At 43.1% G+C, this 144,179-nt stretch overlaps 1 protein-coding gene across 1 annotated transcript; it reads left to right on the forward strand.

Annotated features, from left to right (window-relative positions):
* Positions 1 to 50,659: 50,659 nt before the first annotated feature.
* Positions 50,660 to 52,656, forward strand: LOC131918747 (double homeobox protein 4C-like; the record flags this gene model as incomplete). The annotated part of the gene is made up of 2 exons (XM_059272952.1): positions 50,660 to 51,106; positions 52,633 to 52,656. Coding segments are annotated over 2 exons (471 nt in total), but the record flags the coding sequence as incomplete, so codon positions are not given.
* Between the last annotated feature and the right edge of the window lie 91,523 nt (positions 52,657 to 144,179).

Consider the following 144,179-nt stretch of genomic DNA (forward strand, 5'->3'; position numbering starts at 1 on the left):
CCAATGGCAGGTGAGAAGGCATTTCACGTGATCACCCATTGCCTAGAGGCATGGGCAGCGTGGGGCAAACCACAACAAATAAAAACAGACAACGATCCCGCTTACATGGGCCACAAGTTTGCCTCCTTCTGCCGTCAAATGGATGTTCAACTTGTACATGGCCTGCCCTATAATCCCCAGGGTCAAGGCATTGTGGAGTGCGCACATTGCTCCTTGAAGGAACCGCTTCAAAAACAAAAAGGGGGAATAGGCCATAGCCGTACCCCTAAGGATAGACTCTCTCTTGCATTATTTGCCTTGAATTTTTTAAATTTGGATGGATTAAACTGTTCAGCTGCAGATAGACATCAATGTCAGCACAGTCCCTCTAAAGGGATGGTAAAATGGAAAGATGCCTTGACGGGTATCTGGCATGGACCTGATCCCATGCTTGCATGGGCATGAGTTTCTGTTTGTGTTTTCCCACAGGGCCAACAAGATCCGATCTGGATTCCAGAGCGACTCGTGAGGAAGATACAACCGGACCAGGAAAGGGAAGAAAATGACCATGAAAAGGTTACTGGCAATTATGACTACAGTGATGCTGATGTTCCCAGGAACAATACAGAGGGAAACTAAATTATGGGCTGTCCTAAAAACATGGCCCTATCCTCTTCCTTTGACATCTGATTCGGGGATATTGCCTTTCATATTTACTACTAATGATACCTTAGAATGGCCCTCTTTGCCATTTGATGATGTAAAAGCCATAGATAATTTTACTTGGGTTTCTTTGTATAATACCTTATGTTTTTCTATGTCACAAAAAAATATTAGTGAAAATCCATGCTTGGTGTTGCATCATCATGTTTTAGGTGTTTTTCATCATTTAGTCAATAGGTCCACCACCTCTGTTGGTCAAGGTACTGCAATACTTCTGCAAGGAGTTACACCCAGAGCCATAAGTAAAGGAGGTGCTAGTCCTCCTCGACAACCATCCCTATTACCTAGATGTATGAGCTCTGTCACCTGGCCTCTGGCATAGACAGGATGTCAAAGCACCCTACAACCCAATTTTGTTAATCTTAATAGGACCTTTTCTTTATCATTGAAAGTAAGTCCGTATAATAATTCCTTTAGTGGGTTTAATTTTTCTTATAATAATCCCTTGCAGGCAGCATTTTCTAATCCCTTTGATTCATGGGTATTGTGTAATTCCCGCAGTGCCTGTACCCAGCTTAATGCTTTGGGGTTTGTAAAAGGGGGTGCTTTTAAGAATTGTAGTTATTCAGTACATATGGGGATGACGTTTGAATCAGATGTCACCCTGAATTGTACCCATTCCAAGTCAGTTCATTTTAGTCCTACCCCGGTTTGTGTGTGGCCCCCTTTCTTGACCCTGCTGTTTAATTATTCGGGTGGAATGTTAAATTGTTCATCTCAGAATTGTTTTCTTGCGCAATGCTGGAATGCCTCTGAGCATGATTCCACTATAGTGATGCATGTACGCACCTATATTCCTGTGCCCGTTCGTGTCGATGATGCACAATTACCAGTGGTCTTAAGTAGGCAGAAAAGAGACTTTGGCATTACAGCAGCAATAGTAACAGTCGTTGCATTATCAGCTACTGCTGCAGGGTTGGCTGCTGCATTCATGGCCACATCTGTCCCAACAGCACAAGCACTAAATGACCTGTCGGGTAATACTGCCAAAGCCCTGCAAAGTCAAAATGCTATTAATGTGCATCTACATCGTGGGATCACATTACTTAATCAGAGGGTAGATCTATTACAAGAACAAATTGATATAATGGAGGGAGTACTTACTTCTGCTTGCATAGCACCCATGACCGGGTTGTGCATTACCTCTATTACCTATGAGAATTGGACTCGAGCAGCTAATCTTTCTAAACAATTGAGTGCTATGATTACAGGAGCCTGGACTGCTGAGTTTGATAATTTAACAGCGACCTTGAGGAACAAGATTGTTGCGGTCAACAGCACGCGGGTCCATGTGGCCACAGCGGAGGAACTTCTGACCTGGATTCATCAGTCCTTTAATTTTTTGAAGGAGTGGGCAGGACTAGGTGCCTTGTTGGTTTTTGTGATACTTGCCTTCCTTGTTTGCCTGTGGTGTTTCCATAAGATGAGGTTTGCACAGCGCCGTCAGGCAGCCATGATTGTCCAAGAGTTTACTGCCATCGAGGCTGGTCAGTCCCCTCAGGCTTGGCTAGTAAAGCTGTAGCCTTGAAGCACAGGCTGCGAGGCATGGCACTACCCTTGAGGTCGAAATAACACTGACCTCAAGAAGAGCATGTTTGATTGCATGCGGGTTGGCATCTATTTCACGCCTCTGAAAAAAGGATGCTGAACTGGTCTGGTACTCTCTAGGTGGATAACACCTGGAGAGCATTAGTACAGGTTCTTGTTTTCTCAGAGATCAAACCTCTACTCTTGCCTGTTGTCAAAAACAAAATGGGGAACTGTAGAGAGATGCAGGAAGCTGCACCCTTAAGATGGAGCTGGCTTCCACCCCCGCTCTCCTGGTGGCGAGCGCTCTTTGTGTTAAGCAACACCTTATTTGGCTTGGTTTCAGATTTTGGCTTGCTAAGGCATACATGTACCTATCCAGGAATCCCATGTGGCGCAGTGTGGCTGGTGGACTGAGACCTATATAAGGCTGGGGCGGGCTCTCCCTAGGGTAGAAGAACAAAGAAGAACAAAGAAAAAGGCCTGAATAAAGCAGCTTTGAAGAAGAGCTCGGTGTTGTGTCTTCCTTGCTGGTCGAGGCGGGCGCGACACAGCTGCAAAAAAAAAAAGGCGAAGTAACATATAAAGGCAGACCCATAAGAATAACATCTGACTTCTCAATGGAGACTCTGAAAGCCAAAAAGTACTGGACAGACGTCATGCAGACACTAAGACCATGGATGCCAACCCACACTATTATATTCAGCAAAACTCTGACTTGCCATAGATGGAGTAAACAAAATATTCCATGATAAAACCATATTTAAACAATACCTATCCACAAATCCAGCCCTACAGAAGCACCAAAGGGAGGAAAAATCCAACCAAAGGAAATTAGATACACCCATGAAAATACAGGCAATAGATAATTCCACACCAACAAATACCAAAGAAGAGAAACATACAACACTACCAACAAAAAATAACAGGAATTAACAATCACCAGTCATCAATATCCATTAACATCAATGGTCTCAATTGACACAGGCTGACAGAATAGATATGAAAACAGGATCCATCCTTTTGCTGCATACAAGAAACACACCTCAACTTTAAAGACAGACACTATCTCAGAATAAAAGGCTGGGAAAACATTTCCCAATCAAATGGACTTAAGAAGCAAGCTGGTGTAGCTATCCTAATATCTAATAAAATACTAAAATCAATCAAAAAAGGCCAGGAAGGACATTACATACTTATCACAGGATAAATCCACCAAGATGAAGTCTCAATTCTGAACATTTATGCCCCAAATACAAAGGCACACACATTTGAAAAAGAAACATTCCTAAAGCTTAAATCGCACATCAAACCCCACACACTAGTAGTGGGAGATTTCAACATCCCACTCTTACCACTGGATATATCTGCCAGACTGAAACTTAACAGAGAAATAAGGGACCTAACAGAAGTTATGACTCAAATGGACTTAATAGACATCTACAGAACATTCTACCCTAACACAAAAGAATATACCTTCATCTCAGCACCCCACTGAACCTTCTATGAAATCGACCACATGCTTAGAAACAAAGCAAATCTCAAGAGATACAAAACAAAAAAATTGGAATATCCACCTGTATTTTATTGGACCACCATTGCTTCAAGTTAGATTTCAACAACAACCAAATTTACAGAAAGCCTACAATCTCACAGAAACTGAACAATGCCCAAATGAATCACCAATGGATCAAGGAAGAAATAAAGAATGAAATTAAATATTTCCTAAAATTCAATGAAAATGAAAGTACAACATACCCAAACTTATGAGACACTATGAAAGCAGTGCTAAGAGGAAAATTCATATTACTAAATACCCTCATAAAGAAGATGGAGAAATCTCACACTAGTGACTTAACAGCACATCTGAAAGCTCAAGAACAAAAAGAAGCAAACTCTCCCAAGAGGAATAGATGCCAAGAAATAATCAAATTGAGAGCTGAAATCAATAAAATAGAAACAAAGAGAACAATACAAAGAGTCAATAAAACAAAGAGTTGGTTCTTTGAAAAAATCAACAAGATAGACAAGTCCTTATCCAAATTAACCAAAAGGGAGAGAGAGAGAGAGAGAGAGAGAGAGAGAGAGAGAGAGAGAGAGACAGAGAGACAGAGAGACAGAGAGACAGAGAGACAGAGAGACAGAGGGAGAGAATCAATATCAACAAAATCACAAATGAAAAGGAAGACATAACAACAATGAGGAAATCCAGAGAATCATCAGGTCATACTTCAAAAATCTGTACACCACAAATTGGAAAATCTGAAAGAAATGGACAATTTTCTGGATAGGTACCATACACCAAAGTTAAATCAAAACCAGATAAACTATTTAAATAGGCCAATAACCCCTAAGGAAATAAACAGTCATTCAGTCTCCCAACCAAAAAAAAGCCCAAGACCAGATGGTTTGAGCACAGAATTTTACCAGAATCTGAAAGAATAGCTAATTCCAATATTCTTCAAATAGATCCACACAATAGAAACAGAAGGAACATTTCCAAACTCCTTTTATGAGGCTGCAGTTACCTTGATATCCAAACCACACAAAGATGCAACAAAGAAAGAGAATTACAGACCAATCTCACTCATGAACATTGATGCAAAATAAAATATTGACAAACCAAATCCAAGAACACATCAAAAAAAATATCCACCATGATCAAGTAGGCTTCATTCCAGTAATGCAAGGTTGGCTCAACATATGAAAATCTGTCAAAGTAATACACCATATAAACAAACTGAAAGAAAAAAAGACACATGATTATCTCATTAGATGCTGAAAAAGCCTTTGACAAAATCCAACTCCCCTTTATGGTAAAGGTCCTAGAGAGAGCAGGAATACAAGGAATATAACTAAACATAATAAAGGCAATTTACAGCAAGCCAATAGCCAACATCAAATGAAATGGAGAGAAACTCAAAGGGTTTCCACTAAAATCAGGAACAAGACAAGGCTTTCCACTCTCCCCATATTCATTCAGTGTAGTACTTGTAGTTCTAGCTACAGCAATAAGACAATGAAAGAAGATCAAAGGGATACAAATTAGAAAAGAAGAAGTCAAACTCACTATTTGCAGATGATATAATAGTATACATGAGTGACCCTAAATATTCTACCAGGGAACTCCTACAGCTGATAAACTCTTTCAGTAATGTGGCAGGATACAAGATTAATTAAAAAAATCAGTAGCCCTCCTATATAAAATGATAAAAGGGCTGAGAAAGAAATCAGAGAACCATCACCCTTTACAAAGCCACAAATAATATGAAACACCTTGGGGTAACTCTAACTAAGCAAGTGAAGGATCTGTATAACAAGTACTTTAAGTCTCTGAAGAAAGAAATTGAAAAAGATATCAGAAAATGGAAAGATCTCCCAGCTCATGGATAGGTAGGATTAACATAGTAAAAAATGGCAATCTTACCAAAAGCAATCTACAGATTCAATGCAATGCCCATTAAAATCTCAACACAGTTCTTCACAGACCTAGAAAGAATATTCAACTTCATATGGAAAAACAAAAAACCCAGGATAGCTAAAAGAATCTTGTACAATAAAGCAACCTCTGGAGGCATCATGATTCCTGACTTCAAGCCCTACTATAGAGCTACAGTAATAAAAACAGCTTGGTACTGGCATTAAAAACCAATATGTGGACCAATGGAATAGAATTGAAGACCCTGGCACTAATCCACACACCCATGAACACCTAATTTTTGACAAAGAAGCCAAAACTGTACAATGGAAAAAAGAAAGTATCTTCAACAAACGGTGTTGGCATAACTGGAAGTCAACATGTAGAAGATTAAAATAGATTCATATCTGTCACCATGCACAAAACTTAAGTCCAAGTAGATCAAAGAACTCAACATAAATCAAGTTACTCTGAACCTGATAGAAGAGAAAGTTGGAAGTAGTCTTGAATGCCTTGGCACTGGAGATCACTTCCTAAATACAACACCAGTAGCACAGACACTGAGAGCAACAATTAATAAATGGGACCTCTTGAAACTGAGAAGCTTTTGTAGGTCAAAGGACACATTCAATAAAACAAAATAACAGCCTAGAGAATGGGAAAATACCTTCATCAATCCCACATCTGACAGAGGCCTGATGTCCAGAATATATAAAGAACTCAAGAAACTTGATATCAAAATACCTAACAGTCCAATTAAACAAGTGGACTATAGAGCTAAACAGAGCATTCTCAATAGAAGAATCTCAAATGGCCAAAAGACATTTAAGGAATTGCTCAACATCCTTGGTCATCAGGGAAATTCAAATCAAAACAACTCTGAGATACCATCTTACACCTGTCAGAATGGCTAAGATAAAAATCACTGAAGACACCTTATGTTGGAAAGGATGTGGAACAAGGGGAACACTGCTCCACTGTTGGTGGGAATGCAAACTTGAACAGCCACTTTGCAAATCAGTATGGTGGTTTCTCAGAAAATTGGGAATCAATCTTCCTCAAGACCCAGCTATACCACTCTTGGGCATATACCCAAGGAATGCTCAATCATACCACAAGGACACTGCTCAACTATGTTCATAGCAGCATTATTTGTAATAGCCAGAACCTGAAGACAACCGAAATGCCCCTCAACTGAATGTGAGTATATTTACACAATGGAATACTATTCAGCAGAGAAAAAATGACATCATGAGGTTTGCAGGTAAATATCATCCTGAGTGAGGTAATCCAGACTCAGAAGGACAAATATGGAATGTACTCACTCATAAGTGGATACTATATATAAAGCAAAGGATAACAAGACTGCAACCCACAGGTCCAGGGAGGCTAGCTAATAAGGAGGACCCTAGGAAGGATGCATGGATTGCCCAGTGATGGATAAATGGATGAGATCTACATGAGCAAACTGGGGGTGTGGGGGGGAATAGAGGGCAAGGAATGGGGGATAAGAGCTTAGGGGAGTGGGAAGTTCAACCTGGAATGGGAACAGAGTGTGAGAGCAAGGAAAGAGATACCATGACAAATGAATACACCATGGGAATAGGGAGAAACACAGTTCTAGGGAGGTTCCCAGGAATCCACAAGGATGACTCCACCATAGGCTACTGGCAATAGTTGAGGGCGTCCCTGAGCTGGCATACTCTGGTGATTGGATGGCTGAATACCCTGTCATCATAGAACCCTCATCCAGTGACTGATAAAAGCAGATGCAGAGCTCCAGGAGTCCACTCGATGAGAGAGGAGGGATTCTATGAGCAAGGCATATGGAGATCATGACTTGAAAAAGTACAGAGACAACTAGCCAAACTACTGAAAATGCATGAACTGTGGACCATAGTTCTGAGAACCAATAGGAACTGAGGAGCCCCCATGGTATTGGACTAGGCCCTCTGGATAAGTGAGATAGTTGTTTAGCTTGAACTGTATAGGGAGCCCCCAGGCAATGGGACCAGGACCTGTCCCTAGTGCATGAGCTGGCTTTTTGGAACCTAGTGCCTAGTGCCTTTGCACAGCCTTGGTGCAGGAAGGAGGGGCTTGGACCTGCCTCAACTGAATGTTCCAGGCAGGCTCTGCTGACTCCCCATGGGAGACCTTGCCTTGGAGGCAGTGGGTTGGGGGAAAGGCTGGGGGGTAGGAGTAGGGAGAACAGGGGAATTTGTGGTTGGTACGTAAAATGAATAGAAAAAACTCTTTTTTTTTTGAGACAGGTTTCTCTGTGTAGCTTTGCGCCTTTCCTGGAACTCACTTGGTAGCCCAGGCTGGCCTCGAACTCACAGAGATCCACCTGGCTCTGCCTCCCGAGTGCTGGGATTAAAGGCGTGCGCCACCACCGCCCGGCTAGAAAAAACTCTTAACTCACAGACAGATACCTGTTACTGCTTTTTCTACAATGTGTATTTCACTACTGATTGATAACACTAATATATTTACTAAGGTTGTGGGCCTAAAAAATCCAAATAAGTTCACAAGTTTTAACTTTTGTCTCTAGTCTATATCTGTTTCAGTGGGCTTTGATTTGGCTGGAAGATGCATCCAGTCATTGGCTACTGACTTCAACCTGTGACATATGGACTTGCTGAAAGCTGATATAGATCAATCCAGCCAATATAAATGTTGTTTCTTCAGTTGGTCAATGAACCAGATGCTTCTAAATACCCTCCTTGCTTTTGACTAACATTCTGGTTTTCTAGGGCGCTGAAAACAACATCCCAACATCAGCAGGAAGTAATTACAGAAGCAAAAATATCACCCTTATTTCCCCACCTCCCCAGAATGTTAGATTAAAGAAAATTTCTTGTCATGGGGAACCTGAGATAAAATAATAACTGGTCCCTATTCTCATTTCCAAGTTCCTTCAGAATAAGCAGGTCTGTCAGCCATCACAGGGCTTCTGGCCCTTCTGCTTCTGCTAATTACTGTTGGCTCTCATGTCATCAATACCTTAACTAAATAATAATTCCTGTTTGGATACCACTAAACTGATGATGCTAGAATCCCTCACCTCACTTTCTGAGGTCATGTTACAGAATAGGCTATGGCTAGACCTCCAATTCTTATGACAAGGGGGACTATGAGAGGAATGATGTTTTTATATAGATCACTCTGGGCTGGTTAAGGACTCTATGGCCAAAGTAAGAGAAGGCCTCAACAAGTGGAAAAGGGACAGGGAAGCTGGCCAGGGATGGTTTCAATCTTGGTATAACAGTTCCCCCTGGCTAACAACTCTAATCTCCACTCTTTTGGAGTTAGCCCCCATACTAACCTTTGGACCTTGCCTCTTAAACAAGCTGATGCAATTCATTAGAGAAAGGCTAGGGACCATCCAATTAATGATGCAAAGGACTCAAACTCAGTATGAGATCCTTAACCAAGGTATAAAAATGGGCTGTTTGACTCAGGGTAGACATTTGCAAACTAGGTATTGACAACTCATGATTGGGTTCCTCGAGTTACTGGGAGAGGAGGGAATGAAAGGGGAAATTCAGTAGCCATCTTGAGAGATGCTCTCCCCTCTGCCTCCTCTAAAGGTATTTGCTGACCAGCAGTTTTAGAAGTGACCAGAAGTTGAACTCATGGGAAGATAAGACTGGAACAATAAATCTATATATTCTGGACTTGGCAAAACAGGATATGGGGAGTAATGGACTCAACTGACCAGAAATTGAACTTATGGGAAAATAGGACTGGAACAATAAATCTGAATGCATGTATCCTGAGCTCAGCAAAAACAGGACACAGGGAGTAAAAAAATTATGTCTCTGTAGATACCCTGCATCCTCTTAGCCACTAGTAATTTCACACTTACACTTCAGCCAGTAACTTCAAAGAATTACCTCACACCTAGCCCCCTTGTTTAATCCTGAGACATGTAGCTCTCTGCACATAAACCTTTCCTATACAAACCCCTTAAAGTGAGTGCTTCACCTGGCCTCCTCCACCTGCTGTGTTGAATGTTTGGAGCGGTCAAGCCAATTTTTTATTATGTTAGTCCTACTCATCTATGAGAATGGGAGACCTTTCCATTTTATGATATCTTCTTCAATTTCTTTCAACGAAGACTTAAGTTCTTGTCATACAAGTGTTTCACTTCTTCGTTAGAGTTACCCCAAGGTACTTTACATTATATGTAGCTATTATAAAGGATGATGTTTCTCTGATTTTTTTTGGCCTGTTTTTCATTTGTGTATTGGAGAGCTACTGATTTTTTTGGAGTTAATCTTGTGGCCTGTCACATTACTGAAGGTATTTATCAGTTGTAGGAGTTCTCTGGTAGATTTTTGGGGTCACTTATGTAGATTATCATATTATCTGCGAATAGCAAAAGCTTGATTTCTTTCTTTCCAATTGGTATTTCTTTGATCTCCTTTTGTTGTCTTTACTGCTTTAGCTAGAAATTTGAGTACTATATTGAATAGATATGAGGAGAGTAGACAGCCTCGTCTTCTTCCTGATTTTAGTGGAATCCCTTTGAGTTTCTCTCCATTTAATTTGATGTTGGCTGTCGGCTTGCTGTAAATTACCTTTATTATGTTTAGGTATGTCACCCTTACTATTCACATGATGTATTTCATGAAATTCTGAGGCCCCCATCACATTTCCTATCAATAGTTGATCAGTTTCATCATTACCTTGTGCTATAGGGCCTGGCAGACCCATATGGGATCAGATGTGTGTTATGTATAAGTGATGGTTCCTATTCCTGGTTATTTCTTGTAAGTGAATAAATAATGAAGTTAATTCTGACTCATCAGAGATAAATTCAGCAGTTTCAATGTATAAGACCACTCCTTCTGCATTTTAAGTCAGTAACTATGTTGAGAGTTTCCATAAAACCCATCAATACCATCAGAATGGCATATAATTCTGATTTTTGGACAGAAACATAAGGACTTTGATCTACTTTACTTATTTTTTGATTTGTAACCTGCCTTTCCTTTTTGGTTCGCATCAATATAAAATGTAGGGGTTCCAGATATTGGTGTTCCCCATACAATACAAGGCAGGATCCACTTAGTTCTCTTTATAAATTGAATTCTCTTGCTTTGGGGATATTTGTTGTTAGCATCTCCCAAAAATTGCTGCACGCTCTTTACCAAGGTTCACTTTCTGCCCATAATTTGTCAATTTCATCATTAGCAAAAGGTACTATAATTTCTGCTGGGTCTATTCTGCTAATTGATGAGCTCTCAATTTTCCTTTTAGAATCAACTCAGAGATCTTTTTCACATAAGTTTTTAATTTTTTACTCTCCTCTTGTCATATAGGGCTTTCCCTTGCTTGTAGGAGTTCCCTGGTAGAGTTTTTGGGATCTCTCTCTCTCTCTCTCTCTCTCTCTCTCTCTCTCTCTCTCTCTCCTTCTCTCTCTCTCTCTCTCTCTCTCTCACACACACACACACACACGTGTGTGTGTGTGTGTGTGTGTGTGTGTGTTTCCTCTTGATTCCTTTAGTTGTCTTATTGCTCTATCTAGAACTTCAAGTACTGTATTGAATGGTGTTGAGAGAGTGGCCAACCTTGTCTTGTTCTGATTTTAGTGGAATTGCTTTGAGTTTCTCACCATTTAATTTGACTTTGGCTATCAGTTTGCTATAAATTGCCTTTATTATGTTTAGTTATGTTCCTTCTATCCCTGATCTCTCCAAGACCTTTATCATGAATGGGTGTTGGATTTTGTCACAGGCTTTTTCAGCATCTACTGAAATGATCATGTGTTTCTTTTCTTTCAGTTTGTTTATATGGTGTATTACATTGGCAGATTTTCATATGTTGAACAATCCCTACATCTCTAGGATGAAGCCTACTTGGTCATAGTAGATGATCTTTTTGATGTGTTCTTGGATTTGGTTTGCCAGTATTTTATTGAGTATTTTTACATCAGTATACATGAAGGAGATTGATCTATAATTCTCTTTCTTTGTTGCATCTTTGTGAGGTTTGGGTATCCCTCTATCAAGGTGTTTCTTTCATTGCTCTCCCACTCTATCCCACCTCCAGCTCGACCATCCCACTTCCTTACTTTCTCATTCCCCATCCTGTCCCCTCTATTGCCCCCTGTCTCCAGTTGACTCAGGAGATCTCATCTATTTCCCCTTCCCAGGGCCATCCATGCATCCCTCTTAGGGTCCTCCTTGTTAGCTAGCTCCTTTGGAGCTCTGGGTTGTAGTCTGGTTATACTTTGGTTTCATCTAGTATCAACTTATGAGTGAGTAGATACCATGTTTGTCTGAATCTGGTTTACCTCACTCAGGATGGTATTTTATAGTTCCATCCATTTGCCTACAAATTTAATGATGTCATTTTTTTTACAGATGAGTAATACATCATTGTGCATATGTACCACATTTTCTTTATCCATTCTTCGATTGAGGGGCATCTAGGATGTTTCTAGTTCCTGGCTATTACAAATAATGCTGCTATAAACATTATGGGGTTAGGGAGAAACCTGGTACTAGGGAAATTCCCAGAAAGCCACAAAGATAATCCCAGCTTAGACTCCTAGCAATAGTGGAGAGGGTGCTTGAACTGGCCTACCTCTGTAATCAGATTGGTGAATACCCTAACTATCATACAATGCCTTCATCCATTAACTGAAGGAAGCAGTTGCAGAGATCCACAGGCAAACACTAGGCTGAGCTCTTGGGGTCCAGTTGAAGAGAGAGAAGAGGGATTGTATGAGCAAGAGAGGTCAAGATCATGATGGAGAAATCTATAGAGACAACTGAACCAAACTTGTGGGAACTCATGAACTTTAGACCAACAGTTGTCAAGCTAGGATGGGACTGAACAAGGCTGTCTGCACACAAGAGACAGTTGTGTATCTTGGTTGATTTGAGGGGCCCCTGTCAGTGGGATCAAGATGTATCCCTGGTTCACAAGCTGGCTTTTTTGAGCCTATTACCTATGGTGGGGTCCCTTCCTCAGCCTTGATGCAAAGGGTAGGGGTTTGGTCCTGCATCAACTGAATATACCAAGCTTCCCTGACTCCACTTACTAGGCCTTACCCTTTCAATAGAAGAGATAGGGGATGTACCAGGGGTGGAGAAGACTGGGGAGGGGATGGGAGGAGGGAATAGAGGAGCATCTGTGTTTGGTATGTAAAATGAATGAAAAACATTTACAAAGTATAAAAAACAACAAATAATGTGCCTTCAATTAGCACCTGTCTTAGATAAGGCTTCTAATACTGTGGAAAGACAATTGTTATAAAAGAAAAACATTTAATTGTGGTGGCTTACACTTGCAGAGATTTAGCTCATTTTTATCTTGGTGTGACATGGTGTGGAGCTGAGAGTTCTACATTCTGCAGACAACAGAAATTATTCTGTCTCACTGGTCATGGATTGAGCCTATATGAGACCTCAAAGTCTACCTCCATAGTGACACAGTCCCTCTAACAATGCCACACATCCTAATAGCAACATGTTCTTTTGGGGCCATTTTCTTTCAAATCACCTAGGCAAAATTTAGTTAGCTTATGATTGTACCCAATAGTTCTGGCCTGGGATAGTTGCAACTTATCTCTAATGCTGTCTTCCATATATCTGGACCAGTGTGTGACTTATCTGGAGGCTGACTGGTCTCAGATGGCCTCATTCACATTGTAATGATTGGTTATCTATTGGCTAGAGATGATGATGGTAAACTCCCCACACATCTCTTATCACCCATGGGCAACTCAAGATACTTAACAAGAATTCAAAAGGAAGTCAGGTATGATGGATTATGCCTATAATCTCACTCAGTACTCAGGAACTGAAGTAGGAGTTTTGCTATGAGATTGAGGCCAGATGTTGATATTCATTGTCTTCCTTAATAACTTTCCATCTTAGTTTTGAGACAGTGTCTCTTGCTGTTGCTGAAACTCACTGATTCAACCAGCAAAGCTCAGGGATTTTCCCATCTTTGTCTTCCCAAGAACTTGGACTGGCCCAGCTTTTACATACAAGAACCATTTCTCCAGTCCCAATTTCCTTTTCTTCATGGGATCCATCATCTGATTTCTTGCAGAAAACTCTAAGCTAGTCTTTCTTGAGTCCTTTAACCTTTGAGTTTCTCCCAACTCTGAGCCATCCAGGGAACCTCCTTTTGTAAAACCCAAGTTTGTTCATGTCACTTCCCTGCAAAAAATATAACCAGGTCCCTGTGCTCATTATCTTTCTACCACTATGATCTAATATAATCAGATCTAATATAATCAACTGATGAAGAGAGTTTGTATAGTTTCATAGTTTAGGTTCAGTTGGCCCCACTGCTCTTGGGCCTGTGGTGAAGTAGCCCATCATGGTGATGGTTGATGAAGACCACCCACCTCTTGGTCACAAAGCAAAAGAGAAAGGGAGAAGAAGGTGACAGGGAACATCTTTCTGTACGTTGTGAATATATGTTGCTCTAATTGATTGATAAATAAAGCTGTTTGGCTTATGGCAAGTCAGCTTAGGGGCAGGTAGAAAAATCTAAACAGAGAGACAGGAAGAAAGCTGAGTCAGGAGTCACCAGCCAGACCCAAAGGAAGCAAGATGTGAAGGCAGAACTGAGAAAAGGTACCAAGCCACATGGCTAAATATAGATATGAATTATGGGTTAATTTAAGTGTAAGAGCTATTCAGTAATAAGCCTAAGTTAATGCTTCAGCAGTTATAATTAATAATAAGCTTCTGAGTGATTATTTTATAAGTGGCTCTGAGACCACAGGCCGGGCAGGCCCAGAGAGAAACCTTACAGCTAAAAATCTCTCTGTGTGTTCAAGGCCACACTAGAGAATACAGGCAAGCATGGTGACACACGCCTTTAATCCCAGCACCAACCATAGAGGTCTAGAGGTCTGTACAGACAGACAGAAAGTGACAGAGCTGGGCAGGAAGAGGAAGTGATATAGCTTGGTGGAGAGAGAAAATGAGGTAGCAGAATAAAAAGGGCATATAAGCCTGGGTAGACATGAAGTCACTCTCTTTGGAAGCTGCAGAGTTGATGAGTTTAGGTTGGCTGGTGGCTTTCCCTATTTCCCTAATCTCTCTCAGGCTTTCACCCCTATATTTGGCTCTGTGTTTTTTATTTATTAAGACCATTTAGAATTTTTTCTATAGTATGCTGTCCAAAATGGACAAGCAGGACACAAAACAAAGGACTCCCAATCCTTGCCAAGATGAGGTAGGAAGGCTCTTTAGAAAATCCTGTTTTCAAGATGAGTCTGTCAGACATGCTAAGCCTGTAGGCTGAAGATGATGCCCCAGTGTTGCAGAGAAACTTCCAGTGTCTGTCCAGGCAGCTAGCTGTTGCTGTCTTAACTCAGATTTTTGGAAGTCACTTGTTTGTACTTTCTGTTTAACTAGATAATATTATTTTTTTCTCAGGTCTCTGAGGGAGTTGAAAATTAGATAGCTATAGTTTTCCTTGTTCAGAAATTCAGAAAAGAAACTCACTAAAGAGGTATAAAGTATATAAGTTTGAAAGACATCAAAAGATAGTTTTGGTAATGCAAATTAAAATAGAAGACTAATTAGATACAATCCCTTGGATTCACAAAAATAGGATAGCTAATGGAATATTTTCTCTGAATTTGTCAAATGCAAATGATCTAGACATTGCTGATGTATTTATTGCATGTATATACTGTATATGGTTATTGTACTTATTGTATACAGTTTTTTCTTATATTAGTTATAACTTTTTAATTTTAATTTTAGACAAAAAAGGGAAATGTGGTGATATATTGTGTCCCCCAATATATTGTGCACCTAATAAAGCTTATCTGAGGATCAGAGGAAATAGGCTAGCCATTATTTTAAACATCGAAGCCAGGCAATTGTGGCACATGCCTTTTATCCTAGCCTTTGGGAGGCAGAGATCTATCCAGATCTCTGTGAGTTCAAGGCCACATTGGGAACAGAGAGGGGCATGGTGGCACATGCCTTTAATCCCAGCACTAACCATAGAGGTCTGGAGGTCTGTACAGACAGGCAGGAAGTGATGTAGCTGGGCAGAGAGAGGAAGTGAGGTGGCAGAACAAAAAGGTGTATAGGTGTGGTATACAGGAAGTAGGTCTCTTTGGAAGCTGAGGAGTTGATGAGGTGAGATTGGTTGCGGCTTGTCCTATTCCACTGATCTCTCAGTTTTTTATCCAAATATCTGGCTCTGGGTTTTTTTACTAATAAGACCATTTAGTAATCCATCTTACAGTGAAATATGGATCTATTTGCATTTTTCTACATGCAGACATCCAGTTAAACTAGCACCATTTGCTGAAGATGCTTTTTTTTCCATTGTATATTTCTGGCTTCTTTGTAAAACAAAAGACTCAAGTGCCCATAGGTGTGTGGATTTAATTTTGGGTCTTTGATTAGATTCCATTGATCAAAATGTATGTTTTTATGCCAATATAATGCAGTTTTTACTATTATAGCTCAGTACTACAGCTTGAAAGCCAGGTTGATAATGCCTATGGAAGTTCTTTTATTGTTCAGGATTGTTTTAAGTATCCTGAGTTTTTTCCTATAACATTAAGTATTGTCATTTCAATGTCTGTAAAGAGTTGTGTTGGAATTTTGATGAGAATTGAGTTGATTCTGTAGAATGCTTTTGGTAGGTTGGGAATTTTTGCTGTTAATACTATCAATCCATGAGTATGTGAGAACTTTTCATTTTTAATATCTTCTTCAGTTTCTTATTTTTGAAAACTAGAAGTTTTTAATCATACAAGTATAGAAGCAATCGTTTTATTAAATAAGAAACACGGAGCCAATGTTAAGATAAAACCCCAAGAGGTCAGAGCTAAGAGCCTAACCGTTCCTGCTTCAGAGATCCTCTTCAGCCAAGAGAGAACTACTTCCTGTGTGTTTTTCTTTATATAGACTTTCTGTTCTGCCTTCTCATTGGTTGTCAACCCAACCACATGACTGCCTCGTCACTACCTGTCTGTACAGACCTCCAGGTCTTCTGTGGTTGGTATTGAGATTAAAGGCATGTGTCTCCAATGCTGGCTGTATCCTTGACCACACAGACATCTACCTAGCTCTGCCTACCAGGTGCTGTTTTAAAGTTGTGCACCACAAACCTCCAGCTCTCCTATGGCTTACTATTAGCTCTGACCCCCAGGCAACTTTATTTATTAACATACAAATAAAATCACATTTCAGTACAAATAAAATATCATCATACTTTCCCTTTTCTATTTTAATAAAAAGAAAAAAGGAAAAAGGTTATAACTAACATAAGAAAAACTATATACAAAAGTACAATAACTATATACAATATATACAAGTAATAAATACCTAAACAATGTCTAGTCCATTTGTATTTGACAAATTCAGAGAAAATAATTCCATTATCTATCCTAATTTGGTAAGTCCAAAATGTAACTAATTCACTTTCAATCCTAACTAATCTTCAACGATAACTAACTAATCTTCAAGTATAACTAACTAATCTTCAACTAACTAATCTTCAACTATAACTAACTAATCTTCAACTATAACTAACTAACTAATCTTCAACTCCCTCAGAGACCCAAGAAGGAAATATTATTACCTAACAAAAATAAAAACAGGAAGTGCATGCAAGCAACTTCCAAAAAAATTGTGAGTTGACAGAAACAGCCAGCTGCCTGGACAGTCACCTCAGGTTTCTCCACAGTGAGAATTATTATAAGTAGGCACTGTGAAAGCAAATCTTTCTCTGTCTTTTTCTTGTAAAGGTATTGAAAAGAAACAGTCTTTTAAATCAATAACTATGAGAGGCCATCCTTTTGGTAACAGAGTAGGCGAAGGAATTCCAGATTGTAGAGAGCCCATTGGCTGAATTACCTTGTTAATTGCTCTAAGGTCTGTTACCATTCTCCATTTACCAGATTTTGTTTTAATAACAAATACAGGAAAATTGCAAGGGCTGGTTGATTCTTCAATATGCTGAGCATTTAAGTGTTCTTCTACCATATCTTCTAAAGCTTGGAGTCTCTCTGTTGTTAAAGGCCATTGCTGAACCCATATACAAGTCTTTCACTTGCTTGGTTAGAGATACATAGAGATATTTTATATTATTTGAAGCTATTGTGAGTGATGTTCCTTCCCTGATTTCTAAGTCCTTTTGTCATTTGTCAATAGGAGGGTCACTGATTTATTTGAGATACTCTTGTATCCAGCCACTTCAATGAAGTTGTTAGTCAGCAGTAGGGGTTCCCTGAGAGAATTTTTGGAATTTCTTATGTATACTATAATATAATCTGCAAATAAAGATACTTTGACTTCTTCCTTTCCAATTTGTATCCTCTTGATCTTCTGTGTTTTTTTATTGCTGTAGCTGTAACATCAAATACTATATTTATCAGATATGGACAGAGTGTAAAGCCTTGTCTTGTTCCTGATTTTCATGGAACTGCTTTGAGTTTCCCTCCATTTAATTTGTTGTTGCACATAGGCTCACTGTAATTTGCCTTTATTATGTTTAGATTTGTCCCTTGTATCCATAATATCTTCAAGACTTTTATCATTGAGGGATCATGTGTTTGTCAAAGGCTTTTTTGCAGCTGATGAGATGATCAAGTTTTGTTTATTTATTTATTTATTTATTTATTTATTTATTTATTTATTTATTTATTTATTTATGCTTTCAGTTTGTTTGTCTGGTTGACTACATAGATTGATTTTAGTTTGTCGAACCATCCTAGCTTCTCTGGTATGAAACCTACTAGACCATAATCTTTTTTATATGTTCTTGGATTTGGTTTGTGAGTACTTTATTGAATATTTTTCCATCTGTGTTTATGAGGGAAATTGGTCTGTAATTCTCCTTGCTGATTCTTTGTGCAGTTTTAAAATCAGACTGACTGTGGTTTCATAAAATAAATTTGGCAGTATTCCTTCTCTTTTTACTTTCTGGAATAATTTGAGGAGTATTGGCATTAACTCTTCTTTGAAGGTCTGTTAGAATTCTGAGCTAAAATCATCTGGCCCTGGGATGTTTTTTTTATTTTGGTTGTGAGATTTTAATGACTGCTTCTATTTCTTTGGGGGTTCTAGCTCTATTTAAAATGTTTATCAAATCTTGATTTAAAATTAGCATATGGTATGTATCAAGAAAATGTCCCAATTTTGTGGAATAGAGATTTTAAAGTGTCACCTAATGAGTCATTAGTTTTCCTTGGTGTTTGATTTTATGTCCCCCTTATTGTTTCTGATTTTATTAAGTAGGATACTATCTCTCTATCTTTTTCTTAGGTTGTGTAAGGGTTTATCTATCTTGTTGATCTCAAGAACCAACTCTTTGTTTCATTGATTCTTTGTTTCTGTTATATTGATTTCAGTCCTTAGTTTGATTATTTCTTGGTATCGCCTCCTCCTTGGCATGCTTGCTTGATTTTGTTCTAGAGCTTTCAGGTGTACTGCTAAGTTGCTTTAAAAAGATTTTTCCATTTTCTATATAGACACTTACTGCAATAAGCTTTCCACCTAAAATCACACTCATTATATCCCATAAGTTTTAGTATGTTTGCATTCATTTTCATTGAATTCTAGGATCTTTAATTTTTCCTTTATTTCTGTCTTGACTCATTAGTTATTCAGTAGGTAATTGTTCAGTTTCCATGAGTTTGTAGGCTTTCTGTTGTTTCCATTCTTGTGGATATCAAGCTTTAATCCATGCTGGAGTCATAGGATGAAAAAGATAATATCAATTTTCTTATATTTTTTGAGATTTGCTTTGTAACCATGTATGTGGTCAATTTTGGGAAAAGTTCTGAGAAGAAGATATATTTTAATTTTGGTTTTGGATAAAATATTCTCTAGATACCTCTTATTTCTGTTTGGTTTATAATGTCTGTTAGCTCCAGTATTTGTCCAATGACATATTCATTGGTAAAAGTGGGGTATTGAAATCTGCCCATATTAATGTGTGAGTGTTGATGTGTGATTTAAGCTTTATTAATGTTTCTTTTACAAACAAGGGTACCCTTGCTTTGAGGTCATTTATGTTAAGCATTGAAACATCACCTTGATGGATTTCTCCTTTGATGAATATGAAGTCTCCTTCCCTAATCTTTGATTATTTTCGGTTTGAAGTATATTTTGTTAGATATTAGAAAGGCTGCATCAGCTTGCTTCTTGGGTCTTTTTTCTTAGAATACCTTTTTCAACCCTTTATTCTGAGCTGATGTCTATCTTTGAAGTTGAGGTTTTTCTTGTATGCTACAGAAAGATGGATCCTGTTTTCACATTCATTTTGTTTTCTGTATCTTTTTATTGGGGAATTATATCCATTGAGACTGAGAGATATCAATGATCAATAACTGTTAATTCATGCTGTTTTGTTTTTGATGTTGCTGTTATTATTATTGGTGATGGTGCTCTCCCTCCCCCCGCCTCTCTCTCTGTGTGTGTGTGTGTGTGTGTGTGTGTGTGTGTGTGTGTGTACTTCCTTTCTTTAGGGTTAGTTGGTCTGAGATTATTTATTTCCTGTGTTTTCCTGGGTGTAGCTAAACCTCTTTGGGTCAGAGTTTTCTTTCTAGTATCATCTGGAGGGCTGGAGTTTTAGATAGACATTGTCTAAATTTCACTTTATCATGGAATATCTTGTTTTCTCTACCTATGGCAATTGGAAGTTTTTCTGGGTATAATAGTCTCTGCTCCATCTGTGGTTTCTTAAGAGTCTACAGAACACCTGTCCATGACTTACAGGCTGTGAGAGTCTCCATTGAGAAGTCGGGTGTAATTGTAATAATTCTACCTTTAAATGTTATTTGCATTGTTTCCCTTGCAGTTCTTAATTTTCTTTCTTAGTTCTGTATGTTTAGTTTTTATTATTATGTAGCAATGGACTTTTTTTCTGGTCCAATCTATTTGATGTTTTGTATGTATCTTGTACTTTTGTAGGCATCTCATTCCTTTGGTTAAGTAAATTTCTTGTACGATTTTGTTGAAAATATTTTTCTAGGGTTTGGAGCTGTGATTCTTCTCTTATTTCTATTCCTATTATTCTTAGGTGTTGTCTTTTCATAGAACCCTAGATTTCCTGGATATTTCATGTCTAATTTTTTTTATACTTAACAGTTTTTTTGACCAAAGTATCTATTTCTTCTATTGTATCTTAATGTCTGAGATTCTCTCTTCCACTTCTTATATTCTGTTGGTGAAGTTAGTGTTTAAAGTTCCTGTTCCCCTCTCTAGATTGTTCATTTCCACAACTCCCTCAATTTATGCTTTCTTTATTGCTTCCTTTTCCATGTTCAGGCCTTGAAAATTTATACTCATTTCTTCTGATGTTTTGTTTGTTTTTTCCTCTGTTTCTTATTCATTCACTTTCTCTTTAAGGACCTCTATCATCTTCATAGAGTCGATTTTAAAGTCTTTTTTGTGTTCAGCTGTGTTGGAATATTCAGTGCTTGCTGTAGTAAGATAGTTGGGCTCTTGTGGTGATGTACTGCCCTGACTATTGTTGATTGTTTTTTGTAACTAGCGTCTAGTCCTCCTTGTTTGGTGTGATTATAGTTCTTGGTGTCAGTTTCTGGGTTTGTCTTTGTTTGATGGATGTTTTGTTCCTTGGTTTTTGTTTCCTCTTTGAAGTTCTGGTCTGTGTGGCCTCTGGTTGAGGAGGGGGTCTCTACCCAAGTTTTGGGCTTGACTTCTGGTGGCTGGCATGGTCTCTTGCTGATCAGGAAGTTTCTGCACAAATTGTGGGCTGGGACACATCAATGAGTAGGTGAAGGCATATGGTAGACAGTGCCAGTGGTGATACAGAGAGTGTTGAGGAGGTCCATGGATGGGCATCTTTGACAGTCTTCTGTCCAATGGTTGGGCAGGTGTTATCTGCCTAAGGGAATAGGAAGAGTATGGGAGGTTTGTTAGTAGCTGGTCTATCTGGTCTTCTGGCAGGTGTCACCTATGATTTGGAAGGGGGTGTCTGCCAGAGTTTGGGGCTGGGACACAGCAATGGGGGGAAGAGGGACAACTGAGTATTGGTTCTGCTGGGGGCTAGAGGTGGGGAAGGTCACCAGGTGGGTAGTCTAACTCAACTTCTGGTAGGCTTGATCTGTTGTTGGGTTGGGGAGCTGAGAGCATGGGGAAGGTCTGAGGGCAGTGGCCTACCTAACTCTTCTTTATATAACTTACATATGTTATATCAATCTTTATACATCTTAACTAATTTACTTGGTCTTTTATAACTTATAAAAGTTATCAATTTTGTAAACATATATCCATCTTAATCATTATGTATAACTTTTATTATTAAAATATTTTTATCTAGATAAAATTTATATTTAGTAACTTATCTTTTGTTGTTAGTTTCAGGCAAAGTTTCTCTGTATAGACGTGGCTGTCCTAGAACTTGCTTTGGAGACAGTGCTGGCCTCCCACTCATAAATCCACTTGCTTCTGCCTTCCAAGAATAGAGATTAAAGGTATGTGCTACTGAGCCCAGCTATACTTTTTTAAATATCATATCTCTTTATATTAATACAGTTATATCTTATATTTTTTAAATAAAGTTGGTTGTGTCTGCCTGACAATCTCCTTTTATTGTCAAGAAGTATTAATACTTAAGATGTGTTGTGATAATTATAGGATGGTCTAATTCAAGGTAAGAAGATAGCAGTTGTTAACTTATAAGATAGGGGAAAAGGCCCATATTGGATTTTCAAAAGTCCTTTCGATAATTACTTTGTATTTAATGAGGCCATAGTGTTGGTATTAAAGGTGTGTGACTCCCAAATTTTGGGATTAAAGGTATGTGCCACCACTGCCTGCCTCTGTTTCTCTCCTAGACGGAATCAATCTCATGCAGTCCAGGGTGGTTATAAACTTACAGAGATCCAGATGGATCTCTGCCTCCCAAGTGCTAGGTATAAAGGTGTGTGCCACAACTACCTGGCCTCTATGTTTAATCAAGTAGCTGGCTCTGTCCTCCGATACTCAGGCAAGTTTTATTTGATACACAATATGTCACCACAATCACCAGTAGGAATTCTATGGTGAACATGAAGAGTTGAGACTCTTTACATCTGTGAGGTTTGCTACCAGTATGGAAACTGTGGTGAGCTTGAAGATTTGATTTACAGGTAAAGGATTTGCCACATTCTTGACATCTGTAAGACTTGTAACCAGTATGGATTCTGGTGTGAGCCTGAAGTGTTAATTGATGGGCAAAGGACCTGACACATACTTGACATTTGAAAGATTTCTTTCTAGTATAGATTCTCTGGTGTCTCCAAATGTTTGAGTAGTCTGGAGATAGTTTCCACATTCTTCATATGTGTAGCATTTTCTTCCATTGTGAGATCTTCTAGGAGTAGTGAGATTTGAGGAGCTTCTGAAATATATTCTGCATTCCTTACATTTTTAGGGGTTCATCATATGATGCATTTGAGAGTGTGTTCTATGAACCAAGGACTTTCTGAAGGACTTGCCACATTCCTTATATTTGTATACCTTCTCTTTTGGATGAATTCTCTTTTGCTTAGTGAGGCGTGGACATCTGTTGAAGTACTTTCTACATTCTCTTAAATGTGTGAGATGTATAAATATCCTGAAGTATTTTTAACATTTATTACATTTAAATTGTTTCTTTACAGCATGTAATATTGGATAAAGATTTGAAGGAGAGGAAAAACATTGTCTATAGTTTTTGCATTTATGTTGCCTTTCTTCCCTTGAATGTTTCTTGAATAAATTTGAATATGAATGGAAGGATCCATAACATATTTAACTCTGGCAAGGATTTGCTCCAATATCATTTATATTATCTCTTTCTCTTTTTGATAACTTCATTGATCTTTTCTCATTTTCTATATCTATTGGAATTTATTCCAATAATGGTGCTTCTGCACACATCACAGTTTGAAGTGTTCATTAAATATTCTCTCATTTTGATTGCTTCTATAATGATTCTCTTGGTTTTGGTCATGTTGGTGCATGAAAGGTGCTTGTTTATAATCAAAAGTTTCCTTATAATTGTCATAGTTGTAATGACTCTCAGGAAGAACAGTGTTATTAGGTTTTATATACTAAGTAAAGACATACCCTGTGTCATTGTCTTCAGAAATTGTTCCTTTAAGATGAGGGTTCTGGTAACTATTCTTCACAGAGATCCCTGTAAAGACTTCAATACCATCATTATATGTGTAAGGCTTTTCACAACTAGAAACACTATAACTTTTCAGTCTCCTTTGGTTGAGACAAGCCTTCTCAGGATCTAAATTAAATAACTTGTCACAAAATGGAATTAATTGTTGAGGGAAATCTAAAGAATGTTAGTAGAGATTGTGTCATTCCATCCTGATTACATGCAGAATATTTTCTTTACTTATAAATACCTTTTTCTCAAAAGTTTTAAAAATACATTTTAATCCCATACATAGAAAGTAATTTGAAAAATTAATTGTATTGTAGTGTGTGCCACTTTTCAGGGTTTTCAAATATCTGTGCAGAATAAAAACATATTTTAAAACTTTATGTGAATGTTTCACTGCAGAAAAATCTGCTTCTGGAAATATAAATGACCTAATGTGACTTCTTTTGAGTGAAGGTAGAGGTTCTTGAACTTTTTTGGCTAGACCATTGCAGGTGACTACTAAATACAGATTATTTCTATCATAACATAGTCCATGCTCTTTGCTTTCATCCCAACATTTCTGTAACATCCTTAAATGTAAGATCAAAAGGTCTCCAGCTCACTACTTCCAAATATTCCTGATAATAATTTCTGGATAGAATCTTATGTATTCTCATGTGAAAATAGGTCTTGTGTTTGATGGGAACACAGACCTAGAGTAAAGGAAAATATGTAAGTATCTGAAATAGTACAAGTAGGTAGAAAGTTTTCAAAAATATTAGGCACACGATTTTATAAATATGTAGACCCATGTGCAAGGTGGCATATTAAAATCTTCGGAAATCTTATTCTAAAGAAACAATCTCCATGAGAAAAACAGATAGAAGATATTTTATAACATACATTAAATTAAGGATTTAAAAGCTAAAAGAATTGACATAATTTTGTTAAGACATTTCTAAGAAAATTTCCAGAATAATAAATAACAAATATGCCATTGATTGTCATCCACCAACTTGTCCTCATGGAGACTGCCTGTAAAAGTGGTTTTTATCCCTATGAGTCTTTGTTAGAGAAAACTGATTTTTCATTTGTGAGTAGTTATCAGCTGGAGATAGCTTAGTTGTGGTTAGGGTTAAATGCTGTCAATTTGCTATTATGTATTTCTAGCTTCTTTATCAAAAGTGAGTTGTCATAGGTGAGTGCTCTTATGTCAAAACATATAATTTGATTTTATTCACAAATATGTCTCTTTTTTAATGGTATCATTGTTGTGCAAAACTTGATTATTTCTGTAACCCTGTAGTATAATTTAACATTAGCAGTGGTAATACCTCCAACAGTTCTTATATTCTTGATGATAGTTTAGCTATTGTGAGTTTTTTTTCTGTATTATGCTGAAAACTGTCCTTCCGAGATACTTTTCTAAGTCCTTTTGTCATTTGTATAGAGGAAGGATACTGACATTTTTAGTTAATTTTGTAATCTATTAACTTATTAACTTTGATTAAGATGTTTCTCAACTTTAAGAGTTTCCTCTGGAGTTCTTAGTCTGTAAAAAGACAAAGTTCTTAGTCTGTATAAAATTATAGTTTCTGCAGATAAAGTCACTTTGAATTCATCCTTTCTTATACATCACTACTTGATCTTCTGCACTTGTCTTATTTTTCTAGCTAAGCCTTCAAGTAATATACTGAACATGTATGGAGAGTGAACATCCTTATATTCTTCCCTATTTTAGTGGAAAGGTTTTGAATTTCCAATTAGTTTGATCTGGGCTATGGGATGTCTGTAAATTCCAACTATGTCCCTTGTGTTGCTAGTCCCTCCATGATTTTTATAAGGAAGGGGTGTTAGATTTTGTCAAAGGATATTCTGCAGAAAATGAAATGAACATCTGGAATTTGTTTTTCAGTTTGTTTATGTGGTGGATTGCATTTATTGATTTACATTTGTTGAACCATCCCTCCATCTCTTTGGATGAAGCCTACGGTAGATGATATTTTTTATGTGTTCTTGGATACAGTTTGGAAGTATTTTCTTGAGGCTTTCTGCATATAAGTTCATCAGGAAGTTGGTATAATTCAGTGTCTTTTGGGAGTCTTTATATGTTTTAGGCATCAAGGTAATTGTCTTCATGGAAAAAATGCACAATATTCCTTCTGTTCTTATTTTGTGGAATAATTTGAGGAGTATTCACATTGATTCTAGAAGAATTCTTCTTCTCTTTTTAACTTTAAAGCAACTCACCACATTTATTGGGAGTTGGATACAAATCTGTGGGTTAGATCCCAGGTAGAGCCCAGGCTCATGAGCAAATGAACAATGGCAGAAAACATTAAACTGATACCCTTTAGGCAACGAACTCAAGATTTAAACTTTTGACTTCAGTCTCTCCAGTGCAATGTCTGTGTTGAGCTTTTGTTTGTCTGTGGACTTCACTTTCTCTTTCTTGCGTGGAGAGTCTCTACTGTCATTGCAGAGATGAGGGGAGAATGTTGCAACCTGCCTTAATAAGTTGAAATACTGTAGATGGAACAGTAGAGGCAGGGTAGGAAAATTGATATGATCATTATTTGGCAGCCATGAGAAAATTAAATAACGTAAAATGAATGAATGATGAAAATTACCTTTCTTTAGTATGCAGGAATCACAGCTGATTCAGACTGGAAGTAGGCAGGATGGGTTTGTTGAGAGGGAGGTTTCCATTGGGCAAATTAGAGAATGAGAGAGGGGTTTATTGAGAGAAAGGTTCCTATTGGGGGAGGCACGGTAATGAGGATGGTACTTTTTGAGAAGAAGTTTTTCATTGAGGGGAATTGGGGTTGAAATGACTGACCCTCATTATATAAATGTATGAAATTGTCAAACAATAAAAATTCACAAGTAACAATTTGTTGCTGTAAATAAATAATGATTACTTTTTTGGCTTTTATAAACACTGAGACATTTAGACTAATATTATTGCAGATTCTAAAATGATTTTTTTCCTAAAATTTTCTAATATGAACATTCAGTGCGGTGATATTTTCTTTGTGCTGAAATGTGATATATTATTTGTGCTTTAATAAAGTTTGCCTGGAGATCAAAGGAAATAGCAAGCCATTTTAAGTAAACATAGAAGTCAGACAGTGGTAGCATATGCCCTTAATCTGATCGCTTAGCAGATAGAGTCTCTGTGTGATCAAGGCCATACTAGGGGACAGAGCCAAACATGGTGACACACACCTTTAATCCCAGTACCAACCATAGAGATCTGGAGGTCTATAAGGATAGGCAGTGACAAGGAAGTGAAGTAGTTGGGCTAAGATAGTCAATGAGAGGGCAAAACAGCAAGGCAATAAAGGCACAGGTAAGACAGGAAGTAGCTCACATTTGGAAGCTGCAGAACTGGTGAGGTAAGGTTGGCTGGTGGCTATTCTTATTTCCCTGATCTCTAAGGCTTTCACCCCTATATTTGGCTCCATGTTTTTTATTTAATAAATCCATTTAGAAATTCATCTACATTTGGCATCTAACTGTGGGGCAGGAATTTACAAAAAAGCCACTTGCCTGTGGTGTTGTGGGCCCCAGCTCCACCGGAGCTGAACGTTGTAAGTGGCCAGAGATACACATGTCCAGACTGCTTGTGACTAAGGCCAGAACATGTGGCCAGAATCTCTTTGGCATTCTTTCTCCTGGTGGGTGGTGGCTGCTGTGGAATGGTCTGTATGTCAAGTGTGTTGCTGATTGGTCAGTAAATAAATCACTGATTGGCCATTGGCTAGGCAGGAAGTATAGGCGGGACAAGGAGAAGAATTCTGGGAAGTGGAAGGCTAAGAGAGAGACACTGCCAGCCACCACCATGACAAGCCGCATGTGAAGATCCCGGTAAGCCACAAGCCATGTGGCATGGTATAGATTAATGGAAATGGATTAATTTAAGCTGTAAGAACAGTTAGCAAGAAGCCTGCCACGGCCATACAGTTTGTAACCAATATAAGTCTCTGTGTTTACTTGGTCAGATCTAAGCGGCTGTGGGACTGGCGGGTGAGAGAGATTTGCCCTGACTGTGGGCAAGTCAGGAAAACTCTAGCTACAAATGGCGTCCAATGTGGTGGCAAGAGTTTGCACCTAAAAACTAAAAAAAAAAAAAAAAATTCTAAAACGGAGCTAAAAACAGCTTCCTAATTGTCTCTCTCAAATGAGCGGCAGCTGCTGGTTTGAGCTACTGGGTTCCTGGCATATGCGCTGGACCTGCAGTATGGCAGGAATGAGGCCTCTGCAAGTGGCACATTAAGCTGTGTGGTGGATTTAGCCTTTGCTAGTATAAAACAAACAAACAAAAAAAGAGGTTTCTGGGCTACACGCTGCTTTGATAGAAGCATAGACCCACTATTTCTGAGAGTTGATGGCTCCCAGAACTGGCGGAAAATGTACTACCGCCATGTTGGGAAACTGAAGTGGGCGGAACCAGCAGCCATAGCGCTGGTGCCATTTCAGGCTTAAAAGGCTGCAGTTTAAAGCAATAGGCTCAAGCTAATATAAAAAAAAAAAAAGCCACGTAAAGATGGCTACCACACAGAGAATCTGGATTATGTTCTCTTTGATATTTGTAACTAAAGAAAAACATGTGATTACAAAGGTGTTGAGTTATGCCAAAATGTATAATTTAAAGGTACCTTGACTTCAAAATTTAGATGTAAGGATATGTTGCTTTGGAAAGGAGGCTCTGATTTTGTTTCCACAGAAAGCCAGAGGCTATGGATTTGTTCAAGATTAAGATACATCAGGTTTGACCAGCCAAGACCCCCTGAAAGGTCTCCGATGACACCATGGCCCTGATGATCCAACATCCAGGATGATTTCAAGGCAACTGGCTCAGACGACATACCCTCATGGACTATTCCATAATTCTAAAATTTTCTTTGTATCCCCATAAGATACAGTGCCCCCCTCCAGCAGGAAGTAGTAAGAGAAACTACGCCCAAATTCCCAAATATACCAAGCTGACTTTGGAGATATGTAAAGGTTAAAACCTTCCTTTTTAAGAAAAGAAAAGGGGAAGTGCTGTGGGATGGTCTGTATGTCAAGTGTGTTGCTGATTGGTCAGTAAATAAATCACTGATTGGCCATTGGCTAGGCAGGAAGTATAGGCAGGACAAGGAGAAGAATTCTGGGAAGTGGAAGGCTGAGAGAGAGACACTGCCAGCCACCACCATGACAAGCCGCATGTGAAGATCTCGGTAAGCCACAAGCCATGTGGCAAGGTATAGATTAATGGAAATGGATTAATTTAAGCTGTAAGAACAGTTAGCAAGAAGCCTGCCACGGCCATACAGTTTGTAACCAATATAAGTCTCTGTGTTTACTTGGTCGGGTCTAAGCGGCTGTGGGACTGGCGGGTGAGAGAGATTTGCCCTGACTGTGGGCAAGTCAGGAAAACTCTAGCTACAGGTGGCCTTCCCCCCTTTTCTGAATATCCATCTCAGACTACCACCACACTTGGTAGCTGCTTTGAAATTCCCTTGGACTTCTACTGTTCTACACAGACTTGGTAAGTCAATGAAGATATCTTAAAGGGAAAAAACTAGTGAAAAGAGATTTTTTCCCACATTAAACAATGGGAAATATTTTTACAATGGCCTTCCATTGGTCTTTGTGTGATAACAAATTAGGCAGTCTAAAAATGGAACAATTAAATGAGAGGATAATTAATGTTGATGGGATGTGTGTAACATCAATTATAAATATTATTTGTTTAATCATCCTTACTTTAGTATTATACAGATTGGTCAATTTAAGTGCCAAGATAAGAGCTTTAGAAAAACCTGTTAAAATGACTTATAGAGAAATTTAGACCCAGACAGAAGAATTTAAAGGTGAAATTATTTCAGGATTGAATTATATAGTTACAGAGAGACAGCCTGTTTTCAAACAACCAAACTTAATCTATCTGGTAACCTTACAGGAACTACCTGCTCAAGGGCATGTACAAGCTGATTGGACTCCAGTGGAAATGTTAGAATTAAGGAAGCTATAGCATCATATGACATTCATTCTCCATTCATAAAGGAAATGTTAAACTTGTGGTCAACTTGTAATAGGATTATTCCTCAGGACTAGAAAGAATTGGTAAGAGCTGTCCTGGAGGCTGGGGCACAATTACAGTGGAGAACATGGTTTAAGGAGGAGGCTAAAATAATCGAACAACAGTGTAGAACTAGAGGTGTGGAAATTTCCCAGGATCAGCTGCTTGGAGAAGGCAAATATGCTGATCTACAAAGACAATGTTTATATGATAACAAAACCATAACTCTATGCCACATGGTAGCCATGAATGCATGGGACAGAATTTATGAAGCAGGAAGAAAAATTGAATCACTCACAAAAGTTATACAGGGCCCCAGAGAATCTTTCACAGATTTCTTACAAAGGCTATCTTCAGTAGTAAATAAAATGATACCAATTTCAGAAGCCAGACAGATAATAATTGAATCTTTGGCTTTTGAGAACATGAATGCAGCATGCAAAAGAATAATCAGGCCACTAAAGGCCAGATCAGCACCCTTGGAGGATTGGATCGGGGCACAATTAATATTGAGTCTTTTGACCATGATGAGATGTGGATAGGAGAGGTTATATCAAAAGCTTTGGGGAAAAATAATGTCAGATATTTTGGTTGTGGTAAACAAGGTCATTCGAAAAGGGAGTGTAAAGAGAGAATTCCTAGAAAGAATGTTTATTCAAGGAACAACAGCAACATAATGTTCTTCCCTTCTGGATTATGCAGAAGGTATGATAAGGTAAACATTGGACCAACAAATGTAGACCAACAAGGGACAGACAAGGTAATCCTTTACCTCTGCCCTTAAGAAACTCACAGAAAAACCTCATTCAGGCCCCCACAGCAAATTCAGTTCAGACCTTTCCTGCCATCATAGAAGAAACACCTTCTCAGAGGAATTAAATAAGCAAATGCCTACTGGAATAAACCAGGCTGCTTGGCATGATAGAACAGCTGTAGCAGAGAGAATAAAAAATTCAGGAGACTATAAAGCGATTTTTTGGCAAACTTCTGTAAATGAACAAAGATCAAAATTAAAAATACAAATAAATGACATTCTCTTGTAAGGTTTATTAGACACAGCTGCAGATGTTACAATAATTGCACCAGAATTTTGGCATCCAAATTGGCCAAATTGGCCAATTCAGGAGGTAAATGTTCAGCTGTTAGGGATTGGAACATTATCTCAAGTGAAACAGAGTGTGAGATTGCTCAAATGTATAGGTACAGAAGGCCAGAATAAAGCCATATGTGGCTAAAATAGCTATGACCTTATGGGGGCAGTAACCTGTTACAACAAGGGAATATTTAAATTAACATCCCTCCAACCTCATAAATAAACCATAAACTAACACAAAATTCTGAGAGAAATATTAGGAGGTATTATTCTAAAGAGTGGTCCCCAGCCATCCAGATTGTATAAGAACAGGGCACAACAACTGATGATCTTCCAAAGACACCAACAGCTCTACCTTTAAAATGGTTAACAGACAAGCCTGTATAGGTTCAGCAGTGACCTTTAACAACAGAGAAACTGCAGGCTTTAGAAGACCTGGTACAAGAGCAGTTAAATGCTCAGCATATTGAAGAATCAACTGGCCCTTGGAATTCTCCTGTATTTGTTATTAAAAAGAAATCTGGTAAGTGGAGAATGGTAACACACCTTAGAGCAATTAACAAAGTAATTCAGCCAATGGGCTCTCTACAATCTGGAATTCCTTTGCCTACTCTGTTACCTAAATGATGGCCTCTTATAGCTATTGATTTAAAAAAGACTATTGCTTTTCAATACCCTTACAAGTAAAAGACAGAGAAAGATCTGCTTTCATGGTGCCTACTTCTAATAATTCTCAACAAGTTAAGAAATATCAGCAGAGGGTTCTCTCACAGGGAATGTTAGATAGCCCAACCCTGTGCCAATATTTTGTACAACAGACATTGGAAGTAATACATAAACAATTTCCTAAATCTATAATTTATCATTACATGAGAGATATTTTACTAGCTGATTCAAATGCAGATACTTTAGAAAGACTGTTTGAAGAAGTTAAAAAAAAATTGCCTTGTTGGGGATTACAAATTGTTCCTGAAAAGATACAAAGAGAAGATTCTATTAGTTATTTAGGATATAAAATATGTCTACAAAAAATTAGACCTCAAAAGGTGCAAATTAGGAGAGATCAATTACAAACTCTTAATGACTCTCAAAGATTATTCAGAAATATTTCCCATTTATGAACTGTTGTTGGGGTAAAAAATGATGAACTGAGTAATTTGTTCAAAATCTTAGAAGGTGACGAGGACTTAAATAGTCCAATAGAGTAATCAGCTGAAGGTGAGAGAGAATTTGCCTTGGTGGAATAGAAAGTATAAGAAGGACATGTGGATCATATGGATCCAAAGCTTGATTACATTTTGGTTATTTTAACTTCAAAGCATTCTCCTACAGGAATTTTAATGCAGAGGGAAGATATTACATTGGAATGGGTATTTCTGCCAAATAAACAGAGGAAAAAATCAAAAACTTATGTGGAAAAAAATCTCTGACTTTATTTTAAAAGGAAAATTGAGACTTCATCAATTAGCAGGAATAGACCTGGCAGAAATTGTCATACCTTTAATTAAGGAGGTCATTGACAAATTATGGGCAGAAAGTGAACCTTGGCAAAGAGCTTGCAGTAATTTTTTGGGTGAAATTAACAGTAAATATCCTCAAATTGATAGAATTGGATAATAAAGAGAGCTGATTGGATTTTGCCTCATATTGTATGGAAAACACCCATATCTGGAGCCTGTACATTTTATACAGATGCAAACAAACAAGGAAAGACAGATTACAAGTCAGAAAATTTAAGTAAAGTGGTTCAAAGTCCTCATAATTTGGTTCAAAAATCAGAATTGTATGCTATTCTATTGGTATTAATGGACTTTTCTGAACCTCTCAACATAGTTACTGACTCTCAGTATGCTGAAAGGGTGGTCTTACATATTGAGACTGCAGAATTTATTCCTGATGAGTCAGAATTAACTTTGTTATTTATTCAGTTACAAGATATAATCAGGAATAGGAAACATCCTTTATATATATATATAACTCACATCAGATCCCATATGGGTCTGCTAGGCCCTCTAGCATAGGGTAATAATGAATAATGATGAAATTGATCAACTATTGATAGAAATGTGCTGGAGGCCTTAGAATTTCATAAAAAACATCATGTCAATAGTAAAGATTTACAAAAGGATCTTTCCATAACCTAGCAACAAGCCAAGAAAATTATAAGGAAATGTCCTACTTGTTCTTTTTACAGTCAGACTCCATTACCAGCAGGATGTAACCCAAAGGGTACTCAGAGGAATAAAATCTGGCAGATGGATGTGTTTCACTTTGCAGAATTTGGAAAACTGAAATATGTACACCACACTATGGACACTTAATCAGGATTTTAATGAGCAACTCCTTTAGGTTCTGAAAAAGCTGATTCTGTAATCACGCATTTGCTGGAAGTAATGGCCATTGTGGGTATACCTGCACAAATTAAAACTGACAATGCTCCAGTATGTGTCTCTGGTAAAATTAAACAATTTTTTGCTTATTACAATATAGAGCATATTACATGTATGCCACATAATCCTACAGGCCAAGAAGTGGTAGAAAAATCAAATCCATTTATCATTTTATATAGGAGGGTTACTGACTTTTATGAGTTAATCTTGTATCCTGCCACATTACTGAAGGAGTTTATCAGCTGTAGAAGTTCTTTGGTGGAATTTTTGGGGTCACTCATGTACACTATCATATTGTCTGTAAATAGTGAAAGTTTGACTTCTTCCTTTCCAATTTGTATCCCTTTGATTTCCTTTTGTTTTCTTATTCCTCTAGCTAGAACTTCAAGTACTCTATTGAATAAATATGGGGAGAGTGGACAGCCTTGTCTTGTTCCTGATTTTAGTGGAATCACTTTGAGTTTCTCTTCATTTAATTTGATGTTTGCTGTCAGCTTGCTGTAAATTGCCTTTATTATGTTTAGGTATATTCCTTGTATTCCTGATCTCTCTAGGACCTTTATCGTGAAGGGAAGTTGGATTTTGTCAAAGGCTTTTTCAGCATCTAATGAGATGGTCTTGTGGTTTTTTTCTTTCAGTTTGTTTATATGGTGTATTACATTGACAGATTTTCATATGTTGAACCAACCTTGCATCTCTGGGATGAAGCCTACTTGGTCATGGTGGATAAGTTTTTTGATGTGTTCTTGGATTTGGTTTGCCAGTATTTTATTGAATATTTTTGATCATGAGGGAGATTGGTCTGTAAATTTTTCTTTGTTGCATCTTTGTGTGGTTTGGGTATCAGTGTAACTGCAGCCTCATAAAAAGAGTTTGACAATGTTCCTTTTGTTTCTATTATGTAGAACTATTTGAAGAGTATTGAAATTAGCTCTTCTTTGAAATTCCTGAAACCATCGGGCCCTGGACTTTTTTTAGTTGGGAGCCTTTTAATGACTGTTTCTATTTCCTTAGGGGTTATTAGCCTATTTAAATAGTTTATCTGGTCTTGATTTAACTCTGGTATGTGGTACATAAGCAGAAAACTGTCCATTTCTTTTAGGTTTTTTAATTTTGTGGAGAATAGGTTTTTGAAGTATGACCTGATGATTCTCTGGATTTCCTCATTGTCTGCTGTTATGTTTCCCTTTTCATTTCTGATTTTGTTGATTTGTATGCTCTCTCTCTCTCTCTCTCTCTCTCTCTCTCTCTCTCTCTCTCTCTCTCTCTCTCTGCATTTTCGTTAATTTGGATAATGGCTAGTCTATCTTGTTGATTTTTTCAAAGAACCAGTTCTTTGTTTTCTTAATTCTTTGTATTGTTCTCTTTGTTTCTAATTCATTGATTTCAGCCCTCAACTGATTATTTCCTGGCATCAGTTCCTCCTGAATGAGTTTGATCCTTTTTTTTCTAGAGCTTTCAGGTGCTGGTAAGTCACAAGTGTGAGATTTCTCCATCTTCTTTATGTGGGCATTTAATGCTATGAATTTTCCTCTTAGTACTGCTTTCATGGTGTCCTAGAAGTTTGGGTATGTTGTACTTTCATTTTCATTGAATTCTAGGAAATCTTTAATGTCTTTATTTCTTCCTTGACCCATTGGTGACTCAGTTGAGCATTGTTCAGTTTCCATGAGATTTTAGGCTTTCTGTAAATTTGGATGTTGTTGAAATCTAACTTGAAGCAATGGTGGTCCAATAAAATACAGGATGTTATTCCATTTTATTGGTATCTATTGAGATTTGCTTTGTGATCAAGCATGTGGTCAGTTTTAGAGAAGGTTCCATGGGGTGCTGAGAAGAAGGTATATTATTTTGTGTTAGGGTGGAAGGTTCTGTAGATGTCTATTAAGTCCATTTGAGTCATAACTTCTGTTAGGTCCCTTATTTCTCTGTTAAGTTTCAGTCTGGCAGATATATCCAGCGGTGAGAGTGGGATGTTGAAATCTCCTACTACTAGTGTGTGGGATTTGATGTGTGATTTAAGCTTTAGGAATGTTTCTTTTACAAATTTGGGTGCCCTTGTATTTGGACATAAATGTTCAGAATTGAGACTTCATCTTGTTGGATTTTCCCTGTGATAAGTATGTAATGTCCTTCCTGACCTCTTTTGATGGATTTTAGTTTGAAGTCTATTTTATTAGATATTAGGATAGCTACACCAGCTTGCTTCTTAAGTCAATTTGATTGGAAAGTCTTTTCCCAGCCTTTTATTCTGAGATAGTGTCTGTCTTTAAAGTTGAGATGTGTTTCTTGTATGCAGCAGGGTGGATCCTGTTTTCATATCCATTCTGTCAGCCTGTGTCAGTTGAGACCATTGATATTAATGGATATTAATGACCAGTGATTGTTAATTCCTGTTATTTTTTGTTGGTAGTGTTGTGTGTTTCTCCTTTGGTATCTGTTGGTGTGGAATTATCTATTGCCTGTATTTTCATGGGTGTATTTTACTTCCTTAAGTTGGGTTTTTCCTTCTAGTGCTTTCTGTAGGGTGGGTTTATGGATAGGTATTGTTTAAATATGGTTTTATCATGGAATATTTTGTTTACTCTGTCTATGGTGATTGAGAGTTTTGCTGGATATAGTAGTCTGGGTTGGCATCCATGGTCTCTTAGTGTCTGCATAACGTCTGTCCAGTACTTTCTGGCTTTCAGAGAAGTCAGGTGTTATTCTGATGGGTCTTCCTTTATATGTTACTTGGCCTTTTTCTTTTGCAGCTCTTAATATTTTTTTTATTCTGTATGTTTAGTGGTTTGATTATTATGTGGTGACGGGTATTTTTTTTTGATCCAGTGTATTTGGTGTTCTGTAAGCTTCTTGTACTTTCAAAGCCATTTCATTCTTTATGTTGGGAAAGTTTTCTTCTATAATTTTTTTGAATATATTTTCTGTGCTTTGAGTTGGTATTCTTCTTCTTCTATCCCTATTATTCTTAGGTTTGGTCTTTTCATGGTGTCCCAAATCCTAGATGATTTGTGTTATTACTTTTTTGGCTTTATTGTTTTCTTTGACTGATGAATCTATTTCCTCTATTGTATCTTCAACTCCAGAGACTCTCTCTTCCATCTCTTCCATCTGTTGGTTATGCTTGTATCTGTAGATCCTGCACGTTTACTCGATTTTCCATTTCCAGCCTTCCTTCAGTTTGTGTCTTCTTTATTGCCTCTGTTTCAGTTTTCAAATCTTGGACTTTCTGTTCATCTGTTTAATTGCTTTTTATGGACTTTCTTTAAGGGATTTATCGATTTCTTCCAATTTTTTTGTCTTTTCCTCTAATTCTTTTTTTTAATTGCTAATTATATGGACTAAGATCAGGCTTCTTTTTTAATTTAATTTAATTTTATTTTACAATACAATTCAGTTCTACATATCAGCCACGGATTCCTTTGTTCTCCCCCCTCCCTCCACACTCCCCTTCCCCCCAGCCTACCCCCTATTCCCACCTCCTTAAGTGTAGTTTTTTATTTCCTCTTTAAATGCTTCTATCATCTTCTTAAAGTCATTTTTAAGGTCTATTTCTTCTGCTTCTTCTGCTTTGGGATGTTCAGGTCTTCCTGGTGTGGTACCATTAAGATCTCATGGTGCCATATTGGTCTTTATGCTTTTGACTGTATTTTTGCACTGGCATCTACTCATCTCTTCCTCCACTCCATGCAAGTGCTGTTTGTGTTTGAGGGAGCCTCTTTTGGTCTGACTGATACTCTTGGTCTAATGGGAGCTCTTGGTCTAACCCAGGCTCTTGGTCCAATCTGTGCTGATGGATTCTGTGTCTCAGGGAGCAGCTCTTAGTCCAATGGGCACCAGTGGGCTCTGTCTCAGGGAGCAGCTATTTCCAATTGGTGTGTGGTAGGACCTTTTTTCTGTTCCCAATTGGTGCAGGGTGGGCTTATGTCTCTGGTTTTCACTGGTGTCACAGGGGGCTGTTTTCTTGGTGAGGAGGCCTGGGAAGGGGCAGCTGCCTGGTCCCTGGGGCTCCAATGGCTTGGGGTATGGGGAAGGCTATTTCATATTGGACTATAACATAGTGAAAGTCTTCATATTGTAATCATTCTTTTTCAGCATCTCAGCATTTCTGAATCATCCTAAGAAAGAATAAAGTGTGACAAGATACACCCTAAGCTAAACTGAGTAGATTGTGAAAGAATTATAAAGATTATATAAAAGGCAGGACATCATTGAGAAGCTGACAGAACAGGGAAAAGAATTGATTTTCACAGTATCTCATTCTTTACATTTGTGTTTTAGAAGAATGGAGATCTCAAAGAACCAGGTCTTTATTTTATTCATTCTTTGTAGTTTTTTTTCTGTTCTCATGATTTGTTTGTATTTTTTTGATTTCTGAACTGTGTTTATTTTTTGCCATTTAATATCTTTGGGTGTTAAAACTTATTTGTTTTTAGAGATTTTCATTCTTTTAAAATGTAGGTACTTAGTGCTGTGAATTTGAAAAAGTTGATAATTTCCTTCTTGATTTCTGTCTTGACTCATTTATTATTGTCATGAGTCTTTCAGTTTCCATGAGGTTTATCCTTTCTATTGTTGTTCATGTTCAGCTTTTATATATGGTGGTGAAATAGGATGGAACATAGTGTTATTTTTAATTTTCTTGTATCTCTTAAGACTTGCTTCATCCCAAGTGTGTTGGCAATTGTGGAGTAAGTTTCATGAGCTGCAGGGAAGAAATTGAATTCTTCTGTGTTTGGATTAAATGTTCTGTAAATATATGTTAGGTCCATTTGACGTAAGATGATATTTAATGAAAGCATTTCTTGGTTTTATTTTTGTCTGGATGACCTGCCTATAGGCAAGAATGGAGTATTGAAACCACACACCATCACTGAGTAGGGCCAATATGTGATTTTCCTGTAGTGATTTTGCTTTTACAAACTTGGGTGTCCTTGTTTTCGGAGCATAAATGTTTAGAATTACATTGTCCTCTTGGTGGATTTTTCCTTTAATGGGTATGTAATGTTGTTTTCTATTCCTTGTGATTAATTTTCTTTCGAAGACTGTTATATTAGATATGAAAATAGCTATACATGCTTGTTTCAATAGTCTATTTACTTGGATTGTCTTTTTCCATTTTATATCTCTATTTATTGTCTATCTTTGATGGTAACATATGTTTTATGGATGTAGCAGAAGAATGGGTTCTGTTTTTTAATCCATTCTGTAAGTCTCTGTCTTCTTATTAGAGAACTGAGACCATTAATAAGGAGAGTTATCAATTAATAGTGTTTCCTGATTCCTGTAATTTTGTTTTTTGTTATGGGATTTTCTACTATTTTGATTTGATGTTCCAGGATTATTTATTCCTTGAGTTTTCTTAGATGTGGGTGATCTCTAGAGATTGATGTTTTCTTTCTAGTGCCTTATGTAGAACTGAATGGTACATTGATACTGCAGAATTTGGTTCTAACATGGAAAGTGTTTCTTTTTTCCATATATTGTGATTGATAGTTTTGCTTGGAATAGTAGCCTGAGCTGTCTTCTGTGGTCCCTTAAAGTTTGTAGAACATCTGTGTAAGCCATTCTGCTTTTCAGAGACCCCACTGAGTCAACTTTTATTCTCTTGGGTCTGGCTTTATATGTTATTCAGTTTTTATCACTTGCAACTTCTGTTTTGTTCTTATTCTGTGTGTTTTGTGCTTTTATTTTTGTATGTAGTAGAAGATTTTTCTTTGTTTTTTCTGTTGATATTCTATATTATTCCTGTACCTTGATAAGCACCTCCTTTGGATCAGGGAACCATTTCTGTATAATTGATGAGAATATTTTCTGTGACTTTGACTTGCATTTCTTCTTCCTATATTGCTGTTATTGGTAGGTACATTCTTTTTTTTAAAATCATGTCTTGGATTTCCTCTATATTTTGTGTCTGGATTTTTTAGATTTAATATTTTTTGTTGACTAAGATATTAGTTTTTTTAAATGTGTATTTTGATCCTGAGATCCTCTCTTCCACATGTTGGCAAGACTTACTTCTGAGGTTTTTCTTTGACTTTCTAAAATTTTCACTTTCAGAATTATTTCATTTTGGATTTTCTTTAGAGATCCTGTTATTGGAGGAAATATTAAGGCAACTCCACATAGTTAAAAGGGAGGTTTATTTTGGGGGTTAACTTACAAGTGAAGGAATAAGTTACAGGGCCCAGGAGAGGTGAAGTGCAGTCCAGTGCCATTCTCTGGAGAACTCTGCTCAGTCTACCTCCAGCGTCCAGGATCCAGGAACCAAGAGAGCCAGCACATCTGGATCTCAGGTCTTAAGGGCTCCCATCTTGGCCCTGCTTCATAAGTGTGACAGTTACTGGAAGCCTCAATGGAGGTAGTACTTCCAGGTCAAAGCTGGAACAGCTACCCATTGCATACTGTTGATACTTTTATATTTTGAAGTATCTTTGTTATTTAACTCCACTCATTGTGTTTTCACAGACTTAATTGATTTATTCATATTCTAATTAATGGCCTTGGACATACTTGCTATTTCTAAATCATTGTCTTGTGCATCAGTTATGTTGCATTTCTCATGACCTACCTTAGTAGATATACTTGTTGATAAACCCTCAGACAAATCAATTTAACAATCTGATATAAGATCCAAATTAATAAAATTACACATGAAAAAGGGAGGACCAAAGTATACAATATGGTAAATTACATAAAATGGACACAATAGCAAATCTGGAGTATCAAAAGGAAATACTGTGTTGCCCAGGCAATGTGCAGGGCCCACTCTCCTGAATGCTGCAGCCTGTGAGGGGTGGGGCCCAACGCTTCAACCCTATCCTCAGTGTTGTTGGTAGTAACAAGAGCCACAGACATCAACACAGAGCAAGGTAGCAGCAAGGCTATAGACCCAGACATGGTACTTGGCAGCCCCCCAGGCCCAGTTGACACTATGGCCCTGGGTGGCAGTGCAAGCTGCTCAGATCTGTGTGGCCCTGGTAGTAGTATGGTCCTCAAACACTAACTTATTTCTAGGTGGAGGCCAGACTCTGAGCATCTGTGTGGACCTTAATTGCAATATGGGTCAAGTATCTCAACACTGACACAGGCTGAAATAGGACCATGGACCCATACATGGTCTCTTGCAGCAGTTTGGGCCCAGATGTCGTCATGGCCCTAGCAGGCATCACAGGTCACACAGATCAGCATGGCCCCAGTGGCAGCATGGCACTCAAGTGTCAACATGTCCCCATGTGGCAGCCCAGACACTGGGCATCTGCTTGGTCTGCAAATGTAACAGGAACCATGGACATCAATGCAGACTCTGGCTGTGGTCAGGCCACAGATATGGCCCTTGGCCACAGTTCAGGTCCCGACATCACCATAAGTCCAGGTGGCAGCACAGGACACCTAGATCTATATGACCCCATGGTCACCTTATCCTCAAACACCAACACGGCTTAAAGTGTCAGGCAAGACTATGAGCCTCTGTGTGGCCCTCAGTGGCAACAGGAGCCAATGATACCAATGTAGAGCCTGGCTGCAGCAGAGCCATGGATGCAGACGTGACCCTCAGCAGCAGTCCAGGTTCAGACATCACCATGGACCCAGATGGCAGCATAGGCCTCTTAGATAGGCATGGTCCCTCAGACACTGACATGATCATAGGTGGTGACCCAGTCTCTGGGCATCTACAGGGCTCTTGATGGTAACAGAAGCCACAATATCAACACAGACCACCACAGCTTCGTCAGGGCCATAGATACAGACATGGCCCTTCACATCATCCCAGGCCTAGACATCACTGTGATTCCAAGTAGCAGGCAAGCCACTCACACCAGCCAGTTACTCACTACAATCAACTTCAGATACTCCTCTATCTCCAGCACATGAATATTTTTGCATCTTCTCTCACTCTCATTTTTTTTCCAGCATAATGGTGCTCATCATTATTTCTGCTTGCCCAGGGCAAGTGTCTTGTGGTGGAGCTGTAGCTGTCCTCCTGGTGCTCAGGGCATATGACACTGGAGAACTAGTGGTTTATCCATGCCTGCCCAAGGCAAGCGTCCTGAGGCAGAGCTGTAACTATCTTCCTAATGCCTGGTACCTCATGGTGCTGGGTGGCTCTTGGTTTATCACTGCCAACAGAGCATCATATAAGCAACTTAAAGACGTGTAACACCTGAAATGGGCCACCACAGTAGAGAGGAGTCTGTTACAGAGTCACCACCATGTCACAGCTTCCAAAACAACACACTCTGCCACAAGCTCTGCTCCACAGCACACTGGAACCTCCCAAAATCTCTTGACTCTTCTTGAAAGACTCAGCTCTGAAGACCTGATAGCACAGACCATCCCCTCACACAGTCCACCCTATGTGCACAGAAAACGAACAACCCATATTTGTGTTTCATGTTCCTTCCTCTTACCCGTGCCCCTCCACCACTTTTTTTATTTTTATTTATTTGTTTATTTTTATTTATTTATGTGTTACTTTTTGTGAGGCAATGTCCTGGATATCCTTAGGTACACCCATCCCGCCCCCAAACCACAGGGATGCACCTGTTTCTGCCTCCCTAGGTCTGCCATGAAATGCAAGTGCACCTAAGGCAAGCATTCCACTCATGTTCTCCACACAGGGACCCTGTAGCTCCTCTGCTCTTCACAGTCTCTAGAACCCTGAGAGCTGCCATCTGGTGGCCAGTCTTGTAGCTTTTGGAAAACAACTGCTTTGCCTGAAACCAGTGCCTGGCAAAGAGTTCCCGTTTTCTTCCTAGAGTACTGGGGTGGAATGTGTGTGTGTGTGTGTGTGTGTGTGTGTGTGTGTGTGTGTTTGTGTGTGTGTTTGTGTGTGTGTGTGTGTGTGTGTGTGTTTGTGTGTCCCTGCCAGTCTCTCTGAAGCCTTGGTCTGGCTCCCTCCTCCTCCTCGTCCTCCTCCTCCTCGTCCTCCTCCTCTTCCTCCTACTCCTCCTTGTCCTCCCCAATCCCCATCGATGTCAATTTCCACACAGGCAGACTCTGCATGGTTTGTTTCTCATGGCACAGTGGGTCAACTTGGGCAGAGAAAGGCCACCCACTGGTTTCAGGCAAAGCAGCCTTAGGGTGGGGCTAATCTGCTTTAGGGTGGGGCTAACCTGCTTTAGGATGGGTTTTAGCAAAATCCATAGTCAGAGTCCTCAGGCAAGAAGTGGAGGGGTCCTGCCTGTGTCTTCCACGGAGAGGTTCTCCAAGGTCCCTTTGGCGAAGGTGGCGTGCTCTGGACCTGTGGAGATCCGGGCTGACCTTCCAGGAAGCAAGCGGGCTGAGGCCCCAGTCCCCAACCCCAACTCCTCCCCCTCCTCCACCCGGTGGGCCTTCAATCCCAGGCTGCTGAGCCAGGCGCCAGAGATCGGGTTAGTGGGCGGGGCCGCCCGCAAGTAGGCAAGCATAAAAGTCCCAGGGACCACGCCTGGAGGCACTCACTCCATGCTGGAGCTCTCCTCCTGAGCGGTCCTGCTTAGACTCGCCAGAGGCAGGAGTCCTGGCAAGGCTACCTTGGCCAGATGGAAGATCGCAGCACCAGCAGCAGCAGCAGCAGCAGCAGCAGCAGCAATCTGGGGGACAGCACTGGGGCCCTGGCCTCCAGGCGCCAAAGGACTGTTTGGAAAGCCGGGCAGCAGGACGCCCTGCTGGCAGCTTTCGCGGAGAACCCTTACCCAAGTTTCACGGCCAGGCAGGACCTGGCCAGGGAACTGGGGCTGCCTGAGTCCCGCATCCGCGTGTGGTTCCAGAACCGCCGAAATCGCACCAGGGAGGTGCGCGGCCTCCAAGGCCCCGAGGGGTCGGCGGGACCAAGCGGGCTAGCGTCCCCTCAGCAACGACCCAAAGGGCCTGGTGCCAGGGCACGAGGTGGAAGAAGCAGACTCGCGGAGCGACGCACCAGGCGTCGCACTCGACTCAGCCCGGCACAGTTGAGGATCCTGCTCCAGGCATATGAGGACAAAGCAAGCCCGAAATATGGTGCCAGGGTGAAGCTCGCCCAAGAGACCGGTTTGCCTGAGGACACCATCTCCATCTGGTTCCAAAACCGGAGAGCGCGCCACCCTGGCGGTGGCAGGGGCAGAGTTCGAGGTCAAGACTCCCTGGCTTCGCCGCCACCGCCACAGACGCCGCAGCCGCAGCCGCCGCCGCAGCCATCGCCTTCTCCTGCGCCCAATGCCGAGCCTGAAGGACCACCTTGCAGCCCCAGGGAGACGGAGCAGCGTGCCCAAGACGGCCTGTTGCCAGCGGCTTCTGCACTAGGCGTGGGCGTCCAGACTTGGAGTCTGCCCTCCCCACCGGCCTCCTTCCCAGTGTCCTCGCCTGCAGCTGCACAGCCCTCGGGACCATGCCACCACGACGACCGGGAACCCCACCCGGTGGCAATGGACACCTTCCCTGTGGACGATGTCGAGCTCATGCTTGACCAACTGCTGCCGCAACTCCAGGCTGACCAGCAGGCCCAGGACACTCTGGATCCCCAGTCCCGTGGGAGGACATTAACCCAACCCTTGAGCTACCTCTGGACCAAGAAGAATACCGGACCCTCCTGCTGGATCTGTTCGCAAACACAGCAAGGCTTCCTTGAACCTCGTGCCCCATTCCTATCATCACTGGACCTGCGTTCAAGTTGACTTCACCAAGCACCTACTACCTGTGTTCCCCAGTGGCGGGCCACGGCCGAGAGCCTGGCAGGAGGAGCGGACAGCACTCAAGCCCAAAAAAGGCCTTCTAAGGCCTCCATGGAACTCAGTACAGAGGAGTCTGTTACACAGTCACCACCATGTCACAGCTTCCAAAACAACACACTCTGCCACAAGCTCTGCTCCACAGCACACTGGAACCTCCCAAAATCTCTTGACTCTTCTTGAAAGACTCAGCTCTGAAGACCTGATAGCACAGACCATCCCCTCACACAGTCCACCCTATGTGCACAGAAAACGAACAACCCATATTTGTGTTTCATGTTCCTTCCTCTTACCCGTGCCCCTCCACCACTTTTTTGTTTTTATTGATTTATTGATTGATTTACTGATTTTTATTTATGTATTACTTTTTGTGAGGCAATGTCCTGGAAATCCTTAGGTACACCCATCCCGCCCCCAAACCACAGGGATGCACCTGCTTCTGCCTCCCTAGGTCTGTCATGAAATGCAAGTGCACCTAAGGCAAGCATTCCACTCATGTTCTCCACACACGGACTCCATAGCTCCTCTGCTCTTCACAGTCTCTAGAACCCTGAGAGCTGCCATCTGGTGGCCAGTCTTGTAGCTTTTGGAAAACAACTGCTTTGCCTGAAACCAGTGCCTGGCAAAGAGTTCCCGTTTTCTTCCTAGAGTACTGGGGTGGAATGTGTGTGTGTGTGTGTGTGTGTGTGTGTGTTTGTGTGTGTGTGTTTGTGTGTGTGTGTGTGTGTGTGTTTGTGTGTCCCTGCCAGTCTCTCTGAAGCCTTGGTCTGGCTCCCTCCTCCTCCTCGTCCTCCTCCTCCTCGTCCTCCTCCTCTTCCTCCTACTCCTCCTTGTCCTCCTCAATCCCCATCGATGTCAATTTCCACACAGGCAGACTCTGCATGGTTTGTTTCTCATGGCACAGTGGGTCAACTTGGGCAGAGAAAGGCCACCCACTGGTTTCAGGCAAAGCAGCCTTAGGGTGGGGCTAATCTGCTTTAGGGTGGGGCTAACCTGCTTTAGGATGGGTTTTAGCAAAATCCATAGTCAGAGTCCTCAGGCAAGAAGTGGAGGGGTCCTGCCTGTGTCTTCCACGGAGAGGTTCTCCAAGGTCCCTTTGGCGAAGGTGGCGTGCTCTGGACCTGTGGAGATCCGGGCTGACCTTCCAGGGAGCAAGCGGGCTGAGGCCCCAGTCCCCAACCCCAACTCCTCCCCCTCCTCCACCCGGTGGGCCTTCAATCCCAGGCTGCTGAGCCAGGCGCCAGAGATCGGGTTAGTGGGCGGGGCCGCCCGCAAGTAGGCAAGCATAAAAGTCCCAGGGACCACGCCTGGAGGCACTCACTCCATGCTGGAGCTCTCCTCCTGAGCGGTCCTGCTTAGACTCGCCAGAGGCAGGAGTCCTGGCAAGGCTACCTTGGCCAGATGGAAGATCGCAGCACCACCAGCAGCAGCAGCAGCAGCAGCAGCAGCAATCTGGGGGACAGCACTGGGGCCCTGGCCTCCAGGCGCCAAAGGACTGTTTGGAAAGCCGGGCAGCAGGACGCCCTGCTGGCAGCTTTCGCGGAGAACCCTTACCCAAGTTTCATGGCCAGGCAGGACCTGGCCAGGGAACTGGGGCTGCCTGAGTCCCGCATCCGCGTGTGGTTCCAGAACCGCCGAAATCGCACCAGGGAGGTGCGCGGCCTCCAAGGCCCCGAGGGGTCGGCGGGACCAAGCGGGCTAGCGTCCCCTCAGCAACGACCCAAAGGGCCTGGTGCCAGGGCACGAGGTGGAAGAAGCAGACTCGCGGAGCGACGCACCAGGCGTCGCACTCGACTCAGCCCGGCACAGTTGAGGATCCTGCTCCAGGCATATGAGGACAAAGCAAGCCCGAAATATGGTGCCAGGGTGAAGCTCGCCCAAGAGACCGGTTTGCCTGAGGACACCATCTCCATCTGGTTCCAAAACCGGAGAGCGCGCCACCCTGGCGGTGGCAGGGGCAGAGTTCGAGGTCAAGACTCCCTGGCTTCGCCGCCACCGCCACAGACGCCGCAGCCGCAGCCGCCGCCGCAGCCATCGCCTTCTCCTGCGCCCAATGCCGAGCCTGAAGGACCACCTTGCAGCCCCAGGGAGACGGAGCAGCATGCCCAAGACGGCCTGTTGCCAGCGGCTTCTGCACTAGGCGTGGGCGTCCAGACTTGGAGTCTGCCCTCCCCACCGGCCTCCTTCCCAGTGTCCTCGCCTGCAGCTGCACAGCCCTCGGGACCATGCCACCACGACGACCGGGAACCCCACCCGGTGGCAATGGACACCTTCCCTGTGGACGATGTCGAGCTCATGCTTGACCAACTGCTGCCGCAACTCCAGGCTGACCAGCAGGCCCAGGACACTCTGGATCCCCAGTCCCGTGGGAGGACATTAACCCAACCCTTGAGCTACCTCTGGACCAAGAAGAATACCGGACCCTCCTGCTGGATCTGTTCGCAAACACAGCAAGGCTTCCTTGAACCTCGTGCCCCATTCCTATCATCACTGGACCTGCGTTCAAGTTGACTTCACCAAGCACCTACTACCTGTGTTCCCCAGTGGCGGGCCACGGCCGAGAGCCTGGCAGGAGGAGCGGACAGCACTCAAGCCCAAAAAAGGCCTTCTAAGGCCTCCATGGAACTCAGTACAGAGGAGTCTGTTACACAGTCACCACCATGTCACAGCTTCCAAAACAACACACTCTGCCACAAGCTCTGCTCCACAGCACACTGGAACCTCCCAAAATCTCTTGACTCTTCTTGAAAGACTCAGCTCTGAAGACCTGATAGCACAGACCATCCCCTCACACAGTCCACCCTATGTGCACAGAAAACGAACAACCCATATTTGTGTTTCATGTTCCTTCCTCTTACCCGTGCCCCTCCACCACTTTTTTGTTTTTATTGATTTATTGATTGATTTACTGATTTTTATTTATGTATTACTTTTTGTGAGGCAATGTCCTGGAAATCCTTAGGTACACCCATCCCGCCCCCAAACCACAGGGATGCACCTGCTTCTGCCTCCCTAGGTCTGTCATGAAATGCAAGTGCACCTAAGGCAAGCATTCCACTCATGTTCTCCACACACGGACTCCATAGCTCCTCTGCTCTTCACAGTCTCTAGAACCCTGAGAGCTGCCATCTGGTGGCCAGTCTTGTAGCTTTTGGAAAACAACTGCTTTGCCTGAAACCAGTGCCTGGCAAAGAGTTCCCGTTTTCTTCCTAGAGTACTGGGGTGGAATGTGTGTGTGTGTGTGTGTGTGTGTGTGTGTGTGTGTGTGTGTGTGTGTGTGTGTTTGTGTGTGTGTGTGTGTGTGTGTGTGTGTGTTTGTGTGTCCCTGCCAGTCTCTCTGAAGCCTTGGTCTGGCTCCCTCCTCCTCCTCGTCCTCCTCCTCCTCGTCCTCCTCCTCTTCCTCCTACTCCTCCTTGTCCTCCTCAATCCCCATCGATGTCAATTTCCACACAGGCAGACTCTGCATGGTTTGTTTCTCATGGCACAGTGGGTCAACTTGGGCAGAGAAAGGCCACCCACTGGTTTCAGGCAAAGCAGCCTTAGGGTGGGGCTAATCTGCTTTAGGGTGGGGCTAACCTGCTTTAGGATGGGTTTTAGCAAAATCCATAGTCAGAGTCCTCAGGCAAGAAGTGGAGGGGTCCTGCCTGTGTCTTCCACGGAGAGGTTCTCCAAGGTCCCTTTGGCGAAGGTGGCGTGCTCTGGACCTGTGGAGATCCGGGCTGACCTTCCAGGGAGCAAGCGGGCTGAGGCCCCGGTCCCCAACCCCAACTCCTCCCCCTCCTCCACCTGGTGGGCCTTCAATCCCAGGCTGCTGAGCCAGGCGCCAGAGATCGGGTTAGTGGGCGGGGCCGCCCGCAAGTAGGCAAGCATAAAAGTCCCAGGGACCACGCCTGGAGGCACTCACTCCATGCTGGAGCTCTCCTCCTGAGCGGTCCTGCTTAGACTCGCCAGAGGCAGGAGTCCTGGCAAGGCTACCTTGGCCAGATGGAAGATCGCAGCACCAGCAGCAGCAGCAGCAGCAGCAGCAGCAGCAGCAATCTGGGGGACAGCACTGGGGCCCTGGCATCCAGGCGCCAAAGGACTGTTTGGAAAGCCGGGCAGCAGGACGCCCTGCTGGCAGCTTTCGCGGAGAACCCTTACCCAAGTTTCACGGCCAGGCAGGACCTGGCCAGGGAACTGGGGCTGCCTGAGTCCCGCATCCGCGTGTGGTTCCAGAACCGCCGAAATCGCACCAGGGAGGTGCGCAGCCTCCAAGGCCCCGAGGGGTCGGCGGGACCAAGCGGGCTAGCGTCCCCTCAGCAACGACCCAAAGGGCCTGGTGCCAGGGCACGAGGTGGAAGAAGCAGACTCGCGGAGCGACGCACCAGGCGTCGCACTCGACTCAGCCCGGCACAGTTGAGGATCCTGCTCCAGGCATATGAGGACAAAGCAAGCCCGAAATATGGTGCCAGGGTGAAGCTCGCCCAAGAGACCGGTTTGCCTGAGGACACCATCTCCATCTGGTTCCAAAACCGGAGAGCGCGCCACCCTGGCGGTGGCAGGGGCAGAGTTCGAGGTCAAGACTCCCTGGCTTCGCCGCCACCGCCACAGACGCCGCAGCTGCAGCCGCCGCCGCAGCCATCGCCTTCTCCTGCGCCCAATGCCGAGCCTGAAGGACCACCTTGCAGCCCCAGGGAGACGGAGCAGCGTGCCCAAGATGGCCTGTTGCCAGCGGCTTCTGCACTAGGCGTGGGCGTCCAGACTTGGAGTCTGCCCTCCCCACCGGCCTCCTTCCCAGTGTCCTCGCCTGCAGCTGCACAGCCCTCGGGACCATGCCACCACGACGACCGGGAACCCCACCCGGTGGCAATGGACACCTTCCCTGTGGACGATGTCGAGCTCATGCTTGACCAACTGCTGCCGCAACTCCAGGCTGACCAGCAGGCCCAGGACACTCTGGATCCCCAGTCCCGTGGGAGGACATTAACCCAACCCTTGAGCTACCTCTGGACCAAGAAGAATACCGGACCCTCCTGCTGGATCTGTTCGCAAACACAGCAAGGCTTCCTTGAACCTCGTGCCCCATTCCTATCATCACTGGACCTGCGTTCAAGTTGACTTCACCAAGCACCTACTACCTGTGTTCCCCAGTGGCGGGCCACGGCTGAGAGCCTGGCAGGAGGAGCGGATAGCACTCAAGCCCAAAAAAGGCCTTCTAAGGCCTCCATGGAACTCAGTACAGAGGAGTCTGTTACACAGTCACCACCATGTCACAGCTTCCAAAACAACACACTCTGCCACAAGCTCTGCTCCACAGCACACTGGAACCTCCCAAAATCTCTTGACTCTTCTTGAAAGACTCAGCTCTGAAGACCTGATAGCACAGACCATCCCCTCACACAGTCCACCCTATGTGCACAGAAAACGAACAACCCATATTTGTGTTTCATGTTCCTTCCTCTTACCCGTGCCCCTCCACCACTTTTTTGTTTTTATTGATTTATTGATTGATTTACTGATTTTTATTTATGTATTACTTTTTGTGAGGCAATGTCCTGGAAATCCTTAGGTACACCCATCCCGCCCCCAAACCACAGGGATGCACCTGCTTCTGCCTCCCTAGGTCTGTCATGAAATGCAAGTGCACCTAAGGCAAGCATTCCACTCATGTTCTCCACACATGGACTCCATAGCTCCTCTGCTCTTCACAGTCTCTAGAACCCTGAGAGCTGCCATCTGGTGGCCAGTCTTGTAGCTTTTGGAAAACAACTGCTTTGCCTGAAACCAGTGCCTGGCAAAGAGTTCCCGTTTTCTTCCTAGAGTACTGGGGTGGAATGTGTGTGTGTGTGTGTGTGTGTGTGTGTGTGTGTGTGTGTGTGTGTGTGTGTGTGTTTGTGTGTGTGTGTTTGTGTGTGTGTGTGTGTGTGTGTGTGTTTGTGTGTCCCTGCCAGCCTCTCTGAAGCCTTGGTCTGGCTCCCTCCTCCTCTTCGTCCTCCTCCTCCTCGTCCTCCTCCTCTTCCTCCTACTCCTCCTTGTCCTCCCCAATCCCCATCGATGTCAATTTCCACACAGGCAGACTCTGCATGGTTTGTTTCTCATGGCACAGTGGGTCAACTTGGGCAGAGAAAGGCCACCCACTGGTTTCAGGCAAAGCAGCCTTAGGGTGGGGCTAATCTGCTTTAGGGTGGGGCTAACCTGCTTTAGGATGGGTTTTAGCAAAATCCATAGTCAGAGTCCTCAGGCAAGAAGTGGAGGGGTCCTGCCTGTGTCTTCCACGGAGAGGTTCTCCAAGGTCCCTTTGGCGAAGGTGGCGTGCTCTGGACCTGTGGAGATCTGGGCTGACCTTCCAGGGAGCAAGCGGGCTGAGGCCCCGGTCCCCAACCCCAACTCCTCCCCCTCCTCCACCTGGTGGGCCTTCAATCCCAGGCTGCTGAGCCAGGCGCCAGAGATCGGGTTAGTGGGCGGGGCCGCCCGCAAGTAGGCAAGCAGAAAAGTCCCAGGGACCACGCCTGGAGGCACTCACTCCATGCTGGAGCTCTCCTCCTGAGCGGTCCTGCTTAGACTCGCCAGAGGCAGGAGTCCTGGCAAGGCTACCTTGGCCAGATGGAAGATCGCAGCACCACCACCAGCAGCAGCAGCAGCAGCAGCAGCAGCAGCAGCAATCTGGGGGACAGCACTGGGGCCCTGGCATCCAGGCGCCAAAGGACTGTTTGGAAAGCCGGGCAGCAGGACGCCCTGCTGGCAGCTTTCGCGGAGAACCCTTACCCAAGTTTCAGGGCCAGGCAGGACCTGGCCAGGGAACTGGGGCTGCCTGAGTCCCGCATCCGCGTGTGGTTCCAGAACCGCCGAAATCGCACCAGGGAGGGGCTGGGCCTCCAAGGCCCCGAGGGGTCGGCGGGACCAAGCGGGCTAGCGTCCCCTCAGCAACGACCCAAAGGGCCTGGTGCCAGGGCACGAGGTGGAAGAAGCAGACCCGCAGAGCGACGCACCAGGCGTCGCACTCGACTCAGCCCGGCACAGTTGAGGATCCTGCTCCAGGCATATGAGGACGAAGCAAGCCCGAAATATGGTGCCATGGTGAAGCTCGCCCAAGAGACCGGTTTGCCTGAGGACACCATCTCCATCTGGTTCCAAAACCGGAGAGCACGCCACCCTGGCGGTGGCAGGGGCAGAGTTCGAGGTCAAGACTCCCTGGCTTCGCCGCCACCGCCACAGATGCCGCAGCCGCAGCAGCCGCCACAGCCATCGCCTTCTCCTGCGCCCAATGCCGAGCCTGAAGGACCACCTTGCAGCCCCAGGGAGACGGAGCAGCGTGCCCAAGACGGCCTGTTGCCACCGGCTTCTGCACTAGGCGTGGGCGTCCAGACTTGGAGTCTGCCCTCCCCACCGGCCTCCTTCCCAGTGTCCTCGCCTGCAGCTGCACAGCCCTCGGGACCATGCCACGACGACGACCGGGAACCCCACCCGGTGGCAATGGACACCTTCACTGTGGACGATGTCGAGCTCATGCTTGACCAACTGCTGCCGCAACTCCAGGCTGACCAGCAGGCCCAGGACACTCTGGATCCCCACGTCCCGTGGGAGGACATTAACCCAACCCTTGAGCTCCCTCTGGACTAAGAAGAATACCGGACCCTCCTGCTGGATCTGTTCGCAAACACAGCAAGGCTTCCTTGAACCTCGTGCCCCATTCCTATCATCACTGGACCTGCGTTCAAGTTGACTTCACCAAGCACCTACTACCTGTGTTCCCCAGTGGCGGGCCACGGCCGAGAGCCTGGCAGGAGGAGCGGACAGCACCCAAGCCCAAAAAAGGCCTTCTAAGGCCTCCATGGAACTCAGTACAGAGGAGTCTGTTACACAGTCACCACCATGTCACAGCTTCCAAAACAACACACTCTGCCACAAGCTCTGCTCCACAGCACACTGGAACCTCCCAAAATCTCTTGAATCTTCTTGAAAGACTCAGCTCTGAAGACCTGATAGCACAGACCATCCCCTCACACAGTCCACCCTATGTGCACAGAAAACGCACAACCGATATTTGTGTTTCATGTTCCTTCCTCTTACCTGTGCCCCTCCACCACTTTTTTGTTTTTATTTACTATTTATTTTTATTTATTTATATATTACTTTTTGTGAGGCAATGTCCTGGATATCCTTAGGTACACCCATCCTGCCCCCAAACCACAGGGATGCACCTGCTTCTGCCTCCCTAGGTCTGCCATGAAATGCAAGTGCACCTAAGGCAAGCATTCCACTCATGTTATCCACACACGGACCCGGAAGCTCCTGTGATATTCTAGCTCTGCTAAAAATCCTTCTTCAGAGGGGACTGAGCAAAACTCAGCTGTAGTGGTTTTCCAGAATTGGAGCTAAAATTGTATATTCTGCGGGAGACCATCCCCCACCATAACAGGAATATCTTGACTTTCCCAAAGAATCAGGATAACCTTCCCTCCTGAAGCAGTTCCAGGCCTGACTCTCCTGGGAAGTCAGATAATTTTCTCTTTCAGCGTTGGGCTTCTTCTTTGGAGTTGTAGCCATCAGAACTCTGCCTAACAGCTCCAGGTGTCTGGGACACCTTCAGTGCAGAGGTTTTATTTTGATTACCTCAAGGCGTTTGGGATACCTTGCCCTCCAGGGCTGAACTGTCTGTCTCCTTGCAGTTGCAGACATCAGAGATGAGCTAAGCAGCCCAAGATGTTGCCTGACTACTCAGGTATTCAGGACAACAAACCCACAGAGTTGCAAAACTCACTTTTTGCAATCTATTTACCTATAGAAGGTAGGCATTTTATTCTGCGATGTTGTATATTGTCAAGCTGTGCTCTTGTCCCCAGTGAAAGAAAGAATTCTACTTTACAAATAACCTTTCAAAATTAATTATCATTAGGGTTTTCTGCTAAGGCTTAGGCAGTGTTCAAAACAATCATTGATAGATCAATACAGTGTCCATTTATAGCAGTGTATTCAGAAACAGAAAAATACTACAACATATTTATATCTTGTTGTTTATGATTTTGAAGCAGAAACATTGAAGAGAAGCACATTGTTTCTCCTCAAAACAATTAATGAAGGGGCCATTTTCCTCTGAAATCATCCTGTTTTGAATGGGTAGAGACATTTTCTGATAGAAGTGGCAGGTTCATTCAAGTTCCATGATAAGAATAATCCATTGAAAATGTATACAGACTCTATTCCTCTTTATAAAACTATATGAGATGTGGTTTAAAGAGCTACTTAGAGCATTCATAAAATGCAGTTATAAAGCATGTGGGCCAATGAAGATGCTTTTGTAAGATCCATCTTTCATCCATCATCAATATTCTGTTTAATAACTATATATTTACTTAGTGTTCAAGGAAGGCTTATATGACCATGACAATAGCTGTGAACCTTAATTTGAACACCAAGCTATAATCTTAAAACTGGATCTTAACCCTAACACTTGACACATTGAGGAAAACATAGAGATTATGAGTAAATTTTCTCCTTATGAATGAAATTTTTTGCTATAAACTCATTGTATAGTCTCATATTTAAAACACCTTGCTTTTACTTTTCCAAAGAATTTATTCTCATCTTCTATTATACACCCTGCTTCATTTCTCTCCACATAATTCCTGTAAATAAAATTCTTCTTAATGGTTATCACCATTTTATTCTTATTTCCTAATATTTCTGAGCTGCTTAAATGTAACTCATAAGGTTTATAAGGTTTATGATATGCATATCTATATCTGTCTGTCTATCTGTCTATCTATCTATCTATCTATCTATCTATCTATCTATCTATCTATCCACCTATCCATGCATCTTCCTCTCTATCTATCATCTATCCATTTATCTATCTATCCTATTATCTTTCATCTCCCTATCGCCATATACAGTACTTTGATGTAGTCATTTAATGAAAATAAATATCCTTTTAATAGTTAATATTTTTCCTAATGGAGTATTTAAATACTAATATTGCTGATTTAAAAGAATATCTGTTACATAATTTAGATAAGAATTCTTTCTAATAAATTTATATGGAAATGTAACACCTACCTTTCATTCTCTATGTTTTTCTCTTTTATTATTTATGGCTAAGAGAAGACCTACGTTTTTGGTGTGACATATACAGAAATATTCCCTTATAGAATTTATCTGAAAGATATTGTATGAAGTCAGGATTTATAAAATTAATATTCAAATAATAATATGAAGTTTTGGATCATTCATCAAGTAAAAAGCACAACTCTGAACTATTGGATATTTTATGTAAATCCACAAATTTAAAATAACTTACAACATTACCAAAAGCAAGTGTATATGGAACTGAGAATCCATCCCACTCGGACACCTTCATCAGGTGAGGGGCCTTGGCTTCCACCCTGTTCCAGAACCTCTAGAATCAGGTATAAGACCCTGCTGTCCCTTGCTTAGAGTCAATTAAGTTACTAATGAATTCATCCTGGTCCATGGACTTCTTCACCAACACATTGCCCCAGAAGTTGACACTACAACCCCTGCCAGCACAGTTTTCTCTACCAAATGAGGAATCCCAGCTGCACAGGTTTCAGCTGCCAAGGCTGTCTAAAAACCTCCTCATTTGGCCTACATACTTGACCCAGAAATCTCTCTCAGCGTGCAGTCATCTGTGCTTCATGTAGGAATCCCTAGAGTACTGGCAATACTAGCAGGAGCCAGGCAGCATGAACTCCTACACCAAGTGTAGGACCCTGTCGTCTCCAGGTTAGGCCCACCTATGACACTTTGGAGGCTCTAAGACCAGGTGACAGACTCTGTCCCCTGATTAGTCCTCTTCATTTTGCCTGGGACCATTGCTCCAGGTGACCAACTGGCACCCACTAGGCTTATCTACATTGGCACCAAAGAAAACTTAATTGGAGTCATGCTAAAAGTGAAAGACACAATAAGATAAATATAAATCTAGGGATGGTGAGGGCATACCACACAACATTACAAAAGTCACCAACATGTTAGTAAATGGAATCAAAAATCAAATTATTCCAGTTGTGATGAGAAAAAGAAAGGGGTATTTACTTCATGTCAGTTTTCAATAATGAGCTGAAGCCCTGGCTAGTGCAATAAGACAAGAAGGAAATTGAAGGATAAAATTGCAAAGGATAGCATAATGTCTTTATTTACAGATGATATGATTTTATCACCAGAAAAATGGTAATTACTCTACCAAAAATATTAGTGATGATAAACACTTCATCAGATTAGCAGATGGCATACTAAACACACAAGACAATAGCTACCTAATATACTAATGGCAAACACACTGGAAAAGAAACCAAGAAAAAATCCATTCATAAACACCAGATAATAGATTCAACCTAAATATCCATCAGCTAATGAACAGATGAGGTGAATATGTTGTGCATATACATTGGAATATTACTCAGCACTAATGAAAATGGAATAATGGCAATAGCAAGTAAATAGATAGCACTTGTTAAAAAATAGTACTTACTGATGCCAACTAGGCTCAGAAAAACAATTACCATATAGTCTCCTCATCAGTGGATTCTAACTTGGAGTTTTTTGTAGATTTAAGCTGGATTACATGTAGAAGACACAGATAGAAATGAAACATTGTGGACAGAACCATTAGGGAAGGAGACAGTAAAATAAAAACAAAATAGGGGAAGACTCTGGGATGAAGGGTCCTAACAAGGAGCACTGAGGAGATGAGGGCAGGATGCTTAAGAAACCTAAACGGCTATGAAACGCTACACAGAAATCAATGACCTTACAATCTGAGTATATATAATTGGAGGGGCAGTTGGACACAGAAATTAAAGTAACCCTGCAAGAATACTCTTGGGTGAAGGTATAAGTGTTGATGAGGGTAAGAGGACAAGTGAGAGTGGGAGAGGGTAAGACAGGGGTTAGCCCCAACTAGGACATATGAGAATGCCTTGTGGAACCCACAGTTTGTAACTTAGTCTGAAATATGTCTTGAAATGGGCTTGCCCAAAGGTCCCTGGAAAGTGTTGATAAAATTTCTTCCACAAGATGAAGACTTTTGGTAAAACTCTAAGAAATAAGGACAGGATAACTCCCTATAAGTTATGTGTCAATGAGGCCCCAGAGGCAACCAAAAACAACAAAGACATCCAAAACAGCTATTGCTTCTGATTGCTCCCCTCCCCCACATAGTTAAATGGTGAGAACTTACTGCTGTTTTTACAACAGACTTTGGGATTGACTGCCCAATTCTCTGAAAACAGGCAACCGTCTCCTTACCAGCCTGCTTTCACAGTGATAGAGGCTGCCATGCAGACTGCTGGAGATCACAAACTACAACACTAACCTGCCAGGAAAATTATCTCCACTAGTGCTGTAGTAGCATGATGGTTATGTGAGTTTGAGTTTGAGACCTGGCCTAGCACAGTGAAGGACTTAATGTCTCATAATGCAAACGGTGTAAAAAGCTTATTTAGCTTATTTGCCTAAAGCAGAATGCTAGTTGCTATCCAGATTCTTAGAACCCATACTTTCATGAATCTGCACCTTTCTGGGAAGAATATTTAAAGACAAGAGAGATTCATTGAAGAAAACAAAAGAGGGAACCTGGAGTGGTATCCTCTAGAATAAAGACTATGGGAGCCCATTCTCGGGTTCCTTGTGGCTTTACCCAGCAGGTCCACATAGAGGATGATTAGGACCAGGGCCTGAATGCAGGTGTCTGAGATGGTCTGCACTTGGCTGTGCTGGGGGAGGAGATCTTTTGCTCCACCCCTTGGTGTATCTATAAAAACCATGGGGCAGAGACAGTCAGGGCCCGTTGGAAAAGGTTCCAGGCCCTCTCGAGGCTATCCTTTATTTTCTATCTGTTTATCTCCTCAATATTCTCTGCAATAAATCTTTCTATCTAATATTTCCTGCTGCTCACACTCAAGAAAACTCTGGGGAACTGTGGGGGTGGTGGGTAAATGCCTCACAGAATGGCGCCATGAACAGGGACTAAAGAAAAAAGAAAAAGGACTAAAGAACAAAAAAGGGGACAAAAAAGGGGGGACTAAAGACAAATGAACAGGGACTAAAGAAAAAGAAAAAAGGGACTAAAGAAAAAAAGGGGGGACTAAAAGGACTAAAAAAAGGAGGGGACTAAAGACAAATGAACGAGGACTAAGACAAGGTAATAGGGACTAAAGATAAAGGAAAATAATAGTTTTATTACAGAGTTTCTGGCGAAAGTGCTGAGTCAGCCCTGCCAGTGGAAAGGCATGCCAGTGCTATGGAAAATATATATTTTATATACATTATTGAGAGGCAGGGGTTTTATCCTCGAGAGAAAAGGAAAGCGGACTGGAAGGATGTCCGATGCTGCCGCAAAACTCTCTTCTGTCAAAGTTTTCTATCTTCTATCCCTTTCTCAATTTCTATCTGTGAAAAATAAGTACAAGGTATAGAGTAGTAATATAGTGTAGGAAAAACTTAGAAGTATAAGATTGTGTAGAAAAAAAAGAAGTAACGCAACTAGGCAGAAACTCAGTTTTCTAACTTTGGGGGCTATGAATGCAAACTGGGGGAAAAATCTTTCTTTGGGCTTTACGGGTAGTAAAAAAGCTCTTCTCTGAGCTTATGGTGAAGAAAAAGTTTCCTATGGAAGCTTTTGACCTGGGGACAGCTGAAATGCTAAGTCCAAGTGGCAAGAGAAAGTGTTTTCTCCCTGAGGCAAAAAATGGGGGTGTAAAAAGCCAACAAGTTTAAAGTTGGGAAGTTTGGGGAAAAGCTGGTCTTTCTCTCTTGGGGAAAAAAATCTTTCTCTTAAACTAAAAGCTTTTCTTAGAAAATTTGTGGGGGGAAAGAACTCTCTAAAGCTTTAATCTTTATCAAAAGCTCTCAGACTTAAAAACTAAAGCCTTTCAGAACTCACTCTCTCAGAAGGACAAAAATTAGAATCACCTGAAGATATTAGTATGGGGGCCACCTGTGACTAGCTCTAAGGGAAAACAACAAACCTCTTAAGATAGCAAAACCTCTAAATTCTCTTTCAAGCTTTAAAAATCCTCCCTGCAATGCAGGAGGCAGGGACAAGTTCCTAAAAACCTCTACTAAGCTGTCTCTTCCAGCTAATAAAAGACAGTGGGTCAAAGTCCCCTGAGAGAAACACTTGGGAGAGTGTGGGTAAAGAGCTACAGAGAGCCCAAAGGGCGAGAAACTTTACCTGAGAAAAGCAAAAAAGCCAAGCTTTTCAGTTACAGCCAAGCTGAGGCATCAAGGGTTTTGTTTCTGAGTGAGTGTTTCAGAATGAAAAGGTGCTTCTAATCGTCCTAATGGAAAGATCCCCTGAAGCAATGCAAACTGTTAGCATTGTATCCTCACTTCTGACCAACAACCCAGAGGCGACTGGCCAGCGTCTCTGAGTTGGGGTGCATTTTGGGGATACTAGGGTTTCTGCAGTTTTAAACTTCCTGGAGCACAGAGCTGAGGCAGGAAGGTGCAGGACCCAGGGGAAGATTGCTAATGAACAAACAAAGCTAAAGCCGGTGGGAACAGCACAGTTGTCCACTTTCCTATGAGCCCCGGGTTTATGGATCCACAGCTGCAAAAAGAAATCTGAGAAAAAGCTTCCTATCAGAGTAAGGACCTTTCTGGGAAAACAGTAAAGCTGAACTGTGTCTGAAGCAGTTGTGCTGCTGAGTCAGAACGCTGTCTGGGGAAAGAGCCCAGCCAGGGCAGAACAGAACTATCCAGGAGTAAAGCTTTTCTTTCTGTCAGAGAAAGCATCTCTTTGAGAAAAGCTTTGTTTCAACTGACTCCCTGAGATGAGGGAGTGTAGCACTGAGGGGTGATTGCCTCTGGTATAAGCTCTGTCCTTGAGCACCCAGACAAACAAATGCAACCCACTGGGGGACTGTGTCAGGTGAAAGGCCTGAGGAAAAAACAACTGTCCTAATGCGAGCTTAGATATGGCAAAAAACCTCCCTTGCTAAACTTGATTCATGAACACAAACCTCAGACCCTGAAAACAGAAATGGACTAAAGCCCCTATCTTCAGAAGCAAAAAAGCTGTCACTGTGACATTGGGAAATGTTTCTGGGGTAGAAGGGATAAATTGAGACCAAACGGGGAACTGTCTGGGAGAAAGACTCTGAAGAAACAGAGAAGGGACATAATCCTCCCCAGAAAATACATGACCTGAAAAAGCTGCTAGAATTTGAGGCTGATTCAGGAGGAGAAAAAAAGTCCCTACCTCCAAAAGCAGCTAGCAGATGTACAGACATGCAGACAGATACTCGAAGCTCTGCATCTGGGGTGGGGGCCGGGAGGGGGGAAGGAACAAGCAAAATGAGAATAAAATCAGTGGGAGAAAATCTCTCTGAAGGAGCTATGGAAAAGCTGTTGTACATGATCTTGTTTTTCACTGACTGGCTAAAACAGAAGCCCTGAGTAAAGTTGCTGTCAGAAATGCCAGCCTCAATGCTGGCTAACGAGGCAGGTGCGGTTTTGATCTGGGGCCAGTGTCAAATGAAGAAGAGACACCTGTTAAAGCCAGTTGAGGAGAGACCAGAAACCTCCCAATGCTGAAAATGTAAAATGCTTGTTCAAATCTCCCACTGGAAAAGCAAAAAACTTTGTTCAAACCTCCCGGGCAAGAATTTGTAAGCTAGTCTGGTAAAAAAGAACTTAGAAGTTGACTCTCAAACCCAAAAAGAACTATGAGAAATGAAATCCAAAAGCTAGCTTGCAATAAGGGACTGATATAAGGGAAATGCATTCTGGGAAAGGTAAATTTTCCGCTAAAGATGGAGACATTGCCCTGAAACACTTTTGTCAGATCGAAAATACGTTCATGGTAAACTTAAAATACAACTTTTAAAAGAATAAGGAGGAAAATCGTCTAAGAGTTCAAGTGTCACTTCCAGTGAAAAATGGAAAGGATATGGAACTAGGTGCTTCGCGGTTTTGGGCTTCCATGGTAAAATGCCTTATTTACCCTAATAGCTGTGCAAAGTTTTTAAGGTAGCTAGATGACAAAAAGCTACCTATAAAGTGGCAAACAAGCCACTTCAAAATCCTTAAAACAAGGGAAAGCAGTTTATACACTGAACGTTGTCTTAGATATGAAGAAACTCATGTTGAAATTGAAAAAGTTCTTTGCCTTTTGAACAAACTGCCTGCAATGAGTAATTCCTTTGCAAATCTAATAAGGATACAAGGAAACAGGCATTCAAAAAAGAAATGACTGCCTTATAGATGGGGAACAAACTTCAGAAAAATCTGTCTTAAAAAATAGTTGCTTCACCTGAAAGTTCCTTCTAAGAAATCAATGCTAAATATCACAGCTGCTAATATCAGGAGTTAAAGCTAATGAAGTGAAAATCCTAAATCTCAGTGTTGATAGCAAAGCTGATTATCAACTTCTAATGATAATTAAATGGAAAGATCCCTGCTCGGGATTATGGAAGGGTCCCGATCCTGTTTTAATATGGGTTTGAGGACATGTTTGTGTTTTTTTCACAAGAGGAGAATGAAGCTCGGTGGTTACCGAAGCGTCTGGTAAGGAGCGTGGAAGTAAGGAAGGGTCAGCTCCAATGACGTTCCTATAAAGAAACCAGAATGAAAGTGGCTTGATTAGTATTTCTGAGGTTTTGTCACTGGTTAATGCAAACATTGAGGAAATAGAGTACGGAGCTGTGCCGCTTTTGGCTTTACTAGCTCCTTTAGAAAAATACTTTATATCACCTAATAGCTGTGTGGTATTTAGCAAAGAGCTTTACAGCAGCTAAATATCGTAATTTCACCCTCAGTGTGAAGTAAAGTTTTTCCGTAGAACAAACAAAAAGTACTGCTGTAATAGAAATATTTGTCTGAATTGAAGCACTTAGGGGAACTATTATGAATTTGGGTGAAGGGACAGCCTCTAGATAAAAATCGTTTACCACTGACAGTGCATCTCTGCCAGTTCGGAAAGGCTGAGAGAACTGGGCAACTTTGGGGTGTGGCTTCGTCCTGGGAATGTTACAGTCCCCTAGCAACAAATATCACAACTCTATAACGACAACACTCACTAAATCCCAGTGTTGTATAGCAAAGCTGAGTATAAACTCTAAACTTTAGAAATGATGTATATGTACTTCTTGACTAGTTGAGAGAATCTTTCTAATAGAGATAGTGATATTTAAGAGTAAGAAATAGAAAAAGATGAAAAGATATGCGAGTTTGTAGAAATTCTCTTGTTAGATCTGTTAAGAAATCTTTGGGTGTTTGCTAAATTAAATATATGCTAATGGTAGCCCTATATAGGTTTGTAAATTAGATCTATAGAGTTTCTTTAAGAATATAAGCTTGTAAGAAGTATCTAAAGTAGTCTTAAGACTTGTAGTAATAAGCTTGTAAGAAAGATACTAGTTGTAAATGTAAGTTTAAATAAGAAATAAGATAAGCAGTATATAAATAAGTAGATGTTAATGTTATATGTGAGTTGGTAAAAATGTGTAAATGTTGAATGTGAGTTTATGCCTAAGCACATGTTATATGTAAGTGTGTGAACGTGTAAATATTGTGAATCTGTTTAATGTATATGGTAAAAGAATCTGAGACACAGAAGTTAGTGTCCTAGGAGACTGCAAAGCAGGCAGTCTGAGCGGTTTTCAAAAGTTCCAGAAGCCACTAAGAAGCTAAGAATGGCGGATGCCAGAACCAGCACAAGGCATCCGCAGCTGAGATCCGTGGAAAATCGATGCAACACAGAAAAACCTGAGCTAACATAAAAAATGGTGCAATTTAGAATACTACTGTACCTAAAAAGGTCTCTGGCTTGAGGAAAAACGTTGCAGAGACGCTTGTTTGAACTAAAATTGTTAACTGCAAAAAGTTTTGGTTGAAAAACGTCTCTTCGTATTTGAAAGTGAAAGCCTGATACCAGAAATTATTTCTTGTTTGAACTTTTAGAACTTAAAATGAGATAAAACTACAGAAAGATTTTGGTTATGGATTTCTTCATAATTGGAAGGCTAGTACCAGAATTTATCATTTATATTCCAGGACTTAATGAACTGAACAATAGATTTCATTGCAATGGGACAATTTTGAGTTTATTTACAGTAATGACCCAGAAACTGTTTTCTGGAACTGGTTTTGTGTTACAAATAGAACTGCTTAAACAGGAAAGTTTGGGTTTTCTAACTAGCCTTGGGACTTTGTTTAAAAAATTATAAAGACAAGGAGGAGTTATGAGTGAATTAAGGTTGAATGTATGTTCGTAGAAACCTTTTGATATTAATGCACCCTGGTTTTGTGGAGTTAAGGAAATATTTAAGTTTGATGTGAATACATCGAAGTTTTTCCAATGTTCTGTTAGCAAGAAAATTCAAATGATTGAGTTAAAGTTGTAAGATGGAGAAAATTGTTAACTATATATAGCACCATATATGCTAATTCAAATGGTTCTGTTAAGAGTTTGCTTTGAGTCGTAAGACGGAGAGAATTAAGACTATATATAGCAATATTTATGTTAACCTGTTAATGGTAATGAAGCTAAGGGATTCTTTAAGTTTGTAGTGGCCTTAAGAGTTTTTGGTTTAGAAAGGGCTTGAGGCAGCTAAGACTGCTGTAGTCACCTTGGACCTAATTCAAAAGAGAAATGCCATCTTTATCATCCTCTACTCCCATATTGGGAGGTGTAACAGCTATGGAGATTGCTGTAAGTCATTAATAGTTATTTTTTTTTATATATTAAGAAAGGGGGACCTGTGGGAGCACGTTCTCGGGTTCCTCCTGGCTTTACCCAGCGCGTCCACATAGAGGATGATTAGGACCACAGGCCTGAGTGCAGGTGTCTGAGATGGTCTGCACTTGGCTGTGCTGGGGGAAGAGATCTTTTGCTCCACCCCTTGGCATCTCTATAAAAACCCTGGGGCAGAGACAGTCAGGGCCCATTGGAAAAGTTTCCAGGCCCTCTCGAGGCTATCCTATATTTTTTATCTGTTTATCTCCGCAAGATTCTCTGCAATAAATCCTATCTAATATTTCCTGCTGCTTGCACTCCAGAAAACTCTGGGGAACTGTGGGGGTGGTGGGTAAACGCCCCACAAAAGACATCTAGAAAATATAGAGGGGAGTAAAGGCAAAAGGGCAAGGGGGTCTGCTTTTCCAGAAGTCTCTGCCATTGAGTGAGCACATGTGAAAGTTTTAAAATGTGTGCTACTTTCTAATTAAGCCAGAATCAATTAGGCAGCATAATTGAGTTACTTACACTGTATTGTTTAAACCCCATGAGAAGAGCATTCCTGATGCAATATACTCTATTGTTACCTGATTTGTACCTTGAGCATTCAGCATTTTTAATGTTCTACATGACTTCCTTAGCTGTTTTTGAATGAAGGGATATGATGGATCCTTTCCATTGTTGCTTTCCATCCTGAAGAATGAAAGCTGCCATTTTTAAATTACTGTTTATCCACGAGCATAGGATGAGGACACTGTGCCTTTGTGTCTTTTTCAGTCCTAGCTTTGTTTACTTTGTGTTAATAGTTATATGAGCAATCATTTGGCTTGTGATTACAATTGTCAGGACAGACAGTTTTCAAAGATCAGCGATTCCTGTGCTTATCTTTCATGACCCTGCTTGGTCTGTAACTGCATTTGAATTGTCATTGAGGAGTACAGAGATTGGGGGAAGTGATGGCAAAAAGTGGCCACTGAAAAGTGTTGGTAAATCCAGGACCAATAGCGGATAAAGAATGACCATTTTCTATTTCTGTTTCCCAAACTTTTTAACGATGACTTTCCCCTCACTTATTTTCTTGTGCTTTTTGTTTAGAAGGAGCTCTGAAGAACTCACTGAACTCAGTTTTGTATGCTCAAGTACTAGGGATGAGTCTAATTTCTAAACTCACACCCAGTAAACAAATCATTTAGCAATAAATTTCTTTTGCTGAGTTTGTTTTGTACCACGTTTATACTTGGGATTTAGCAGTTGTCTATCCCCATTTTCTGTGGTTAACTTGTCAGAAAAATCTTGTTCCTATATATAAAAATCTTGTGCATAATATAATATTATGCACAATTGTAATTAATCCATGATGAAAAATATCAAAAGAATTGTATTTACTTTTAGCCCCTGAAGTACTTAAAATAGTGTGACAAATATGTAATGCCAGGGAAGTTATAATATGCATAGTTTTCCCATATAAGAAGAAATATAATGTGTGCCAAGGGATTATTTGGATAAGTGAATTAGTGTATATTTTTATTTTTATAAAAATTGGTAACTCATTTTTCATAAGTCACATAAGACTCCCTCTAATATGTTGTGATGGGTGTAACTAATTATTCTTTATTAATTAAAACTTGGGAGTCAGATATCAGGGTAAGAACCTGAATAATCAGAAGTGGCAGGAAAGCGACCAATGACTTCCTCTGTCTTTTATTCCATCATCCATAAATGGCCAAGACCCACTCTTAGCCCCACACTACCACTTCTTGTCTCTCTATCCATCTACCCAAACTTTTGTGGTCAATTTTGGTCAGCTAGTAGCTAGCTCTGCCCTCTGATTCAAAGTAAGCTTTACTGTCAGACTGTGAACAAAAAATATCACACATTTCTACCTTTTTTGTCTAAAAAAGAGGAAGGTTTTAACAGTAACATAGCAAAACTATATACAATGAGAACAATTATCAAGTAAGAATTACATTCACATTGTCCAGTCAATTTGCATTTGGCAAATTCAGAGAAAATACTCATAGTATCTATCTATCCTATCTTAGTGAGGCCAAAGTTTTGTACCTAATTCACTTTCTATCTATCTTGTATTACCAACCCAAAATTATTTTTTAGACCTCAAACATTTTCTTAGATAAACAATTTAAGCTTTTATGTCTCTCAATCTAATACAATTTACACCTCTTTTGAGAGTGTCCTCTGTGAATTTAGTAACAAGGAAAGGTATAACTACAACTATCTATTTGTCAACTCCATCAAAGACCCTAGAAGGATATATTACCTGAGTAAACAGAATTGCAGAGCAAACAACTTCCAAACCTATAAAATTGAGAGAAACAGCTGTCAGACTGGACAATCATTCAAGGTTCCTCTGTAACATAGGGGCATCTATCTTCAGTCTACAGGCCTAGAATATCTGAGATTTTTATGTGACACCGGAATTTTGAAGGAGTGTCCTGCCTCATCTTGGCAAATTTCAGCAGTCACATTTTTGGGTCCTGCTTGTTCAATTTGGACAGCATACTGTCAGCATTCAAGACAAGGGCAATTTCTTGCCCCATGGATAACTTTTGCCACAAAGAAAGCAAAGTCCATATGGAGGTTTTTTGATGCCCATTATCTTATCTGAAGTAGATTGGTGCTTCCAGGAGCAGATGTGTGGAAAGCATGGTTGCAGGAAAAGGTGGCTCAAAGATCCCATCTCAGAGGTGGCAGAAAGCAAAAAAAATATAGGAAGAAGGCAGATTATACACACTCAAATAAAGTCCTCATCTCCCACAGCTTCCAAAACCACCCTGACAGCACCATCACCTAGTGAGCAAGTATTAAAATCCCTGTGCCTGTGGGTGACATTCTTGTTAAAAGCACCACAGTGTGGAGAAACTTGGGGTATGAAAACCATATTCTGTGAAAAGTAGTAGAAAATTTCCACAGATTATGGGGGCAAATATGAGCATGAGCAGCCTTATAGCAGAAGCAACTAGAATCAATACAGTCATGACTGGAAAAGAAATTCTTCGTCATCTATCATGGTATCTGGGTGCTGGGGAGGCTCTCAGGAATCCAGAAGGTTGACCCCACCTTGGTCTGCTGGCAGTGGTCTAGAGGGTGCCTGGACCTGTCTACTCTGGTGACCAGCCTAGTAAATAACCTAGCTGTCATCAAAAAGCCTTTATCCAGATACAGAGATCCACGGCCAGGCACCAGGCTGAGCTCCGGGAATCCAATTGATGAGAGAGAGGATAGTGCAGGCAAGTTACTTCTGCCATCTTTAGTGACTTCTGATCGAACAGAATAGAGCTTGGTGGGAGATTCACAATTCACAAAGCAATAAATTCATCTTGCTTTCCACGTTTGGGTCCAGCTCAAGTGGCCAACTTTGTCCAAAATCTTCCTTGTCAAATTGTTGTTATATTTTCCTATGCCTAATATCAGTATATATCTATGGGTATAAATGTAAACAATATAGCAGGAGACTTTTCTCCCTCTGGACTTTGACTTTCACAAAGCTTTTTAGAAGGTTTACAGTATGATTCATTAAATCATTTACTATACGTGTGAAAGATCTCAAAGCCAAATTGAATGTGTTCGGGTACTCATGTAACCAACAGGCCACTACAGTACTAGTTGGAGTAATTTTCCTAGCCTTTTAGTGTTTAGCTTATGAGCTTCAGCAATGGTAAACATCATTGATATCTTTATGTCATTAGCAGCATGCATGGCAGCTTCTGTCAATGATAAAATCACATGGTGATGTAAACCTTGGGAGAGAAGGCCGTGCAAAGGCCTGGGCATTGCAGTAGAGCCAGTCCTGATAGAGCCAGTGCAGGTGAGGCAGCCTGGAAGTTGTGAGCATGGGACAGCTGTCCCCACTACTCATCTGTCCTTTATCCACGTGTGTGGGGTAAGATGACCTCCCCCTCCTGCCCATGTATGCCTGAGGAAGGAGGGAGAACTGGATCTGAGGTCCCAAGAGCAGGAGAGATGAACAAGAAAAAGGCACCAACTGCAATTCTCAGGAAAGTAGGCCCTGGACCTCAACTAAGCAATACAATAGAGACATTCCTGTAGGCGGAGGTGTGAATGAGAAGCACACAGAGCCCTGAAAACAGACACATACACAGATGTAAAGGCACATGACAAAAATGAGGGCTAAAGAGATGGGGAGAGGAAGGAGAGAGACTGGGATGACCAAGGAGTGAGAAGAGACAGATTACTAAGTAGTTGTTTTCCAAAAGCGACAAGAATGCCCTCCAAATGGCAGCTATCAGGGTTCTAGAGACTGTGAAAATCAGAGGACCTACTAGGTCTGTGTGTGGAGAACATGAGCTGATGGTTCTCAAAGGTGCACAAGAAATTCACTGCAAAACTAGGGAGGCAGAAGCAGGTCGGACCCTATGGGTTTGGGTCAGAATGGTTTAATAAAAAGGTCAATGACAGTGCCTGAAAAATAAAAATGTGAATGGGAACGGGTAAGAGAAAGAAAGAAGAGAAAAGAATAAGGAACAGGAAACACAAATATCAGTTGTTCATTTTCTGTGCATAGGGTGGACTGTGTGAGGGGATGGTCTGTGGTTTCAGGTCTTCAGAGCTGAGTATTGAAGAGTCTAGAGATTTTGGGAGGTTACACTGTGCTGAGGAGCAGAGCTTATGGCAGAGTGTGTTGTCTGGAAGCTGTGTCATGGTGGTGACTGTGTAACAGACAGACTTGCCCTCTACTGAGTTGTATAGAGGCCTCAGAAGGTCTTTGTGGGCTTGGGTGCTGCCTGCTCCTCCTGCCAACCTCTCAGCCATTGCCTTAAATACTTTCTGGGCCCAGAACACTGTTCTGCTGGCTGGCAATTTGCACATCGGGACTGGTGTCTGGAATTTCAGCCCCAGTGGCACAGGCAACATGCCAGACCTAAAGGCGTGAACTCCACAGCTACAGACGACCCCACCATCTCTCAAGGGTCATGAAGGGGACTTCAAGAGTCCAGGGAGGTTAAAGAATGTCTCCTTCTCAAAGGCCCAAAATGCTGACAAGCCCTGGGGTTGCAATTCTCAACGGAGGTAGCAGTTCAGGCGCACTCTACCTCTTCAGCCCCTGGAATCCTGGCCTTCCACACTTGCAAACACACACTTGCACTTACTCCTCCACAAAAGCAGGTTAATGGATGCAAGACACAGACAAGATCCCTCCACTTCTTGCCTGAGCACTCCTAATGCGAGCGCACTCTTTCCTGCCTATCGATTTTGCTGAAACTGACTCTGAAGCAGGTTAACCCCACCCTGAAGCAGATTAACCCCACCCTAAGGCTGCTTTGCCTGAAACCAGTGGCTTTTCTCTGTGCAAGTTGACCCGCTCTGCCATGAGAAACAAACCATGCAGCGTCTGCCTGGTTGAAATTGACATTGATGCAGAAGATGAGGAGGAGGAGGAGGAGGAGGAGGAGGAGGAGGAGGAGGAGGAGGAGAAGGGAGCCAGACCAAGGCTTCAGATAGCCTGGCAGGGAGGCACACACACAAACACAAACACAAACACACACACACACACACACACACACACACACACACTCACACACAAACACACACACATACAAACACACATCCCTCCCCAGTGCTCCAGGAAGAAAATGGGAAACCTTTGCCAGGCACTGGTAGAAGGAGGGGCTCATGTCAAGTCAGGATGAGCAGGTGAGTGGAGAATCAGCAGAGCGACCCTAAGGCATGTCTGGCAATCTCTGTTTCTCCAGCCTGGAGCCTTCAAGGAGGACAGGAGAACCCACTGAAAGCAGCGTGAGCTTTTTTGCTTTAAGTGGTGGCATGTGGATAGCACGAGGGACTCGGGAAGCCAATGAAAATCCTAAAACGTAATAATCACAGTTATCTCCAAGCTAGCTGTTCATAGTGAAGGGGTCCTGGGTTGAGAGCAGGGTGCTAATCCTATGAGATTGCCTTAGAGGCCCTCATAGCTGTGTGGAAGCCATAATAATTTCCACACATAGGGATTTAGATAGACACCATGGAGAAGGGTCCCAGGTGATGTGTCCACCTCCTCTCTTGAGCTCCAGAGAAACAAACACCTCCTCCGTCTGTCTGTCCCCGGGATTCCCTATCTTTTCACTGGCTTCTGAGTCTGGCTGACTTTGGAGGAGTAGGAAAACTCACAGAGAAGGCACCTAACCTTGGAGCAAAATTCCACAGTAAAGAGGAGTTGAGAAGCACACAGAGAGATCCCTGCAAAAAAGCACATACTCAGACTAAGAGGCACACCACGACGAGGAGGGACGGAAAGAGGGTGGAGACAGACTGGGGAGGCCAAGGTTTGAAAGAGAGAGACAGATCCCTAAGTGGTTGTTTTCCATAAGCTACAAGAATGGCAGCTATCAGGGTTCTAGAGACTGTGAAGATCAGAGGAGCTACTGGGTCCTTGTGTGGAGAACATGAGTGGAATGCTTGCTGTAGGTGCACTTGCATTTCATTGCAGACTTACAGAGGCAGAAGCAGGTGCATGCCTGTGGTTTAGAATTAAGACAGGTGTACCTAATGATTTCCAGGACACTGCCTCATGAAAAGTAAAACAATGGTGTAAGGACAGGGGCAAGAGGAAGAAAGAAAAGAGGAAGAAACATGAAACACAAATATCTGTTGTTCGTTTTCTGTGCACAGGATAGACTGTGTGAGGGGATGATCTGTGGTATCAGTTCTTCAGAGCTGAGTCTTTAAGTGTCAAGTTATTTCAGGAAGTTACAGCTTGCTGTGGAGCAGAGCTTGTGGCAGAGTGTGGTGTTTTGGAAGCTGTGACATGGTGGTGACTGTGTAACAGACAGACTTCCCCTCTACTGAGTTGCATGCAGGACTCAGAATGCCTTGATGTGCTTGCGTGCTGCCTGGTCCTCCTGCCAGGCTCTCAGCTGTGACCTCCCACTGGGGAACATAGATAGTAGGTGCTTGGTGAACACAGGCCAAGTGATGAAAGGAATGGGGGATGAGGATGAAGCCTTGCTCTGCTGCTAATTTTCAGAGCAGATCCAGCAGGAGGGTCAGTTATTCTCGTTGGTCCAGAGGGAGCTCAAGGGTTGGGTTAATGTCCTCCCATGGGATGTGGGGATCCAGAGTGTCCTGGGCCTGCTGGTCAGCCTGGAGTTGTGACAGCAGCTGGTCAAGCATGACCTCGACATCGTTCACAGTGTAGGTGTTCCTTGTGACCAGGTGGGGTTCAGGGTCATCATTGTCATCCTCCTTGTCATGGCATGGTCCAGAGGGCAGTGCCTCTGCAGGCAAGGACATTGGGAAGAAAGCTGCTGGGGAGGGCAGACTCAAAGTCTGGATGCCCAAGACTAGTGTAGCAGCTGGAGACAAAAGGCTGTCTTGGGAATACTGCTCAATCACCTTGCTGAAGCATGGTGATCTTTAAGCCTCTACATTGGGCACAGGTGAAGGCAGCAAAGGCAGCTAAAACGGCAGTGAAACCAGTGAGTCTTGACCTCGAACTCTGCTCCTGCTACCACCAGGTTGGCGAGCTCTCCATTTCTGGTACCAGATGGAGATGGTGTCCTCAGGCGAACCGGTCTCTTGGGCTAGCTTCTTCATGGCAGCATATTTCGTGCATGGGTCCTTCTCAAACACTTGGAGCAGGATGGTCAACTGTGCCGGGCTGAGTTGAGTGCGAAGCCTGGCGTGTCCCTCCTTGGTGCTGCTTCTTGCACCTCGTGCCCTGCCACCAGGCTCTTTGGGTAACTGTGGGGACGCTAGCCTGCTTCCTCCCGCTGACCCCTCGGGGCCTCTGCACACCACCCTCCTGCGATTTCGGCGCTTCTGAAACCACACGGGGATGCGGGACTTAGGCAGCCCCAGTTCCCTGGCCAGGTCCTGCCTGGCCCTGAAGCTTGGGTAAGGGTTCTTAGCGAAATCTGTCAGGAGGGCGTCCTTCTGCCCGACTTTCCAAACAGTCCTTTGGTGCCAGGATGCCAGGGCCCCAGTGCTGTTCCCCAGATTGCTGCTGCCATCTTCCATTCTGCCAAGGTAGCCTTGCCAGGACTCCTGCCAGTCCACTGGCGAGTCTTAGCAGGACAGCTCAGGAGGAAAGCTCCAGCCTGGAGTGAGTGCTTCCAGGCATGGTCCCTGGGACTTCCAGTCTTGCTACCGGCCCAGCCCACTAACCTGATCCCTGCCACCTGGCCCAGCCTGGGATAGCAGGCCCCCGAGTGGGGTAAGGGCGTGGGGATGAGAAGGGGGGCCCCAGCCTGCTTGCTTGCCAGGAGGTCAGCCGGGATCTGAACAGGTGCAGAGCAGGCCACCTTTGTGCATGGGAACCTTAAGGGGGACCTCAAAGTTCCAGGAAGGTTTGAGAAACTCTCCACATAAGAAGACACAGGCTGGACCCCTCCACATCTTGCCTGAGCAATCCTGGCTATCAATTTTGCTAAAACACACCCCAAAGTAGGTTAACCCAACCCTAACGCAGATTAACCCCACCCTAAGCCTGCTTTTCTTGAAACCAGTGGCTTTTCTCTGCCCAGGTTGACCCGCTCTGCCATGAGAAACAAACCATGCAGAGTCTGCCTGGTTGGAAATTGACATCGATGCAGCAGCAGCAGCAGGAGGAGGAGGAGGAGGAGGAAGAGGAGGAGAAGGGAGCCAGGCCAAGGCTTCAGATATCCTGGCAGAGAGGCACACACACACACACACACACACACACACACACACACACACACAAATAACAAACACATCCCACTCCAGGAAGAAAATAGGAAAGCTTTGCCAGGCACTGGTAGGAGGGGCTCAAGTTAAGTCAGGGTGAGCAGGTGAGTGGAGAATCGGCAGAGCGACCCTAAGGCTTGCTTGACAGTCTCTGTTTCTCCAGCCTGGAGCCTTCAGGGAGAATAGGAGAAGCCACTGAAAGTAGCGTGAGCTTTTTTGCTTTAAGCGGTGGCATGTGGTTACCATGAGGGACTCGGGAAGCCAATGAAAATTCCAAGACATAGTAATCACAGTTATCTCCAAGCTAGCTGTTCATAGAGAAGGTGTCCTAGGTTGAGAGCAGGGTGCTAATCTGATGAGATTGCCTTCCAAGCCCTCATAGCCATGTGGAAACCATGTTAATTTCCACACATAGGGATTTAGATAGACTCCGTGGAGAAGGGTCCCTCGTGATGTGCCACCTTCTCTCTTGAGCTCCACAGAAAAAAGCACCTCCTCCGTCTGTCTGTCAAAGGGATTCCCTATCCTTTCACTGGCTTTCTGAGTCTGGTTGACTTTGGAAGAGTAGGAAAACTCACAGATAATACACCTAACCTTGGAGCAAAATTCCACAGTAAAGAGGACTCCAGAAGCACACAAAAGACCCCTGCAAACCGGCACATACTCAGACTAAGAGGCAAACCACAAAGAGGAGGACCAGAGAGAGGGGGAGAGAGAGTGGAGAGTGACTGGTGTGTCCAAGGGTTGAGAGGGAGAGACAGATCCCTAAGTGCTTGTTTTCCAAAAGCTACAAGAATGGCAGCTATCAGGGTTCTAGAGACTGTGAAGATCAGAGGAGCTACTGGGTCCTTGTGTGGAGAACATGAGTGGAATGCTTGCTGTAGGTGCACTTGCATTCCTTCCCAGATCTAAGGAGGCAGAAGCAGGTGCATGCCTGTGGTTTGGAGGTAGGACAGGTGTACCTAAGGATTTCCAATACACTGCCTCATGAAGAGTAAAAAAATTGTGGAGGGACAGGGGCAAGAGGAAGAAACAAAAGAGGAAGAAACATGAAACACAAATATCGGTTGTTGATTTTCTGTGCATAGGATAGACTGTATGAGGGGATGGTCTGTGGTATAAGGTCTTCAGAGCTGAGTCTTGAAGAGTCAAGAGATTTCGGGAAGTTACAGTTTGCAGTGGAGCAGAGCTTCTGGAAGAGTGTGTTTTGGAAGCTGTGACATGGTGGTGACTGTGTAACAGAGAGACTTCCCCTCTACTGAGTTGCATGCAGGCCTCAGAAGGCCTTTGTGTGCTTGGGTGCATCTCCTTCCTCCTGCCAGGCTCTCGGCAGGGGCCTCCCACTGGGGAACACAGGTAGTAGGTGCTTGGTGAACACAGGTCAAGTGACGAAAGGAATGGGGAATGAGGATGAAGCCTTGCTGTGCTGCTATGTTTCAGATCAGATCCAACAGGAGAGTCAGGTATTCTTGTTGGTCCAGAGGGAACTCAAGAGTTGGATTAATGTCCTTCAACGGGATGTGGGGATTCAGAGTGTCCTGGGCCTTCTGGTCAGCCTGGAGTTGTGACAGCAGTTGGTCAAGCGTGACCTCGACATCGTCCACAGTGTAGGTGTTCCTTGCAACCGGCTGGGGTTCCAGGTCTTCATTGGCATCCTCCATGTCATGGCATGGTCCAGAGGGCTGTGCTTCTGCAGGCATGGACACTGGGAAGGAGGCTTGTGGGGAGGGTAGACTCAAAGTCTGGACACCCACGCCTAGTGCAGCAGCTGGTGACGAAAGGCTGTCTTGGGCATGCTGCTCAATGTCCCTTCTGCAGCACGGTGGTCCTTCATGCTCTACATTGGGTGCAGGTGAAGGCAGCAAAGGCGTCTAAGGCTGCAGTGAATCCAGGGTGTCTTGACCTCAAACTCTGCCCCTGCCACTGCCAGGGTGGCAAGCTGTCCACTTCTGGTACCACATGTGGATGGTGTCCTCAGGCAAACTGGTCTCTTGTCCGAGATTCATCCTGCCAGCAAAATTCAGGCATTGGTCCTTCTGATCCCTGGCACCTGGCCCAGCCTGGGATTGCAGCCCCCGGATGGGGTAGGGGGATGGCGATGAGGTGGGGCGCCACAGCCTGCTTGCTTTCCAGGCTCTCAGCCGGGATCTGCTCGGGTTCAGAGTATGCCACCTTCACGAATGGGACGCTGAACGGCACCTAAAGGGTCCAGGGAGGTTTGAGAAACTCTCCATGGAAGAAGACACAGGCAGGACCCCTCCACTTCTTGCCTGAGCATTTCTGCCTATCGATTTTGCTAAACCCTACTCTAAAGTAGGTTAACCCCACCCTAAAGCAGATTAACCCCACCCTAAGGCTGCTTTGCCTGAAACCAGTGGCCTTCTCTGCCCAAGTTGACCTGCTCTGCCATGAAAAACAAACCATGCAGAGTCTTCCTGGGTGGAAATTGACTTCGATGGGCGTGGAGGAGGGGGAGGAAGAGGAGGAGGAGGAGGAGCAGGAGGAGGACGAGGAGGAGGAGGAGGAGGAGGGAGACAGACCAAGGCTTCAGATAGGCTGGCAGGGAGGCACACAAACACACACACACACACACACACACACACACAAACACACACACACACACACACACACACACACACACACACACACACACACACACACACCCAAACACATCCCACCCCAGTATTCCAGGAAGAAAACGGAAAACCTTTGCCAGGCACTGGTAAAAGGAGGGGCTCATGTCAAGTCAGGGTGAGCAGCTGAGTGGAGAATCCGCAGGGCGATCTTAAGGCATGCCTGGCATTCTCCATTTCTCCAGCCTGGAGCCTTCAGGGAGGATAGGAAAACCCACTCAAAGCAGCGTGAGCTCTTTTGCTTTTGGCATGTGGATAGCACGAGGGACTCAGGAAGCCAAAGAAAATCCTAAGACGTAATAATGACAGTTATCTCCAAGCTAGCTGTTCATAGTGAAGGGGTCCTGCTTTCAGAGCAGGGTGCTCATCTGATGAGATTGCCTTACAGGCAATCTCTTAGTTGTGTGGAAGCCATGTTGATTTCCACACGTAGGGATTTAGATAGACTCCATGGAGAAGGGTCCCTGGTGATGTGTCCACCTCCTGTCTTGAGCTCCAGAGAAAAAAGCACCTCCTCTGTCTGTCTGTCTAAGGGATTCCCTATCCTTTCACTGGCTTTCTGAGTCTGGCTGACTTTGGAGGAGTAGGAAAACTCCCAGAGAAGGCACCTATCCTTGGAGCAATATTCCACAGTAAAGAAGAGTCCAGAAGCACACAGAGAGACCCCTGTAAACAGGCACATACTCAGACTCGGAGGCACACCACAAAGAGGAGGGCCAGAGACAAGGAGAGCAGGTGGAGAGAGACTGGTGTGTTCAAGGGTTGAGAGGGAGAGACACTCCCTAAGTGCTTGTTTTCCAAAAGCTACAAGAATGCCAGCTATCAGGGTTCTAGAGACTGTGAAGATCAGAGGAGCTACTGGGTCCTTGTGTGGAGATCATGAGTGGAATGCTTGCTGTAGGTGCACTTGCATTCCTTCCCAGATCTAGGGAGGCAGAAGCAGGTGCATGCCTGTGGTTTGGGGATAGGACAGGTGTACCTAAGGATTTCCAGGACACTGCCTCATGAAGAGTAAAAAAATAGTGGAGGGACAGGGGCAAGAGGAAGAAGAGAAAAGAGGAAGGAACATGAAACTCAAATATCGGTTGTTGGTTTTCTGTGCATAGGATGGACTGTATGAGGGGATGGTCTGTGGTATAAGGTCTTCAGAGCTGAGTCTTGAAGAGTCAAGAGATTTCGGGAAGTTACAGTTTGCAGTGGAGCAGAGCTTCTGGAAGAGTGTGTTTTGGAATCTGTGACATGGTGGTGACTGTAACAGACAGACTTCCCCTCTACTGAGTTGCATGCAGGCCTCAGAAGGCCTTTGTGTGCTTGGGTGCATCTCTTTTCCTCCGCCAGGCTCTCGGCAGGGGCCTCCCACTGGGGAACACAGGTAGTAGGTGCTTGGTGAACACAGGTCAAGTGAGGAAAGGAATGGGGAATGAGGATGAAGCCTTGCTGTGCTGCTATGTTCCAGATCAGATCCAACAAGAGAGTCAGGTATTCTTGTTGGTCCAGAGGGAACTCAAAGGTTGGATTAATGTCCTCCAACAGGATGTGGGGATCCAGAGTGTCCTGAGCCTTCTGGTCAGCCTGGAGTTGTGACAGCAGTTGGTCAAGCGTGACCTCGACATCGTCCACAGTGTAGGTGTTCCTTGCAACCGGCTGGGGTTCCAGGTCTTCATTGTCATCCTCCATGTCATGGCATGGTCCAGAGGACTGTGCCTCTGCAGGGGTGGACACTGGGAAGGAGGCTGGTGGGGAGGGCAGAGTCAAAGTCTGGACACCCATGCCTAGTGCAGCAGCTGGTGACACAAGGCTGTCTTGGGCATGCTGCTCAATCTCCCCGCTGCAGCACGGTGGTCTTTCAGGCTCTACAATGGGTGCAGGTGAAGGCAGCAAAGGCGGCTAAGGCTGCAGTGAAAGCAGGGAGTCTTGACCTCGAACTCTGCCCCTGCCACCGCCAGTGTGGCGCTCTCTCCATTTCTGGTACCAGATGTGGATGGTGTCCTCAGGCAAACCGGTCTATTGGGCGAGCTTCACCCTGGCAGCATATTTCGTGCATGGATCCTTCTCAAACGCTTGGAGCAGGATTGTCAACTGTGCCTAGCTGAGTTGAGTGCGAAGCCTGGTGTGTTCCTCCTTGGTGCTGCTTCTTGCACCTAGTGCCCTGGCACCAGGCTCTTTGGGTCGCTGTGGGGACCCTAGCCCCCTTTGTCCCGCTAACCCCTCTGGGCCTCGGCGCACCTCCCTCCTGAGATTACGGCGGTTCTGAAACCAAACTCGGATGCGAGACTGAAGCAGCCCCATTTCCCTGGCCAGGTCCTGCCTGGCCCTGAAGCTTGGGTAGGGGTTCTTGGCGAAAGCTGTCCAGACAGTCCTTTGGTGCCGGGATGCCAGGGGCCCAGTGCTGTCCCCCAGATTGCTGTTGCCATCTTCCACTGGGCCAAGGTAGCCTTGCCAGGACTCCTGCCAGTCCACTGGCGAGTCTAAGAAGGATGACTCAGGAGGAAAGCTCCAGCCTGGAGTGAGTGCCTACAGGCATGGTCTCTGGGCAGGGGAATGGGGATGAGGTGGGGCTCTGTAGCCTGCTTGTTTGCCAGGCTCTCAGCCGGGTTCTGCTCAGGTTCAGAGTATGCCACCTTCATGAATAGGATGCTGAAGGGCACCTCAAGGGTCCAGGGAGTTTTGAGAAACTCTCCATGGAAGAAGACACAGGCAGGACCCCTCCACTTCTTGCCTGAGCATTTCTGCCTATCGATTTTGCTAAACCCTACTCTAAAGTAGGTTAACCCCACCCTAAAGCAGATTAACCCCAACCTAAGGCTGCTTTGCCTGAAACCAGTGGCCTTCTCTGCCCAAGTTGACCTGCTCTGCCATGAAAAACAAACCATGCAGAGTCTTCCTGGGTGGAAATTGACATCGATGGGGATGGAGAAGGAGGAGGAGGAGGAGGAGGAGGAGGAGGAGGAGGAGGAGGAAGAGGGAGACAGACCAAGGCTTCAGATAGGCTGGCAGGGAGGCACACAAACACAAACCCCAATACACATCCCACCCCAGTACTCCAGGAAGAAAATGGGAAACCTTTGGCAGGCACTGGTAAAAGGAGGGGCTCATGTCAAGTCAGGGTGAGCAGGTGAGTGGAGAATCCGCAGGGCGATCTTAAGGCATGCCTGGCATTGTCCATTTCTCCAGCCTGGAGCCTTCAGGGAGGATAGGAAAACCCACTCAAAGCAGCGTGAGCTCTTTTGCTTTTGGCATGTGGATAGCACGAGGGACTCAGGAAGCCAAAGAAAATCCTAAGACGTAATAATGACAGTTATCTCCAAGCTAGCTGTTCATAGTGAAGGGGTCCTGCTTTCAGAGCAGGGTGCTCATCTGATGAGATTGCCTTACAGGCAATCTCTTAGTTGTGTGGAAGCCATGTTGATTTCCACACGTAGGGATTTAGATAGACTCCATGGAGAAGGGTCCCTGGTGATGTGTCCACCTCCTGTCTTGAGCTCCAGAGAAAAAAGCACCTCCCCTGTCTGTCTGTCTAAGGGATTCCCTATCCTTTCACTGGCTTTCTGAGTCTGGCTGACTTTGGAGGAGTAGGAAAACTCCCAGAGAAGGCACCTATCCTTGGAGCAATATTCCACAGTAAAGAAGAGTCCAGAAGCACACAGAGAGACCCCTGTAAACAGGCACATACTCAGACTCGGAGGCACACCACAAAGAGGAGGGCCAGAGACAAGGAGAGCAGGTGGAGAGAGACTGGTGTGTTCAAGGGTTGAGAGGGAGAGACACTCCCTAAGTGCTTGTTTTCCAAAAGCTACAAGAATGCCAGCTATCAGGGTTCTAGAGACTGTGAAGATCAGAGGAGCTACTGGGTCCTTGTGTGGAGATCATGAGTGGAATGCTTGCTGTAGGTGCACTTGCATTCCTTCCCAGATCTAGGGAGGCAGAAGCAGGTGCATGCCTGTGGTTTGGGGATAGGACAGGTGTACCTAAGGATTTCCAGGACACTGCCTCATGAAGAGTAAAAAAATAGTGGAGGGACAGGGGCAAGAGGAAGAAGAGAAAAGAGGAAGGAACATGAAACACAAATATCGGTTGTTGGTTTTCTGTGCATAGGATGGACTGTATGAGGGGATGGTCTGTGGTATAAGGTCTTCAGAGCTGAGTCTTGAAGAGTCAAGAGATTTCGGGAAGTTACAGTTTGCAGTGGAGCAGAGCTTCTGGGAGAGTGTGTTTTGGAAGCTGTGACATGGTGGTGACTGTAACAGACAGACTTCCCCTCTACTGAGTTGCATGCAGGCCTCAGAAGGCCTTTGTGTGCTTGGGTGCATCTCCTTCCCCCTGCCAGGCTCTCGGCAGGAGCCTCCCACTGGGGAACACAGGTAGTAGGTGCTTGGTGAACACAGGTCAAGTGATGAAAGGAATGGGGAATGAGGATGAAGCCTTGCTGTGCTGCTATGTTTCAGATCAGATCCAACAGGAGAGTCAGGTATTCTTGTTGGTCCAGAGGGAACTCAAGGGTTGGATTAATGTCCTCCAACAGGATGTGGGGATCCAGAGTGCCCTGGGCCTTCTGGTCAGCCTGGAGTTGTGACAGCAGTTGGTCAAGCGTGACCTCGACATCGTCCACAGTGTAGGTGTTCCTTGCAACCGGCTGGGGTTCCAGGTCTTCATTGGCATCCTCCATGTCATGGCATGGTCCAGAGGGCTGTGCTTCTGCAGGCGTGGACACTGGGAAGGAGGCTTGTGGGGAGGGTAGACTCAAAGTCTGGACACCCACGCCTAGTGCAGCAGCTGGTGACACAAGGCTGTCTTGGGCATGCTGCTCAATGTCCCTTCTGCAGCAAGGTGGTCCTTCATGCTCTACATTGGGTGCAGGTGAAGGCAGCAAAGGCGTCTAAGGCTGCAGTGAATCCAGGGTGTCTTGACCTCGAACTCTGCCCCTGCCACTGCCAGGGTGGCAAGCTGTCCATTTCTGGTACCACATGTGGATGGTGTCCTCAGGCAAACTGGTCTCTTGTCCGAGATTCATCCTGCCAGCAAATTTCAGGCATTGGTCCTTCTGAAATGCTTGGAGCAGGATCGTCATTGTCATCCTCCTGGTCATGACATGTTCCAGAAGGCTATGCCTCTGCAGGTGAGGACACTCGGTAGGAGGCTGTTGGGGAGGGCAGTCTCAAAGTCTGGATGCCCAAGCCTAGTGCAGCAGCTGGTGGCAACTGGCTGTCTTAGGCATGCTGCTCAGTCCCCCTGCCGCAGCACGGTGGTCCTTCATGTTCTACATTCTCACAGAGAATGCATCTATCCTTGGAGCAAAATTCCATATTAAAGAGGAGTCCAGAAGCACACAGAGAGAGCCCTTCAAACAGGCAAATCCTCAGACTCAGAGGCAAACCACAATAAGGAGGGCCAGAGAGTGGGAGAGAGGATGGAGAGAGACTGGTGTGGCCAAGGGTTGAGAGCGACAGACAGATCTCTAAGTGGTTGATTTCCAAAAGCTGCAAGAATGCCAGCTATCAGGGTTCTAGAGACTGTGAAGATCAGAGGAGCTACTGGGTCCTTGTGTGGAGAACCGAGTGGAATGCTTGCTGTAGGTGCATTTGCATTTCTTCGCAGATCTAGGGAGGCAGAAGCAGGTGCATGCCTGTGGTTTGGGGGTGGGACGGGTGTACCTAATGATTTCCAGGACACTGCCTCCTGGAAAGTAAAAAAATAGTGGAGGGACAGGGGCAAGAGGAAGAAAGAAGAGAAAAGAGGAAGGAACATGAAACACAAATATCGGTTGTTGGTTTTCTGTGCATAGGATGGACTGTATGAGGGGATGGTCTGTGGTATAAGGTCTTCAGAGCTGAGTCTTGAAGAGTCAAGAGATTTCAGGAAGTTGCAGTGGAGCAGAGCTTCTGGAAGAGTGTGTTTTGGAAGCTGTGACATGGTGGTGACTGTAACAGACAGACTTCCCCACTACTGAGTTGCATGCAGGCCTCAGAAGGCCTTTGTGTGCTTGGGTGCATCTCCTTCCTCCTGCCAGGCTCTCGGCAGGGGCCAACCACTGGGGAACACAGGTAGTAGGTGCTTGGTGAACACAGGTCAAGTGACGAAAGGAATGGGGAATGAGGATGAAGCCTTGCTGTGCTGCTATGTTTCAGATCAGATCTAGCAGGAGTGTCAGGTATTCTTGTTGGTCCAGAGGGAACTCAAGGGTTGGATTAATGTCCTCCAATGGGATGTGGGCATCCAGAGTGTCCTGGGCCTGCTGGTCAGCCTGGAGTTGTGACAGCAGTTGGTCAAGCGTGACCTCAACATCGTCCACAGTGTAGGTGTTCCTTGCCACCGGCTGGGGTTCCAGGTCTTCATTGTCATCCTCCATGTCATGGCATGGTCCAGAGGGCTGTGCCTCTGCAGGGGTGGACACTGGGAAGGAGGCTGGTGGGGAGGGCAGACAAAAAGTCTGGACACCCATGCCTAGTGCAGCAGCTGGTGACACAAGCCTGTCTTGGGCATGCTGCTCAATGTCCCTTCTGCAGCATGGTGGTCCTTCATGCTCTACATTGGGTGCAGGTGAAGGCAGCAAAGGCGTCTAAGGCTGCAGTGAATCCAGGGTGTCTTGACCTCAAACTCTGCCCCTGCCACTGCCAGGGTGGCAAGCTGTCCATTTCTGGTACCACATGTGGATGGTGTCCTCAGGCAAACTGGTCTCTTGTCCGAGATTCATCCTGCCAGCAAATTTCAGGCATTGGTCCTTCTGAAACGCTTGGAGCAGGATCGTCATTTTCATCCTCCTCGTCATGACATGTTCCAGAAGGCTATGCCTCTGCAGGTGAGGAAACTGGGTAGGAGGCTTTTGGGGAGGGCAGTCTCAAAATCTGGATGCCCAAGCCTAGTGCAGCAGCCGGTGGCAACTGGCTGTCTTAGGCATGCTGCTCAGTCCCCCTGCCGCAGCACGGTGGTCCTTCAGGCTCTACATTCTCACAGAGAATGCATCTATCCTTGGAGCAATGTTCCATATTAAAGAGGAGTCCAGAAGCACCCAGAGAGACCCCTTCAAACAGGCAAATCCTCAGACTCAGAGGCAAACCACAAAGAGGAGGGCCAGAGAGTGGGAGAGAGGATGGAGAGAGACTGGTGTGGCCAAGGGTTGAGAGCGACAGACAGATCTCTCAGTGGTTGATTTCCAAAAGCTACAAGAATGCCAGCTATCAGGGTTCTAGAGACTGTGAAGATCAGAGGAGCTACTGGGTCCTTGTGTGGAGAACCGAGTGGAATGCTTGCTGTAGGTGCATTTGCATTTCTTCGCAGATCTAGGGAGGCAGAAGCAGGTGCATGCCTGTGGTTTGGGGGTGGGACGGGTGTACCTAATGATTTCCAGGACAATGCCTCATGAAAAGTAAAAAAATAGTGGAGGGACAGGGACAAGAGGAAGAAGAGAAAAGAGGAAGGAACATGAAACACAAATATCGGTTGTTGGTTTTCTGTGCATAGGATGGACTGTATGAGGGGATGGTCTGTGGTACAAGGTCTTCAGAGCTGAGTTTTGAAGAGTCAAGAGATTTCGGGAAGTTACAGTTTGCAGTGGAGCAGAGATTATGGAAGAGTGTGTTTTGGAAGCTGTGACATGGTGGTGACTGTGTAACAGACAGACTTCCCCTCTACTGAGTTTCATGCAGGCCTCAGAAGGCCTTTGTGTGCTTGGGTGCATCTCCTTCCTCCTGCCAGGCTCTCGGCAGGGGCCTCCCACTGGGGAACACAGGTAGTAGGTGCTTGGTGAACACAGGTCAAGTGATGAAAGGAATGGGGAATGAGGATGAAGCCTTGCTGTGCTGCTATGTTTCAGATCAGATCCAGCAGGAGTGTCAGGTATTCTTGTTGGTCCAGAGGGAACTCAAGGGTTGGATTAATGTCCTCCAATGGGATGTGGGCATCCAGAGTGTCCTGGGCCTGCTGGTCAGCCTGGAGTTGTGACAGCAGTTGGTCAAGCGTGACCTCGACATCGTCCACAGTGTAGGTGTTCCTTACAACTGGCTGGGGTTCCAGGTCTTCATTGTCATCCTCCATGTCATGGCATGGTCCAGAGGACTGTGCCTCTGCAGGGGTGGACACTGGGAAGGAGGCTGGTGGGGAGGGCAGAGTCAAAGTCTGGACACCCACGCCTAGTGCAGCAGCTGGTGACACAATGCTGTCTTGGGCATCCTGCTCCATCTCCCCGCTGCAGCACGGTGGTCTTTCAGGCTCTACAATGGGTGCAGGTGAAGGCAGCAAAGGCGGCTAAGGCTGCAGTGAAAGCAGGGAGTCTTGACCTCGAACTCTGCCCCTGCCACCGCCAGTGTGGCGCTCTCTCCATTTCTGGTACCAGATGTGGATGGTGTCCTCAGGCAAACCGGTCTATTGGGCGAGCTTCACCCTGGCAGCATATTTCGTGCATGGATCCTTCTGAAACGCTTGGAGCAGGATTGTCAACTGTGCCTAGCTGAGTTGAGTGCGAAGCCTGGTGTGTCCCTCCTTGGTGCTGCTTCTTGCCCCTAGTGCCCTGGCACCAGGCTCTTTGGGTCGCTGTGGGGACCCTAGCCCCCTTTGTCCCGCTAACCCCTCTGGGCCTCGGCGCACCTCCCTCCTGAGATTACGGCGGTTCTGAAACCAAACTCGGATGCGAGACTGAAGCAGCCCCATTTCCCTGGCCAGGTCCTGCCTGGCCCTGAAGCTTGGGTAGGGGTTCTTGGCGAAAGCTGTCCAGACAGTCCTTTGGTGCCGGGATGCCAGGGGCCCAGTGCTGTCCCCCAGATTGCTGTTGCCATCTTCCACTGGGCCAAGGTAGCCTTGCCAGGACTCCTGCCAGTCCACTGGCGAGTCTAAGAAGGATGACTCAGGAGGAAAGCTCCAGCCTGGAGTGAGTGCCTCCAGGTATGGTCTCTGAGCAGGGGAATGGGGATGAGGTGGGGCTCTGTAGCCTGCTTGCTTGCCAGGCTCTCAGCCGGGTTCTGCTCAGGTTCAGAGTGTGCCACCTTCACGAATAGGACGCTGAAGGGCACCTCAAGGGTCCAGGGAGTTTTGAGAAACTCTCCATGGAAGAAGACACAGGCAGGACCCCTCCACTTCTTGCCTGAGCATTTCTGCCTATCGATTTTGCTAAACCCTACTCTAAAGTAGGTTAACCCCACCCTAAAGCAGATTAACCCCAACCTAAGGCTGCTTTGCCTGAAACCAGTGGCCTTCTCTGCCCAAGTTGACCTGCTCTGCCATGAAAAACAAACCATGCAGAGTCTTCCTGGGTGGAAATTGACTTCGATGGGCGTGGAGGAGGGGGAGGAAGAGGAGGAGGAGGAGGAGGAGGAGGAGGAGGAGGAGGAGGGAGACAGACCAAGGCTTCAGATAGGCTGGCAGGGAGGCACACAAACACAAACCCCAACACACATCCCACTCCAGTACTCCAGGAAGAAAACGGGAAACCTTTGGCAGGCACTGGTAAAAGGAGGGGCTCATGTCAAGTCAGGGTGAGCAGGTGAGTGGAGAATCCGCAGGGCGATCTTAAGGCATGCCTGGCATTCTCCATTTCTCCAGCCTGGAGCCTTCAGGGAGGATAGGAAAACCCACTCAAAGCAACGTGAGCTCTTTTGCTTTTGGCATGTGGATAGCACGAGGGACTCAGGAAGCCAAAGAGAATCCTAAGACGTAATAATGACAGTTATCTCCAAGCTAGCTGTTCATAGTGAAGGGGTCCTGCTTTCAGAGCAGGGTGCTCATCTGATGAGATTGCCTTACAGGCAATCTCTTAGTTGTGTGGAAGCCATGTTGATTTCCACACGTAGGGATTTAGATAGACTCCATGGAGAAGGGTCCCTGGTGATGTGTCCACCTCCTGTCTTGAGCTCCAGAGGAAAAAAAGCACCTCCTCTGTCTGTCTGTCTAAGGGATTCCCTATCCTTTCACTGGCTTTCTGAGTCTGGCTGACTTTGGAGGAGTAGGAAAACTCCCAGAGAAGGCACCTATCCTTGGAGCAATATTCCACAGTAAAGAAGAGTCCAGAAGCACACAGAGAGACCCCTGTAAACAGGCACATACTCAGACTCGGAGGCACACCACAAAGAGGAGGGCCAGAGACAAGGAGAGCAGGTGGAGAGAGACTGGTGTGTTCAAGGGTTGAGAGGGAGAGACACTCCCTAAGTGCTTGTTTTCCAAAAGCTACAAGAATGCCAGCTATCAGGGTTCTAGAGACTGTGAAGATCAGAGGAGCTACTGGGTCCTTGTGTGGAGATCATGAGTGGAATGCTTGCTGTAGGTGCACTTGCATTCCTTCCCAGATCTAGGGAGGCAGAAGCAGGTGCATGCCTGTGGTTTGGGGATGGGAAGGGTGAACCTAACGATTTTCAGGACACCGCCTCATGAAAAGTAAAAAAATGGTGGAAGGACAGGGGTAAGAGCAAGAAGAGAAAAGAGGAAGGAACATGAAACACAAATATCGGTTGTTCGTTTTCTGTGCACAGGACAGACTGTGTGAGGGGATGATCTGTGGTATTAGTTCTTCAGAACTGAGTCTTGAAGAGTCAAGAGATTTCAGGAAGTTACAGTTTGCTGTGGAGCAGAGCTTGTGGCAGAGTGTGTTGTTTTGGAAGCTGTGACATGGTGGTGACTGTGCAACAGACAGACTTCCCCTCTACTGAGTTGCATGCAGGCCTCAGAAGGTCTTTGTGTGCTTGGGTGCAGCCTGCTCCTCCTGCTAGGCTCTCAGCTGTGGCCTCCACTGGGCAAAATAGGTAGTAGGTGCTTGGTGAACACAGGTCAAGTGATGCAAGGAATGGGGGATGAGGATGAAGCTTTGCTGTGCTGCTATGTTTCAGAGCAGATCCAGCAGGAGGGTCCGGTATTCTTGTTGGTCTAGAGGGAGCTTAACAGTTGGATTAATGTCCTCTCATGGGATGTGGGATCCAGAGTGTCCTGGTCCTGCTGGTCAGCCTGGAATTGTGTTAGCATTTGATCAAGCATGAGCTTGGTCCACAGTGTAGGTGTTCCTTGTGACCAGGTGGGGTTCCGGGTCCCCATTGTTGTCCTCCTTGTCATGGCTTGGTCCAGAGAGCTATGCCTCTGCTGGCAAGGACACTGGGAAAGAGACCCGGGGGAGAGCAGATTCAAAGTCTGGACGCCCACGCCTATTGCAGCAGCTGGTTACAAAATGCTGTCTTGTGCATGCTGTTCAACCTCTCTGCTGCATCATAGTGGTCCTTCAGGCTCTACAATGTGTGCAGGTGAAGTTGGCAAAGGTGGCTAATGCAGCAATGAAACCAAGGAGTCTTGTCCTCGAACTCTGCCCCTGCCACCGCTAGGGTGGTGCGCTCTCCGTCTCTGGTACCAGATGTGGATGCTGTCCTCAGGCAAACCGGTCACTTGGGCAAGCTTCATCCTGGCAGCATGTTTTAGGCATGGGTCCTTCTCAAACCCTTGGTGCAGGATTGGCATCTGTGCTGAGCTGAGTCGATTGGGAAGCCTGGTCCTTCCCTCCTTTGGGCTGCTTCTTCCACCTCATTCCTGGCATCAGCCCCTTTGGTTTGCTGCGGGGATGCTAGCCTGCTTGATCCTGCTGACCCCCTCACTCTAGCAGGTGGCACCTGTTTTTTCTCTGCATCAGGAGCCACCAGAGTAAAGACTGCTTCTCCAGCAGTGGTGTAGAGGAGTAAAATACTGAGCATGCTAAGCTCGCACTCTAATACTCAACTGCAGTCTTGGCTCCAAAAGATTATTTTTTAAAAATGGACCTTATCTTTATGATGCTGAAGGAACAGAAATTGGATCCTGATTCCAAGCATTCTGTATGACTGCACTGATATTTCAAAACCCAGGACACTGAAAAATGATTGCTGGTCTGATTCTGCCTAGACAATTCTTCACCCTACTATGCTTTCACAACACATTAGAGACTTTCCTTCCTTACAATTTCCAACATCATGGATGGTACTCCCTTTCAAGTGTTGTATCCTTGGTGTGGCCAGCAGTTAGGCTCTGCAGTTTTGACTCCTGATTGTTGCCTGTGGACTGCTGTCAACATCCCTTTTGCAATGCCTGTGATGAGACTCCTAGATCAACCCTTTTGTCAATGCCCATGAGGAGCCTCTCAGTCCCAATAGTCACTCAAGAGCCTGCTCCACCCTTGCTGTTACATACCACTGTGTTGAGAATGTGGATAGGCAATCCATGAAGCTCAAGAGGGCCCTCTCTTCCTGGGTCCTTCTTCGGTTCCTGGGTGGTGTTTCCTTCTAGGAATGCATCTCTCCCATTTGCTGCTTTACTGACAGTCCTTTGGACACAGTGCTGGCTGTACACTGCAAAAAATCTTCAACAGCTGCCGTCCTTGTCTATGTAATCGGGCACATCTGGACTTTCAACCAGGTGGTACCTTGACTATTGGGATCCTCCAGCACAAGAGATGCTAGTCAGGCTGCTACAAAGAGCAGCCAGTGACTATCAGATGTGGTGTGTGTGTGTCCTCTGGCTCCTCTCCCCCAGGGGTGGCAAAGGTCTCACCTTAACACCCTTTCCCCCTTCAATTCTTCTGTCCTAACACCAAGAACTTTCTGTCATAGCAAGAAAAGCCACTAAGACACTTGACAAAAATGCTTTTCAATCATTCCCAAACAACTAATTGTCTTCTAGACCAATAGACTACAAAACCTGGAAAGAGATCATAAGAACCGTTTATCCCAACACTGGCATCTTCACAAATGAGGGAAGTGAGCTACAGAGGTGACATGGTTTACTTAAAGTGGCCCAGCCCAAAATCACTGAATCAGAAACAGAATTTAAATATTTCTGTCCAAAAGGTCGGAGCTGAAATCTGTTAAAGAAAGCAGGATGATTTCATAACACACACACAAGTCTATATGCATTTTATACACACACACACACACACACACACACACACACACACACATGCTTATGCTTGTAGATTACGTGTGAGTATGCATGCTTTTATATGTGGCAGCAGGTGTGTGTTTTCAGGTGCATGAACACATGTGTGCATGTTCACCATCAAGGTTGAGTGGTGACTTCCTCCATTGCTCTCTACTTTCAGTATTGAAATAGGCCTCTTGCTCAACCCAGAGGTTCTTGTTTTGCTAGTCTGGATAGTAGCTTGCTCCAGAGATCCTGTGTCTACACCTCCCTTTGCACTGAGATTATAGGTGAGCCACCATACCTACCTGGCTTTTTTATGGATTCTAGAGACCTCAACTTCCTTCAGTCCTCACACTTGCATGGTAAGACTTTACAGGCTGAGCTGTCCTGCAGCCTGAGAATGCTCTTTTATGAAGTCAAAAGACACATTATGACTACATAGAAGCAATAGACAGAAATGCCTTCCTTCCTCCCTTCTAACCTACCCTCTTTCTTATGCAATTGCTCAGGATGGTATCAAAATCCAGATTCTTCCCTCCTCAGCTGGGAGTAGCCGTAATTATAGGTGGCTCTACTTTTTTATTTCTGACTCTTTGCCATTAGTAAGATCTTCTGGGCTTCAGACAGGAATGCCCTGCCTCAATGTATACTTATGTTATATCTGAATTAATAGAAAGGAGACCAAACACAAGGAATCAAGAGGTTAATTAGAACACTATCTCATTCTTGCATCTCCTTCTGGTTATCTATTTGAGTTAAATGCATAACTTTTGCAGCTGTCTTTTCTCTTTCATAATCATCCAAGACAGACAAAGTTTCTACTCAAAAGGAGTGTACAAACTCCAACCTTGCCCACTTATCTCACTCTGTTGACCCCCTACTTTTCCCCAAGGATCATCTCCAAGGATCGCTCTGAGATGGTGGCGACAGCGGCATCTCCTAGTGTGCCTCTTCTGCCCGCTGCTCCGACGCTGTCCTCCCCGGCCCCCAGGCCGCAGTGGAAGAACTCACCTGGGCGCCAGCTGGCCCGCCTTTCCCTGCATGCTGCCGGACCCCGCTCCCTTGTCGCCCCTGCGGGGGACGGAGGAGCTTTAAAAGACAAGGACCTAAGGAGGTTGGGTGGCGGGAGCTTTGCAGAGCAAGGCCGGGTCGCTCCACAGCGCCCCCGCGCGGCCAGGGCTGCAAGCCCAGGTGCTCTACCCTCTGCCCCGGCTGCGGGGCAGCGACACCTACTGGACATCCCAGGAACAGCGTCTCCTGGCCGGGTTTCTGCAATGCCTCTGTAGCTGCCATGGGTCACCTGCTGAAGTTGGTGGCTGCTTTGACCTGTGTCTGGCTGGCAGCGTGAGTGGCTGCTTAGCCACGAACTCCACCTGGGGAAGGATGGGAGAGGCACGTCCCCTGGCCGCACCGCCCGGCAATTAGGACTACTTCACTCTGGGTTGCGTGGGCAATCACGTGTTGGGTGGTTTCTGACGCTGTTTGTAAGCACCAGTGCCAACTTCTCCACTCTCCTCAAGAGTCTGAATAATTAATTTGGACGCACACCCCAGAAAGCGCCAAGGGATTAAAAACCACACGGAGAAGGGCATTAGCCAAGCCTTCCAGTTCTGAAAAGGCTCAGTATATCCCTCACAGTGAATTAAATGTCAGCCCCATGAGGTACGCGTCACCTATTTTTACTGCTCATCTCTTTCTTTACTGAAGCGCTACTAACTAAGATGACTAAGTAGCAAAGGCAGTGATATTCAGGACAGAGGTACACTAGCAATTCTTTGGGCATCGTCAGAATACGAAGAGCATTAAGAACACTGCTGTAAAACTGACCGCCATCATGCCGCAATGCCTTCTTCTCATCTTTGAAGATGCAGGTCAGGCTTTCATTCCTTCACGTACTCATCCAGAGAGCATGCATTGGTATTTCATCATTTCCCTGACATTTGTATCAGGACATAAACTACATATGATTAAAACATACAAATCATGCCAGGCGGTGGTGGCATGTGCCGTTGATCGCAGGACTTGGGAGGCAGAGGCAGGTAGATATTTGTAAGTAAGGCCACTTGGTCTACATAGCTAATTCCAGGACTGTCATGGCTCTATAGAGAGACTCTGTCTCAAAAACGGAACAATACAAAAAATGTAAAACATAAGGAACTTGGGATTTTTCATATTTATCTGGTTGGAGGTGTAAGATGTTTTCAGTGAAGGGCAGATGACATTGTTCTACAAAATTCTTTTGCAAGAGGCTTTTAAAACACCAACAAAGTTAGGGCTTGGAGCTGAATGGTAAGTGCTTGATTAGAAATCTAGAAGCACTGGGTTTGATCCTAACTGATAAAGAATTAAACAAAACAAGTAAAACCAAACAAAAGCAAACCAGACCAGATAAAATGTCACTGTAAAAGTTGTCTCCACTTCAGAATCTCCCTCCTAAGCCTTCCCGTGTCATGAATGGGTGGCCCTGGAAAAGTCACCTATTAATCCAGTTTTTCTCACCAGGGGTAAACTGCCTGTTCTGGAACTTCACTTAAAGGAATCAAAATATGTGTTCTTTTGATTGGAAACTCTCATCTTTTACCCAGTATTAATTGGTGAACACCATTCATATTCTTGCTTCTAGCCATTTAAAAATGTTTTATATTGCTATTGCATGGTCTGACTACACCACAGTCAACTGTGGATGGGCATTTAGAGTGTTGTCATGCTGGAGCAATCATAATAAAATCATAAATAAAGCTGATGTAATTCTCAGACAGTCAATGAATAATCATTCACTTCTGTTACACACACACACACACACACACACACACACACACACACACACGGTGGCTCAAGCTCTGAGTAATAGTATGTGCATGTGCTCAGCATTGGTGAATTCTGCTGATAAACTGTCAAATATGGTTTTGTAGCATTTTCATGATTCTTCAACAGCATTTGAATATTCCAGTTTTTTGAGATCTTGATATTCTAAGCCAGGTATTCTAGCTTGCACTGTAATCCAAACACTTCTCAAAAGACCAAAGCAATAGAACCAGCTGGAGTTGAGCCAGCCTGGGCTACATGATAAGTTCCAGGCATGTCTGGACTATTGAATGAGACACTGTCTGAAGGAAGCAGGCATGCTGGGTGTATTCGCACTCACGTTTAATGAGCAGGGAGGCAGAAGCCATCACATCTCTGAGTTTGAGTGCAAACTGGTCTACCTAGCAAGCTCCAGAGCAGCCAGAGATATAAAATGCAACCCTATCCACCGCCTTCCCTCCTCAAAAAGAAAGATAGATGGACAGAAAGGAGGGCAAAGAAACCAGAGTAAAATACAAAGAAACCAGAGCCAAGTCCTGACTTGGAGGGCACTGAGAGACGTGGACAATGTACATCAAAAGGTAAGAAATCATTAGCTACTTCAAGGCATATGGGACTTATGAAAAGTCCCAGCCTAAGATATTAAGGACATGGAAAGGGAATTAGCAATAAGGATTTGTAAAAGCTGGCCCTTCAGCTACTTAAAGGGTAATGATAATAGTATGAAAGACATAGAAGGGAAGAGAGGAATGGGAAAACAGAAGAAACGAGGGGCATGAAGGGAGGAAATCCTGTGTGTTTACTCTTATTTGTGAAGACTCTAAGTTCTTTTTTTCTAATTTTAGTAATTCAGTTCTTCATTCTTGATCTTCCAAGCAAGCCCCTCCCTTGCTTTGTGCCACTTATGAATCCCATTACGTTTCTTTTATCACACTTTTCCATTGCAGTCAAGTGAATAGTTTATACACCTCTGTCTCCTATTAGCCTAAGAGAAATGAAGGGTATTTCTCATTTTCCTTTATATTTTCAAGGCACAAATAGACATTAATTGAAAATTTTAATCAAACCATTTGGTGCTGCTGACCCAGTTGGACATCTAAAATATTTAGACTTTTAGACTGTACATCTCACATAAACAAAACTCACAAGGGTCTCTCCATTGTTAATCTCTTAATGACTAGAACAGGACATGACAGAGTAGGCATTTAACATATAATTGCAATATAAATTGTTCAAGAAATTAAAATTAAACTGGGCATCATGGCACAGGCCTATCACTCTAGCCCTTGGGAGGTTGAAATGGGGATGATCAATTTCAGGATAGCCTATACCACGCAGGGAAACCCTCAAAAATGCCAAACCAAGTTGGCATGGGGGCAGATGCTTACATCCCAGCACTTAAGAAGCTGAAGTAAATGGTTTTCCACACATATTTGAGGCCAGTCCAGATTAAACTATCTTTAAAGTTTAAAAAGCCAGGCATAATAATTCATGCTTATAATCTACATACTCAGGAAGCTGATGCAGGAGGATTCCCAGGAGATAGACCCTGCCTCGGTCCTGCTGCAGCCTGTGTTCAGGTCCTGAGACAGGGAAGGGGCTTCAGCTCAAAGAAATGAATTTTCCGACCACTAGATGAGTTTCACAGATGTAGCTGGCCCCAAATATCTTCGGTTGTCTGTGGAGGCCCACAGAGGTTTCCTAGTGAGATCTGAGCTTGCTTTACCCAGCAGGGCTGCACTAGAGGATTGCTTGACTATGTGCATGGTTACTAGGTGATCAGAAGGGTCTGTACTTGGCTGTGCTAGGGGGAGGTCTTTTGCTCCACTCCTTGACATTCCTATAAAGAGCCCTTTAGAAGAGACAGAAGGGGCCAGTGGATAATGATCCAGTCCCTCCCGAGGCTATCCTGTGTTTCTGTCTGTCTCTTTCCCTCTATATTTCTATCTAAATATTTTTCCATTCTCCCTCCTCAAGAGTATCCTTGGGAAAACGTGGGAGCAGATCTCCCACAGCTGTCTTTATTTATACATCAAAAATAAGCAAGTTTTTCCATAATAACAAACAAGCTTTCCTCATCCTCCAACGTTAACCTCTAGCAAAAACAAATATGTCAAATATGCTTTTCCGAACTTTTACGTCAAAGAATCTTTAAACTAAAAACAACACTTATCATTTTGCTAGCTCGACCAAATATCAAGCAAGGTATATCCTGTCTTTACAAAACTTAAAGGTGATAAACAGGCACACATTTAAAGAACAACAATCTCATTCAAAACATATTTACAGAAATAGGGATGACCTGCCTCTGATCCTGTCAGCACTGAATCAGACAACTCCTGGGGTCTGAGTGATATAGCTGGCATCCCCAGACAAGAAACCTGAGAAGCATCAGCTCCCAAAGAATTTTAGGGAAAAATATTTGAGGAAAAAATGGGGTTTCCAGGAATGATCACATCTGTCCCATACATGATTGACAAAATGACACTAAAACCTCCAAGAGAAGCATCAGTCCTATGAGAGAGAAGAGAGCATGCAGGCTGCACGGTCCCAGCATTATTCTGTGCTGTCCTGAAGTCCACTGTCCTTGCCAAGTGAGAATGTCCTTGTGGGCTTTTGCTTCATCTGTACACCCATTGCACAAGCACTAATATACTGGTCTGAAACTGGGCCACACAACTCCCATCAAGACCCTGTCTCCAAAGGAAAACAAAACCAGACAAGACAAAGGAAATTGGAAGCACACTACATAGAACACACAGTAGCTGGGGTTAATGTAGCACAGCAAGACAAGCAAACAGATAACATGTATTAAAACTGATACAGTTTCTAACCAAGGTATTTCAGACATTACTTTTCAGTTGCTACAAATGAAGATGTATTCAGACTTGTTGGCGGAGTTCATTCATCCAGGGACATTAAATGATTTGTAAAATATCTGGGAGACCTGGGGACTGAAACATTCCTAGTCACCCTGACAAGATACTCTAGCAAATGATCTCATTGTCTCTGAGCACCAGAGACTACTTACCACAACTCTACCAGGCTCCTGCCTCACTTCCCTGGAACACACATGACTCATTCTGTGGCCTTGGGAGAGTTCTATGCATGCACACTTGATTAGAAGATTCTGGGTCCTTCAGTTTCTTGCTGACTACAAGTAAAATTTTGGCTTTCTAGGTTCCATCTCAGGAAAATGGAATTTCCGTGGTTAAATAATTGACTAACAGAGAAGGTATTCAAAGAGGTCATGTGGTCAGTGTATGAACAATGGCCACTTCCAGAGCAAAGGGCAAAGGAGAATAAGACTTCAGAAGTGACTAAGTGTATCTTGGTGGCTCAGGGAAGTCATCAACAGGGAGGTGACCAGTTTCTGAGTTGTGCCTGATGAATAAATAATGAATAAGAATTTACACACAGAGAGAAGAGAGGGTGTATAGTCTAGGAAGAATAAACAACGGAGGTCAAAGGCAAGGATTGCGAAAGGGTGTGTGTTGTTAGCGAAGCTGAGGAAAGGGTGAGAAGTAGCAAAGAGAGGCAGGAGATACGAGGGGTAAAATCGGGCAGAGCTGGTGGGAGAGCACATGCCGAGTCAGGCTCCTATAGAAGGTGCCCTTGGCTCTGTGGGCAATAGAACTATACTTTGGATCTTAAGTATTCCTAAAGGTGCACATAATAAAGGTTCACATCCCACTATGGTATGATTGGAAACTGGTGGGCTCTTTAAGGAGGTGTTAGCAGGTCTCCAGGTCATTGGAGGTACGTCCTTGAAGGAGATAATTGGATCCTAGGCCCCTTCTTCCCCCTTTCTCTTTTGCTTTGTGACCAGAGGTGAGTGGTCTTCCTCTGCCATCACCTTTGCCATGGTGGGCGTCCTCACCACAGGCCCAAGAGCAGTGGGGCCGACTGAACATAAACTATGACCCCAAACAAACCCCCTCTCTTTATAAGTTGATTACTGGCAGAAAGACGACAAACGCGGGGACCTGGCTATATGTTACGCAGAGAAGGGACATGAACAAACTTGGGTTTTACAAAAGGGAGTTCCCTGGATGGCTCAGAGTTGGGAGAAACTCTTTGGTGAAATCATTCAAGCTTAGAGTTTTCTGCAAGAAGTCAGATGATGGGGCCCACAAAGAAAAGGAAATGAGGACTGGTGAACGGCTCAGTCAGTGAAGTGCTTGTGTGTAAAAGCTGGGCCAGTCCAAGTTCTTGGGAAGGCAAAGATGGGAAAATCCTTGGGCTTTCCTGGCTGAATCAGTGAGTTGTAGTATGCTTTCTTGTCGGACTTTCTTGGACCGTCAGCCTGCAGATAATGACATGGAGACTTACTATTAATTATGAAAGCTTAGTTTTAACTTAGGCTTCCCCCCAACTAGCTCTTATAACTCAAATTAACCTGGTTTTGTTAATCTATGTTCTGCCACATGGCTCAGTTACTTCTCCTCTGTACTGTATGTCCGACTTGTCTTGCATCTCTGCCTTTCTTCTTCCCAGAGTTCTCTCTCTGCCCAGAAGTCTCATCTATTCTGTCCTGTCTTGCTATTGGACAATTAGCTCTTTATTAAACCAATCAGAAGGCACCTTAGGCAGAGACACATCTTTATGGTGTAAACAAATATTCTGCAACAGTGATTTCCAGCTTCAGTAAGAGACCCTGTCTCAAAAACTAAGATGGAAACTGAGGAGGATATCCCAACTGTCACAGGCTAATCACCAGAGAAGACTGATCAGACATGGATTTAAGCCAATAGAAAGTCTTTATTAGCTTTATTAAGTCCAAATGGGGAGCACTTCTGTCCACCTGGAAAGGTTTCTATAAAAACTAGCAAGTACTTTTATCACACCCCACCCCACCCCGCCCCCAGTGGGCCAGATCTTGGTGAAGTCAGTTTTCCCAGAGTTCGCCAGGGTCTTGGTCTCTCATTTGGACCTCCTCCTTGGTAAGGGCTCTCTGCTTTGGGTTCACTTGAGCACAAACCTGGCATCTGGCTGAGATACCCTGCACTAGACAGTCCCATCAGACATAACATACTTTGGTGTGAACAAATCAGAAAATTTTGTGGACCCCAGATGAGTCACCTGGTGCAGGTCAGTTACCAACAGTCCTGCTGGTTGTTTCTGAGAGAGTGATCTTTCTCTCTGGTGTCCTCCATCAGCCTGTGGCTTTGGGTTTGACCTTCCCTTTCCTTCCTTTACCATAGTGTCTCAGGCAGTACTGGATTGGGCCCTGGTATGTTATCAGCGGATCAATAGTACCCACTGGTCTTAGGGCCCTTTGTCTGGCAGCCAGGTCAGAAGCCCAACAATAGAGGACAGCAATCTGTAGGGGGAGCCAAATAGCCTCTAAGAGGGCCAAGATTTTTAAATATCCTTTTTCTGAGAGGTGAGAAGCCCTCTTTCTCTGTAGATCATACCGTGGTATGATCATACACAGTAGTAAAAGCATTCAGACTGACAGTCTGTGTTATAATGGTGGAGTTTTCTTTTCCCATCTGAGAGCCTGGGTCAGATCAATCAGTTCTGCTCTCTGGGCTGAGGTACCAGGCTTGTGCTCAAATCATTTTGATGAAAGTAACTACCACAGCTCCCATATACCTGGTTTCATCTTTCATCTCCTGACAGCCATGGATGAGCACCTGCGTCATCAGGAAAGAGGTTAGCTGAATTGATGGTGATAGGTTTCTCAGCCTGGACTCAAGAGTGGTCCAAGAGTAGGACCTGGTACTGGGTCACACAGGCATTAGTCACCAGCATTCTGGTGTTCCTCAGAGGAGGGCCTCAACTGTGTCATGGGGTGTTGTGACCCAGAGTTAACTTGTTTGCTTTCTTTCATTAAACCAGCAAGAGCTGCCATAGCTCTTAGACAGATGGGCCATCGTGTGACTACAGGGTCCAGTCACTTGGACAGGTAGGGAACAGGGCATTTCCATGGCCTCAAAGTTTAGGTTAAAATCCCGTTTTGTTTCATGGACAGAAAGATGATCAAGTTTGGAGACATCTGGAAGTTCTAGGGCTGGAGGAGAAGTCAGAGCTGTTTTTAAAGCCTCAGATGCCATTTGTTTAGTCTAAGTCCAGATTAGTGGCTTAGTGACCTACTTTGTGCCGGTGAATAGAGGATGTTCTGTTTTCACAAACTGTGGAACCCAGGGGCAGCAAACTCCAGCTGCATCTAGGAACTCTTGGACTTGCCTCTTGGTCTTTGGAGTTGGGGTCTGAAGGATGGCAGCAATCCTACTGTGAGACTGGCTCCTTTTGCCTCCCTTCAGCTGGTAGCAAAGATAGGTAGCCTTCTACAAAGTTGGCCTTTCTTAGCTGACATTTTGTAGCCCAAGGTCTGCAGCTCTGGTACCAGTCCCTCTGTGACCCTTTTACAATCTATTCCCATGAGAAACCGCTGATGGAAGGACAAGAAGTCTGTATTCAGTGTCTTTAAATCTTGGGGCAACCTGGTCCAGGTATGTTGCCCATTGTAACCTCCCTCTGGGTCTGTCCACTTAAAAGCAAAGATGGGTTGACTCACCTCTCCAATGAGAGGCTGAAGAATGCATCCTTTAGGGCCAAGACAGTGTACACCTGTTTCTCTGGAAGAATCAGACTCCTCAGAATCAGAGGTCCCAGGTTTCTTCACAGGCAGAAGAGGCCTCTAAGGTACCTCCAGCCACTGGGACCTATTAATATCTTTAACTTCTTTAACTTTTCTACCTTTTTTTCTAATATCTGGGGCCAACTGGGTGACAAAGGGAATCTTTTCAGGAACTGTCTTTAATTCTTTAAAAATGACCTAGAGAAAGTTGGTTCAAGTTTCCTTGGTCAGTGTTGGACAGAAGGGAAAATTGTTCTGTTCACAATATGTTCTCTGGCATTGGTCTCCTTGCCCAGCCAGGGGTCTTTCCCCCCAGAGAATGGTGGGTTTTACTGATAATTGGTTACTAAGGAGATATAAATCATGAAAGAGAAAGGAGTGGAACTTGGTCTCTTCCTTCAGGCTCAGTCCAGGGAAACTTTCCCCCTTTTCTGGGGCTCCTTAGAGCAGACAAGGAAAGGATTGTTGTGGATGAATCACGAGACCCTTGAGCAAGACCATCACAGAGCCAATATTCGATGTAAGTACAAAGGGGTTTATTAAATAATCAAGCCTGGACTTGGTCCTTGTCCAACACACTGGCTAGCCAGGTGAAGGAGGATGGCCCTGAGCTCTCAGGGTGAGGAGTTTTTAAAGGGAAAAACCCCAAACAGGGTGGTACAATCCTTTGCGTAATATGATTGGGTGAGGGTGTGTAACCTTTGAATTTACTGGTTGGGGGTTACAGTTATCATTTTGGGGACAGGCCTCGACAAGACCAAGGCTTTGTCCTTGAGCTGCCATGGGGGCAGGCTGGCCTAGCATGTACTGACTGTGGGGGCTGACTCAGTGGCCCAGGCTCTGTCCTTGAGCTAACATGAAGGCTGGCTGGCCTCACACATTCACCTTGACCCATGCACATAGCTCTAAGTTGGTGATGAGTCCCGGACAGTAAACAACTGGCTGAACCTTGAGTGGTCAGAGTACGTGCAGAAAGGGAGCTACTGCAAGGATTATGTCTTTTGTTCATGGCCCTCCCAGAAACTGCTTGCTCAAGTCTCAGGAAACTGAAATTGAGGCCTGATCTTTGAGGAAAGACTGAGCAGCCTGTTATGGCATCTGCTTGGTCCTTTCAGGAGCAAAGGGAAAGCTCACCTGGGGGAGCTATTCTCCTCTCCCTGTGTGCATTCCATTTAGGTGGCAGGACCCTGTTTGAGAAGCCCAGCCTCTCCCTAACCTCCACACAGGGACCAACCTCAAGCAGGAGTCAAGCAACCAAATGAGCAAGTGCTCCTGTTCCTGGAGTGGGACAGGTGCAGGTCTTTTGGGTTTCTCTGGGTGACCTGGCAGAGCCAAAAAGGATTCTGTTATGAATAGGATGTGGCACAAGTCTTAAGCCAGGGGGTTCTCACGCCAGAGGAAATCACTTGTCAATATAGGGAAACAAAACTGACAGAAGTCAACTGTCCTGTCTCTAAGTCAATCCTTTGATAAGAAACATTTCTTTTCTCACAGAAACAATGGAAACAGATACACTTTTTATTTCGAGGCATTTTTCAAATGCATTAAAATGTGGACAGTCTATCCACTTCACTGGTCAGTCCACAATAGTCCCTTTAACACACAACAGAGCCCAGGTAACCTACTTGCAATGAAAGGCCCTAGTGTGCAATGATAAATACTTTTCAGTTTGTGAGCTTGCCTGAGAACCTGCTTCTAAGAAACTGTTGCTGTAAGAAAATATATCAGGAGGTAGACGCAGTGAGGCCAAGACCTTTGCTCATTCTCCGTTCTACATAATCAGAAATGAGGAGACAGAAAATCAAGACTCTAGAGGACTCAAGTTCACAGTCACACCCCCTTTCTTTGACTTTAGGGTCTCTCTTTCTAGACTGGAATTTTCAGACACAAGGTTCAGCAAGCTCTCTATTCCAAGATTTCCAAACTTAGAACCCCACTCTGTCTGGTCCTTTATCTTTGGCTCAGGCTTCTCCTCCATATGTTTTTGTTTGTTTGTTTAATTCATAAATACATAGAAGTTACAAGAAGAAAACAAGGAAGGGAATTTTGCCCCTAGTCATAACAGAGTAACTGAAAGAGGCTTGTGGCTCAGCCACGTCTGTTGGGAACAGCAGAAGTCATAAAACCAGCACAGCAGCTTGACGAAGACTCAGCAAAGCTGAGCTGCACAATGGTATTGTAACACTTTTGGTTTACATCTCCACATGTCAAGTGTTTGGGTGCAGGTGGGCTTTTAGTATTTTTACAACTTGGGGATATTGGATTAATGGGAAATTTCTTATGAGTCATTTGTACCTTCTCCCAGGAGTACGGATGCTAAGATTCCTCAGGAAAGTCCTGAGCATACTGCCCAATCACCCCAGATTTTAAGGGATTATCCTTATCTACTTTTTTTTTGGTTTGTTTTTCAAGACAGGGTTTCTCTGTGTAGTTTTGGTGCCTGTCCTGTATCTTGCTCTGTAGACCAGGCTGGCCTCGAACTCACAGAGATCCACCTGGCTCTGCCTTCCAAGTGCTGGGATTAAAGGTGTCAGCCACCAACACCCGGCTATCCTTATCTACTTGAAGTGTTTCCTTAGGACTTGGAGGTTGGGACACACATAAGGAAGCCAGAGATCTCTTTATGAGGCTCTGAGATATTCTGTTTTGTTGTTGTTTTTGTTTGTTTCTTTTTTGTTTTTTTGAGACAGGATTTTTCTGTTGCTCTGGAGCCTGTCCTGGAACTCGTTTATAGACCAGCCTGGCCTCAGACTCACACAGATTCACATGTCTCTGCCTCTTGAGTGCTGGGACTAAAGGTTTGAGCCACCACCTCCTGCAGATATTCTTAAAACATCCACCCACGCACTTACTCAGGAAGAAGGTAATCAAAACAAAGGAAACTTTAAAAGGTCAACAAGATTCAGTGCGCTAGAGGAGTTGGCTGCAGATCAGATTGCAGGTCTCCTCCTTCTCTATGTTCTGGTGATTATGTGGCATATACCACAACAAAGTTAGACTAGATGAAGTTACCTCTGCCCTACTCAGGGCCTTATAATGATGGGCAAAGAATGGTGTGGAAAGATGATAAAAGAATGAGGTATCAGGCTCTCCCTTTCTTAGAAAAGTTCGCTTGTACAAGGCCACTGTGGTGTCATATAATCAAGGAACAAAAGAATGTCAGAATTAGACATATAAATAAATTCTATAAAGATATAAATGTAATCATTGTATTATGCCAAGATTTGAATAAGAACTGCAGCAGCTTTGGCCTGAGGATTCTTCTTGGGCTCTCTGACCATTAAGAGTTAATAATACATTGCTCGGGACATGGCGATCTGTCCAGGCTGGCTTGGAGATTTTCTATCTAGTGTCTTTGAAACTACAAGAGTTGCCTAAAAGTTGGGTTATGGTCAATGAGTAAAAATTATTGCAAAAGATAGCTGTTTTGTTACGATTTATCAACGATGACTAAAAGATGTACAAAAGGAAGTGAAACGTGTCTGGAACAGAAATGATAGGATCTATGATCTGGAACAACATGAATTTCTCCCTGCTTACTGAATTCTGTATACGTAAAGAAGCACTCTGGATGCTAATCAGTGAGGATTCGAGATTCTCTCAACTATCATGCTTGGTTCAATTCTCCCTTGCCTACTCCTTGCCCTCTCTCTGGAATCTGGTCATAGCCAGGGCTGGCCCTGGCAGGGTTAATCCTTAATTATAAACTATTAACAACTAGAGCAAAATAAATTAAGGAAAAAACTCCTTTAATTTATGAGAGCAATGGGCAGCACAGTGGTATGATTCATGATAAAGAGATAACAAATAATGTATGTGGTTGGTCATGCAACAAGTGTTCTTGCTTTCTGCCTAGAGACACTTTCTGGAATGTATCTAGACCTAAAAGATTCTAAAGAGAGTAAAGCAGACTTTCTTATTGATAAAACAGATATTAGAGTTTTGTTCGTTTGTTTGTATTTTGAGACAGGGTTCCTCTGTGTATCCCTGGCTGTGCTGGAATAGACTGTAGATCAGGTTGGCTTTGAACTCAGAGATCTGTCTGCCTCTGTCTCTCCAGTGCTGGGATTAAAGGCCTGCCACCACAGCTTGACCCAGAGATTAGATTAGAGTTTTTGAGGAGGCTGAAATAGCTGAATGTTATGGATCAAGAATTTTTTTAAAGAAGATGCACAGAATTTTAAATATCACAAGAAATATGAACAAGGGCCTGTGGAGTCTGTTGCTGAATATCAATATATGCACGAGTAACATGAAAATCTACAAGAGAGGCTGGGGAGCAAAGATCAGTGATCTTACTCTTTCTAGACTGAGAGATGTGCAGACTCTGAACAGCCAAAAAGAGTCCTCACTGAACCCTTGGGAAATTCAATGACAATTACCTGAAGGTCATCCAGCAACAGAAGGGCTACCTTGATTCAGAGCAAAACTCACTGAGAATTTGCTATTGGGCTGCCCAGGTGACTTAGAAGGCTCAGCACTTGCTACTCTTCTAAAAATAAATTCTATTGAAAGGGAGAAAAGGATTACTCATGTGGAATCCTATAACAACATCTAAAGAGATCTGTAATTTAGAAAGAAATCTAGATTAGAGGCATTTTCATAAGGAATCTTTTATCATCTGTCTTAGTCTGAGTCCTCTGGGAAGTGACCCCAAGATTAAATGTGACAATGCAATATTAGAAGACATTGCTGTGACAGCAAACAGGAGGGACACTGAGGGGCTGGGAGAGTCAACCATCAGCATGGAGGAGAAAAGGAAGCAGAGGGGAGCCAGTGCAGACAAGGGTGGTGCCGTAGGATATTCTGAAGTCTTCAAGCCAAAGTCATCAGTCAGAGGGGTCGCACATCCTCCCAGGAACAGGATGGCCTTAGAGAATGAGCTGTACTCAGTCATCTCCCAGGATCTACCAGCAAGAAGTGGGAAGAGTTTCAGAAGTAGGCTGTTGAGCCTTGGTCAGTATTTTTCACCTGCAAGGTCTATTCTTCTGGCTGCCATGGCAGCCTGGCATTTATTAACAAAGTTTCACTGATTTTGTTGATGTTTGTGGTAGTAGCTTGTTTGTTTTAGTAGAATATATTTTATTTACATTTTGACAATTTCATGCATGTAAACAATGTATCTTGATCATATATACCCAGCTCTTCCCTCCTACTCTTTCCAGGAGCCTCCAACTCTTCTCTCTCACTCCACAGACATCCCCAACACATCGCCCTTCCACTTCATGTCCTCACCTTTTTGTTGCTGGTAATAAACCACTGAATCTGATCAGTGCTGCCTGTTGGGATGTTGACTATTCTTGTTGACTTGGTCTTGTGCAGATAGATAATCATAATTACAGTGAGTTTATGTGTGCAACAAGCATGTCGTGTCTTAAAAACAACATTTCACAGTGCCCATCCCTATCCCCCAGCTCTTAAATCCTTTCTGTCACTCTTCTGAGATGGTCCCTGAACTTCAGGAAGGAGGAGGTTTGATACAGATGTCACCCTTAGGACTGAGTATTCAACAGACACTTATTCTCAGCATGTGGACAAGTTATGAGTCTCTACAGTAATTCATAGTAACCACTGCAGAGAGAAGCTTCTCTGGCCAAGGTTGAGGAAAGCACTAATCTGTCAGTATAGATACAAATATTTAGAAAGATGTTTGACAACATATCATTCAGCAAAAAAACAGTAATAGTTTTCCCTCTAGGGCCTGTGACCACCCAAGCCATGGGCTTTTGTCCAGATTGACAGTACCTGGTCTGAATTCCTTCCTGGGGAGCAGGCCTCAAATCTAATCCAAAGCAATTGGTTACCCCCATAACCTTTGTGCTACTGTTGCTCGTTTTTTTGTTGCTGCTATTTGTTTGTTTGTTTTGGGTTTTGTTTTGTTTTGTTTTCTGAGACAGCATTTTGTTATACAGCCTGAGTCTGCCTTGAAGTCTTGATCTTCCTACTTCAGCCTTCCACATGCTGGGATTGCAAGCTCCATTGTGTTTTATTTTATTTTTTATTTTTTTTAAGACTTATTTATTTATTATGTATACAGTGAGTGTTCTGTCTGCAGGCCAAGGGAGGGCACCAGATCTCATTGTAGATGGTTGTGAGCCACCATGTGGTTGCTGGGAACTGAACTCAGGACCTCTGGAAGAAGAGCCAGTGCTCTTAACCTCTGAGCCATCTCTCCAGCCCTCCATTGTGTTTTAATATACACTGAATTATAAGTAAAATTCCAATATAAACCATTCTTGTGATCAAGATCTCCTAAGATAGGCTGTGTTCTTTGACTGAACAAAAAGGGTCAGGGGCAATGTTCTGAGCCAAGCATGATGGGGGATGCCTGGAATCTCAGCTCTCAGGAAGACTGCAAGTTCAAGGCCAGTCTTGGTCATGTATAAGATCTTGTCCCAAACAATTCTTTTTGAAGTTCTGAGGACATCCACCCCTTGGTGCATCCTAGAGGCAGTTTCGGGAGTTCTCCTCCCCTTCGCAGTCTTCCTTAGCTGACATCCTTTATTAAGGAGAATGTCAACCAGCTCATCTGACTCGCTCCCCTGTAGTTTTTGGTCAACACTATCTTAACCTCACACTTCATTTAGAAACCAAGCTGGTGTTACATGAGCTTTCTCCATCTGATCTTCCTCAGGCAACACTTCTCACTGCTACTTTTTGCCTGTTTGTTCCTGGACTGAGTCAATTTCTTCTCGCTCTTTTTGTATTTGGACAAGGTTTTCTTGGCCAAGCATGGTGGTAACAGTACTGCACGATTTTTGTCTGTTTTGATACAAGGTCTCATGTAGCTCAGAATCAAACAGCAGATGACTTTGAACTTCTGATCTCCCTGCCACCATACTTGGCTTAGTTTTAATTTTTATAAATGGAAACCTGCCTAATGTCTGATAATAGGGCCTTGAGTCTAGAATTCTGTAATTAAAGCAATGGAGAAGCTACAGTCCGTGTAAATTCATGTGTAGGAAAACAAGTAATGGTATTTTAAAGGTGAACTGAGAATCTGCATAGACAGAATATGCAGTCTGCTTTCACAGGGAGTGCTCTGGATACTAAGTACTGTCATGAATGGGGTAGGCTACCCCACAGAGAAGTCAGCTACAGCAGCAAGGTAAACAGCATCACTCAAGGTACCTTTGCTATGCTCTCATGATAGTGTATGAAATTACATTCCACATTTCTGGGTAGGGAAACCAACCCACATAGCTCACTGCTGATGTGTTACTTGTATTTAACTCACCTGCTTCACATCCCTTTTCAGAACAAGACAAATATGAATAAATAATCCAGTGATCTATTATCCACACAGCTTAATAAGCATTGCAAATGAGAAGAAAGGCTATTTTCATTTCTTCACATGATGATCATGTCCTCTCTTGCAAAACCCCCACTCTTCCGTAAGAATTATGCAACGTTCCCAATTTACTATGGGTAAGAAATGCTCAGCTTGTATGGTATGTAGATGTGTCATAGCTTAGTTCCAGAGCAGAGCCTCACTCAAGCAATTTCAAGCATGGGTGTTGTTCAGAATACTTATTTAGGCCAAGATAGAAGAGAGAAATAATAGTGAATGAAGGTATGGCCAAGACAGAATATGAAGATAAAATTTATGTTGCATTTTATGCATTAAAATTGAAAGCTAATGAATGATGATGAAATTCACAGTAAATCAGCTACAGCTTATTTCTTAATATGCATGAGTGTTTGCCTACATATATGTTCATGTACCATATGTGTGCCAGTGCCCATGGAGGTCAGAGGAATGTGTCTGTCCCCTGAAACTGATGTTATAAATGGTTGTGAGCCACCAGGTGAATACTGGGAATGGAAGCCAGGTTCTTTGCAAGAGCAGTAATCACTCTTAAAGGCTGAGCCATCTCTCCAGGCCCAAGCATTTACATCATAATTTTGTTGCTATTAATTATTGTTGCTATTATTAGTCTTATATGCCTAACAAGATCATAAACTCATAAAGGATATTTTAGGATTCACACAACACTCATCCGTATTCTTAGCAATGTTTATTTATTGGATGATATATATATTAAACATTCCAGCTGAATGGTTTAGTTCACACCTGTAATCCCACACTTGGGAGAATGGAGCAGAATTGCCATGGGTTAGACGCCTTCTGGAACGACATAATTAGTTTGAGGCCAGCCTGGACTAGAGTGTGAGTCTTTAAGAATAAAATCTTAAATAAGCAAACTTGCCCTTACTACTTGCGATTCACTCTGCTTTTGTATTTTATTCCCTATACAATTCTATTTCACCGCAAACCATTAACCTGATCTCACAATCCAGAAAGAAATGCCTAGAGCTCTAGAAGATGAAGTGAAAACTCTTGACTTTGGTTTTTAATCCCTTTTCTCATATAATCCCATATAATCAATAATGCTGGCTTCATTCATTCATAAATAGTCCTTGATGCCCACTGCCATTCATTAGCCAGGATATGAATAGCTAGGGAAGGCTCAGTGCGAATCCCAGAAGAGGATGAAGTGTTTTGTGGAGCACAAGCCAGTAAAAATCCATTATCATTCGATAAGAAAATAAAGATAAGTACATTTTGTTGTTTTGTTTTTTTTTTATTTGTTTGTTGGTTTTTGTTTGAAACAGGGTGTCACATGGCCTGGATCTTAGTGTGTAGATCATCTTGGGCTGGAACTCAGAGATCCACCTGCCTCTGCCATCAGCACCCCACCCCCACCCCCACCCCCACCTAAGTACAGACTTTCCCATAGTGCAGAAGAGATATATTTGAGCTAGTTTTGGTGGGTTTAGGAAAAGCTTACCACAGGAAGAGGCACATAGGCTGACCTACCAGGTAAGTAGGAGTTAATCAGGGAGGGCAATGGTGAGGGTCCCAGCATTAGGAAGGTTGAGAACCACTGCCATGGACTGAGGTTATCATTCTGACATTCTTAGCTTAGGACTGATGGAGGCTAGAGGTATTTAGCAATACATTCCAAGAGCTTCTTGATTGTTTGTGATGGGGGCTCTGGAGTACTCTTTCATCCTGCCTTCAGCTCCTGATATCTGGAATAAAGAGTTTTATGTCAAGGTCAAGAAAATGTTAAGTGAGAAACAAAGGTTGATAGTAGATGTCTATCACAAAGGGCTGATGAGGGTTAGGGCTGTAATTCAGTTGGTAGAGTGCTTGTCCAGCATGCAAGGGACCCTGAGTCTGAGCCCCATTACCACAGAAGGTGGTAACCCCAGAACTTCAGAGATGGAGACAGAACCATTAAGAATCCAGGCTCATCTTTACCCATATAAAAGTTCAACGTTGGGTAAAGGAGAGGCTAAAGACAGGCGATGGTAATTTTGGCTTTGGACCCACAACAGTCTCTTTCTCCCCAGTCACAGTCAGCCAATGCCAATCCGTCCATGGGATCTTTAACACTGATGCAGCTTCTTCAGAACTTCAGCTCCCAGTGTCACAGAAAGACGTAGAAACTACTTTCTATTCAATTCTGCTGTGAACCACACTGTGTGTGGTGATGTGTGCCTGTAATCCCAGCACAGTGTGTGTATGTGTGTGTGTGTGTGTGTGTGTGTGTGTGTGTGTGTGTGTGTGTGTGTGTGAAAAGAGGAAGAGCATCACAAGTCTAAAGCTAGCCTTGTCGACATACAGAGTTTGAGGCCACCCAGGGTTACAGAGCTAGACCCTGTCTTAAGAAAAAGATTGCGAATTTTAGATATAATGCTACATACCTGTAATGTAAGTTCTCCAGAGACAGGAGGATCAGGAGTCCAAAGCCTTCTCTGAGGCACTCCATCTGCTGCCCTGTCTATCTCACCTCTTGGGTATGTTTGGAGCAGTTAAGAGAGGTTGATACCCCCAAACCCTTGAAAACACTTTGGGTGACCTCTGAGAGGGACTGATGGACCATCCAACCCATTCCTTTTATTGCCACTCTAGACATTTTTCAGGACTCAAAACTAAATTTCAGATTAGCTTCACATCCTTTAAGACCAACTTGATTCTTTAGCTGTGGCAGTACTCCAAAATTAAGCATACTAGATCTGACTTCTGCTAACAATGGAATTTGTCCTTCCTCCGTGAGCAGTGCTGCTTCCATACCAACAAATCCTAATTGGTTTGAGATGGAGCTCAAAGACACAAGGACCAGAAAAAAAAATCAACCACAAGATTCCTCCTATGTATGGGCTTTTGCAACCCCCCCCCCCAATTCTGGCTTCTCTCATGATCCATCATAGCTGACCAAGATAAAATTCTGTCCTTCTAGATGAACAGAGGACCGAGGTCAAAGGACCCAGAACTAACCCCCTCTGGCAATGGCCCTCCTCAGCTAGATGCAGTTAAGAAAGAATTGATGCCCCGTTCTGTGGAGATCCAGACCGACCCAAGACATTCTTAGAGGTCCTGATGAAAGGACAGAGGGAACTTTAGTTCTGTGTCCTTGTACACTACAGAATTAACATGGACAGTCTGACACTGGAGCTAGTATCACGGAGGAGTGAGTGTTGAGGTGTCTGGGGACCTGCCTCTTGCCCCTGGGTTGTGGTAATCAGTCCTTAGGCAGCTGTGTTCTCTTTGCCAACACTGACTAAGCTCCATGCTCACGTTGCCCATTCTTCCTCCTGCGAATAGTATATGAGATGCTGTACTTCTTATCAAACTTGCTTGGTATAAGTCGTCAGCTTATGCAAGACCTCTGGTCCTAGCTATTGCCTTTGTTTTCTTCATTTCTCATCCCTGGTCCTCCCACTTGACACTCCATTGTTTGGTGCCCTTCTTCCTGCTGGTTCAAGTCACCCTTGTCCATTTTTCCTGTTTTCAGGGCTTGGAATGGTATAGTGTCTTAGTTGTAAAACAGGATTCCTTGGGATTACAGCTGACCTAGTTCAACCTTATCAGTCAGCAGCATAGCAGAGAGGACTGTTTGCTGGGACAGAGCAGCTCCCAAGATAACCTGTCTTGCCTGAGCAGACAATACCAGGATGGAGATTGCAGACCCCCACGGAGCCCCCTGAAGCTGCATCAGCTCCCTCATTCTCAGTCCCTTTGTTGTCTCTATAAAAGGCCAAAGCTGCCAGGTGGTGGTAGTGCACACCAGAATGCAGGAGGCAGAAGCAGGCAGATGCCTGAGTTCCAGGACAGCCAGGTCTACAGAGTGAGCTCCAGAACAGATGGGTTACACTGAGAAACCCTATCTGGAAAAACAAACAAAACGTTCCTTATCCCCTCAACTCCTCTCCCTCATGGGAGAGTTGGTGCCCCTTCTCTTGCTGAGTGTGTTAACAAACACAGCCTCATCTGCTGAGGATGGACTCTGGTCTCTTTCCTGCCTTCTGTCTCTCTATTCTGTGCTCATAAATCTAACACCTTGTCCCAAACTAATTAAACGAACAAATCAAGTTTCAGTTGTGACTTCTGCTTCTTTTTGACTTTTATGATTCTTTTCTTGATCACTCCCACCGGGTATTGTGGCTAAGTCTCTTGTATGATGGACTACATTTTTAGTCCAGATGGTAAGGAATTCTTTGTTGTTGTTTTACTATATCTTTATTTACATTTGGCAATATCATACATGTATACAATGTACCATGGTTATTTTCACCCCTTTCCCCTTCCTCTCCCCTTCAACATGTCCCTCTCCTACCTTCCTGTCTTTAAAAAAATAACCCACTTAGTCCAGTAGTTCTGCCCATGTGCACACAGGTGTGGTGTCATCTACTGGAGCGTATGAAACTTCCCAGGAGCCGTGCCCCCAAAGACAATTGACTCTTCCTTCCTCAGCAACTGTCAACTAACTGCCAGCAGCTCCTGAGCTTGGAGTGAGAGCTCATGAGCCCCTCCCCCACCCATGCTGGAATGCTTGGTGGCTTGGTCTTGTGCAGCTCTTGTTCGGGTAGCACCAGCTGCTGTGGTCATGAATGCAATGGCCCTGTCCCTTCCAGAAGACAGTATTTCAGAGCATTCCTCACCATTCTCCAGCTCTTACTTCCTTGATGCCCTCTCTTTTACGATGCTGCTTGACTCTGGAAAGTGGTGTAGGGTGATCTAGATGTTGGATTTAGGGTGCAATGTTTTGTTTGTTTTATTGTTGTTTTGTTTTTGAATCAGGGTCTTATGTATCCCAGGCTGTTTACAAACCTACTATGTACCCAAGAATGATTTTGAGCTCTCAAGCCTCCCGCCTCTCTCCTAAATACCAAGATTGAAGGTTTGAAACTGTTTGGCTCAAAGTTAAAAGCAGCAACTCTGAGACAGGTCTGTGACTTGGACTCATTCCTCTACATCCCAGGCAGATTTTGAACTTGTGATCCTCCTCATCTGGGGTCCCAAGGCTGTACCCACAGGCCTGGCAAATGGAGCAGGTTATTTACGTGTCTTTGCATTGCTGGCCCTAGGCTAGGGAAGCATTCTATCTTCAGCTCCACAATTCCCTACATTGCTGAGGAAGGGGGTATTTCCAGGAGAACAGACAGCCAGAGAGAGGCTAGGGAGTGAGAAGGGCAATGGGAGGTGAAACCAGAAGTGTGCATGGCAGTTAAGTGAAGAAATATGGATCTGTTCTTTAGGCAAAGAGAGTTTGGGTTTTGTCAAAACAGAACAGGACCATAATGAGAGCTGAGCTAAAGAACACTGCTGTGGATATCGCTCTGTACAAATAAAATGCTGATTGGCCAGTAGCCAGACAAGAAGTATAGGCAGGACAAGCAGAGAAGAGAATTCTGGGAAGTGGAAGGCTGAGGCAGAGTGACACTACCAGCCGCCGCCATGAGAAGATGTTAAGATACCGGTAATCCATGAGCCACATGGCAACTTATAGATTAATAGAAATGGGTTAATTTGAGATATAAGAACAGTTAGCAAGAATCCTGCCACAGCCATACAGTTTATAAGCAATATAAGTCTCTGTGTGTTTACTTGGTTGGGTCTGAGCAGCTGCAGTACTAGCGGGTGAAAGAGATTTGTCCTGACTGTGGGTCAGGCAGGACCAGGATAACTCCAGCTACAGAACACTGTTCTGTGGTGCTGAGCATGGTGGCCCAGGCATTTAACCCTAGCACTTGGGAGGCAGAGACAGGACAGTCTCTGGGCCAGCCTGGTCTACACAGCCGGCCCTTGTGTCAAAGAACAAAAACAACATTGTTCGGGCTGTAGGTTGTAAAGGAGGCTGGTGTGGTGCAGGAGATGCAGGGTCTACTGAGCACAGGAGAGCAGGGCCCTCCACTGGTGTGTTCTGTATGCAAGCTCTGCTCTGCATGTTCCAAAGGCAGTGTCCTATTAACCTTCATTTCACCGTGAGGTGTGGAGAACTAGAGGCCTGGAGATGTTTGAAACGTGTTCCAGAAACCAACAGCTCTCTAAAATAGAGTGCACTGAGCCAATAGATATGGAGGTAAGCTACAAAAACAACCAGGTCATGGGACAAGCTTCTACAAAGTACTAATAGTGAGGTCAGGTAGCAATTGGGAGAAAAATGTCTGCTAGTTCTAAAAAATCAGAGAATTTCATGATGTGAAATTGCACAAAACACACAAACACACACACACACACACACACACACACACACACACACACACACAAGGAATGGGGACTTGGGGAAGGGAAGAGACTTTATCCAATTGAATCTATATGGGCTGTTACCATACATGGAGAAAGTTCTGGCATGACCGTGAGACACCTGCCACATCTGGATTGACTGCTGTCAACAGTGCAGGAAGTCTGAGCTTTGATGAGCTGGGTGAGGTGGCTACCACTGTGATCCCAGGACTTGAGAAGTGCAAGCCAAAGAATGAGGAGCCCGGGGACAGAGTTGGCTATGTAGCAAGTTCCAGGACAGCCTGGACTGCAAGAGACCCTGTCTCAATAAACAAACAAACAAATAAAAACAAAGAAGTAGCAGAACTGTCTCGGTGGTTAAGAATACTGTCTGCTCTTCCAGAGGACCTGGGTTCTATTCCCAGCACCCAACATAGCAGCTCATAACTGTCTGTAACTTCAGGTCCATGGAATCTGACACCTTCACCCGGACATACATGCAGGCAAAATACCAATTTGTATAGGATAAACAAATCATTTAATAAATTAAAAAAATGAAAGCAAATACAAACAGGTAGATAGAACAGGTTGTGGTTGTGATGGGACTGAACTAAGTTATGGTTCTAAGATAAATAATCATTTTTTTGTTTGTTTGTTTGTTTCACCATTGGCTGTGAACTGGTTTCTCTTTTTCTTCCACCATTTTTTGGTACTGTTAATTTTAGAACATCTCATAATTTCCTTTTTCTCTTTTTCTTTTGTTTTCATTTTTGAAATGAAATTTTATTGTGTAGCTGGATGATCTAAAACTCATGGCAATCCTTCTCAATCCTCAGCCTTCCCAATGCTAGGAGTATAGTCATGCTGCACCATATCTAGATGCATAATTTTTCTTTTATCAGATGCTGTATAGAAGCCAGTTTCCTGGACATGTAGTGCATTCAGTAGTCCAAGGCCTTGCATTCCTTTGTCATCTTCCAAATTTTCATTAAAAAACGTATTATTTTTTATTATGTGCATGTGTCTATGTGTTGATATGTGTTTGTGAGTTCAGGTCCCTGTGGATGCCAGAGGCATCAAATTCCCTGGAGCTGCAGCTATGAGCAGTTCTGAACTGCCCAAAGTGGGTGCTGGGAGCCAAACTCAGGTCTGCAAGAGCAGCAGGAGCTCTCAGCAGCTGAGCCAGATCTACAGCCCCCTAGTTGTTGTTTTTAAATAAAGGGCCAATTTTTTTTTCATTCTGTACCTGGCATTGCACATATGAAGCTAGTCTTGTTCAATTAAATTTCCAGTTGTTATACAATTGGTAGATGTCATGTCAGGGGGTTAAGAGTCTGTGTCCTCCCCAGGCTAGAGAAATGGCTCAGTGTTTGAGAGTGCCTGCTGGGAGCTCTTGCAGAGGGCCAGAGTTTGATTCCCAAGACCCACACCAAGTGGCTCACAACCATTCAAAGTTCCAGTTTCAGGGTATCTGATGCCCTCTTCTGGCCTCCTTGGAAAACTACACACATGCACACACACATACACACACACACACACACACACACACACACACACACAGTACACAAATAATAAAAATAAAATAAATCTTAAAAAAAGAGTCTGTGTTCTCAGTCTACTGTGCTGTACTAGCCCATTATTTAGAAATAAATCTGTAAAAGAATGTGAGGGAGAGGAAATACATTGTCTTTTTAACTTCTATGCATGTGTATGAGTGTGTGTTTGTGTGTTGTGTGTGTAAGTGAGCATCTGTCATGGCATACATGTGGAGGTCAGAAGACAACCTGCAGGAATATGTTCTTTCTTTCTACCATGTGAGTCTAGATGCTCAAACTCAGGTTGTCAAGCTTGGTAGCAAATGGCTTAACACTGGTTGGAGCGTCTTCCAGCTCAGAAAGGTGATGGATCTGAAAAAGTCAGAATTAGTACTAACAAAGTTTAGAAGGACCTTTTAAAAATCTTTTTTTCCAAATTAAATTATTTGTGTTTATTACTGTTACTGAGATAGGGTCACAAAGCCCAGGTTGGCCTTAACAAACTTCTACGTAGCTGAGGATGACCAGAAATGTCTGTTCTTTGTCACCCCACCTCCCAAGTGCTGGATTGCAGGCCTGCACCACCACACTCGACGATGGGTCAGAATCAATTTGGTGTGAGAACTTGTTAGAGTTTCACAAGAGTTCTCACAATAATCAGAGGTTTCCTCCTGGGAATGTCATCAAGGGTTGAGGAGCCTTGAAAGACAGGGAGACTGAGACACCTAGTGGCATCCATACATTACTGCAAGGATTTGTTTTGCAAAATTTAAGTTCATTTTAAAGGATTCTGACAATTTACACTTGTCATACTATTTTTTTAATGTATTACCTGAAAATTTTAAGAAGACTTAGAAACCGCAAACCTTCAATACTGCCAAAACTGTAAAAAAGTTTATGTCTGTGGAAGTCCTAGGCCACAGCAGAAAATCTATTGGTGCTATTAATATGCATTGGTTTTGTTGGGGACAAAGTATTTATTTCATCTTATGTGTTGTAGTCCATCATCCAGGAAGTTAGGGAATGAACTCAGGGCAGAACTGAAAGTTGTAACTTATTCTGAGTATAGTATTCCGGGCTGGCATCTGTGGTCTCTCATAGTCTGTAGCACATGTGTTCCGGCCTTTCTGGATTTTAGACTCTCGATTATCAGGCTTAGTGGATTGATTACTATGTGCTGAAGGGACTTCTTTTCTGATCCAGTCTATTTGGTGTTCTGTATGATTCTTGTACCTCTATAGACATCTACTTCTTTAGGTTAGGGAAAATTTCTCCTGTGATTTTGTTGAAAGTATTTCATGTGCCTTTGATCTCTGTTTCTTCTTCCTCTATTCCTGTTATTCATAGATTTGGTCTTTTCAAAGTCTCCCAGACTTCCTGGATGTTTTGTGCCAGGATTTTTTGTTTTTGGTTTAACATTTTCTTTGACTGTGGTATCCATTTCTTCTATCATGTCCTTAGTGAATGACATTCTTTGGCTTATCACTTGTATTCTGTTGGTGAGGTTTGGGCTAAACCTCAGATTCATGAGAGGAAGACCAGTTCCACAATTTTGAGCCAAATTTGAAGCAAGCTTTAGTTAAATACTGGCCAGGATGATGAAATCTGGTTGAGTCCATTTCAGATTTCCCAGGAAATAGCTATGGGTCATGTTTTGCAGAGGCTTAAAAAGCCAAAACCACAGGGCCACCGTATTTCCCACCAGGTACAGTCAAGGGCAAACATATATGCTGATGCATTTCCTTCCCTTGTACATCCTACCTACATCCAGTGAAGCAGATCAGGTGCAGTTGTGTCCAGTGAACTTGTTTATGGGAGTGAAAACATAAACAATAGCTTCCAGCATTTAACCTTGGTTCTCACACTCCCCCCTTGAGTTGTATCCTAGATCAAATCCTTGACTCTGTGACAGGTACTGTGGTGATATTTTATTTTGCTGAAATGTGGTGATATTTTATTTGTGATTTAATAAATAAAGCTTGCGTGGAGGTCGGAGGAAAAAGGCCAGCCATTATAAGTAAACAAAGAAGTCAGGCAGTGGTAGCATGCACCCTAATCTTCTCACTTAGCAGATAAGAGCTCTGTGTGTTAAAGGCCACACTAGGGAACAGAGCCAAGTGCGGTGACACATGCCTTTGATCCCAGTACCAACCATAGAGGACTAGAGGTCTACATAGACAGACAGAAAGTGACAGAGCTGTGTAGGAAGAGGAAGTGATGGAGCTGGGCTTAGAGAGCCACTGAGAGAACAGAGCAGAAAAGGCATATAAAGGTGAGTATACAGGAAGAAGCTCTCTTTGGAAGCTGCAGAGTTGGTGAGGTGAGGTTAGCTCGTGGTTTGTCCTATTCCTCTGATCTTTCTCTTGGCCTTTAACCCATATTTCTGGCTCCGTGTTTTTTATTTATTAAGATCATTTACAAATTTGTCTACAATTGGCACCTAACTAATGGGGCAGGAATTGACAAAAAAGCCACTTGCTTGTGGCCTTGAAGGCTCCAGCTTGTCCGGAGCTGCACATGGCTGGACCTGCACTCGGCTGGAGCTGCATGCAGCCGGATCTACACGAAGCCAGAGTCTTTTTGGCTTTCTTTTTCTCCTAGTGGGTAGGGGGCTTTCTCTGGATTCCCATCTCAGACTGCCACTACACTAGGTAGTTGCTATGAAATTCCCTCGGACTTCTACTCTTCTACACAGTCGACAGACTTGGTAAGTCAATTAAGATATCTTAAAAGGTGAAATTAGTAAAAAGAGAAATTTTTCCCACATTAAAAATGGGATACATTTTTACTATGGAAGAAATTTGGTCTCTTAGATAACACATTAGGCAGTCTGAAAATGGAACAATTAAATGAGAGGATAATTAATGTTGACGGGATGTATGTAACATCAATTATGAATATTTTTTGCTTGATAATTTTTATTTTAGCATTAAAAAGTTTGGTCAATTTAAATGCCAAGATAAAAACTTTAGAAAAACCTGTTAAAATGAACCAGAAAATTCAGACCTAGACAGGAAAATTTAAAGGTGAACCTAACTCAGGATTGACTTTAGAAAAACCTGTTAAAATGAATTATAGAGAAATTAAGATCCAGACAGAAGAATTTAAAGGTGAAATTATTTCAGGATTGAATTATATAGTTACAGAGAGACAATCTGTTTTCAAACAACCAAACTTAATCTATCTGGTAACCTTACAGGAACTACCTGCTCAAGGGCATGTACAAGCTAATTGGACTCCAGTAGAAATGTTAGATTTAAGGAGATTTAAAGAAGCTATAGATCATGTGGCTTGCATCCTCCATTTATAAAGCAGATATTAAACTCGTGGCCAACTTGTAATAGAATTATCCCTCAGTACTGGAAAGAATTGAATACACTGTCGCAGATGCTAGAGCACAATTATGATGAAGAACTTGGTTTAAAGAGGAAGCTAAAAGAATAGAACACCAAATTAGGACAAAAGGTGTGGAAATTTCCCAGGATTAGCTTCTTGGAGAAGATGATTACACTGATATGCAAAGACAATGTTTATATGATAATCACACCTTAATTCTATGCCACATGACAGTCATGAATGCATGGGACAGAATTGAGGAAGCAAGGAAGAAAATCGAATCATTTACAAAAGTTATACAGGGCCCCAGAGAACCCTTCACAGATTTCTTACAAAGGTGGTCTTTAGCAGTAAATATAATGATAACAAATTGAGAAGCTAGACAGATAATAATTGAATCTTTGGCTTTTGAGAACATGAATGCAGCATGCAAAAGAATAATCAGGCTGTTAAAGGCCAGATCAGCACACGTGGAGGATTGGATCAGGGACACAGTTAATATTGAGTATCATGGCCATGATGATATATGGATAGGAGAGGTGATATCAAAAGCTTTGAGGAAAAATAATAATGTCAGATGTTTTAGTTGTATAAACAAGGTCACTTGAGAAGGGAGTGTAAACAGGGCACTCCTAGAAACAATGTTTATTCAAGGAACAATGGCAACAGAATGCCCCTCCCTTCTGGATTATGCAGCAGGTATGGTAAGGGTAAACATTGGACCACTGAATGTAGATCAAGGGACAGACAAGGTAATCCTTTGCCTCTGCTGTTGGGAAACACCCTGAGGTGTCTCACATAGGCCCCCAGGCAAATTCAGTTCAGACCTTTCCTACCATCATAGAAGAAACCCCTTCTCGGAACAATTAAGTAACTAAGTGCCTATTGGAATAAACCAGGCTGCTCAGAGTAATAGAACAGCTGTAGCAGAGAGAACAGGAATTCAGAAGCCATAAAGTGATTTTTTGGCAAACTTCTATAAATGAACAAAGACCAAAACTAAAAATACAAATAAGTGACCTTCTCTTGGAAGGTTTGGTAGACACAGGTGTACATGTTACAGTAATTGCACCAGAATTTTGGCATCCAAATTGGCCTCTTCAGGAGGTAAATGTTCAGCTGTTAGGGATTGGAACATTATCTCAAGTGAAATAGAGCACATGATTACTCAAATGTATAGGTCCAGAAGGACAGAGTGGAAAATTAAAGCCATATGTGGCTAATATAGCTATGAATTTATGGGGCTGTGATCTATTACAACAATGGAATACTCAGACTAACATCCCTCCAACCTCAGAAACAAACCATAAACTAACACGTTTCTGAGAGAAATATTGGGAGGTATTATAAAGAGCAGTAACTGGCCATCCCAGATTGTAAAAGAACAAGGCACAACAGCTGCTGATCTTTCAAAGACTCTAACTTTAAAATGATTAACAGATGAAACTGTAGTACGTTTAAGTAAGGATGAAATAGCCAAAATATGGGCAGAATGTGAACCTTGGCAAAGAGCTTGCAGTAATTTTTTTTGGGAGAGATTAACAGCAAATATCTCAAAAGTGATAGAATTCAACTTATAAAGAGAGCTTATTGGATTCTGCCTCATATTGTATGGGAAACACTCATATCTGGAGCCTGTACATTTTATACAGATAAAAAAAAGAAAAGACAGATTACAAGTCAGAAAATTTAAGTAAAGTGGTTCAAACTCTTACAGTTTGGTTCAGACATTGGAATTGTATGCTATTCTGTTGGTATTAATAGATTTTTCTGAACCTCTCAACATAGTTACTGACTCTCAGTATGCTGAAAGGGTGACCTTACATATTGAGACTGCAGCATTTATCCCTGATGAGTCAGAATTAACTTTGTTATTTATTCAGTTACAAGATATTTTAAGGAATAGGAAACATCCTTTATATATAACTCACATCTGATCACATATGGGTCTGCTAGGCCCTCTAGCACAAGGTAATGATGAGATTAATAAACTATTGATAGGTAAGGTGCTGGAGGCCTCAGAATTTCATAAAAAAAACATCATGTCAATAGTAAAGGTTTAAAAAAGGATTTTTCTATGCCCTGGCAACAGCCAAGGAAATTGTAAAAAAAATATCATCCTGTTCTTTTTACAATCGGACTCTGCTACCAGCAGGATGTAACCCGAAGGGTACTCAGAGCAATGAAATCTGGCAGATGGATGTGTTTCACTTTGTTTCAATTAGAAAATTGAAATATGTATACCACATCATTGATACTTATTTGGGATTTTAATGGGCAACTGCTGTGAGTTCAGAAAAGGCTGATTTGTTAATCACACGTTTGCTAGAATTTATGGCCATCATGGGTACACCTGTACAAATTAAAATTGACAATGCTTCAGTATATATCTCTGGTAAAATGAAAAAGTTTTTTGTTTATTACAATATAAACATATTATAGATATACCACATAATCCTACAGGCCAAGCAGTCATAGAAAGATCAAATCCAAATCTAAAGGATATGCTAAATAAACAGAAAGGGATAACAAAAAACCCCAGAAATACATTACACAATGCTCTATTAACTTTGAATTTTCTCAATGCTACAGAATTAAATCAGCCTATATACTTTAAAGATATGCTAACCTCAGAAAGGAAACCATGATATATGTTACATTGGGGATGAGGTTTTGCTTTTGTTTCTACAGGAGAAGAAAAGCTGTGGATACCATCGAAATTGGTAAAGGTTTGATTTGAACAAGAGAGACCTCTTAATTAAAAGAGGTGATAGTTCATTGACCAGCATGACCATCCACTTTAAACTAACTTATACCACTAACAAATACTTTTCATTTAATCAGATAAAACTTGCCAAAAGGGAACATCCCCAAAGTTAGGCTTAGGGAAGGGTTTTTGTATTTGTCTTTCAGGAGAATGAAGGCTAAGGAATCTGAAGAACACTGGACAAATGAGACATTTGAAGAAAAAGGACAAATCATCTAGAAAAAATGTCCCAAGAAAAAGAGTAAATTGGCCTATTGGTATATCACATATAAAATTTCATAACTCTTCATAATGTTTATTTCTGCTCTTCTCTACAGACACTTAAAACAAATGGTGTTTTTGTAGTCCCAGTTCAATTAAAAATTAAAGCTGACTTTGGAGTTGGAGAATGGTTCTCTCCTTTAAATCCAAGCATACTTGTTGAAGGGAAAATGTAAAATCTCTGTATCATGTCAGAAGAAAAAACCATCTTCTGATATGGGACAGAAGAAAACCAAAAATTTAAGGGACTGTTCTATTGCCACTCATCTCAATTCTTTAGTTCTATTTTGATTTTTTAAACTTTTCCTAAGGTACAAATTTTATATCAAAATTTATAAGATATATATATTAAGTTTTTTGTCATGATATTAATGGTCATATAGAGTACTAACTAATTCTAGAAAAAAAGCTTCATTTAGCTGCTGTAAATGTTTTTGTGTTGGAGTCTCTATCATTTTTCTGCAAGTAATCATGACCAGGCCTAACAGTGAATTTGAAGTCTCTAGAAAGATGATGGGGTCCTACAACAATGATTCCACATGGACAATAATAATACCATTATGCTGGTAAGCATCTCCCAAGGATCTGCTTTAGACTACAAACTGCACAGGACAATTTTGAGATGGCTAACTGAGATGATTGAGCCTTACAGACTATTTGAGAGAGGACTTGAGATAATCCTTACACTTTTGCATTATGCAGAGACTGGACAACAAATGATACAGCTACTTCTTTCAGGACTTGACAATTAACCCAAAATTTTTCTTTTCAGGATCCCCTAAAGATGTCTTCACCCACAAACAGCAGGAAGCAATTTTAAGAACATGACACCCACATTACCAAGAGGTGGGGTGGGTGGTTTATGGTCTTTCAGTGGGTTTTGGGTTTGGGATAATTGTCGTTATTTAGGAAGGTTGGTTACAAGTTGTTATTGTTAATGGTCACAAAAAAAGACTAAACAAAGGAGATTAGGTTTAAGGTTCTTGTTTGAAAAAGAAAATAAAACAAAGCTGGGTGGTGGTGGTGCACGCCTTTAATCCCAGCACTCAGGGGCAGAGCCAGGCCAATCTCTGTGAGTTTGAGGCCAAGCATAGTGTACAGAGTGAAATCCAGTCACTAAAGCTACACAGAGAAACTCTGTCTTGAACAACAAAACAAAAAACAAAGAAAAAGAAAACAGATATAGATAAGAGGTAGATTATTGAATCTACTAGAAAAAGATATAGAAATGATAGAATAAAGGGTAGATTATTGAATCTACTCTGAAAAGAAAAAAATAGAGGATATAGAAATGATATAGATAAAAGGTAGATTATTGAATCTACTTTTAAAAGGAAACAACTAGTTTTAAGTATTTTACATTGGATTGGATTTTTGTACATTGTATACAAATTATATATAGATACAAATTTGAGATTAATTTTGTTAGAAAATGCTGTACATATATTTCTAATCATGTTCAAGATATTGTACCTATACAGTTCATTTAACAGTATAATGCAGTTTGCCAATCCTTGACTCTTATTATTACCAACTATTAGGAGATAAAGAGATGAAAGTTGGTAGTTAGACATTACAATTGAACTTGTGGTCATATTAGGTGTGTTTTCAAGGTCAAGCAGAGATATATTTTAGGTAGACAGGTCATCTTCAAACCCTTCAGAGATCTGTAGAATATGGTATTTAAGATGTTTTAATAACATAGACTTTTAATGACTATGAGACATGCCTCCTCCTGGCAGTACCAATCTACTTCAGAGAAGATATGGGCATTGAAGAAAATGCATATGGAGTTAACTTTCACTGTGGCAAAGGTTAGCCACTGGGCAACAAAATGCTCTCAACTGTTGACAGTATGCTATCCAAAATGGACAAACAGGACACAAAACAAAGGACTACCGATCCTTGCCAAGACAAGTGTGGTTGCAGCTTTGGCAACAGGTATCCTCTGAGGCCAGGACAATATCACACCATTGCTGAAGTGGCTTTGCAATCCAGAAAAGGTACAGTGCCCCTTTCTTTGAAGGCAGCTGAACAGGCTGTGGACCGATGGCCTCTGGTGTTCAGTGAAACAGTAGCTGAAACAGTTATTCTTGAAGGAGTGACTAGGCTGATAGAGTTTAAACTCTCAATGGTAGACTGGCATCTAATAAAAGAGGTGAAGCCACCCACAAGCCAAGAAGAATGGGAAGCTGAATTCCAAAAATACCAGCAATTTCCAGAATTTAAAATCCTGAATCATGACAGGACATTGGTGGAATTCAAGTTTATCTGGTACATGGAATACTCACACTGAATATGAGGTCAAGCTGTAGGCCTTGTGTACATCCTACTTCACAAATACGCTAAGTCTGTAGGCTGAAGATGATGCCCCAACATGCAGAGAAACCTCGGGTGACTGTCCAGAAAGTTGGCTGTTTCTGTCATAACTCATTTTTTGGAAGTCGCTTGTTTTTACTTCCTGTTTTACTAGGTAATATTATTTCCTTCTTGGGTCTCTGAGGAAGTTGAAGATTAGATAGTCATAATTACAGTTTTCCTTGTTAAGAAATTCAGAAAAGAAACTCACTAAGAGGTGTTAAGTGTATAAGTTTGAAAGACATCATAAGATAGTTTTCTGTTGGTAATATAAGTTAGGATAAAAAATGAATTAGGTACATTTTGGGCTCACCAAAATAGAATAGCTAATGGAATATTTTCTCTGAATTTGTCAAATGCAAATGGATTAGACCTTGTTGATGTATTTATTGCTTATATATATTGTATTTAGTTATCGTACTTATTGTATATAGTTTTTCTTATAACTTTTTTATTTTTATTTTTATTAGACAAAAAGGGAAACATGGTGATATTTTATTTGTGCTTTAATAAATAAAGCTTGCCTGGAGATCACAGGAAAAAGGCCAGCCATTATAAGTAAACAAAGACATCAGGCAGAGGTAGCACATACCCTTAATCCTCCCACTTAGCAGGTAGGAGCTCTGTGTGTTAAAGGCCACACTAGGGAACAGAGCCAAGTTTGGTGACACATGCCTTTAATCCCAGTACCAACCATAGAAGACTGGAGGTCTGCAAAGACAGACAGAAAGTGACAGAGCTGTGTAGGAAGAGGAAGTGATGTAGCTGGGCTTAGAAAGCCACTGAGAGAACAGAGCAGAAAAGGCATATAAAGGTGAGTATACAGGAAGAAGCTCTCTTTGGAAGCTGTGGAGTTGGTGAGGTGAGGTTAGCTCATGGTTTATCCTATTCCTCTGATCTTTCTCTTGGCCTCTAACCCAAATTTCTGGCTCTGTGTTTTTTATTTATTGATATCATTTAGAGATTTGTCTACAGGGTACCTGTTTATATTGGGATCTAATAACCATTAGCATAATAGTACCCAGTCTGGAAACAGAAGGGTCAAAGACCTTGCAAATAGTGAAGTTCGAGTTACCTTCCAGGAGGAGCCTGGAAGTGGGAATGAGAACCATTCATTTATTTCAACTCAAGTCCCCTTTCATGCAATGTTTATTTGAGCACAGATTATCTCTAATAATCTCAAATGTTTTTCACAGAAACAATTTTCCCTTAAAGCTATACATTAACCTCTCTTTTACCTACAGAAGGTCAAGTACCCTATCATAATGTAGAGTTATTTTAGTAAATGAATCTACCTGTTGATACTTCTGGGTCCACTTTCCTGGTATGCTGATTGGTACTATGTGTCGCATTTTGTTCCCTATGTCAGGCAGTATCCTTTTCACTTAGTTTTTCTGCCTGTTGGGGACAAGGGGTATGTAAGGTACTGTCTTCTGTAATTGCTTTGTGCTGAAACTAGGATGTGGTTTTCAGGGTACAAGAAGGCTGAAAGTTAGGCAAACAGAGAGTATAAGTAGAGGAAAAAATCTGGGAGGAGAAGAAGTTGTCAGAGAAGGAGGACTCCAGGGGCCAGCCACCCAGCTACACAGCCAGCCACGGAGAAAAGGTAAGATTTACAGAAATAAGAGAATGGGAAAAGCCCAGAGGCAAAAGGTGGGAAAGATGGAGATGCAAAGTTTTTCTAATTTAATTTAATTTTTTAAATTTTATTTTGTGGATAAGCCTACCCTGCACCAACTGGGAACAGGTAAGACCCCATCTCTGTACTGAGCAGACCAGGTCCTTAGCCCCTAGGCCCTGGGGAGCACACTCTGTACCCCTTCCCCAAGTCATTGGAGCCCCAGGGACCAGCTAGCTGCCTCTTTCCCCACCCCCGGCCAAGAAAACAGCCCTCTGTGACACAAGTGAAAACCTGAGACATAAGTCCATCCTACACTGATTGGGAGAAGGTAAGGCCCCATCTCTGGACTGGGCAGACCAGGTCCCTAGCCCCTAGACCCTGGGTGCACACACTCTGCACCTCCCCCAATCCATTGGAGCCCCAGAGACCAGCTAGCTGCCCCTTCCCACATCCCCTTGCCAAGAAAACAGACTCCTGTGACCCCAGTGAAAACCAGAGACATAAACCTACCCTGCACTGATTGGGGACAAAAAACAGGTCCTACCCTGTACCGATTGGGAATAGCTGCTTCATGAGGCAGATCCCACTGGTGTCCATTGGACTAAGATCTGCTCCCTGAGACACAGAATCCATCAGCACCTATTGCACCAAGAGCCCAGATTAGAGTTAGAGCTCCTATTAGACCAAGAGTATCAATTGGAAAAAAGAGGCTTCCTCAGACACAGACAGCACTTGCAAAGAGTGGAGGAAGAGATGAGTAGATGCCAGTGCAAAAATACAGTCAAAAACATAAAGACCAACATGGCACCATCAGAACATAATGGTGCCATACCAGCAAGACCTGAACATCCCAAAGCAGAAGAAGCGAAAAAAAATAGACCTTAAAAATGACTTTAAGAAGATGATAGAAGCCTTTAAAGGGGACATAAAAACTACCCTTAAAGAATTAGAAGAAAAGACAAAAATTGGAAGAAATCAGTAAATCTCTTAAAGAAAGCCAAGAAAAAACAATTAAACATGAAAAAGGCCAAGATTTGAAAACTGAAATAGAGGCAATAAAGAAGATACAAATTGAGGGAAGGCTGGAAATCAAAATCTGAATAAAGGAACAGGAACTACAGATGCAAGCATAAGCAACAGAATCCAAAAGACGGAAGAGAGAATCTCTGGCAGTGAAGGTACAATACAGAAAATAGATTCATCAGTCAAAGAAAACAATAAAGCCAAAAAAGTCATAACATAAAACATCCAGGAAATATGGGATACCATGAAAAGACCAAACCTAAGAATAATAGGTATAGAAGAAGGAGAAGAATGCCTACTCAAAGCACAGAAAATATATTCAACAAAATTATAAAAGGAAAGTTTTGCAGTTTAAGGGAGGAAATCCTTATGAAGGTACAAGAAGTTTATAGAACACCAAATAGACTGGATCAAAAAATAGACACGTTGTCACATAATAATCAAACCACTAAACATGCAGAATAAGGAAAAAATTATAACAGCTGTGTAGAGAGCTGCAGGAAGCTGCACCCTTAAGATGGAGCTGGCTTCCGCCCCCTGCCCTCCCGGTGGCGAGCGCTCTTTGTGTTAAGCAACACCTTATTTCGCTGGGTTTCAGATTTTGGCTTGCTAAGGCATACATGTACCTATCCAGGAATCCCATGTGGTGCAGTGTGGCTGGTGGACTGAGACCTATATAAGGCTGGGGCAGGCTCTCCCTAGGGTAGAAGAACAAAGAAGAACAAAGAAAAAGGCCTGAATAAAGCAGCTTTGAAGAAGAGCTCGGTGTTGTGTCTTCCTTGCTGGTCGAGGCAGGCACGACAATTGGCGGCCCCATACAGGGAAAACTCTTTGAAAAGGGGGAGCTCAGAACTTCTTGCTGTCAGGGTAGGTATACCTGGTAAGTCCCCGGGTTAATTGGGGAACTGCAACAAGAGCGGATATTTGCAGAGCTGCCGACAAGAGGCAGCGGGATAAATTGAAACAAAACTAGTTTGGCTGTTACTTCTCCATGGACATGCAGAGCAAAATTGAAAGTGATAAAACTGGAGCTGTTTGGCAAAGGCTCCGAGAAAACCCTTAGCTTAAAAAGAAAGGGTTGTACAAGGATGGGCACTTCCTCCTCGCACCCAATTTTTTTGGCTCTCAACGAGCTGCTTCTAACAAAAGACTTAAAGATAAAGAAGGGAACTTTACAAAGATTCTTAGAGGAATGCAATGTCGTGGCCCCATGGTTCACTGTTTCTGGGAGTCTCACAGTGTCCTCCTGGGAAAAATTGGGACGAGACTTGGACTTTGCAGCAGAACAGGGGACCCTGAAACCGGGGGTGAGACCAGTTTGGAAGTTAGTACTTGGCTGTTTAGAGAATCAGCGGTGTAGCAATGCTTTGGAAAATGGACAAGCCGCTTTAGAACAATTGCAAGAGGAGAGATCTGAAAAGGTGGAGTCTGTAGAATCCAAGGGCAGTAAAAAGAAAATAGGAAAGGAGACACGACTCTATCCCTCCCTATCGGACCTTGAAGACCCCGAGTCTACTGACTCTTCTCTTGGTTCGGAGGAGGTAGAGTCTCTAGTTAGATCATTACAAAAGGTAAGGATTAAAAACAAGGTGAGAAAAAAACAAAAGAAAACAGGATTATGGGTCCATAATCCCCCCCCCCCGCTCCTCCCCCTTACCCTGAGGCTGCAGCAGCTCCCGGAGCATTGCCGGTCAGCAGCAGCCTTCACCCACAGCTGTGGAGGGAAGTTAGGAGAGAGATGCAGGTAGCTTGTCCTGTTTTTGTAGATAATTAGAATCAAAGATATCATGAACCTTTGGATTTTAAACTTGTCAAGTCTATAGCGGAGTCTGTAAAAAGTTATGGCATTACCACTGCATTTACACTTATTCAAATTGAGACTCTGCAAAGACAATGCATGACTGCCTCAGATTGGATGAATCTTGCCTGTGCCTGCCTTAGTCCAGGCCAGTATTTAGACTGGAAGGCCTTCTTTATTGAATTTGTTAATGAGCAGGCAGTGGCCAAGCACAACACAGGCCTGCAATGGGATGCTGATATGTTGCTTGGTCTGGGCAGATATGTCAATCAACAAACTACTTACCCTCCTAATGTATATACTCAAATTAATCAAATAGCCATCAGAGCCTGGAAATCTTTGCCTAACAAAGGTGAAGTGAGTGGCAATTTGACCAAGATACTCCAAGGTCCCATGGAGCCCTTTTCAGACTTTGTGGCCCACTTGATAGAGGCTTCTGGTAGAATTTTTGGGGACACAGATGCCGCAATGCCCCTAATAAAGCAGCTAATATATGAGCAGTGTACAAAGGAGTGCAGGGCCGCCATCACCCCATATAAGGCCAGGGGGTTGGAAGCCTGGATGAAGGCTTGCCGGGAATTAGGAGGACCTCTGACCAATGCAGGTCTGGCAGCTGCAGTCCTTCAGCTTACCCAGAGAAAAGGAGATAATACTCAAGATGCTTGTTTTAAATGTGGGAAAAGAGGACATATTAGATGCAACTGCCCACTGGGGGGGGTAGTAGACAGGAACAAGGAAGTAGCCAGCGCCGTGTTCAGCCAGGGCTCTGCTCAAAATGCAGAAAGGGGAGGCACTGGGCTAATGAATGCCGATCCGTTAAAGACATAAACGGGCAACCCATTGTGGTAGACAGCTTTCCAAAAAACAGCCAGCGGGTCCCACGCTCCCAGGGCCCTCAAATATATGGGGCAATGGAGACCCCGAGACAGGACTCCCCTCCGGAGCAGTGGCCCTCCCTTCGCCATCCCAAGTACCGCGGAGATCCACTGCGGGCTCAGCAGGATTGGACCTCTGTGCCACTGCCAGACTGGTACTAACTCCGCAAATCGGGGTACAAGTAATAGAGTCTGATTTTCAAGGCCCCCTTGACCCAGGAACCGTAGGGCTGTTAATAGGAAGATCATCTACCTTATTGAAAGGATTGCGTATTCATCCAGGGGTGATTGACTCTGACTACACAGGAGTAGTAAAGATTATGGTAGAGTCACCAAAAGGAATTACTGCTATATCCCCAGGGGATAGAATTGCACAACTTATTTTACTCCCCAGTCTGCATGGTGCCCACCCGGCTTATGACAAAGAAAGAGGAGACAAAGGATTTGGGTCATCGGGGACAGATCTCACATTCTTATCACTGGATTTAGATCAGAGACCTACATTACAACTAACTGTTAATGGTATTAAACTTATGGGAATTTTGGATACTGGAGCGGACCACAGTATTATTGCTAGCAAAGATTGGCCTTGGGATTGGCCAATACAAGTTTCTTCCCAGACATTACAAGGACTGGGTTATGCTAGCACTCCTAATATTAGTGCAAGTTTGCTAAATTGGCATGATGAAGAAGGACATTCTGGCGTTGTGCAACCCTACGTCCTTGAGCTTCCAGTTTCCCTTTGGGGGAGGGACCTCATGAAGTCTATGGGTTTCAAATTAAGCAATGAGTATTCCAAAGAATCTCAAGATATTATGAAAAAGATGGGATGCCATCCCAATTTTGGATTAGGAGAGTTTTTACAAGGGAGAAAGGAGCCAATATAGGCAACACCTAGAAAGCCCAGGCAAGGGCTGGGTTTTTCTTAGGGCCCATTGAGGAAGGAATTCCCATATCCTGGAATACGGAGGAACCAGTGTGGGTTCCTCAATGGCCACTTTCCTCTGAGAAACTGCTAGCAGCAAGGCAGCTAGTGGAAGAGCAGTTGAGAGAGGGACATATCAAACCTTCCTTTTCTCCTTGGAATACACCCATTTTTGTTATAAAGAAAAAATCAGGGAAATGGAGATTGTTGCATGACCTTATAGCAATAAATGACCAGATGAATATTATGGGGCCTGTACAGAGAGTTCTTCCATTATTATCAGCCTTACCAGGGAACTAGCCCATTATTGTGATTGATATTAAAGTTTGTTTTTTCTCCATCCCCTTGCATGACAAGGATAGTGAAAGATTTGCATTTACAGTGCCATCTACTAATCATGAAGAGCCAGATAAGAGATATCAGTGGATTGTCCTACCACAAGGCATGGCCAACAGCCCTACTATGTGTCAGTTATTTGTAGCACAAGCTCTAGAGCCATTAAGGGCCCGCTTCCCTACTGTTAGATGTGTCCATTATATGGATGACATCCTCCTCGCAGCAAAAGAAAAGGATGTTTTACAAGCTGCATATCACTTTTTAGGGACAGTGTTAAGAACTAAAGAGTTTTACATTGCTTCTGAGAAGGTACAACAGGATCAGGTGGTTACTTATTTAGGCTCTAAGATTACCAGTCAACAGATTAGGCCTCAAAAGGTAGAATTGAGAAAAGATCATTTATGTACATTAAATCATTTTCAAAAATTATTAGGGGACACAAATTGGATAAGAGGCAGTTTAAAAATGGCAAATTATGAGCTAAAGCCACTTTATGATACATTAGCAGGTGACACAGCTTTGGATTCCCCTAGACAGTTAACCACGGAAGCACGTGAAGCACTATGCAAAGTTGAGGATAGGTTACAGGAAGCCTTTCTTCAGAGAGTTCGAGATCCCAACACAATTGTATTATGCATTCTGCCCACCTTTCTGCAGCCCACCGGTATTTTATGGCAGGATGGACCTTTATTGTGGGTTTACACTAGAATTTCCCCTGCAAAATCCATTGAATATTATCCCACAACTGTGGCACTACTTGCCCAGCAAGGTATTCAGCAGTGCTTGCAATATTTTGGAACTTCCCCGCAAATGCTGATTGTACCTTATAATGTCAATCAGGTGAAAGTTTTATGTGCTACTATTGATGATTGGGCCATATTGCGCTGTAGCTATGCGGGGCATATAGATTGCCATTATCCAAAACATCCATTATTGAATTTTTTTAAGGAACATCCTGTAGTCTTTCCTAAAATAACTGCTTCCCGGCCAATTCCCGGAGCCACCGTTGTTTTTACTGATGGATCTAAAACAGGTTGCAGGGCCTATATGGTGGGCTCAGGGGAGCCTGTGAAGCACCAATATTTACGGGCGCACCTCAGCAGGTAGAACTTTTAATTGCTCTAGAAGTTTTTAAGGTTTGTTTATTTCCATTTAATTTGGTATCAGATTCCTGCTATTTTGTTAATGCCTTAAGAATTCTTGAATGTGCAGGGTCTCTTAAATCCTCTAGTCCCGTACAGTCGGTTTTTTGCCAATTGCAACAACTGATTTGGCAGTGGAAAAATCCATTTTTTGCACAACATATTCGTGCTCATACTGGCCTACCAGGCCCATTAGCTGAGGGCAACAATGTTGTAGACCTCTGTACCAGGCAAGAGTGGATGTTTGTGGCCTCAGCAGTGCAACGAGCACAAGAATTCCACAAGGAATATCATGTTAATGCTAAAACATTACAACAAAGGTTTTCTCTCTCATGTGCTGATGCACGTAAGGTAGTTCTATATTGTCCTCAATGTGTCGTTTTTCAGCACCCTCCTGCATTAGGAGTCAACCCTCGTGGTTTGCTCCTTCTGAAAATATGGCAAATGGATGTTACACATATCTCTGAATTTGGAAGGGTCAAATATGTCCATGTTTCTGTTGACACTTGTTCTGGAGTTATCCATGCCACCCCAATGGCAGGTGAGAAGGCATTTCACGTGATCACCCATTGCCTAGAGGCATGGGCAGCGTGGGGCAAACCACAACAAATAAAAACAGACAACGATCCCGCTTACATGGGCCACAAGTTTGCCTCCTTCTGCCGTCAAATGGATGTTCAACTTGTACATGGCCTGCCCTATAATCCCCAGGGTCAAGGCATTGTGGAGCGCGCACATTGCTCCTTGAAGGAACCGCTTCAAAAACAAAAAGGGGGAATAGGCCATAGCCGTACCCCTAAGGATAGACTCTCTCTTGCATTATTTGCCTTGAATTTTTTAAATTTGGATGGATTAAACTGTTCAGCTGCAGATAGACATCAATGTCAGCACAGTCCCTCTAAAGGGATGGTAAAATGGAAAGATGCCTTGACGGGTATCTGGCATGGACCTGATCCCATGCTTGCATGGGCATGAGTTTCTGTTTGTGTTTTCCCACAGGGCCAACAAGATCCGATCTGGATTCCAGAGCGACTCGTGAGGAAGATACAACCGGACCAGGAAAGGGAAGAAAATGACCATGAAAAGGTTACTGGCAATTATGACTACAGTGATGCTGATGTTCCCAGGAACAATACAGAGGGAAACTAAATTATGGGCTGTCCTAAAAACATGGCCCTATCCTCTTCCTTTGACATCTGATTCGGGGATATTGCCTTTCATATTTACTACTAATGATACCTTAGAATGGCCCTCTTTGCCATTTGATGATGTAAAAGCCATAGATAATTTTACTTGGGTTTCTTTGTATAATACCTTATGTTTTTCTATGTCACAAAAAAATATTAGTGAAAATCCATGCTTGGTGTTGCATCATCATGTTTTAGGTGTTTTTCATCATTTAGTCAATAGGTCCACCACCTCTGTTGGTCAAGGTACTGCAATACTTCTGCAAGGAGTTACACCCAGAGCCATAAGTAAAGGAGGTGCTAGTCCTCCTCGACAACCATCCCTATTACCTAGATGTATGAGCTCTGTCACCTGGCCTCTGGCATAGACAGGATGTCAAAGCACCCTACAACCCAATTTTGTTAATCTTAATAGGACCTTTTCTTTATCATTGAAAGTAAGTCCGTATAATAATTCCTTTAGTGGGTTTAATTTTTCTTATAATAATCCCTTGCAGGCAGCATTTTCTAATCCCTTTGATTCATGGGTATTGTGTAATTCCCGCAGTGCCTGTACCCAGCTTAATGCTTTGGGGTTTGTAAAAGGGGGTGCTTTTAAGAATTGTAGTTATTCAGTACATATGGGGATGACGTTTGAATCAGATGTCACCCTGAATTGTACCCATTCCAAGTCAGTTCATTTTAGTCCTACCCCGGTTTGTGTGTGGCCCCCTTTCTTGACCCTGCTGTTTAATTATTCGGGTGGAATGTTAAATTGTTCATCTCAGAATTGTTTTCTTGCGCAATGCTGGAATGCCTCTGAGCATGATTCCACTATAGTGATGCATGTACGCACCTATATTCCTGTGCCCGTTCGTGTCGATGATGCACAATTACCAGTGGTCTTAAGTAGGCAGAAAAGAGACTTTGGCATTACAGCAGCAATAGTAACAGTCGTTGCATTATCAGCTACTGCTGCAGGGTTGGCTGCTGCATCCATGGCCACATCTGTCCCAACAGCACAAGCACTAAATGACCTGTCGGGTAATACTGCCAAAGCCCTGCAAAGTCAAAATGCTATTAATGTGCATCTACATCGTGGGATCACATTACTTAATCAGAGGGTAGATCTATTACAAGAACAAATTGATATAATGGAGGGAGTACTTACTTCTGCTTGCATAGCACCCATGACCGGGTTGTGCATTACCTCTATTACCTATGAGAATTGGACTCGAGCAGCTAATCTTTCTAAACAATTGAGTGCTATGATTACAGGAGCCTGGACTGCTGAGTTTGATAATTTAACAGCGACCTTGAGGAACAAGATTGTTGCGGTCAACAGCACGCGGGTCCATGTGGCCACAGCGGAGGAACTTCTGACCTGGATTCATCAGTCCTTTAATTTTTTGAAGGAGTGGGCAGGACTAGGTGCCTTGTTGGTTTTTGTGATACTTGCCTTCCTTGTTTGCCTGTGGTGTTTCCATAAGATGAGGTTTGCACAGCGCCGTCAGGCAGCCATGATTGTCCAAGAGTTTACTGCCATCGAGGCTGGTCAGTCCCCTCAGGCTTGGCTAGTAAAGCTGTAGCCTTGAAGCACAGGCTGCGAGGCATGGCACTACCCTTGAGGTCGAAATAACACTGACCTCAAGAAGAGCATGTTTGATTGCATGCGGGTTGGCATCTATTTCCCGCCTCTGAAAAAAGGATGCTGAACTGGTCTGGTACTCTCTAGGTGGATAACACCTGGAGAGCATTAGTACAGGTTCTTGTTTTCTCAGAGATCAAACCTCTACTCTTGCCTGTTGTCAAAAACAAAATGGGGAACTGTAGAGAGATGCAGGAAGCTGCACCCTTAAGATGGAGCTGGCTTCCACCCCCGCTCTCCTGGTGGCGAGCGCTCTTTGTGTTAAGCAACACCTTATTTGGCTTGGTTTCAGATTTTGGCTTGCTAAGGCATACATGTACCTATCCAGGAATCCCATGTGGCGCAGTGTGGCTGGTGGACTGAGACCTATATAAGGCTGGGGCGGGCTCTCCCTAGGGTAGAAGAACAAAGAAGAACAAAGAAAAAGGCCTGAATAAAGCAGCTTTGAAGAAGAGCTCGGTGTTGTGTCTTCCTTGCTGGTAGAGGCGGGCGCGACACAGCTGCAAAAAAAAAAGGCGAAGTAACATATAAAGGCAGACCCATAAGAATAACATCTGACTTCTCAATGGAGACTCTGAAATCCAAAAAGTACTGGACAGACGTCATGCAGACACTAAGACCATGGATGCCAACCCACACTATTATATTCAGCAAAACTCTGACTTGCCATAGATGGAGTAAACAAAATATTCCATGATAAAACCATATTTAAACAATACCTATCCACAAATCCAGCCCTACAGAAGCACCAAAGGAAGGAAAAATCCAACCAAAGGAAATTAGATACACCCATGAAAATACAGGCAATAGATAATTCCACACCAACAAATACCAAAGAAGAGAAACATACAACACTACCAACAAAAAATAACAGGAATTAACAATCACCAGTCATCAATATCCATTAACATCAATGGTCTCAATTGACACAGGCTGACAGAATAGATATGAAAACAGGATCCATCCTTTTGCTGCATACAAGAAACACACCTCAACTTTAAAGACAGACACTATCTCAGAATAAAAGGCTGGGAAAACATTTCCCAATCAAATGGACTTAAGAAGCAAGCTGGTGTAGCTATCCTAATATCTAATAAAATACTAAAATCAATCAAAAAAGGCCAGGAAGGACATTACATACTTATCACAGGATAAATCCACCAAGATGAAGTCTCAATTCTGAACATTTATGCCCCAAATACAAAGGCACACACATTTGAAAAAGAAACATTCCTAAAGCTTAAATCGCACATCAAACCCCACACACTAGTAGTGGGAGATTTCAACATCCCACTCTTACCACTGGATATATCTGCCAGACTGAAACTTAACAGAGAAATAAGGGACCTTACAGAAGTTATGACTCAAATGGACTTAATAGACATCTACAGAACATTCTACCCTAACACAAAAGAATATACCTTCATCTCAGCACCCCACTGAACCTTCTATGGAATCGACCACATGCTTAGAAACAAAGCAAATCTCAAGAGATACAAAACAAAAAAATTGGAATATCCACCTGTATTTTATTGGACCACCATTGCTTCAAGTTAGATTTCAACAACAACCAAATTTACAGAAAGCCTACAATCTCACAGAAACTGAACAATGCCCAAATGAATCACCAATGGATCAAGGAAGAAATAAAGAATGAAATTAAATATTTCCTACAATTCAATGAAAATGAAAGTACAAAATACCCAAACTTATGAGACACTATGAAAGCAGTGCTAAGAGGAAAATTCATATTACTAAATACCCTCATAAAGAAGATGGAGAAATCTCACACTAGTGACTTAACAGCACATCTGAAAGCTCAAGAACAAAAAGAAGCAAACTCTCCCAAGAGGAATAGATGCCAAGAAATAATCAAATTGAGAGCTGAAATCAATAAAATAGAAACAAAGAGAACAATACAAAGAGTCAATAAAACAAAGAGTTGGTTCTTTGAAAAAATCAACAAGATAGACAAGTCCTTATCCAAATTAACCAAAAGGGAGAGAGAGAGAGAGAGAGAGAGAGAGAGAGAGAGAGAGAGACAGAGAGACAGAGAGACAGAGAGACAGAGAGACAGAGAGACAGAGGGAGAGAATCAATATCAACAAAATCACAAATGAAAAGGAAGACATAACAACAGACAATGAGGAAATCCAGAGAATCATCAGGTCATACTTCAAAAATCTGTACACCACAAATTGGAAAATCTGAAAGAAATGGACAATTTTCTGGATAGGTACCATACACCAAAGTTAAATCAAAACCAGATAAACTATTTAAATAGGCCAATAACCCCTAAGGAAATAAACAGTCATTCAGTCTCCCAACCAAAAAAAAGCCCAAGACCAGATGGTTTGAGCACAGAATTTTACCAGAATCTGAAAGAATAGCTAATTCCAATATTCTTCAAATAGATCCACACAATAGAAACAGAAGGAACATTTCCAAACTCCTTTTATGAGGCTGCAGTTACCTTGATATCCAAACCACACAAAGATGCAACAAAGAAAGAGAATTACAGACCAATCTCACTCATGAACATTGATGCAAAATAAAATATTGACAAACCAAATCCAAGAACACATCAAAAAAAATATCCACCATGATCAAGTAGGCTTCATTCCAGTAATGCAAGGTTGGCTCAACATATGAAAATCTGTCAAAGTAATACACCATATAAACAAACTGAAAGAAAAAAAGACACATGATTATCTCATTAGATGCTGAAAAAGCCTTTGACAAAATCCAACTCCCCTTTATGGTAAAGGTCCTAGAGAGAGCAGGAATACAAGGAATATAACTAAACATAATAAAGGCAATTTACAGCAAGCCAATAGCCAACATCAAATGAAATGGAGAGAAACTCAAAGGGTTTCCACTAAAATCAGGAACAAGACAAGGCTTTCCACTCTCCCCATATTCATTCAATGTAGTACTTGTAGTTCTAGCTACAGCAATAAGACAATGAAAGAAGATCAAAGGGATACAAATTAGAAAAGAAGAAGTCAAACTCACTATTTGCAGATGATATAATAGTATACATGAGTGACCCTAAATATTCTACCAGGGAACTCCTACAGCTGATAAACTCTTTCAGTAATGTGGCAGGATACAAGATTAATTAAAAAAATCAGTAGCCCTCCTATATAAAATGATAAAAGGGCTGAGAAAGAAATCAGAGAACCATCACCCTTTACAAAGCCACAAATAATATGAAACACCTTGGGGTAACTCTAACTAAGCAAGTGAAGGATCTGTATAACAAGTACTTTAAGTCTCTGAAGAAAGAAATTGAAAAAGATATCAGAAAATGGAAAGATCTCCCAGCTCATGGATAGGTAGGATTAACATAGTAAAAAATGGCAATCTTACCAAAAGCAATCTACAGATTCAATGCAATGCCCATTAAAATCTCAACACAGTTCTTCACAGACCTAGAAAGAATATTCAACTTCATATGGAAAAACAAAAAACCCAGGATAGCTAAAAGAATCTTGTACAATAAAGCAACCTCTGGAGGCATCATGATTCCTGACTTCAAGCCCTACTATAGAGCTACAGTAATAAAAACAGCTTGGTACTGGCATAAAAACCAATATGTGGACCAATGGAATAGAATTGAAGACCCTGGCACTAATCCACACACCCATGAACACCTAATTTTTGACAAAGAAGCCAAAACTGTACAATGGAAAAAAGAAAGTATCTTCAACAAACGGTGTTGGCATAACTGGAAGTCAACATGTAGAAGATTAAAATAGATTCATATCTGTCACCATGCACAAAACTTAAGTCCAAGTAGATCAAAGAACTCAACATAAATCAAGTTACTCTGAACCTGATAGAAGAGAAAGTTGGAAGTAGTCTTGAATGCCTTGGCACTGGAGATCACTTCCTAAATACAACACCAGTAGCACAGACACTGAGAGCAACAATTAATAAATGGGACCTCTTGAAACTGAGAAGCTTTTGTAGGTCAAAGGACACATTCAATAAAACAAAATAACAGCCTAGAGAATGGGAAAATACCTTCATCAATCCCACATCTGACAGAGGCCTGATGTCCAGAATATATAAAGAACTCAAGAAACTTGATATCAAAATACCTAACAGTCCAATTAAACAAGTGGACTATAGAGCTAAACAGAGCATTCTCAATAGAAGAATCTCAAATGGCCAAAAGACATTTAAGGAATTGCTCAACATCCTTGGTCATCAGGGAAATTCAAATCAAAACAACTCTGAGATACCATCTTACACCTGTCAGAATGGCTAAGATAAAAATCACTGAAGACACCTTATGTTGGAAAGGATGTGGAACAAGGGGAACACTGCTCCACTGTTGGTGGGAATGCAAACTTGAACAGCCACTTTGCAAATCAGTATGGTGGTTTCTCAGAAAATTGGGAATCAATCTTCCTCAAGACCCAGCTATACCACTCTTGGGCATATACCCAAGGAATGCTCAATCATACCACAAGGACACTGCTCAACTATGTTCATAGCAGCATTATTTGTAATAGCCAGAACCTGAAGACAACCGAAATGCCCCTCAACTGAATGTGAGTATATTTACACAATGGAATACTATTCAGCAGAGAAAAAATGACATCATGAGGTTTGCAGGTAAATATCATCCTGAGTGAGGTAATCCAGACTCAGAAGGACAAATATGGAATGTACTCACTCATAAGTGGATACTATATATAAAGCAAAGGATAACAAGACTGCAACCCACAGGTCCAGGGAGGCTAGCTAATAAGGAGGACCCTAGGAAGGATGCATGGATTGCCCAGTGATGGATAAATGGATGAGATCTACATGAGCAAACTGGGGGTGTGGGGGGGAATAGAGAGCAAGGAATGGGGGATAAGAGCTTAGGGGAGTGGGAAGTTCAACCTGGAATGGGAACAGAGTGTGAGAGCAAGGAAAGAGATACCATGACAAATGAATACACCATGGGAATAGGGAGAAACATAGTTCTAGGGAGGTTCCCAGGAATCCACAAGGATGACTCCACCATAGGCTACTGGCAATAGTTGAGGGCGTCCCTGAGCTGGCATACTCTGGTGATTGGATGGCTGAATACCCTGTCATCATAGAACCCTCATCCAGTGACTGATAAAAGCAGATGCAGAGCTCCAGGAGTCCACTCGATGAGAGAGGAGGGATTCTATGAGCAAGGCATATGGAGATCATGACTTGAAAAAGTACAGAGACAACTAGCCAAACTACTGAAAATGCATGAACTGTGGACCATAGTTCTGAGAACCAATAGGAACTGAGGAGCCCCCATGGTATTGGACTAGGCCCTCTGGATAAGTGAGATAGTTGTTTAGCTTGAACTGTATAGGGAGCCCCCAGGCAATGGGACCAGGACCTGTCCCTAGTGCATGAGCTGGCTTTTTGGAACCTAGTGCCTAGTGCCTTTGCACAGCCTTGGTGCAGGAAGGAGGGGCTTGGACCTGCCTCAACTGAATGTTCCAGGCAGGCTCTGCTGACTCCCCATGGGAGACCTTGCCTTGGAGGCAGTGGGTTGGGGGAAAGGCTGGGGGGTAGGAGTAGGGAGAACAGGGGAATTTGTGGTTGGTACGTAAAATGAATAGAAAAAACTCTTTTTTTGAGACAGGTTTCTCTGTGTAGCTTTGCGCCTTTCCTGGAACTCACTTGGTAGCCCAGGCTGGCCTCGAACTCACAGAGATCCGCCTGGCTCTGCCTCCCGAGTGCTGGGATTAAAGGCGTGCACCACCACCGCCCGGCTAGAAAAAACTCTTAACTCACAGACAGATACCTGTTACTGCTTTTTCTACAATGTGTATTTCACTACTGATTGATAACACTAATATATTTACTAAGGTTGTGGGCCTAAAAAATCCAAATAAGTTCACAAGTTTTAACTTTTGTCTCTAGTCTATATCTGTTTCAGTGGGCTTTGATTTGGCTGGAAGATGCATCCAGTCATTGGCTACTGACTTCAACCTGTGACATATGGACTTGCTGAAAGCTGATATAGATCAATCCAGCCAATATAAATGTTGTTTCTTCAGTTGGTCAATGAACCAGATGCTTCTAAATACCCTCCTTGCTTTTGACTAACATTCTGGTTTTCTAGGGCGCTGAAAACAACATCCCAACATCAGCAGGAAGTAATTACAGAAGCAAAAATATCACCCTTATTTCCCCACCTCCCCAGAATGTTAGATTAAAGAAAATTTCTTGTCATGGGGAACCTGAGATAAAATAATAACTGGTCCCTATTCTCATTTCCAAGTTCCTTCAGAATAAGCAGGTCTGTCAGCCATCACAGGGCTTCTGGCCCTTCTGCTTCTGCTAATTACTGTTGGCTCTCATGTCATCAATACCTTAACTAAATAATAATTCCTGTTTGGATACCACTAAACTGATGATGCTAGAATCCCTCACCTCACTTTCTGAGGTCATGTTACAGAATAGGCTATGGCTAGACCTCCAATTCTTATGACAAGGGGGACTATGAGAGGAATGATGTTTTTATATAGATCACTCTGGGCTGGTTAAGGACTCTATGGCCAAAGTAAGAGAAGGCCTCAACAAGTGGAAAAGGGACAGGGAAGCTGGCCAGGGATGGTTTCAATCTTGGTATAACAGTTCCCCCTGGCTAACAACTCTAATCTCCACTCTTTTGGAGTTAGCCCCCATACTAACCTTTGGACCTTGCCTCTTAAACAAGCTGATGCAATTCATTAGAGAAAGGCTAGGGACCATCCAATTAATGATGCAAAGGACTCAAACTCAGTATGAGATCCTTAACCAAGGTATAAAAATGGGCTGTTTGACTCAGGGTAGACATTTGCAAACTAGGTATTGACAACTCATGATTGGGTTCCTCGAGTTACTGGGAGAGGAGGGAATGAAAGGGGAAATTCAGTAGCCATCTTGAGAGATGCTCTCCCCTCTGCCTCCTCTAAAGGTATTTGCTGACCAGCAGTTTTAGAAGTGACCAGAAGTTGAACTCATGGGAAGATAAGACTGGAACAATAAATCTATATATTCTGGACTTGGCAAAACAGGATATGGGGAGTAATGGACTCAACTGACCAGAAATTGAACTTATGGGAAAATAGGACTGGAACAATAAATCTGAATGCATGTATCCTGAGCTCAGCAAAAACAGGACACAGGGAGTAAAAAAATTATGTCTCTGTAGATACCCTGCATCCTCTTAGCCACTAGTAATTTCACACTTACACTTCAGCCAGTAACTTCAAAGAATTACCTCACACCTAGCCCCCTTGTTTAATCCTGAGACATGTAGCTCTCTGCACATAAACCTTTCCTATACAAACCCCTTAAAGTGAGTGCTTCACCTGGCCTCCTCCACCTGCTGTGTTGAATGTTTGGAGCGGTCAAGCCAATTTTTTATTATGTTAGTCCTACTCATCTATGAGAATGGGAGACCTTTCCATTTTATGATATCTTCTTCAATTTCTTTCAACGAAGACTTAAGTTCTTGTCATACAAGTGTTTCACTTCTTTGTTAGAGTTACCCCAAGGTACTTTACATTATATGTAGCTATTATAAAGGATGATGTTTCTCTGATTTTTTTTGGCCTGTTTTTCATTTGTGTATTGGAGAGCTACTGATTTTTTTGGAGTTAATCTTGTGGCCTGTCACATTACTGAAGGTATTTATCAGTTGTAGGAGTTCTCTGGTAGATTTTTGGGGTCACTTATGTAGATTATCATATCATCTGCAAATAGCAAAAGCTTGATTTCTTTCTTTCCAATTGGTATTTCTTTGATCTCCTTTTGTTGTCTTTACTGCTTTAGCTAGAAATTTGAGTACTATATTGAATAGATATGAGGAGAGTAGACAGCCTCGTCTTGTTCCTGATTTTAGTGGAATCCCTTTGAGTTTCTCTCCATTTAATTTGATGTTGGCTGTCGGCTTGCTGTAAATTACCTTTATTATGTTTAGGTATGTCACCCTTACTATTCACATGATGTATTTCATGAAATTCTGAGGCCCCCATCACATTTCCTATCAATAGTTGATCAGTTTCATCATTACCTTGTGCTATAGGGCCTGGCAGACCCATATGGGATCAGATGTGTGTTATGTATAAGTGATGGTTCCTATTCCTGGTTATTTCTTGTAAGTGAATAAATAATGAAGTTAATTCTGACTCATCAGAGATAAATTCAGCAGTTTCAATGTATAAGACCACTCCTTCTGCATTTTAAGTCAGTAACTATGTTGAGAGTTTCCATAAAACCCATCAATACCATCAGAATGGCATATAATTCTGATTTTTGGACAGAAACATAAGGACTTTGATCTACTTTACTTATTTTTTGATTTGTAACCTGCCTTTCCTTTTTGGTTCGCATCAATATAAAATGTAGGGGTTCCAGATATTGGTGTTCCCCATACAATACAAGGCAGGATCCACTTAGTTCTCTTTATAAATTGAATTCTCTTGCTTTGGGGATATTTGTTGTTAGCATCTCCCAAAAATTGCTGCACGCTCTTTACCAAGGTTCACTTTCTGCCCATAATTTGTCAATTTCATCATTAGCAAAAGGTACTATAATTTCTGCTGGGTCTATTCTGCTAATTGATGAGCTCTCAATTTTCCTTTTAGAATCAACTCAGAGATCTTTTTCACATAAGTTTTTAATTTTTTACTCTCCTCTTGTCATATAGGGCTTTTCCTTGCTTGTAGGAGTTCCCTGGTAGAGTTTTTGGGATCTCTCTCTCTCTCTCTCTCTCACACACACACACACACACACACACACACACACACACACACACACACGTGTGTGTGTGTGTGTGTGTGTTTCCTCTTGATTCCTTTAGTTGTCTTATTGCTCTATCTAGAACTTCAAGTACTGTATTGAATGGTGTTGAGAGAGTGGCCAACCTTGTCTTGTTCTGATTTTAGTGGAATTGCTTTGAGTTTCTCACCATTTAATTTGACTTTGGCTATCAGTTTGCTATAAATTGCCTTTATTATGTTTAGTTATGTTCCTTCTATCCCTGATCTCTCCAAGACCTTTATCATGAATGGGTGTTGGATTTTGTCACAGGCTTTTTCAGCATCTACTGAAATGATCATGTGTTTCTTTTCTTTCAGTTTGTTTATATGGTGTATTACATTGGCAGATTTTCATATGTTGAACAATTCCTACATCTCTAGGATGAAGCCTACTTGGTCATAGTAGATGATCTTTTTGATGTGTTCTTGGATTTGGTTTGCCAGTATTTTATTGAGTATTTTTACATCAGTATACATGAAGGAGATTGATCTATAATTCTCTTTCTTTGTTGCATCTTTGTGAGGTTTGGGTATCCCTCTATCAAGGTGTTTCTTTCATTGCTCTCCCACTCTATCCCACCTCCAGCTCGACCATCCCACTTCCTTACTTTCTCATTCCCCATCCTGTCCCCTCTATTGCCCCCTGTCTCCAGTTGACTCAGGAGATCTCATCTATTTCCCCTTCCCAGGGCCATCCATGCATCCCTCTTAGGGTCCTCCTTATTAGCTAGCTCCTTTGGAGCTCTGGGTTGTAGTCTGGTTATACTTTGGTTTCATCTAGTATCAACTTATGAGTGAGTAGATACCATGTTTGTCTGAATCTGGTTTACCTCACTCAGGATGGTATTTTATAGTTCCATCCATTTGCCTACAAATTTAATGATGTCATTTTTTTTACAGATGAGTAATACATCATTGTGCATATGTACCACATTTTCTTTATCCATTCTTCGATTGAGGGGCATCTAGGATGTTTCTAGTTCCTGGCTATTACAAATAATGCTGCTATAAACATTATGGGGTTAGGGAGAAACCTGGTACTAGGGAAATTCCCAGAAAGCCACAAAGATAATCCCAGCTTAGACTCCTAGCAATAGTGGAGAGGGTGCTTGAACTGGCCTACCTCTGTAATCAGATTGGTGAATACCCTAACTATCATACAATGCCTTCATCCATTAACTGAAGGAAGCAGTTGCAGAGATCCACAGGCAAACACTAGGCTGAGCTCTTGGGGTCCAGTTGAAGAGAGAGAAGAGGGATTGTATGAGCAAGAGAGGTCAAGATCATGATGGAGAAATCTATAGAGACAACTGAACCAAACTTGTGGGAACTCATGAACTTTAGACCAACAGTTGTCAAGCTAGGATGGGACTGAACAAGGCTGTCTGCACACAAGAGACAGTTGTGTATCTTGGTTGATTTGAGGGGCCCCTGGCAGTGGGATCAAGATGTATCCCTAGTTCACAAGCTGGCTTTTTTGAGCCTATTACCTATGGTGGGGTCCCTTCCTCAGCCTTGATGCAAAGGGTAGGGGTTTGGACCTGCATCAACTGAATATACCAAGCTTTCCTGACTCCACTTACTAGGCCTTACCCTTTCAATAGAAGAGATAGGGGATGTACCAGGGGTGGAGAAGACTGGGGAGGGGATGGGAGGAGGGAATAGAGGAGCATCTGTGTTTGGTATGTAAAATGAATGAAAAACATTTACAAAGTATAAAAAACAACAAATAATGTGCCTTCAATTAGCACCTGTCTTAGATAAGGCTTCTAATACTGTGGAAAGACAATTGTTATAAAAGAAAAACATTTAATTGTGGTGGCTTACACTTGCAGAGATTTAGCTCATTTTTATCTTGGTGTGACATGGTGTGGAGCTGAGAGTTCTACATTCTGCAGACAACAGAAATTATTCTGTCTCACTGGTCATGGATTGAGCCTATATGAGACCTCAAAGTCTACCTCCATAGTGACACAGTCCCTCTAACAATGCCACACATCCTAATAGCAACATGTTCTTTTGGGGCCATTTTCTTTCAAATCACCTAGGCAAAATTTAGTTAGCTTATGATTGTACCCAATAGTTCTGGCCTGGGATAGTTGCAACTTATCTCTAATGCTGTCTTCCATATATCTGGACCAGTGTGTGACTTATCTGGAGGCTGACTGGTCTCAGATGGCCTCATTCACATTGTAATGATTGGTTATCTATTGGCTAGAGATGATGATGGTAAACTCCCCACACATCTCTTATCACCCATGGGCAACTCAAGATACTTAACAAGAATTCAAAAGGAAGTCAGGTATGATGGATTATGCCTATAATCTCACTCAGTACTCAGGAACTGAAGTAGGAGTTTTGCTATGAGATTGAGGCCAGATGTTGATATTCATTGTCTTCCTTAATAACTTTCCATCTTAGTTTTGAGACAGGGTCTCTTGCTGTTGCTGAAACTCACTGATTCAACCAGCAAAGCTCAGGGATTTTCCCATCTTTGTCTTCCCAAGAACTTGGACTGGCCCAGCTTTTACATACAAGAACCATTTCTCCAGTCCCAATTTCCTTTTCTTCATGGGATCCATCATCTGATTTCTTGCAGAAAACTCTAAGCTAGTCTTTCTTGAGTCCTTTAACCTTTGAGTTTCTCCCAACTCTGAGCCATCCAGGGAACCTCCTTTTGTAAAACCCAAGTTTGTTCATGTCACTTCCCTGCAAAAAATATAACCAGGTCCCTGTGCTCATTATCTTTCTACCACTATGATCTAATATAATCAGATCTAATATAATCAACTGATGAAGAGAGTTTGTATAGTTTCATAATTTAGGTTCAGTTGGCCCCACTGCTCTTGGGCCTGTGGTGAAGTAGCCCATCATGGTGATGGTTGATGAAGACCACCCACCTCTTGGTCACAAAGCAAAAGAGAAAGGGAGAAGAAGGTGACAGGGAACATCTTTCTGTACGTTGTGAATATATGTTGCTCTAATTGATTGATAAATAAAGCTGTTTGGCTTATGGCAAGTCAGCTTAGGGGCAGGTAGAAAAATCTAAACAGAGGGACAGGAAGAAAGCTGAGTCAGGAGTCACCAGCCAGACCCAAAGGAAGCAAGATGTGAAGGCAGAACTGAGAAAAGGTACCAAGCCACATGGCTAAATATAGATATGAATTATGGGTTAATTTAAGTGTAAGAGCTATTCAGTAATAAGCCTAAGTTAATGGTTCAGCAGTTATAATTAATAATAAGCTTCTGAGTGATTATTTTATAAGTGGCTCTGAGACCACAGGCCGGGCAGGCCCAGAGAGAAACCTTACAGCTAAAAATCTCTCTGTGTGTTCAAGGCCACACTAGAGAATACAGGCAAGCATGGTGACACACGCCTTTAATCCCAACACCAACCATAGAGGTCTAGAGGTCTGTACAGACAGACAGAAAGTGACAGAGCTGGGCAGGAAGAGGAAGTGATATAGCTTGGTGGAGAGAGAAAATGAGGTAGCAGAATAAAAAGGGCATATAAGCCTGGGTAGACATGAAGTCACTCTCTTTGGAAGCTGCAGAGTTGATGAGTTTAGGTTGGCTGGTGGCTTTCCCTATTTCCCTGATCTCTCTCAGGCTTTCACCCCTATATTTGGTTCTGTGTTTTTTATTTATTAAGACCATTTAGAATTTTTTCTATAGTATGCTGTCCAAAATGGACAAGCAGGACACAAAACAAAGGACTCCCAATCCTTGCCAAGATGAGGTAGGAAGGCTCTTTAGAAAATCCTGTTTTCAAGATGAGTCTGTCAGACATGCTAAGCCTGTAGGCTGAAGATGATGCCCCAGTGTTGCAGAGAAACTTCCAGTGTCTGTCCAGGCAGCTAGCTGTTGCTGTCTTAACTCAGATTTTTGGAAGTCACTTGTTTGTACTTTCTGTTTAACTAGATAATATTATTTCCTTCTCAGGTCTCTGAGGGAGTTGAAAATTAGATAGCTATAGTTTTCCTTGTTCAGAAATTCAGAAAAGAAACTCACTAAAGAGGTATAAAGTATATAAGTTTGAAAGACATCAAAAGATAGTTTTGGTAATGCAAATTAAAATAGAAGACTAATTAGATACAATCCCTTGGATTCACAAAAATAGGATAGCTAATGGAATATTTTCTCTGAATTTGTCAAATGCAAATGATCTAGACATTGCTGATGTATTTATTGCATGTATATACTGTATATGGTTATTGTACTTATTGTATACAGTTTTTTCTTATATTAGTTATAACTTTTTCATTTTAATTTTAGACAAAAAAGGGAAATGTGGTGATATATTGTGTCCCCCAATATTGTGCACCTAATAAAGCTTATCTGAGGATCAGAGGAAATAGGCTAGCCATTATTTTAAACATCGAAGCCAGGCAATTGTGGCACACGCCTTTTATCCTAGCCTTTGGGAGGCAGAGATCTATCCAGATCTCTGTGAGTTCAAGGCCACATTGGGAACAGAGAGGGGCATGGTGGCACATGCCTTTAATCCCAGCACTAACCATAGAGGTCTGGAGGTCTGTACAGACAGGCAGGAAGTGATGTAGCTGGGCAGAGAGAGGAAGTGAGGTGGCAGAACAAAAAGGTGTATAGGTGTGGTATACAGGAAGTAGGTCTCTTTGGAAGCTGAGGAGTTGATGAGGTGAGATTGGTTGCGGCTTGTCCTGTTCCACTGATCTCTCAGTTTTTTATCCAAATATCTGGCTCTGGGTTTTTTACTAATAAGACCATTTAGTAATCCATCTTACAGTGAAATATGGATCTATTTGCATTTTTCTACATGCAGACATCCAGTTAAACTAGCACCATTTGCTGAAGATGCTTTTTTTTCCATT

This window comes from Peromyscus eremicus, chromosome 8b, assembly GCF_949786415.1.
Source record: "Peromyscus eremicus chromosome 8b, PerEre_H2_v1, whole genome shotgun sequence".
Taxonomy (NCBI): domain Eukaryota; kingdom Metazoa; phylum Chordata; class Mammalia; order Rodentia; family Cricetidae; genus Peromyscus; species Peromyscus eremicus.